This window comes from Oncorhynchus masou, chromosome 10 (genome assembly GCF_036934945.1).
Source record: "Oncorhynchus masou masou isolate Uvic2021 chromosome 10, UVic_Omas_1.1, whole genome shotgun sequence".
Classification (NCBI taxonomy): Eukaryota; Metazoa; Chordata; class Actinopteri; order Salmoniformes; family Salmonidae; genus Oncorhynchus; species Oncorhynchus masou.
Window position 1 is genome coordinate 11231699 of NC_088221.1, and position 144179 is coordinate 11375877.

Consider the following 144179-nt stretch of genomic DNA (forward strand, 5'->3'; position numbering starts at 1 on the left):
CCACATATCACACTTTCACAAAATGCTTGAAGACATGGCTAAAGGTCAATCAGATTTGTGAACATGGTCCCTAGCTGTGTGTTGCCGCTTTCCATGTTGTCTGTTGTCTGTAGATTGTGAGGTGTGGAAACACTTTGTTGCTTTTATGAATTTTGTCTTGCTGCTTTTTGCTCTATGTTGCTCTGTCTGTATGCTACGTCTTGCTTGTCCTATGTTGCTATGTCTTGCTTGTTCTATGTTGCTATTGTCTATATTGTAATTGTTTTTAATAACCTGCCCAGGGACTGCGGTTGAAAATTAGCCGGCTGGCTAAAACCGGCACTTTTACTGAAACGTTGATTAATGTGCACTGTCCCTGTAAAAATAAAAATAAACTCAAACTCAGAACAACCTGGGCGGCCTGCTGTAGTGTAGGCATCCAAGCCAGTTGATGGCGCCACGCTGCTTTTGTATCCTCTCTAATAGACTGCTGTTTCTTTAGTGGGATAAACACTTTTTGGAGTGACCTTTGTCGACTTTGTATGATGACTTTATTTCTGAACTGTGTGTTTGATTAAATGTGTTTTACATTTTTTATACTCCTTTGTTTTACTGTAAGTGTTTTGCTTTACCTTTTGTTGTGCGCTTTGGTGACGGTGTTGCTTATTTTTGCTGTATCTTTCCTCTTTCGTCCTCTAACCTTTCCCTCACCGTGTGTGTGTGTGTGTGTGTGTGTGGGGAGAGTGAGTCCCATATCGAAGTGCAGAATCTGATTGAATCTTTGTGACATTGGTGTGCAATATAAAGTGATATTATTATACATATGCTGCTACATGTAAATTGTATATTTATGTACTGCATAAAATAAATATATGTCATGATATCAAGTACTAATACAATTTAATAGTTTAGCAGTTTGGTATTTTTCCTGGAGGGCCACAATGTGTAGTAATCTTTGGCCAAACCAGGCACAGGCAAACCAAACCAGGCAAACCAGGCACACTAGAGTCTATGGTGAATCGGAAATTCAGCTTATGTTGGCACTAATATCACTCCATAACATTCTAGCTATACTTCTTGGTTAATGCCTGGTTGGAAAAAATGAAAAAGACTGTAGCTCCTAAAGACATGATGGGCCACCACTTGGGTAGAATCACTATATGGTCCTGTAGCCTACTTTGTCAAATGTAAACAAGTTTAGGATGTCAAATGTTACCAAACATTCTACTCTTCCATGAGTCCCAGACAAACTTATCTTGACCTTTATCAACCCTATTGCATATGCCCTTGAGCTTTCATTTCAATTCAATTCAATTTCATTTTATTGTACTTTGTTTGGGACGGCACAAGACACTTAAAAAAAAAGTGTGTATATTTTTGGTCTAGTGTTCTTTTTTTTGTATTATGATTTTCTCATAACAATGGAATTTTACTTCTCTATTGCTCAATACTGTATGCTATGCGAACACAGTTGTCTGTTGTCGATCTGGAACCACTGACAGAATAGGGGAGTGTCTGTGGCAACATGATAAAACACTAGTCTGGCATCAGTAGTCTGAAAATAGGAGGAAACATGTACATAAACACATGACAGTTGACATTAATATTGTCAAAAACTCATCCTAGATGTCTCACACTTTTTGAATGAACTTGTGCCTTTGGCCAGGATCCAATTTTCCTACGGAGCTGGTGTGTAAAGGACCAATACTGATCAAATTAGAAGCAGTGTTAGGTTTTATGAGGTAAATATGAAATCAAATAAAATTTTATTGGTCACATACACATGGTTAGCAGATGTTAACCTTTCTAGCGCCGGGAACACGCTAGCGGAACCCCTCGACAACACTCTGCTGAAAAGGCAGCGTGCAAAATTCAAAAATATTTTCATTTACAACAGTGTCTCACAAATGAATGCGAGCGTAGCGATATGCTTGTGCTTCTAGTTCTGACCATGCAGGGTAGCCTAGTGGTTAGAGCAGTAACCGGAAGGTTACAAGTTCAAACCCCCGAGCTGACAAGGTAAAAATCTGTCGTTCTGCCCCTGAACAGGCAGTTAACCCACTGTTCCTAGGCCGTCATTGAAAATAAGAATTTGTTCTTAACTGACTTGCCAGGTTAAATAAAGGTAAAAATAAATAAAAAAATATCTAAAAAGTAATCTAACAATTTCACAACTACCTTAAACACACAAGTGTAAAGGAATGAATAAGAATATGTACATATAAATATATGGATGAGTGATGGCCAAACGACATAGGCAAGATGCAGTAGATGATACAGAGTATGAGATGAGTAATGTAGGGTATACATTATATAAAGTGGAATGGTTTAAAGTGACTAGTGATACATTTATTACATCCAATTTTGAATTATTAAAGTGGCTAAAGATTGAGTCAGTATGTTGTCAGCAGCCACTCAATGTTAGTGATGGCTGTTTAACAGGCCTTGAGATAGAAGCTGTTTTTCAGTCTCTCGGTCCCAGCTTTGATGCACCTGTACTTGACCTCGCCTTCTGGATGATAGCAGGGTGAATAGGCAGTGGCTCGGGTGGTTGTTGTCCTTGATGATCTTTTTTGCCTTCCCGTGACATCGGGTGGTGTAAGTGTCCTGGAGGGCAGGTAGTTTTCCCCCGGTGTGCAGTTGCTGTACCAGGCGGTGATACAGCCTGACAGTATGCTCTCGATTGTGCATCTGTAAAAGTTTGTGAATGTTTTTGGTGACAAGCCAAATTTCTTCAGCCTCCTGAGGTTGAAGAGGTGCTGTTGCGCCTTCTTCACCACACGGTCTGTGTGGGTGGACCATTTCAGTTTGTCCATGATGTGTACGCCGAGGAACTTAAAACTTTCCACTTCTCCACTACTGTCCCGTCGATGTGGATAGGGGGGTGCTCCCTCTGCTTTTTCTGGAAGTCTACGATCATCTCTTTGTTTTGTTGACGTTGAGTGTGAGGTTATTTTCCTGACACCACACTCCGAGGGTGTAGCATGAGAACAGCTTCATTGGCACAATGGACAATAACATTGCACAATGTTCAAATCTAGCATTCTAATCTATGTCTGGAGAACGCTGCAATCTCTACCATTACTTTTTCATTTGTGTAATGCAACTGTTACCGTTTTGCAGCAAAACTGAAATGGTGACATTGTGTATAGATATAGAACATGTTAAAATGATATCCAAAGAATGAGAAAGATAATGGAACATGTTGCCACAGACATTTAACCTCGTTCACCACTCCTCTAAAAGTCAGGGAAACACCTGACTTGAACCCTCCAACCAATCACCACCCTAACACATAGATAGAGGAACAGGTCTCAAAATCTCACATTGGTTTTGTCCTTGTTATAACATGTCTGTTGTAGTGGAGGTGGTTCGAAGAAGGGTAACCTTGCCTGAGCCCTGATAACTTGTGTTAGCTGCCTAGGCTTTAGCTCAGAGGAGTTAGAATCCCTGGCAGATGGTTTAAGTCAGATGTCACCAGTAGTCGCAGACCAATCTGACATTACAAGTAAAGACAGTTCTGAGTGTATTGCTGTACAATACATGGATGTCCTTTTCTGTTATTTTAAGACATACATGATCAAGTTCATTTGTTAAGAGGTGTGCAAGAGTGTGATTGCTCCTTACAGTGGAATATGTACACATAAACATATTTGAATCAACAAGTTAAACAAAGCAAAGCTTTTCAGGCATGTGAGAGAGCTCTTATTTTTAATGAATTGAAACAATGAAGTCCAGGCAGTCGTGAGTACAGTTTAGAAGTACTTTCCATATAAGGGTCATTCCACAAATACTGTATAACTTGTTACAACCTGGCTCAAGATTGTAACAAACAATGGGAAACCACACACTGAGTAAAGGAATAACAAAATGAATTTATACCATAAATAAACACTCACAAAAATAATCAGATGAGACATGAAGGTCAGCAAATTAGGTGTCAACTGCCAAAGCCACAACACAACACAACACAACACAACACAACACAACACAACACAACACAACACAACACAACACAACACAACACAACACAACACAACACAACACAACACAAAAAGGTATGCACAGAGAGAGGAATCTCTTGCTGAATGGGGGGGAAACAGTGGCTTTATGCCACAGCTGAGCTTTCACAGGTGTGCCCCAATCAGCACTGATGACCCTCCCAGCTCCGCCCACCTCTCCTACTCCACCCACCAATCTCCTGCAGAAAGTAAGCACAGCAAAACCCATAAACCAGAGCAGGGAGGGGCCGTCACACTTGGTCACACTTGGTCAAACATTTCATATCACCAAATGTTCACATTCTGTCATAAAGAGCACATGTTCAACTTCATAAACATGTTTTCCCATCTCAAAACTATCAGTGCCAAATAAAGTATCAGGGTTGACCGTAACAGGGTTGATGATTTCTTAAATCAGCCATAAATCCCCTTGTGACAGGGGAACTGACAGCTTGTTGTGTGCTACAGGGAGTGGCAATTGCATGCAAGCTTCACCCCAAAAATGTAATTGTTAAAACACTTCTAGCCTATCTATGGCTAATAGGGTTGGCATGTTACGCTCGACCTTCACAGTTATCCACCACAAAACACCAGAAAATGTAAGAAAAAATAAGAAGAATAGATCCAGTGCTCCTGCGTTTACTCTGTGATTTGACTATTAAATGTTCAATGTTTCTTTTGAAAGCAATATTTCAAAAGGAATAGTTTCACCAAATTAAAACGAGAGCTCAGTTTACGTAACAGGGTTGACCTTAAAATGAGGGACTGATGCAAATGAATCACTACTCACATGAAATAAAAAATAATCTTCAGAAATGACTGTCAAAGCAACAAAATAACTAGGGTTTGGAGAAACTTGGAGAAATGTTGGGACGTGATGTCCTTGTCCCATCGCGCTCTAGCGACTACTGTGGCGGTCGCCAGTTGTGCAGTGTTTCCTTCGAGACATTGGTGCAGCTGGCTTCTGGGTTAATCGAGCAATGTGTCAAGAAGCAGGGTCATGTTTCGGCGGACGCATGGCTCTTGACCTTCGCCTCTCCCGAGTTCGAACAGGAGTTGCAGCGATGGGACAAGACTACCAATTGGACATCACTTAAATTGGGCAGAAAAATGAGTAAAAAGTACACAAAACAATATAGATATATTTGATGAATTTTGGCACTTTAGCAAGCCTTTATCCATATTAAACATCTGATTTATTGAAGTCTCCATGTGGTCTATATTAAAGGCCACTTCATTTAATATAACAGCCTTTTAAAATTCAATATTGGTGCAACATTTCTGACTAAAATATCAAAGGGCACTCATTTCGTGGAACGACCCAGAACATCTGAACCATTTTCCTTATTATAAGTTGCTACAAAATGGTATCTATTTACAAAGTGAAGAACAGCTTTCTGCATCCCTTTTTGTTGTTCACATTACATATGCATACACAAAATATTATACTGTCCCACAAGTAGCGTAGAATAACATTCCTTATTACAAACAGCTGGACTCAAAGCCACAAAACCTCATGCGTAGGACTAATATATATATATATATATATCAGTTTCAGTTGTGCTTTCAAATCTATTGCAAACGTCATCCTTTTTGTGTGGTGTCTTTGGTACTCGGCTCGGGAACTTACACACATTTTCCTGGGCACCACCTGAAGAGGGCAGATTAGTTTGGGAATGGAGTGCACATCTGAAGGGAGAGGGACAACATAGGATCAGTCACATAGTAAATAAAAAAACGCATGAATTATCCCGACCCTCGCATGAAAGATTTGGAAATGAATGCTTCAGTTATGACAGCGGTACAGCTGATTGGCCAGGACCATACATTCTAATTTTACCCCAGGGCTGTCTTGTCTTCTCAAATGTTCACATCTTTTCCACATTTTGTGTTTTATGATGATTAGATATGTGTTGTCTCATCTCTGTGTGCGGCTGGCGCTGTCTGTCTCTAACCTACCACACTGTGGGTTACGTTCCTCTGCCTAGGTGTTGCTGATGCATGCCAGATCTTACTATACCCGGATAATTATTTTATGTATCAGCTAACCACATATGTTATAGCAATCTGGTGCCGGGCGGCACAGTTGATGATGTTGCACGCAACCATTGGTTGATGCATGGAATGGCTGAGCAGGGGAACACGACCACTGTGTGTGGCTACTGCTGGCTGACTAACATACAACAGTGTCTCTACTCTGTGTGCGGCTGGTGCTGTCTGGCTGTAACCTACCACATTTTCAATCTCATCAGGGTTAATAATCCTGGTCAGCTCTCCATACACTTCGGGACTCATGGGCAGCATGGCGTCCTGTAGTCTGGAGGGGTGGCTGAGGAGAAACAGAAACCAACAAACAGTTACATAACCAGGAGAAAATAAATGTTTGCAGTATTTAATATGAGAGTGACAATCAATCAATGGGGGCCCCCCCGGTCAGTAATTCAACCATGTTTACTACCAGTGAAATATTTAGCTAGACTAATTTACCAAACATGTTAGCTGACATGGGTGAGTGACTGTCAGTGACTGACATAACAAGAGACGTACACTTTTCATTTGACCTTTTCTTGTACTTTGAGCTGTGTGTGTTGTCTGTTGTGTGTATCTTAAATCAATGAAAACGATATAAATACAGTAAAAGGTGTTTCATAACAAGAATCACACTTACACTTCAGACACAGAGATGAGCTCCGTCTTAATGTAGCCATCCTCAGAGGCACTCTCCAACTCCATTGGCTCAGCAGCTGAGAAGGTCAACGGTTATAGACGTCTAGAGGTTATCATTAGAACCAAACACAGGTGGCTGGTGGCCCCTAAATTGGGGAGGATGGATTCATAGTAATAGCTGGAATGGAGTAAATGGAATGGTATCAAACACATCACACACTCCATTCCAGACATTATTTTGAGCCTTCCTCTCCTCACCAACCTCCTGTAGCAAGGCATGACCAGTGGTCAATATTTCAATGGGGGAAAAGGGTGTGGCACAACAAAATATGAAAAGTATGCTATGCAGTGAATATTGTGTATAATAGCTTAGACTGGAATTGAAGTCTTCAACACCATTTGTACCATTTTCAACTACTCAATCTTTCCTCAACATACATACATTTCTAACAGCTTGTTAGTTACCTTCTGTGGGGCGGCTGTAGTAGCGTGTGAAGGCGCTCTTTTTGGGGATGTTGGGGTAGAGGTAGAGCAGAGGGTTCTCAGGGATGTTCTCGGCAGCCATCACCTTGTAGTTGCGGAGGATGTCAGGAAAAGAGACGGCGGCCAGCTCCTTCTTAGTGTAGGGCTCCACCGCGTGGAAATGGACATCTATACAGTGGGGCAAAAAAGTATTTAGTCAGCCACCAATTGTTGAAGTTCTCCCACTTAAAAAGATGAGAGGCCTGTCATTTTCATCACAGGTACACTTCTACTATGACAGACAAAATGAGGGGGAAAAAATCCAGAAAATCACATTGTAGGAATTTTTATGAATTTATCTGCAAATTATGGTGGAAAATTATGGTGGAAAAAACAGTCTAGGCCACTCCAGGACATTGAAATGCTTCTTACGAAGCAGGGGGACACGCTTCCCCTCTTAAGCAGGGGGACACGTCTGGCACTGCATGATTTGAGTCCCTGGCGGCGTAGTGTGTTACTGATGGTAGGCTTTGTTACTTTGGTCCCAGCTCTCTGCAGGTCATTCACTAGGTCCCCCCGTGTGGTTCTGGGATTTTTGCTCACCGTTCTTGTGATCATTTTGACCCCATGGGGTGAGATCTTGCGTGGAGCCCCAGATCGAGGGAGATTATCAGTGGTCTTGTATGTCTTCCATTTCCTAATAATTGCTCCCACAGTTGATTTCTTCAAACCAAGCTGCTTACCTATTGCAGATTCAGTCTTCCAAGCCTGGTGCAGGTCTACAATTTTGTTTCTGGTATCCTTTGACAGCGCTTTGGTCTTGGCCATAGTGGAGTTTGGAGTGTGACTGTTTGAGGTTGTGGACAGGTGTCTTTTATACTGATAACAAGTTCAAACAGGTGCCATTAATACAGGCAACGAGTGGAGGACAGAGGAGCCTCTTAAAGAAGAAGTTACAGGTCTGTGAGAGCCAGAAATCTTTCTTGTTTGTAGGTGACCAAATACTTATTTTCCACCATAATTTGCAAATAAATTCATTAAAAATCCTACAATGTGATTTTCTGGATTTTTTTTCTCATTTTGTCTGTCATAGTTGAAGTGTACCGATGATGAAAATTACAGGCCTCTCTCATCTTTTTAAGTAGGAGAACTTGCACAATTGGTGGCTGACTGAATATTTTTTGCCCCACTGTATGTTCATAGATATACAGTTGAAGTCGGAAGTTTACATACACCTGAGCCAAATATATTTAAACTCCAGTTTTTCAAAATTCCTGTCTTAGGTCAGTTAGGATCACCACTTTATTTTAAGAATGTGAAATGTCAGAACAATAGTAGAGAGAATGATTTATTTCAGCTTTTATTTTTTTCATCACATTCTCAGTGGGTCAGAAGTTTACATACACTCAATTAGTATTTGGTAGCATTGCCTTTAAATTGTTTAACTTAGGTCAAACGTTTCGGCTGGCCTTCCACAAGCTTCCCACAATAAGTTGGGTGAATTTTGGCCCTTTCCTCCTGACAGAGCTGGTGTAACTGAGTCTGGTTTGTAGGCCTCCTTGCTTGCACACGTTTTCAGTTCTGCCCACAAAATTTCTATAGGATTGAGGTGAGGGCTTTGTGACGGCCACTCCAATACCTTGACTTTGTTGTCCTTAAGCCAGTTTGCCACAACTTTGGAAGTATGCTTGGGGTTATTGTCCATTTGGAAGACCCATTTGCGACCAAGCTTTAACTTCCCGACTGATGTCTTGAGATGTTGGTTCAATATACCCACCAAATTGTCCTTCTCATGATGTCATCTATTTTGTGAAGTGCACCAGTCTCTCCTGCAGCAAAGCACACCCACAACATGATACTGCCACTCCCGTGCTTCACGGTTTGGATGGTGTTCTTCGCCTTGCAAGCCTCCCCCTTCTTCCTCCAAACATAATGATGGTCATTATGGCCAAACAGTTCTATTTTTGTTTTATCAGAACAGAGGAAGAAAAAAAAGTATGATCTTTGTCTCCATGTGCAGTTGCAAACCGTAGTCTGGCTTTTTTATGGAGGTTTTGGAGCAGTGGCTGCTTCTTCCTTGCTGAGCGGCCTTTCAGGTTATGTCGATATAGGACTCGTTTTTACTGTGGATATAGATACTTTTGTACCCGTTTCCTCCAGCATCTTCACAAGGCCCTTTGCTGTTGTTCTGGGATTGATTTGTACTTTTCGCACCAAAGTAGGTTCATATCTAGGAGACAGAACACGTCTCCTTCCTGAGCGGCATGATGGCTGCGTGGTCCCATGGTGTTTATACTTGCGTACTATTGTTTGCTCCCAAGGATGAACCAGACTTGTGGAGGTCCACCATTTTTTTGGCTGATTTCTTTAGATTTTCCCATGATGTCAAGCAAAGAGGCACTTGGTTTGAAGGTAGGCCTTGAAATAGATCCACAGGTACACCTCCAATTGACTCAAATGATGTCAATTAGCCTATCAGAAGCTTCTCAAGACATGACATTTTCTGGAATTTTCCAAGCTATTTAAAGGCACAGTCAATTTAGTGTATGTAAACTTCTGACCCACTGGAATTGTGATACAGTGAATTAAAAGTGAAATAATCTGTCTGTAAACAATTGTTGGAAAAATGACTTGTGTCATGCACAAAACTATAGTTTGTTAAAACAAGGAATTTGTGCAGTGGTTGAAAAACGAGTTTTAATGGCTCCAACCTAAGTGTATGTAAACTTCCGACTTCAACTGTACATAAATGCACACACACACAATGTGATATGAGAATGTGTTCTCAGTCAGCTTACCTGGTAGAATAATACAAACAGAAACACATACCTGAGACATATGTACAGACACATACTCATAATGTGTAAAAACAATTCAAATATATATATTTTTGTCTTTGCATAGGTATGTACACAGAGTAAATATACCACAATTTTAGGAATACCTTCCTAATATTGAATTGCACCCTCCCCCCACAGCCTCAATTCGTGGGGGCAGCACTCTACAAGGTGCTGAAAGTGTTCCACAAGGATGCTGGCCCATGTTGACTCCAATGCTTCCCACAGTTGTGTCAAGTTGGCTGGATATCCTTCGGGTGGTGGACCATTCTTAATAAACACGGGAAACTGTTGAGCATGAAAATCCCAGCAGTGTTGCAGTTCTTGACTCAAACCGATGCACCTGGCACCTACTACTATACCCCATTCAAAGGCACTTAAATCTTTTGTCTTGCCCATTCACCCTCTGAATGGCACACATACACAAATCCACGTCCCAATTGTCTCAAGGCTTAAAAATCCTTCTTTAACCCATCTCCTCCCCTTCATCTACAGCTACAAAGCTACAAAAACACATGCACACAAAAAGACACACACACCATTATTGGAGCCCTCCACCCAGGTGAAGGTAATGGCTCCCTCGCGGCTGCTCTCACTGAAGCGCAGCAGGAAAGTTCCAGGCTCCTTGTCCTTCAGCAGGGCCTTCTCTCTCTCCTTACTAACAAAGCCCATGATACACCTATAGACCATAGATATGTAGTTGATTATAGCACAATAAAGTAACTTTTCAAAAACGTAATGTAGACCTAGTCTTCAGAAAGGCATACGGAAGTAATGTGAGTTGGAGAGATGTTTTACCCATCATTCCACAGACACAGCAGGTGTCTCTTGATCAGGTCCAGTATTCCCTCGATCCACAGCCAGAAGGGAAAGCTCTTCTCATTCACATTCTGCTCAGGCAAAGACACGCTCAATACACAGCCCATAGTAAACACACAGGGTTTGGCTAAAACACTGAACTTCCAGTGAGATGCTCACCTTGCAGAACTTGGTCCAGGGGATGAGTCCATTAGGGTTTCCGGCTGCTTCTCCACCTGTCACGGGAGTTTGGTATTATTATTGGTTCACTTTAATGGAACGACCTTAGCTGACACCGTTATGAGCAACACATGACAGAGGTCATAAGCTTTTTATGCACCTTTTTATACGGTGAATAGATTTTAAGCAACATTTGCAACAAGTTCCGGGTTGGAGCGAGCGGTCGCATCTACACTTCGGTCCGCAGGTAGTATAACTTTTCATTACATTTCATTATAGTACAACGGTTTGATTTGTCTAATCTTAGCAATTTCTTCTTAGCTAGCTACATAGCCGTCTTTGTATCAAAGATAATTGCATAATTATCGTATTTCGTCGTCCTAACGTATCTGCCCAGCAGCTAGCTAAGCAGCTAGCTAACATCCACTGTCCACCAGCACTGTAGAAACTATTACACTCAACTGAACGACTCGATTAGCGTAGTGTCAGCTAGCTACATAGTTGTCTTCGCTGTCTTCGTATCCAAGATAATTGTGTAGTTTAGAGTGTGTAGACTGAGTGATTATCTTAATTTACCGAGGTTAGCTAGCCAGCTATTTGTCGTCCCTAACGTAGGAGTTGCTGCTAGCTAGCTAGCCAACAGCTAGCCAACCTCCACCGAATTGAACTTCAACTACCCGGTCAACATTCCGTGTCGCTCCACAGGTAGTATCATATTTTCATTTCACTTCATTACAGTACAACGGTTTGATTTGTTTGATCGTAGCTAGCCAGCTACATAGCCGTCTTTGTATCTAAGACAATTGTGTAGTCTAGAGCGATTTTCTAGGTTAGCTGGCCAGCTATTGTCGTTCTTTTAACGTAGCTAGCCAGCTAGCCCCCGAATAGCAGCACTGTAGAAACTATTACAGCACAACGGTTTGATTTGTTTGATCGTAGCTAGCTAGCTACATAGCCGTCTTTGTATCTAAGACAATTGTGTAGCCTAGAGCGATTTTCTAGGTTAGCTAGCCAGCTATTGTCGTTCTTTTAAGGTAACGTAACGCAATCAACCTGCTAGCTAGCCAGCTAGCCCCCGAATAGCAGCACTGTAGAAACTATTACACTCGACGGAACGACTTGATTAGTGTAGTGTCAACATCGCAGCCACTACCAGCTAGCCTACTCCAGCAGTACTGTATCATTTCAATCATTTTAGTCAATAAGATTCTTGCTACGTAAGCTTAACGTTCTGAACATTCGATAAGTGTAGTCCACTTGTCATTCCAATCTCCTTTGCATTAGCGTAGCCTCTTCTGTAGCCTGTCAACTATGTGTCTATCTATCCCTGTTCTCTCCTCTCTGCACAGACCATACAAACGCTCCACACCGCGTGGCCGCGGCCACCCTAATCTGGTGGTCCCAGCGCGCACGACCCACGTGGAGTTCCTGGTCTCCGGTAGCCTCTGGAACTGCCGATCTGCGGCCAACAAGGCAGAGTTCATCTCAGCCTATGCCTCCCTCCAGTCCCTCGACTTCCTGGCTCTGACGGAAACATGGATCACCACAGATAACACTGCTACTCCTACTGCTCTCTCTTCGTCCGCCCACGTGTTCTCGCACACCCCGAGAGCTTCTGGTCAGCGGGGTGGTGGCACCGGGATCCTCATCTCTCCCAAGTGGTCATTCTCTCTCTCTCCCCTTACCCATCTGTCTATCGCCTCCTTTGAATTCCATGCTGTCACAGTTACCAGCCCTTTCAAGCTTAACATCCTTATCATTTATCGCCCTCCAGGTTCCCTCGGAGAGTTCATCAATGAGCTTGATGCCTTGATAAGCTCCTTTCCTGAGGACGGCTCACCTCTCACAGTCCTGGGCGACTTTAACCTCCCCACGTCTACCTTTGACTCATTCCTCTCTGCCTCCTTCTTTCCACTCCTCTCCTCTTTTGACCTCACCCTCTCACCTTCCCCCCTTACTCACAAGGCAGGCAATACGCTCGACCTCATCTTTACTAGATGCTGTTCTTCCACTAACCTCATTGCAACTCCCCTCCAAGTCTCCGACCACTACCTTGTATCCTTTTCCCTCTCGCTCTCATCCAACACTTCCCACACTGCCCCTACTCGGATGGTATCGCACCGTCCCAACCTTCGCTCTCTCTCCCCCGCTACTCTCTCCTCTTCCATCCTATCATCTCTTCCCTCTGCTCATACCTTCTCCAACCTATCTCCTGATTCTGCCTCCTCAACCCTCCTCTCTTCCCTTTCTGCATCCTTTGACTCTCTATGTCCCCTATCCTCCAGGCCGGCTCGGTCCTCCCCTCCCGCTCCGTGGCTCGATGACTCATTGCGAGCTCACAGAACAGAGCTCCGGGCAGCCGAGCGGAAATGGAGGAAAACTCGCCTCCCTGCGGACCTGGCATCCTTTCACTCCCTCCTCTCTACATTTTCCTCCTCTGTCTCTGCTGCTAAAGCCACTTTCTACCACTCTAAATTCCAAGCATCTGCCTCTAACCCTAGGAAGCTCTTTGCCACCTTCTCCTCCCTCCTGAATCCTCCTCCCCCTCCCCCCCCTCCTCCCTCTCTGCAGATGACTTCGTCAACCATTTTGAAAAGAAGGTCGACGACATCCGATCCTCGTTTGCTAAGTCAAACGACACCGCTGGTTCTGCTCACACTGCCCTACCCTGTGCTCTGACCTCTTTCTCCCCTCTCTCTCCAGATGAAATCTCGCTTCTTGTGACGGCCGGCCGCCCAACAACCTGCCCGCTTGACCCTATCCCCTCCTCTCTTCTCCAGACCATTTCCGGAGACCTTCTCCCTTACCTCACCTCGCTCATCAACTCATCCCTGACCGCTGGCTACGTCCCTTCCGTCTTCAAGAGAGCGAGAGTTGCACCCCTTCTGAAAAAACCTACACTCGATCCCTCCGATGTCAACAACTACAGACCAGTATCCCTTCTTTCTTTCCTCTCCAAAACTCTTGAACGTGCTGTCCTTGGCCAGCTCTCCCGCTATCTCTCTCAGAATGACCTTCTTGATCCAAATCAGTCAGGTTTCAAGACTAGTCATTCAACTGAGACTGCTCTTCTCTGTATCACGGAGGCGCTCCGCACTGCTAAAGCTAACTCTCTCTCCTCTGCTCTCATCCTTCTAGACCTATCGGCTGCCTTCGATACTGTGAACCATCAGATCCTCCTCTCCACCCTCTCCGAGTTGGGCATCTCCGGCGCGGCCCACGCTTGGATTGCGTCCTACCTGACAGGTCGCTCCTACCAGGTGGCGTGGCGAGAATCTGTCTCCTCGCCACGCGCTCTCACCACTGGTGTCCCCCAGGGCTCTGTTCTAGGCCCTCTCCTATTCTCGCTATACACCAAGTCACTTGGCTCTGTCATAACCTCACATAGTCTCTCCTATCATTGCTATGCAGACGACACACAATTAATCTTCTCCTTTCCCCCTTCTGATGACCAGGTGGCGAATCGCATCTCTGCATGTCTGGCATGTCAAGCTGAACCTCGGCAAGACGGAGCTGCTCTACCTCCCGGGTAAGGACTGCCCGTTCCATGATCTCGCCATCACGGTTGACAACTCCATTGTGTCCTCCTCCCAGAGCTCTAAGAACCTTGGCGTGATCCTGGACAACACCCTGTCGTTCTCAACCAACATCATGGCGGTGGCCCGTTCCTGTAGGTTCATGCTCTACAACATCCGCAGAGTACGACCCTGCCTCACACAGGAAGCGGCGCAGGTCCTAATCCAGGCACTTGTCATCTCCCGTCTGGATTACTGCAACTCGCTGTTGGCTGGGCTCCCTGCCTGTGCCATTAAACCCCTACAACTCATCCAGAACGCCGCAGCCCGTCTGGTGTTCAACCTTCCCAAGTTCTCTCACATCACCCCGCTCCTCCGCTCTCTCCACTGGCTTCCAGTTGAAGCTCGCATCCGCTACAAGACCATGGTGCTTGCCTACGGAGCTGTGAGGGGAACGGCACCGCAGTACCTCCAGGCTCTGATCAGGCCCTACACCCAAGCAAGGGCACTGCGTTCATCCACCTCTGGCCTGCTCGCCTCCCTACCATTGAGGAAGTACAGTTCCCGCTCAGCCCAGTCAAAACTGTTCGCTGCTCTGGCCCCCCAATGGTGGAACAAACTCCCTCACGACGCCAGGACAGCGGAGTCAATCACCACCTTCCGGAGACACCTGAAACCCCACCTCTTCAAGGAATACCTAGGATAGGATAAGTAATCCTTCTCACCCCCCCTTAATGATTTAGATGCACTATTGTAAAGTGGCTGTTCCACTGGATGTCAGAAGGTGAATTCACCAATCTGTAAGTCGCTCTGGATAAGAGCGTCTGCTAAATGACTTAAATGTAAATGTAATTTGCATTGTTAGCCTTTATCTGGGATTAGATGGCCAAATTAGTTGGTCACCTTGACTCTCTTGCCAGATATCTGTGTCGAGAAAAACTAATAGCCACCTCACACTGTAACGGGTTTCTTCTAACTCCTCCTCTGACGAAGAGGTGGAACAAGGATCGGACCAAAATGCAGCGTGGTTAGTTAGATACATCTTTAATGAAGATGAAACACGAACAATACAAAACAACAAACGTGGAAAACCGAGACAGCCCTATCTGGTGCAACAAACACAGAGACAGGAACAATCACCCACGAAAACACTCAAAGAATATGGCTACCTAAATATGGTTCCCAATCAGAGACAACGATAATCACCTGACTCTGATTTGAGAACCGCCTCAGGCAGCCATAGACTAATCTATACACCCCACACAACCCCAAGACGAACACACCACAAATAAACCCATGTCACACCCTGGCCTGACCCAATAAATGAAAATGAACATAATAAATAAAGACCAGGGCGTGACACACACACTGGCTGTATGGCCACCTTTTATAACCAACTAGCGCACCTTAATATCACAGATGCGTTTGCTGTGGCTGTGTCGTTTCACAAAACCACGCCAAGTCACAATAAGACTCACCCAAGAGCTTGTCTCTCAGCATGCTCAGCTGCTCGTCGTTGAGGCCTCGCTTGGTTATGGAGGAGAACTGCCAGCTCAGCACGTTTGACAACTGGCTCCAGGTGGCCTGAGGAGGGCTCAGGAAGAACGACAGATTCTGAGGAGGAGAGAGGGATGGAGATGATAAGCTGATAGTTTGGAAGAGGAGTGTTAGTGCTGGAGTGGAACAAAAGCCTGCACACCACCTGGCTCTTCAGGACCAGGAGTTCGACCCCCTAGATTAAACCTGTCCAGTCTGGATCACATGACATAAGTAAGGAGGCAGTTAAGAGAACAAAAGTTACTGTAGTTCTCAGAGGGTAAAATCTCAGTAAGTAAATAGATAGATACTGTAGCTATGAGGATTTAGTCTTGAATGAGAAGGGTAGGTGAGAGGGGTTGTACCTTGGACTCACAGGTCAGCATGTTGTACCACAAGACAGAGGCCCAGGCACTGGGCAGCTGGCTAATGTTGGAGATGACCACAATGGGCAGGGACATTGTCTGGACACACACACACACACACACACACACACGAGAAGTCAGATAGGAACATCAGTACAGACAGTCAGGCTCCTTGGTGTATATTACTAACACATATTTCTGCCATGACAATAGTGTATACCATGTCTTTTTAAAAGCTCTAGATTGGTTACTGTTGTTCTGACCTCTAGTTCGACCTGGAGTCCTGGCTGACAGAGTTGAGTCTCAAAGCTAATAGAGTGGAGCTCCTCCGTCACTATGAGAGGACCCTGAGTTTACACACAGACGTACATCATTTAAAAAATATATATGTATAACTATGACATTGCATAGTAATAGTTTTATACATCACAATCACCCACACACTTGAGGTGCTTTGTTTACCTCATTTGATCTGTTGCCTGTAACTTTCTGTTCCTTTAGTTGCTGGGGAAGAAAATAGTTGTAAATCATTTGAAGTAACCAAAAGAAGAAGAACAATATCAACAAAACACAAAAACATGGATCTGAACAGCACACATGATATACTGTTACAGCAATCGGCAGGAAACTTGAACCCTGGTCGCCTGACCTAAGGCAAGAATGCTAACATCAAACCTCTTTCGTAATGCTCATATGAAGGCTAGGGTCATTACTAGGGTTACAAAGGGACAATATATTACAGAAAACCATGGGTTGGAACCTAAATTATTTTCCAATGGCCATTTAGAAGCAGAATCCATATTTATTTTTGTTCTGATCCTGTTAGAACCAAAAAAAAGTAAAGGTTCATATAGTTCCTTTTCATTCCTTTATTCTTCCTGTGAAGTCAACATTGTTTTTACATTTAGTTCATTAATTTAATTATCGCCAATAGAGCAGCTTGTTGTGGAATGGGTCAAATATTTGTCTACATGTTTAATTGGTCAGATAAATGCAGGTATGAGATACGACTGATATTTCATGGGTGGGTCGAGAGCAAGTGAGGGGTGGACATGGAGGGAGCTTGGCTTGAAGCGCTGAACATCATGATATGATGTGAATTGGAATGTGTTTATAGGCTATTACTAGCATTATAACTTAACTGAGTTACAGAACTATACAGTATAATAGACATTAGGAATATTTTTCTAACTTAAAAAGAACATTTTTAAACGATTCTCAAGACTTGAAAATAACGATTCTGTTCCGGAAAACTAGAGATCACTTTCGTTCCAGGTTCTTTTTCCGTTCCTCAGAAAATTCTGAACTTATTCGGTTTACGGGTTTTGTACCCTGAACCGGTTTCAACCCCAGCTGGAAACTTTTGAAGTTTACCAGTAAATTACCAGAATTTTGGTAACTTTCAAGGTTTTATTTTCTAAGATGACATTTATTTGTCACGTTTAAAAAATATATAAGATTATTTTGTCGGGTGGTTCTCTGGAATAGTTTTAGCCATTTAGCAATTTTAGGAAGCTGGCTTTCGCTAGCCCAGATAGGTTCCCAATCCACAAACCTCATTGCTAGCTACCAAGAAGCCATTTCAGGCAATCAATCAAATTCGAGTAACTAGCTTGTCTAACTATCTTAGCTGGCATGCCTGCTGGCAAGGTTGGTCGAATTTAGAAAAGCAAGCCATCACTAGATGAATAGAAGCATATTGTTTATTTTAAAAAATAACCATCAGTCAGGAGGATACAGACAGCTCAAGAGTTATGCTTAGATATGCAGATTTGTTTTTACATAGAATTAAGCATAATGATTATGACTCAGGAAAAAGCTGTTTAAGGTGTTTGAAAAATTATCTAACTTACAGACAGGGGGCATAATTTGTGGTGCATGATGCCCATGTAAGTCAATATGTCATTGTTGTAAATGTTTTGGCACCAAACTGGTGGCAGTTGTGAAAAAAGTAAATAACTGAGAAAGTTGCAGAGTTAATTGAAAATAATTTAAAATATGGGGGTCGCCTATTGGGGAACCCTGATGTACAGTACAGTATATCATATGTACAATATACAGTATATCATATGTACAATATACAGTATATGTCACGCCCTGGTCTAAGTATTTTGTGTTTTCTTTATTATTTTTGGTCAGGCCAGGGTGTGACATGGGTTTATTATGTGGTGTGTTTTGTCTTGGGGTTTTAGTAGGTATTGGGATTGTGGCTTAGTAGGATTATCTAGAAAAGTCTATGGTTGCCTGAAGTGGCAGGTGATTATCGTTGTCTCTGATTGGGAACCATATTTAGGCAGCCATATTCTTTGAGTGTCGTGGGTGATTGTTCTGGTTCCTGTCTCTGTGTTTGCACCAGATAGGGCTGTTTCACGTTTCTGTTAGTCTGTTCATGTATAGTTTTCTTCATTAAAGAACCATGAATAGAAACCACGCTGCGTTTTGGTCCGCCTCTCCTTCACCGCAAGAAAACCGTTACAGTATAACATCTGAATGTGCCAGTTCATACCAGGTGTCTGAATTCTGCTGCCAAGCTTCCATTGGACTCCTCCATGTTCATAACCTTAGTGTTGGTTCCCAAGATGTTGAATTTCCGGACCCTGGAAATGACGTAAAATCAGAGGAAATGTAATGACTACTAAGTAGGCTTCTTCAGGTTTAAGTAGGATAACAGAGACCAAAACATTTCCTACCCTCTCACTGTGCTCTTCTCAGTGACGTTCCTAAAGAAATACAATACATCAGTGACTGAAGCTTTGACTCTTGCCATTGATAAAATATAACAATGTAATAAATACAATTGATTAAATATAACATCAAGCAGTTCCCAAAGACATATGTGTACACATGTGTGTATGTATATGGCTATGGTACATACTTCTCATTCACTTACTTGTCAAACACAGCTTTGACTTTGAGCTGGTAGTTGAACTCCTGGAGCTTCACCAGGAGTCTGGGGATATTATCGGGTGCAAGAGCATTATGATACCAATTAAGTAAATCACAATGCAAGCCAAATGACAACCAGGAACTAAAGTGGATGGAAGAGTGTAGTGTTAAGGTGTGGGTCTTAATTGAGGAGTTACAGCATGGATGGCTAACCAACCCTCCTCTGGGTTTGCAGGCTTCTTCTAGCTACTAGTCAACAGAGTATTGCACATTGCGTTTGGAGTGTGTAGCACTGGCGTAATCACCTGATTTTGACAGTGAACTGCACCCCAGTCTTCAGCACCATGGGTCTTTGAGGGTGAGTGGGCATACAGGGCTGTCTCTCCACCACGATAGAACTAAAAGACAGACGCCACAAAAACATCAAACATCTGGTAATGACACTCCTATGGCACTCCACTAAAGCCTAGAGCAGTGATCATCAACTTCAGCTAAAAGATTTCTTGAGTGGACAGTCGGGGGGGGGGGGGCCGTAACATAATTACAAATAATTTGTACACTGCTAATTGACAGCAAGAAGCCCAAAGTGATATAATATTTGACCAAAAGTATAATGTGGAAGGACCACCAGAGGGCAGGCTGCTCCCACGGACAGTAGCCCAGCCCGGCATGTGAGTCAAGGTGGTCAGAGGCAATTAAGCACAGCTGATGGTACTAATGAGCTATTCTCTTTCCCCTACAATAGAGAGGAGGGAACCGGCAGAGAGGGGAGAAAGAAAAGAGTGTTTGCTTCTACAGAGGAGAGGACGTACCTTTTGAAAAGGTGAAGAAGGGGACACTCCACCTCTTGGGAATGGTCACCACCTGAAGGGAGCTTTCCACGGAAGGATCGAGAAGGCTGTGACACACCCGTGATTTATGTTAGAATTTAAAGATACTCACCTTGTGTTTTTTATTCTTGTGAAGAAGAAGATGTGTGTTTCCTTGGGATATCATCATTGATTGTGTTGGAGTGTTTGAGAAAGAAAAATTACCTCAATAGAGAACTTTGTACAATTAATAAAACCTGCTCCTGACTCGTTTATTCCACTTCGTTTATTCCGCTTTACAGCAACCTCCAAGTACTTGGTCCGCTCATTGGTGGAGAATGCGGGCACTAGGAGGACGAGTGACACAAGGATAAGTGAGGAAAACTAAAATCTACCTGTAGACACAGGGGAACCATTCAAGAAGGATGGATAACACTCTACTACAACAGTTGATCACAGCCCAGCAGGCAACCATAGAACTCATACAACAACAGCTGAGCCGGCGAGAAGAACCGAGAGTAAAGCCGAGAGCGGCAGCTCACGCCATCTTACCTTGCCTCTCAAAGGAGGACGATATTGAGGCTTTCATCATGACGTTCGTAGGATGGCCACCTTGGAAGAGTGCCCCCCCCCCCCCCACAGAATGAGTAAGTGCGTTAACTCCCCTTTTGACTGGGAAGTCTACTGTGACCTGGACCCCCATGAAGCTGCTGACTATGGGCGACTAAAAAATTAGATTCTGTCCCGGTACCAGCTGACCGCCCGAGATAGCGCCGTAAAGTTCCATCAATGGGCCGATATGGCCGTCCAGCGAATCAGTGGCTGGAGCCCGGGAAGGGGGTGGGACATGTCGTAGAGACGCTCATAGTGGACAAGATTTTGAGGGAATTACCCAGGGTCGTGGGGCAAGCAAACCCATCGTCAGCCGATGACATAGCCCAGGCTGTGGAAATGTACCGATCTACATGGGAGTTGTTAAAAGGGGAAAAGGAGGACTGAAAGGACACTGCCAAGCCTGTTCCCCAACTAACCCCGGCTCGTCCGCCACCGAAACAACCAAACCCACTCTGGACGTGGGAGAAGTCCTCACCCACACAATAGAGTCGGTGCTATAAATGCAAGTCTCCGGACCATTACACCCCACAATGTCCCAGAAAGGACGAATCCATTTCCACCGAGTCATTGCTGCCCGTCCCCACGCATCTCGGTCCGAGAGGGCAGGATCACCTCTGTTGGTTAGCAGAAATGGCCCCAGACATTCCGGTTCGAATAGAAGGACGAGACGTGGTAGCCATTCTCGACTCAGGAAGTATGGTTACGTTAGTGGAGGAGCAGATGGTGACCACAGCAACACTGCTACCAGACAAAGTAGCCGTGTCCTGTGTCCATGGAGACACCCACTATTACCCCACTGTGAGTCTGTCCATTCTCAACCCGAAAGGAAGGTGTACAGTCAGGGCGGGGAAAGTACCCCAGCTGAAGGTGCCATTATTGATCGGGAGAGACTGTCCCCTATATAAGGAGCTTCGGCAGATGACGTTACGCACTGGACAAAGGGGATCAGGTCTCTCTATCACAGGCCAAGAGCCGGGCCACCGTAGGGGGGCTGGAAAGCAGAGGGAAAAAAAGACCAAGTCCGAGCCCGAGGTAGTAGCCCTACAAGGAAACAAAGCCTCAGCCTCTGGAGCAACCTCCATTGAAGACACCTGCGAAGGGATATACATGACGGAGGAAGGAAGGAGCCACCAGAGGCGAAAGGGCTATATTTGAAGCCCCATCAGAGGAGGGAACATGGAAAGGATTCTCCTCGGGCACCCCAGACGGGGATGGCGAACTACCTCCACACCCCTCTATCGAGGTCGACCTGCCCCAAGAATTAAAGGGACAGTTCGGTACCTCTCAGCATAGAGCCCCAGACCTACGGGATGCCATGTGGAAGGTGAATGACGGGAGGAATGTCGACGGTTCAGGTGAGCCCTCTCTTCCCTACTATGCAATCAGGGGGGGGGGGCCTCTTGTATTGGGTTGTGCAACGAAGGGGTGAAAAACAGGAATTACTAATGGTGCCTAGACCATACAGGGATACTGTCCTACAACTAGCCCATTCTCACGTCCTAGGAGGACACCTGGCACGGGACAAAACGATCAACAGAATCATGCAGAGGTTCCATTGGACCCGTGTCACCCGAGATGTAGCCAGGTATTGTAGGACGTGTGATCAATGTCAGCGTATGGCCCCACAACCACACCTTCCTCTCCCCATTATAGAGACTCCCTTCGAACGCATAGCTATGGACCTCGTGGGACCTTCTTCTCTAGGATAGGGGGCAGCATTCGGAATTTTGGATGAAAAGCGTGCCCAAATTAAACTGCCAGCTACTCATGCCCAGAAGCTAAGCTATGCATATTATTAGTAGATTTGGATAGAAAACACTCTGATGTTTCTAAAATGTTTTGAATCATGTCTGTGACTATAACAGAACTTATTTGGCAGGCGAAACCCAGAGGACAAACATTCAGATTTTTTTTGGAGGTCACTCTCTTTTCAATGGGTTTTAATTGGGAATCCAGATTTCTAAGGGACCTTCTTGCAGTTCCTATCGCTTCCACTGGATGTCAACAATCTTTAGAAGTTGGTTGAGGTTTTTCCTTTGAGAAATGAAGAAGTAGCCATGTTCAGAATGAGGCTCGAGGGAAGTGTACTCTTTGTTAGAGGTGCATGATCTGAAAGCATGCTACACATTGTTTTCCTCCTGTATTGAACGCTGATCATGCCGTCTTCAATTTTATCGATTTTTTACATTAAAAAATACCTAAAGTTGTATTACAAAAGTAGTTTGAAATGTTTGGACAAAGCTTACAGGTAACTTTTGTAGTCATTTTGTTTTTCTGGACAAACGTGCCAAATAAATGGACATTTTGGATATATATCGACGGAATTAATCTAACAAAAGGACCATTTGTGATGTTTATGGGACATATATGGGAGTTCCAACAGAAGAAGCTCGTCAAAGGTAAGACATGAATTATATCTTTATTTCTGCATTTTGTGTCGCGCCTGGAGGTTTGAAATATGATGGTCTGTGTTTGTTTGCTTGGGTGCCATCCTCAGATAATAGTATTGTTTGCTTTCGCCATAAAGCATTTTTTAAATCTGACATGTTGGCTGGATTCACAACAAGTGTAGCTTTAATTTGGTATATTGAATGTGTGACTTCATGAAAGTTGATAAAGTAATTTATTTGAATTTGGCGCTCTGCATTTTCACTGAATGTTGGCCAGTTGGAACGCTAGCGTCCCACATATCCCAGAGAGGTTAAAAGCATGTTGAGAAGAGTGGTGTCCGGAGATGGGAAAAACTGGGACATGTTTCTGCCCCACTTAATGTTTGTCCTGTGAGAAGTACCCCAGGCGTCCACTGGGTTCTCCCCATTGGAATTGCTCTACGGCAGGTATGTTGAGGGATCCTTGACTTAGCCATGTTATCCTGATGAGGGACCGCCTGTCCACAGTCTGGCCCTACGAGGAAATGGAAAGGGTCTCACCAGTCAATTACCTCATCAAGCAACCACACAGGAAGAAGGTCCAACTCTATCATATCAACCTGCTGAAGAAGTAACATGGAAGAGAGGAGGGTGTGGCTTAGATGGCCGTGGAGGAAAAGGAAAAAGAGGAGGCCCTGCTACAGGTGCGCAGTGGTTGAACTCTCCTGCCGGAGCAGTCGAGACAACTAGACAAGGTGATTATGCAATTCGGCAGGGTATTCTCGCTCTTCCCAGGACAGATAGATGTCCTGTTTCATCATATCCACACTCAACCCGGCAAGAAGGTGCATACCCGTCCTTACAGGATTCCTGAGGCCTGCCAAGTCATCGCAAAGAACGAGTTAAGGGAGATGCTGAGGATGAAGGTGAACGAGCCATCTACGAGTGAGTGGTCCATAGTCCTGGTCCACAAACGTGACGGTAGTATGAGACTCTGCAAGAACTTTAGGGATGAAAACGTCATCTCTACATTCGATGCGTATCCCATGCCCCACGTGGATGAACTCCTGGAGCACTTAGGAAAGGCCAAGTTCATCACCACCCTGGATTTGAGGGGATATTGGCAAGTGCCGGTGGCTCTGGAGGACCGTCCAAAGACTGCCTTCGTCACACCGGAAGGGCTTTTTCAGTATGTGAGGATGCCCTTTGGACTGCATGGGGCTTTGGAAACTTTCCAACGCCTCATGAATGCCATTCTACGCCCCCATCAAGAGTACGTAGCGGCGTACATAGACGATGTGGCTATCCACAGCGAGGACTGGGATAGCCACCTCTTCCGACTATGGCCGGTGCTCGTGAGCCTGGAGGCTACAGGGCTGACGACCAATCCAAAAAATGCTGCCTGGATCTCTCTAATGCGGAATACCTGGGATACACCATTGGGAACGGAAAAATACGTCAACAGGCAGAAAAGACCAGGACTATTCAGGACTGGCCCCGGCCCCAGTCAAAGCGGGACGTCTGAGCCTTCTTGGGGACAACGGGATATTATCATTGTTTCATCCCTGGGTATGCAACCATTGCCAACTCCCTCACAAACCTCATTAAAAAAAAACCTGCCAAACCGTGTAGCGTGGAAGGACTACACCGAAGACGCCTCCCAGTTGCTAAAAGAGCCTGTGCTCTGATCCCGTCCTGCAGGCTCCTGACTTCTCCCAAGACCTCATTGTGCAGGTAGACGCCTCAAATACGGGGCTCGGAGACGTCCTAGCTCAGGGTGAAGGCGAAGCAGAGAGGCTTATTCTCTTTATAAGTAGGAAGCTCAGTGATCGGGAACAGAGATATGCTACCACAGAGAAAGAGGCCTTAGCCATTAAGTGGGTCCTCGATTATCTCCGGTACTACCTACCGGACATAGGTAGTACCGGTACTACCTCGTTACTGACCATGCTCCCCACATGTGGATGGCCGGTAAGAGAAACAATAACAACAGAATAGCTAAATAGTTTCTTGCTTTACAACCATTCTCGTTCCATGTCATCTACAGAGCTGGATTGAGGAACAGGAATGTGGATGCGTTGTCCCGATGTGACCAAGACGGCACGTCTGGCGCCCGGCTCTCCGGTCCGGTCCTAAGGGGGAGGTATGTGGAAGGACCACCAGGGGGCAGGCTGCTCCCACGGTCAGTAGACCAGCCCGGTATGTGAGTCGAGATGGTCAGAGGCAATTAAGCACAGCCGACGGTATTAATGAGCTATTCTCTTTCCCCTACAAGAGAGAGGAGGGAACCGGAAAAGAGGGGAGAAAGAAGAGTGTTTGCTTCTACAGAGGAGAGGACATACCTTTCGGAAGGGAGAAGAAGGGGACACTCCACCTCTTGGGAATGGGCACCACGGATCCAGACAACCGCCTGAAAGGAGCTCTCCACGGGAGGATCATGAAGGCGGTGACATACCCGTGATTTATGTTATAGTTTAAAGATACTCACCTTGTGTTCCTTGTTCTTGTGAAGATGAAGATTCAATTAAGAAAACCTGCTCCTGACTCATTTGTTCCACGTTGACTTTATAAAGCAACCTCTAAGTACTTGGTCCACTCACAATAATCATTTCAAACCCTGCTTACATTTGTATATGATCACGTGTCTCTCTATTATGTGTGGGCATACTTGGGAACAGATGAACAAAATAAAATCAGTTGGAGCTGATTTCATGGTGTTTTCAACAATGACAATTTTGTATTTTTTTTTAAACCAAATAATAATACTTTTTTTTGCTTAGAAAACTTGCAGGAGCAAAAAAACACCTGCGGGCTGCCAGTTGGGCAACAGAGGCTAGAGTCGAGACATTAACACTGGGAGCTGACTCAAGTCTTCAGGTCTCAGGCAAAGTTACCTACCATTCAGTGAGTGAATACATGTTTAGCATGTGTATGTGATCCCTACAGGAAACATAGACACATAGTAGGTGTCATAGAGCGGGTCTCACTTGACAATGAGGTACTTGAACAGGGCGAGAGCGCGTTCCTCCAGAGCGCTTTTCCCCTGAGTGACGGGGTCATTCTCGTACGTGTACTTCTGTTCTAGCTCCTGGAGCATCTTCAGCTGCTGACGCACCTGCTGTAAGCCCTCTGCCACAGCAGTGAACCTGCATACAGACAAACACACACACACACACAGTGAATGCGGGTTGAAAATATTGCTTCTGAAGGTATTTGAACAAGGTTTAATATACGGATTAGGATATGAACTGGGCCTAGGGGCTAAAGCTAACATAGACTAGAGGCAGGGCTGACCAGATTTGTAGCTGGTCCAAACAGGCGTTAGGCGGACCACCGATGCAAGCTATCTGCTGTCTGTGCTTCCACTCAGGTACCTCCACTGTCACCAGGTTGAACTGGATCTGCTCGGCCAAGCACAAGATGTCAGAAATCTGATTCACCACCACCTATAGGTTGGGAGAAACAAACATCAGTCTAACCATACAGCGTACACACTCATGCAAGAACGCACGCACACACACACACACACACATTCCTACCTCTCTGGTTATGTTGAGTTTGATGAACATCTTTTTGATTACAATCTCCTCTTCGCGGATCTCTTTCCATACCGCCTGTGACTGTGCCATCCCAATCACCTCTTGTTCCACTGACAATGACAGGATCAACATTTACATAGCGGTAAGCATTCACAATACGATAGTAGAAGAAACACCTGGAATTTCACAGCACAGTTGCTTCAGCCTGGAAATTAGTTTTAGTACAGTAGGAGTGAGATATGTTTTACAGTGCCTTCACATTGGCTAAAGCATATACAGATATTTACATTTACATGATATGGCACCAATCTAGTCTTGTGTCCCAGACCCAGGCTATTGAAAGAGACTAGGACCAGGCTAACTCCTACAGTACCTCGGCTCTGCAGTGTCTTCTTCTTGAAGTCGTGTTCATCCTGTAGGTCCTCCAGTGACTTAATCTCATGCTCTGAAACCTGAAGAGGGCAGAAGTCACACATTTTAATGGTCATGACTCATGATGGTGTTTGTGAAAACATTTTCTACCCCTTTTTGTTGGCTGTTCAACTGGTTATTGTTCATGTAGAATGACAAGACAATGGGCAGTGTTGTGGTAGGGTGCATGATAATATATCCACATAACCAATGACACATGGTATTGTCCAAATGACCGCACCTGAACTCGGTTCCTCAGGACTTTAACGTTGTTGTCCAGCTCCTTCTGTTTCTCCAACACCATGTTGTTTGGTGTGGACCCCACATTATCCTGACAAAACAATTCACAAACATTTGGTCTGGTTTCACACTCAGGTCACACTGAAATGCTCCTTCTGTTGCAGCAATAATTTCACTTCTTGGTAACAGGGGGCAGTATTTTCACGTCCGGATGAAATGCATGCCCAAATTCAACTGCCTGCTACTCATCCCCAGAAGATAAGATATGCACATTATGCACATTATTATAATAGGAAACACTCTGACGTTTCTAAAACTCTTTGAATCATGTCTGTGAGTATAACAGAACTTATTTAGCAGGCAAAACCCCGAGGACAAACCATTCAGATTTTTTTTTTGAGGTCACTCTTTTTTTCAATGTGTTTTCATTGGGAATCCAGATTTCTAAGGGACCTCATTGCAGTTCCTACCACTTCCACTGCATGTCACCAGTCTTTAGAAATTGGTTGAAGTTTTCTCTTTGTGTAATGAAGAAGAAGCCCTGTTCAGAACGAGAGTCACTTGTAGTATACTGTTAGATAGAGGCGCGTGACCAGAAAGCTAGCTACAGTTTGTTTTCCTCCTGTATTGATCATCCCGTCTTCAATTTTATAGATTATTTATGTTACAAATACCTAAATATGTATTACAAAAGTAGTTTGAAATGTTTTGTCAAAGTCTACAGGTAACTTTTGAGATATTTTGTAGTCACGTTGCGCAAGTTGGAACCGGTGTTTTTCTGGATCAAACGGCGTCAAATAAATGGACATTTTGGATATATGTCGTCGGAATTAATCGAACAAAAGGACCATTTGTGATGTTTATGGGACATATTGGAGTGCCAACAAAAGAAGCTCGTCAAAGGTAAGGCATGAATTATATTTTTATTTCTCCGTTTTGAGTCACGCCTGCAGGGTTGAAATATGCTTTTCTCTCTTTGTTTACAGAGGTGCTATCCTCAGATAATAGCATCGTTTGCTTTCGCGAAAAGCTTTTTTGAAATCTGACATGTTGGCTGGATTCACAACAAGTGTAGCTTTAATTTGCTATCTTGCATGTGTGATTTAATGAAAGTTGGATTTTATAGTCATTTATTTGAACTTGGCGCTCTGCATTTTCCCTGGCTTTTGGCCAGGTGGGATTCTAGCATCACATATATCCCAGAGAGGTTAACATACAAATACAATATCAAAGGCAGTTTAACCCATTTTTCATATCTATGTTGCTAAGAAATGTGCTGAAATATTAATTCTCCAGGCAATAGCAACTTTTCTAAGAAAATGCATCATAATCACAATTCAGAACATGCACACACACACTACAACAGAACTACTCACAGAGTTCCATTAAGCAGTATGCAAAAGACAAGATCGGTGTCTCACCTCTTTTTTGATGATGGAGGCCAGTATCTTCTTCTCCTCTTTCAGACAATTACAGATTATCATGGCCATCTGCAAAGGGTCTTCCTGGAAGTGGTCCTGGGAAGAGTTTCTCAACTTTACATTTTACAATTTAAAGTAGACTTTTTGGTGTACCTCAAGGATGCATTCCAGGACCACTGTTCTTTCCTGCTCATAAACTCAAACAATTAAATGGTTACAAGATTGTCTAACCTTATTCTGATTAGGACGGCTGACTCGTTACATTAGTTTGAAACATTGTTGAAGCCCTTAGTCCTTATTGGCCCTGATCTGACATTAAAACAAATATTCAGAGTACCATTCTTTCTTATAAGAATCAAAACACCAGTCTATAGAACAATACTCAATACTCAGAGCGCCTGAGTGTTTCCCTTATAAGTTTATGTCAGTCCTTACAAATTAATTCAGACCCTGGCCTTACCTGTAGGTTGCGTTTAATCTTGCGTATATTGTGTTGCAACAGGAAGTTGTTCTCCAGGGTGAAGCGGCTGTACTGAACATCCAACTGGGCCAGGAGGTCATGGAAACGGACCGCTGCAAGAGAATCGCTGGTGGCCACCATGTCCCTGAAAGGGGTCAACCAAAAATACTTTAAAATTATTGTCATCCTTTGAAATGAAAACAACCAGCTCACGGAACACAGTAATTGCAAAAATGACTAGCTGAGCAGTTGGCTTCTGAGCCCTCACCCACTAGTGACTGAATGCTGATATACTTGGTTCTGACTCGCTACAGGCTGTCTGGCAAGAATGGTACGGATGCATCTCAGTCGAGGAATTGTATTAATCTTTATCCACCACACATAGTAATCACACACACAATCTTCTTTTACACTAGGAATTAACTTGCGGTTATTGCGGATGCACTGCCAAACACTTCTAGTAAAACACACTGGTAACTTGGTCGGCAGCCAAATTTGCTATAACCACTCTGAGCCAGAGTCCAAATGCGGGCACTTTGATTGGCTCAAAGGAATTACTTCTTCTTGCAGTATTTTGTGAGGTGAAAAAGGTCAACAACCTTACACCAACGACAACAAACATTTCAAGTAGTCCACAACCTTTACAAGCATGTTACTTTTACTTTCTGTTTTCTTATTACAGTAGTTGGCGCAGGCATTCTAATATCGAGATTAACAAGGCCAAACAAAGCACAATACATCATGAGAGCAGTTACACCACAGCCTTCAAATGCATCCACACATTCTGACTGTGTAAACTATTCACCCCTTGGCAGTCTGTTGCTTACTGCAGCTCACTCACCAGTCATGGCTCTCTATCCAGGCACTGAGGTACTGGCGGATCTCCATAGGGAAAGTATCATCATACAGCTGGTCCACCTGCTCCAGGTACTTGGAGTCTAGCTGCTGCAGCTGGAACCACTGGGCCATCTAGAAACCAGGGACAGGGAATGGCAATCAGTGTTTTCCTGTATCATTCCATAGGCACCTCAGTATGGAGGTCAGAGGATAACCAGTATAGTGGGAAACAGTACAATACGTAGCCTACTAACTGTTGTATGCCATATTTAGCGCCAACTACAAGCTGCATTGTAATCCTTTGCACAGGTCAAACTGTGCTTACTTTCGGATGCTGTGATCAAATTGTTACCACGTCCACGTATGACTACAGCCATGTACACCAGGGTTGGGCGCAGTTCAGTTTTCATCTCTGAAAATTCAGGAAGCGAATTGAAATATCATCACAGAAAACAGTGGATAATTTTTAATTAACTAATTGAATTTCAATTTACTTCCTGAATTGAAAACCGAATTGAGAACTCTGTCTAAGCTTCTTTAGTCTTTGGAGGGTTGAGGAAGAGAGGCAGCTACTCTATAGTAGGCTACTGCTGGGTAAGACCAAAGTTACTTAATAGGATCCTGCCCAAATAGGTTTTATGTGACATTCTCTTTGTATTCCATTCTGTGTAACTCAGTGAATGGGTATAGTTTAATTAAACTAGGGTATGTAGGCTGAAATCAAATTGAAGTGCATTTCACTTTTCCTGAAATATCACATATTGATTTGTACAGCAGCCTGTCCCGTGTAGACTGATGGTGTAGGAATGTGATCTAAAAAGCAGCATGGCAGTGTGCCTTATGATGGTGAACCAGGCTGAGAAATGAATTAGTGGGGCTGTTGCAATCTTGGGGATTTCATACAGAGGTAAAATAGGTTTTATATCAGACATTCAACAAACATTCACCATTTGCCTATTTAAACATTGACAACAATATCCATTCTTCTCAGACTACTACAATGAATAAAAATATAAAAGCAACATGTAAATTGTTGATCCCATGTTTCATGAGCTGAAATAAAAGATCCCAAAAATGTTCCATATGCACAAAAAGCTTATTTCTCTCAAATGCTATGCACAAATTTGTTTATTTCGCTGTTAGTAAACATTTCTCCTTTGCCAAGATAATCCTTCCACCTGACAATTGTGGCATATTAGGAAGCTGATTAAACAGCATGATCACTATCACAATGCACTAACAATACCAGGGACAATAAAAGGCCCCTCTAAAATGTACAGTTTTGTCACACAACACAATGCCACAGATGTCTCAAGTTGAGGGAGCATGGTGACTGCAGGAATGCTGACTGCAGGAATGTCCACCAGAGCTGTTGCCAAAGAATTTTATGTTAATTTCTCTACCATGAGCTGTCTCCAACGTCCTGTCCTGAAGCTCAGATCAGATCAGAAGAATGACTGCATCTTTGACAAAGCATGATTATTAACTTGATCATGCTTAAAGACACAGTATATTCAATGTCTGATTTCTTATTGTTACCCATCTACCAATCACTGCCCTTCTTTATGAGGCTTTCAATAAGCTCCCTGGTCTTTCTTTATACTTGAATCTGTGCTTGAAATTCAAGCCTTGACTGAGGGACCCTACATATGGTGTTTGTATGAAGGACAAAAGAAGTCAATCATTCAAAAATGATGTCAACCCCTATTATTTCATACAGAGTGATTCCATATAATGTACTATTTGTAAGAATATTCTAAGACAAATATGCTTGTCTGTATTTTTTTCCATTTCAAAATATGTTAATTTCACATGTTAAAGATCTAGTACATGAATATTCAACTTTCAAATACACAATGCAGTGGACTAAAGGTCAAGAGGGCCAGAGAGCAATGGGACGAGTGTTTTTCAGTTCAACATCTGTTTCGGATCTGTGTAGGAATTACAGTCTGGGACTCATAGCTACATGTGGCAAATTCTCATTGGTCCAAATTGTCTATACATTGAGCCTGAAAACGGTATACTTGGTATTTGGCCAGTGGCCCAATTTTATTGCAATGAATTCTAATTAGTCAACCACAGGCTAGGCTTGGGCTAGGCTTTGTTCAGTGGAGAAGAAACTGAGGACAGGGAAAAATAAACATGTACCATCTACTTTCGAGCATAACAACTATGATTTGTTCTCTTTAAATACATATATTTTTCTCCCTCTGATTTGCTTTGAGGTCTGTGTTATTGAAAAAGTGTTACTGAAAAATAACATCAACTACTAACAGTTTCACAACAAAACTTGCTTCATTCTGTAGCTGGAGGATTCCTTATATCACCAGAAGTGAAAAGAATAACACATTTTTTGTCTTCATCTGTTGTGGTCTAGAGGACTCCTGTTATCTCTCGGAGTGATAAGTGTAACAGTTATTTTGTCTTCATCTGTTGTGGTCTAGAACTGTCTTTTTGCTAGCTAGGGCCATCTACTTTAAGTGCTGCCTGTTTTTCCAGTGACTTACTTGGTGTGTGAACTGCTGACTGCTCATAATTTGCAGATAGTTGTTGACACATCAACCAGGATCAAGGGGCAGGGCAATTTGTGACTTGTTTTGGTAATCAGTGTCTGCATTGGGGGGGGGGGGGGGGGGCTGCTGCGATGACCATATTAGCACCACACCAGCGGTCACAAGTCATGAAGGCAGTCAAATTCCACCTGACTGTTTAGTCATGGTAATTAGGCTTCTCCAAGCTCTGATACTGCTAATGGTTATTATCAGCCTACCAAACTTGTTAACTGCCTGGTACTCAGCACTCTATTGTCCCTCTATTCACTCGGACATCAATGCAAAAGTAATCGAAAATCAAATCAAACACTTCATGAGAGTCCATGAGCTCATGTTGCGCAACATTTCTATAGGCTATGAAATTTCGAGTGATGGCCTCTATTTAAAAGAAGAAGTCACATCAGCTTTCCTACTACATTTAAAAAAAACTTTACTAATATTATGCAAATATTAAGCTTATTGCTTATCGTTATAACAGGAGTATAGCCTACATGGCTGACATGAAAATGAACCACAGGAAAAGCGTCCGCCATTCACTATTTGAGTGCAGAGATTACATACTTTTTCCCCATGACCGTTTCGAGACAGGTGCATGATAATGGTCCATTCTAAATCAAAATTAATTTCACACAGACAGTGGGTTCCAAAATTACTGGCAATGCACTAACTATACTTAAAAAAATATTAACAATATAATTATAGAGAAACTCAAAATACCAACATGAGAGAAATACTGTACTTTATTAATGATTCAAATCATTTATTGATGTAATAAAAAAATCAATGTCCTCCAAATCAAGGTTTCACAATTAATGGCACCCTTAAAGATGATGATGATGATTGTAATTAAAAACACGCATGCAATATCCCATGAAGAAAACAAAAGAACTGGCAGTTCAAAAGAGACAGATGGTCGTAGACCTTCATAAATCTGGTCATGGTTACAAGATGATCCACAAACGATTGAATATACCACTGAGCACTGTCAGGGCAATTATTTATTTTTTTATAAAAAAATATAGAACAGTGGAAAAGTTCACGGGTAGAGGATGCAAATGCATTTTGCTCCCCAGGATAGGGAGGAGGATGGTGAGAGAAGCAACAAAATCCCCAAGAATCACTGTGAAAGAATTGCAGGCCTGGTGGCATCTTGGGGTCACCAGGTTTCAAAAAGCACCATCAGACACCACCTCCACAACGACAGGCTCTTTGGAAGGGTTGCCAGAAGAAAGCCCTTTCTGACCCCAAGACACAGATGCAAGCGCTTGGAGTTTGCAAAACGTCATTTAAAAGATGACTGGATGAAGGTGCTCTGGTCAGATAAGACCAAAATTGAACGTTTTGGTCAGATACAGCATCGGCATGTTTGGCGTAGAAACAGAGATGCATACAAGGAGAGGCACCTCATACCCACGGTGAAATATGGTGGTGAGTCAGTGATGTTTTGGGGCTGTTTTAATTCCAGAGGTCCAGGGGCACTGGTTAAGATTGACGGCATAATGAATTCTACCAAGTATCAGGCAATTTTGGCTGACAATCTGGTTGCCTCTGTCAGAAGACTGGGACTTGGCCGTAGGTGAACTTTCCAACAAGACAATGACCCAAAACATACCTCAAGATCCACACAGAAATGGTTCTGTGACAACAAAATCAATATTCTGCCATGGCCATCTCAGTCGTCGGACCTCAATCCAATCGAAAACCTGTGGCCTGAAGAGTGCAGTTGATAAGCACAAACCCAAGAATGTGAAGGATCTTGAAAGGATCTGCATAGAGGAATGGTCCAAAATCCCTCCAAATGTGTTCCTTAACCTTGTCAAACATTACAGGAAAAGACTCCATGCTGTTATCCTAGCCAGAGGTGGTTGCACTAAGTTCTAAATGAGGAATGCCAATAATTATGAAACTTTGATTTTGGTGAAATTTATTTTGTATAAAACAATTGTATGATTTTGGTTGGTTCCATTGAAACATTAAAAGTACAGTATTTCGAGTTTCTCTATAATTATATTGTTTATATTTTTAAACTATTGTTAGTGAATTGCCAGTCAGGGGTGCCAGTAATTTTGGAGCCCACTGTATATTATTTAGTATATGTAAAGACAAGATTAAATCAAGACTCGTCTGATGGGGGACAATATTAGTTTATCACTTGTGAATTAGATACTATCACTTGATGCCCAGCTTAAGGCAAGGAACAATGCCTTATTTAAAATAAAATAAAATAGAATCATAGTTGCACACCTCATGTAGCCTAGTTGCATCCCTGATGTGTATGTCTTCCCTTGTAGCCTGTGAGAAAGAGATCACGTGATGGAGAGCTGTGTGAGTGAGAAGTGCTTCGGAGCAAGCAGCACTCAGGGTGAAGTGCTGCAAAAGACATGGATTGTTTAGGGTGGCCACACAAAGGGGAGGACCCTGGGCAAAACCAGGGGAGTGTCGCCGTCCCAAGGTGCAGCAGGAGAAGCGGCAGCAGGAGCAGCGCGAGGAGGAATGGACATGGGAGGACGAATTGGACAGAAAGGGACCCTGGGCACAGCCAGGAGAATATCGGCGCCCCAAAGAAGAGCTGGAAGCGGCGAAGGCGGAGAGGCGCTGGTATGAGGAGGCAGCATGGTGGCGTGGATGGAAGCCTGAGAGTAAGCCCCAAAAATTTATTGGGGGGGGGAACGCAGGAAGTGTGGCGAAGCCAAGTAGGAGACCTGCGCCAACGTCCTGTGCTTACCGGGGGCGAGAGAGACCGGGCAGGCACCGTGTTATGAGGTGGAGCGCACGGTGTCCCCAGTGCGTGTGCATAGCCCGGTGCGGTACATACCAGCTCTGCGTATCGGCCGGGCTAGAGTGAGCATCGAGCCAAGTGCCATGAAGCCGGCTCTACGCATCTGGTCCCCAGTGCGTCTCTTTGGGCCGGCTTACATGGCACCAGCCTTGCGCACGGTGTCCCCGGTTCGCCTGCATAGCCCAGTGCGGGTTATTCCACCTCGCCACACTGGCAGGGCGACCAGGAGCATTCAACCGGGTAAGGTTGGGCAGGCTCGATGCTTAAGAGCTCCAGTGCGCCTGCACGGTCCGGTCTATCCGGTACCACCTCCACGCACCAGCCCTCCGGTGGCAGCCCCCCGCACCAGGCTGTCTCTCCGTCTCATCCCCACAGGTGCTCCCGCCTGCCCAGTGCTGCTGGAGCCTTCCTCCTCTCCAGCGCTGCCGGAGTCTCCCGCCTGTTCAGCGCTGCCGGAGCCTTCCTCCTCTCCAGCGCTGCCGGACTCTCCCGCCTCTCCGGCGCTGCTAGAGCCTTCCTCCTCTCCAGCACTGCCGGAGCCTCCCGCCTGTTCGGCACTGCCAGAGCTCCCGCCCCTCAGTCCAGAGGCGCTAGAGCCCCTCATTCCAGAAGTGCCATCTGAGCTACCCGTCTGCCCAGCGCCGCCTGAGCCACCCGTCTGCCCAGCGCCGCCTGAGCCACCCGTCTACCCAGCGCCGCCTGAGCCACCCGTCTGCCCAGTGCCGCCTGAGCCACCCGTCTGCCCAGCGCCGCCAGTCTGCCCAGCGCCGCCAGTGCCGCCTGTCTGCAAGGAGCCGCCAGTGCCGCCAGTCTGCAAGGAGCCGCCAGTGTCGTCAGTCTGCAAAGGGGCCGCCAGTGCCGCCAGTCAGCCCAGAGGCGCCAGAGCCCCTCAGCCCAGAGGCGCCAGAGCCCCTCAGCCCAGAGCCCCTGCCCTTCTGTACAGAGCCTCCGCCCCTCTGTCCCGAGCTGCCGCCCCTCTGTCCCGAGCTGCCGCCCCTCTGTCCCGAGCTGCCGCCCCTCTGTCCCGAGCTGCCCCTCAGTCCAGTGGGGTCATTTAGTAGGGTCACCGTGGTTAGGAGGCCACAGAAGCGGACAAGAAGGCAGACTAAGATGTTGGTGAAGTGGGGTCCGCGTCCTGCGCCAGAGCCACCACAGCCCTTGTTTCACCTCTCTTAGGCAATCAAATCAAATTGTATTTTTCATATGCGCCGAATAAGGGTGTAGACCTTACAGTGAAATGCTTACTTACAAGCCCTTAATATACATACTTTTTGTGATTATGTATTTGTGATTATTTATTTGAATTTTGTGATTGTTTATTTGAATCCAGTTTCACGGGAAGTTGTCCCGCTAGCGGGACGCCTAGCCTTAAGAAATTAAGCCTTAAGCATTTCGATGGCTCACCACTCTTCGTACTTGGCGCCTTCAACCTCCTGACATCTGCCTTTGATTCACTTCTTCCAACTCTCTCTTTCCCCTCCTCGCCTCTTTTGACCTCACCCTTTCCCAATACCTTCCAACTCACAAGGCAGGCAATATGCTTGACCTCATCTTCACTAGAGGCTGCTCAGCTACTGATCTCACCGCAACCCCCCTCCAGGTCTCTGATCATTACTTTGTTTCATTTTCTGTCTCTCTTTCCTCCAACCCTAATCACTCAGCCCCTACTCAGAAGGTCATACGCCATCGCAATCTTCGCTCTCTCTCTCCCACTACTCTCCTCTTCTATCCTATCATCTCTTCCTTCTGCTAAATCCTTCTCCCTTCGGTCTCCAGATTCTGTCTCTTCAACCCTACTCTCCTCCCTTTTTGCTTCCTATGACTCGCACGGTCCCCTTTCCTCCTGGCAGGCTCAGCCCTCCCCTCCTGCTCTGTGGCTGAGTGACTCATTGTGAACTTACAAAACAGAGCTGCGACAGCTGAGCGAAAAGGGAGGAAAACGAAACTTCTGGAGGACCTTTTATCATTTCACTCCCTCCTCTATACCTTCTCTTTCTCTGTATCCTCTGCTTAAGCCACTTTCTTACCCTAGGAAACTATTTTACACCTTCCCCCCCTCCTTAATCCTCCATGTCCCTCTCTGCGGACAACTTTGTCAACCACTTTAAAAAAAATGTTAACAACATCCACTACTCATTCACTCAGCCTATTGAGTCCACTGGTCTCACTCATACAGAACTACCCTATGCCTCTCTCCTTTGTTCTCATCCTCTTTCCGCTGCCTTTGACACCGTGAACCATCAAATATTCCTCTCCACCTTCTCAAGGCTGGGCGTCTCAGGCTATGCACTATTGGATTGCATACCTGGCAGGCCGCTCCTACCAGGTGACGTGGAGAGGATCTGTGTCTGCCCCATGTACTCTTACTACTGGTGTCCCCCATGACTCGGTTCTAGGCCCTCTCCTCTTCTCTCTATACAACAAGTCACTCGGCTCCATCATATCCTCAAATGGTCTCTCTAATCATTGCTTTGTGGATGACATTCAACTACTCCCCCCCCCACCTTCTGACACCCAGGTGACGACATCTCTGTGTGCCTGGCAAATATCTAAACTTGGATGTCGGCCCACCACTTCAAGCTCAACCTAGACAAGACGGAATCTGCTCTCCCTCCCGGGGAAGGCCTGCCCGCTCAAAAACCTCTCCATCATGGTTGACAACTCCGCAGTGTCACCCTTCCAGAGTGCAAAGAACCTTAGTGTGACCCTGGATAACACCCTGTTGTTCTCTGCAAACATCAAAGCACTGACCCGCTCCTGCAGGTTCATGCTCTACAACATCCATAGAGTACGACCCTACCTCACACAGGAAGCAGTGCAGGTCCTAATCCAGGCACTTGTCCTCTCCCGTCTGGACTACTGCAACTCGCTGTTGGCTGGGCTTTCCCCTTGTGCAATCAAACCGCTGCAACATATCCAGTACGCAGCAGCCCTCCTGGTTCTCAAACTTCCCAAGTTCTCTCATGTCACCCCGCACCTCCGCACTCTCCACTGGCTTCCAGTTGAAGCTCACATTCAAGAGGGACTGCCCCTCCCGACCTTCAAGCTACACCCCACCCCGCTCAGACCAGGCCAAGCATTTCTCTGTCCTGGCACCCCAATATCGGAACCAGCTTACCCCTGAATCAAAGACAGCAGAGTCCCTGCCCATCTTCCGAAAACATCTGAAAGCCTACCTATTCAAACCAGTATCTTATATATATATATATATATAATATATAATATAATAATAATATTATATATATATATATAATATTATATATTATATTATATATTATATTATATTATATATTATATTATATTATATTATATATTATATTATATATATATATAAGATACTGGTTTGAATAGGTAAACTTCTTCACAACAGTATCTCGGACATGCCTGGTGTGTTCCTTGTTCTTCATGATGCTCTCTGCGCTTTTAACGGACCTCTGAGACTATGACAGTGCAGGTGCATTTATACGGAGACTTGATTACACACAGGTGGATTGTATTTATCATCATTAGTCATTTAGGTCAACATTGGATCATTCAGAGATCCTCACTGAACTTCTGGAGAGAGTTTGCTGCACTGAAAGTAAAGGGGCAGAATAATTTTGCACGCCCAATTTTTCAGTTTTTGATTTGTTAAAAAAGTTTGAAATATCCAATAAATGTCGTTCCACTTCATGATTGTGTCCCACTTGTTGTTGATTCTTCACAAAAAAATACAGTTTTATATCTTTATGTTTGAAGCCTGAAATGTGGCAAAAGGTCGCAAAGTTCAAGGGGGCCGAATACTTTCGCAAGGCACTGTACATGTCTTAACAAAAGACTCAAGACTGTTAGCCAGTATGCGAGTGACATTTTAATAGAATGTCACTGCAACAACTGTTAGCCAGTTAGCTTGGGTGCTTGACTGCTGTTGTTAGGACAGAACGCTCGGATCAACCCTTAAAGAGATTGGTGGAACTAAAGCTTAACCTTTCTAGCGCCACTGAAAAGACAGTGCGCGAAATTCAAAAATATTTTTTAGAAATATGTAACTTTCACACATTGACAAGTCCAATACAGCAAATAAAAGAAACATCTTGTTAATCTACCCATCGTGTCCAATTTCAAAAATGCTTTACAGCTAAAGCACAACATATGATTATGTTAGTTCAGAGCCAAGTCGAAAAAACACACAGCCATTTTTCCAGCCAAAGATAGGAGTCACAAAAAGCAGAAATATAGATACAATTAATCAGTAACCTGATCTTCATCAGATGACACTCATAGGACATCGTGTTACACAATACATGTATGTTTTTTTCGATAATGTGTATATTCATATCCAAAAATCTCAGTTTACATTGGCGCCTTACGTGCAGTAATGTTTTGATTCCAAAGCATCCAGATGCATTGCAGAAATACTCATAATAAACATTGATAAAAGATACTAGTCTGTGTTAGTCACAGAATTAAAGATACACTTCTCCTTAATGCAACCGCTGTGTCAGATTTCAAAAAAACTTTACGGAAAAAGCATAATCTGAGAACGGCGCTCAGAACCCAAAACAGCCAGAGGAATATCTGCCATTTTGGAATCAACAAAGTTAGAAACAACACCATAAATATTCCCTTACCTTTGATCTTCATCAGAAGGCACTCCCAGGAATCCCAGTTCGACAATAAATGACAACGTTCCATCATTTATGTCCAAATAGCCATTTTGTTGTTAGCGTGTTCAGCCCAGTAATCCATCTTGAGGTGAGGTGCAGGCACCTCATCCAGATAAAAACTCAATGTTCCGTTCCAGTCATTTAGAAACATGTCAAACGATGTATTGAATAAATCGTTAGGATGTTTTTAACATAAAACATCAATAATGTTCCAACCGGAGAATTAATTTGTCTTCAGAAAAGCACTGGTACGAGAGGTAACTCTGTCGGGAGCCCGCGTCATGAGACCAAGGCTCTCTGCCAGACCACTGACTCAAAGAGGTCTCATGAGCCCCTCCTTTATAGTAGAATCCTCAAACCAGTTTCTAAAGACGGTTGACATCTAGTGGAAGCCGTACGAAGTGCAACCTCATCCATATCTCAATGTGTATTTGGTAGGCCAAGCTTTGAAAAACTACAAACCTCAGATGTCCCACTTCCTGGTTGGATTTTTCTCAAGTTTTCGCCTGCCATATGAGTTCTGTTATACTTACAGACATCATTCAAACAGTTTTAGAAACTTCAGAGTGTTTTCTATCCAATATTACTACTAATATGCATATATTAGCATCTGGGACAGAGTAGGAGGCAGTTCACTCTGGGCTGCCTCTTATCCCAAAAAGGTTAAGAGTGTGTGAACAATGCTGAATGAGTGAAGACAAAGTGAAGATAAAGAAGAGCTCTCCAGCAGGTACTAAAATATTCAAAGGCCATTTTATCAAAAGTGAGGTTACAAGTTTATCAACTTTCAAAGCAGAATTACTTTCCCATTGTTCCTCAAATTCAGTGAATGCTATACCATTTTGTATCCAATGTAAAAAAAAAAAATCAAATTTTGATACATAAGACCGAATCAAGGCGGTCGGTCACATTTGTACACCCGAAACTTGTATGGCGGTGATGGCTTGCGTCAGTTCCATTGAGGGTTTGGTTTGAATAATTTGGATTTAGTTTTATGTTTCTATGACTATCCATGAAAACGTTATAGTGGACAAGAGATTTAAATGCAATTTTATATGATTTGATTATTTATACCAAAACAACACTTATTTTTATGCAAATCAAAGGTTGTAAAAGTAGGTCAGACTTTGACTAATTTCACATTTAATTTGAGGTTTCTGTAAGAATTATCAAAACAGTTTTTGCAGTTAAAAGGTAAACATTTTTTAACCCCATCACTTAGACACTCAAGGGCAGTTTCACCGCAGTCCCTAACTAAAACATTACCTCCTGAAAGATCCTTTGTAGTAATCAGAGAGGAATGGAAACTGATGTCAACGTTTAAATAGGCTAACCCACAAATGTCTTTTGAAAATCTGTTAATGTCTAAGATATTACAACCTACTGGTGAACTCCCTCCATGTCATGCTGCTGTAAATCACATGCACAGAACATTTCTATGCACTTCACTTGAATTCCAGTCTGCCAGAACAGACTGCCAGTCAATTATTTAGTCAAACTTTAGTCACGGACAGTGGAGCTGAATCAACAGGCTTAGTAAAAGTCAGCCAGTCATGGACAAACTCCTGTCAAAACAGAAACATGTCTTTACAAGAAAAACACAGAGGACATACTCCAGCGTTTCCTGCAATGACGACCAGGACTGTTTTTATTAGTACATTAGATTACGCATTGAACCATTGAGTGTACTGTCTCCTATTAAGAGAAAATCTATTAGAGTTACCTGTTCCAAATCAAGGATTTGCAATCATTATCACATACTGACTGATTGGACTACTGCAACTCACTGTTGGCTGGGCTCCCTGCTTGTGCCATCAAACCCCTGCAATGTATCCAGAATGCTGCAGCTTTCAACCTTCCCAAATTCTCTCCTCCTCTGCACATTCCACTGGCTTCCCAGTCGAAGCCGCATCCACTACAAAACTATGGTACTTGCCTCCAGAGCAGCCTCAGAGCAACCTTCTGGGTCTGCTCAAAACCTACACGCCAATGCTAGGGCGGCAGGTAGCCTAGCGATTATAGCATTGGGCCACTAATCAAAAGGTTGCTCGTTTGAAAACCTGAGCCAACAATGTAAAAAATCTGGCGATGTGCTCTAATTTGCTCTAGGAGCACCATGCTACTATTGCTGACTCTGTAAAAACAACACGTTCCACTGCACCTATATAGTGTATGTGACCATAAAACCTGAGTATTCTGTTCTGGTCTCTTGGTTCTCCCACACCTACGCAGTCCAAGCTCGTATCTGGCCTGGCACCCCAATGGCAGAACCAGCTTCTCCCTGAAGCTAGGACTACTTTATTGAGGAATAATCAATCAGTGGTGAAAAAGTACCCAATTGTCATACTTGAGTAAAAGTATAGTTACCTTAATAGAAAGTTACTCAAGTAAAAGTGGAAGTCATCCAGTAAAATACTACCGGAGTAAAAGTCTAAAAGGATGTGGTTCTAAATATACTTAAGTATCAAAAATAAAAGTATAAATCATTTCAAATTCATTATATTAAGCAAAGCAGACGGCACCATTTTTTTCTCCTTTAATTTACGGATAGCAAGGGGCACACTCCAACACTCAGACATAATTTATTTTAAAAAATGCATTTGCGTTTAGTAAGTCCGCCAGATCAGAGGCAGTAGGGATGATCAGGAATGGTCTACTGACGTGTGTGTGAATTGGACCATTTTCCTGTCCTGTTAAGCATTCAAAATGTAACTTCTGTGTGTCATCAAAAATGTAGGGAGTAAAAATTACATTATTTTCTTTAGGAATGTAGTGAAGTAAAAGTTGCCAAAAATATACAGTACCGATACTCCAAAAAACGACTTTAAAATATTTTTACTTTAGCACTTTACACCACTGGAAATAATGTACTTACTATGACTGTGATAGTGCATTCATCTTAAGACAGCAAAGCGGGACTAACTGGATAAGAGTGTCTGCTAAATGACTAAAATGTAAATATATTCAGTCAACAGCTATGATTACAATTGTGGTGGTGTGTAAAGCCTTCAGCTTAGCATAAACTTTTTCTAAACCTTGGAAGCATTGCAAGATCAACTTTAAACAGCTGAAGTGTCTTCTTTATACAATTATGCTGAGGGTTCAACCAAATGCATTCTGAAAACAGCATTTTCAAACTAAAACAAAGATAATACAAATGTAATTAAGATAATAAAAAGATGGTAATCTACCACACTTGCAGTTATTACACATGCATTTACTGAGTATTTAAAAATTAGATAGCCTAAACACTTTTGACAAATTATATAAAATATTTTTATAGAACGTTAGCCAGTAGCCAGTAGAACGTTGGGCCAGTAACCGAAAGGTTGCTAGATCGAATCCCCAAGCTGACAATGTAAAAATCTGTTGTTCTGCCCCTGAACAAGGCAGTTAACCCACTATTCCTAAGCCGTCATTGTAAATAAGAATTTGTTCTTAACTGACTTGCCTAGTTAAATAAAGGTTTAAAAAAATAATAAAAAATAAAGCCCAATACAATTTACAAAGAAAATACATTAAAAAAGCATAATAACAAATCCAAGCAATTTGCAACTTCAATTGCAGAAATTGAAGTTGCAAATTATTGTCTCTTTTGTGACAAATTAATTGAAAAAAGGTACACTTTAAAAATCACCATATCAATAATATAAGAAAATGTAAGTGTAATTATTAGCAAGTATACTTTCAGTTTCACTCTTTCCTTGATTTGGTTTCCTTTGACACTCTGTTTTGGTCAAAATTCTCTGCATGCGCAATACTTTTTTTTTGGTGGGGGGGGGGTGTTTTACCTAGGTAATGATTGCTGTAAGAACCAGGTCAATTCAGTAACCTGCACCTACCTTGAATAACGTTGAAAACGGTCCGAAACGGTGAAGTCAAGATAAATGGGAAAGGTCCCTCCACTTCACCAGCCTGGTGGCTCAGACAAAATATGATATTAACATTTGTATTGTCAATAAAATAATTCTGAAAATACCAAATTTATATGATCAGCTGTTCAATGGCACAGCCCATATGCGATTAAAGCCTGTCATAGCTAAGCTTTTGCAAAGGTTGACGCCCATAGTAGTAGAGGACCAATCAAAGTACATATGCGTTTTAGCACTGTTCTTTCTATTTGGCAACCTCCCTCGTCAGACTGAAATCAGAAACTTCAAATTAAAAACGCAACTTATTCAGAGCGTAAATAGAAACCTAACATATTATTGAACACATAAGCTTTGGAAGTAATTCCACAGCTATTTGCTGGGTAGTTCATCCTGTACTCCAATGGCATGTTAAAAATTAACCATAGTCCATTTATTACAATTGCTCGGAAACGTTCAAGAGACGGTATAGTCACAAATAAGCTTTGCAAACGCTCTGCAGTTTCTGTCGGAGGGAGTAGCCGAAGATTATGGAATGGCTGTGTACAAACCACGTGGTTTCCAAGAAGGCGAAAGTAGAAGGAGCCACTGATAGGAAACATATTATAAAAAGTCAATGACTAGATGGGATACAGCTGCTGTCATATATGACGTAAATTATTTAATTGTTTCATTATTATTTTTCGCAATCCCTAACTCTTTATCTAACCTTAACCTAATTATACTTGCCTGCTACGTTAATAACCTAACCTGCTGTGTACCTTCTCCTAAACCTCCTACGAAAATGTGTGTCCCTTCTTGACAAAAGCCTATAGAACGAAATGTACTCAAATTCTGTTTTTTTTCTCCAGCTTCCACAGTACAGTAATAATGCCTAGAAACAACAAAAAATATAATACACACATAATCCAAAAAGTAAAAAGAAAGAAATTAAGAAATATCAATAACGGAGAACCAGCAATAACAGAGACCGGAATAGAACCAGCAATAACAGAGACCGGAATATAGACACTGAGTGTCCACATCATTATGAACACCTGCTCTTTCAATGACATAGACTGACAAGGTCAAAGCTATTATCCCTTATTGCCACTTGTTAAATATTGTCACTTGTTAAATCTACTTCAATCAGTGTAGATGGAGGGATGAGACAGGTTAAGGAAAGATTTTTAATCCTTGAGAAAATTGAGACATGGATTGTGTATGTGTGCCACAGAGGGTGAATGGGCCAGACAAAATATTTAAGTGCCGTTGAACAGTGTATGGTAGTAGGTGCCAGGCACACCAGTTTGTGTCAAGTACTGCAACGCTACTGGATTTTTCACGCTCAACAGTTTCCCGTGTGTATCGAACATCTAATTCCAAAATCATGGGCATTAATATGGAGTTGGTCCCCCCTTTGCTGTTATAACAGCCTCCAATCTTCTGGGAAAGCTTTCCACTCGATGTTCTAACATTACTGCGGGGACTTGCTTCCATTAGGCCTGGCTTGGAGGTTGGTGTTACAATTCATCCCAAAGGTGTTTGATGGAGTTGAGGTCAGGGCTCTGTGGAAGCCAATCAAGTTCTTCCACACAGATCTCGCCAAACAATTACTGTATGGACCTCGCTTTGTGCACGGGGCATTGTCATAATGAAACAAGAGGCCTTCCCCAAACGGTTGCCACTAAATTGAAAGCACAGAATCGTCTAGAATGTCATTGTATGATGTAGCATTAAGATTTCCCTTCACTGGAACTAAGGGGCCTAGCCCAAACCATGAAAAACAGACCCAGACCATTATTCCTTCTCCACCAAACTTTTCAGTTGGCACTATGCATTCGGTCAGGTAGCGTTCTCCTGGCATCCGCCAAACCCAGATTCGCCCGCCGGACTGCCAGATGATGAAGCGTGATTTATCACTTCAGAGTGATGGCATTGCGCATGGTGATCTTAGGCTTGTGTGTGGCTGCTCGGCCATGGAGTCCCATTTCATGAAGATCCCGATCAACAGTTCTTGTGCTGACAGTTTGGAATTTGGTAGTGTGTGTGGCAGAAATTTTACGAACTGATTTGTTGGAAAGGTGGCATCGTATGACGGTGAACTCGGGATCTGCCCCTCCGGGTAGAGTCCTATAAACGTTCCCCTTGATTTTATTAGCCCTTTCCCCATTTCCAAGATCCTTAGCCCCACTGCTGTTCATCTTCTGTTGCCCCGCACCCTCCGTATATATCCCACATTTCATGTATCAAGATTAAATCTCTGTCTCACTGCCCTCTGTCTCCTCCTTTTACCCGTACTCCTGTTTTTCTCTCTAGTCCCTGTTTTCTAGTTTTAATGGTTTTGACCATTATGCCTTCCCTGAGCCTGCATGCCGTTCTCTACCTTTCGGTGGCTGCTCTGGATTACTGACCTCTGCCTGCCCTCTGTTTTTGTAATACACTTTTGTTACTTCGAACTGTCTGCATCTGGGTCTTATCCTGAGCTCTGATATTTCTCCCATTCTTCTTTGCAAATCCTCTCAAGCTCTATCAGGCTGGATGGGGAGCGTCACTGCACAGCGATTTTAAGGTCTCTCCAGAAATGTTAGATCGGCTTCAAGTCCGGGCTCTGGCTGGGCCACTCAAGGACATTCAGAGACTTGTCCCGAAACCAGTCCTGCCCTGTCTTGGCTGTGTGCTAAGGGTCATTGTCCTGTTGGAAGGTGAACCTTTGCCCCAGTCTGAGGTCCTGAGCGCTCTGGAGCAGGTTTTCATCAATGATCTCTGTACTTTTCTCCGTTAATCTTTCCCTTGATCCTGACTAGTCTCCCAGTCCCTGCCGCTGAAAAACATCCCCACAGCATGCTGCCACCACCATGCTTCACTTTAGGGAAGACGTGACGATTGGCATTCAGGCCAAAGAGTTCAATCTTTGTTTTATCAGACCAGAGAATTTTGTTTCTCATAGTCTGAGAGTCCTTTATGTGCCTTTTGGCAAACTCCAAGTGGGCTGTCTTGTGCCTTTTAATGAGGAGTGGCTTCTGTCTGTTCACTCTACCATAAAGGCCTGATTGGTGGAGTGCTGCAGAGATTGTTGTCCTTCTGTAAGGTTCTCCCATCTCCACAGAGGAACTCTGGAGCTCATTGTGACCATATAGTTGCTCAGTTTGGCCAGGTGTCCAGCTCTAGAAAGAGTCTTGGTGGTTCCAAACTTCCTCCTTTTAAGAATGATAGAGGCCACTGTTCATGGGAACTTCAATGCTGCGGAAATGTTTGGATACCCTTCCCCAGAGCTGTGTCTCAACACAATCCTGTCTCGGAGCTCTCAGGACAATTCCTTCGACCTCATGGTTTGGTTTTTGCTCTGTCAAGTAGACCATAATCTATGGATTTCCAATAACTGGGAATACAGATATGCATCTGTTGGTTACAGATATTGTACCTTAAAAAAAAGTAGGGGCATGGATCAGAAAACTAGTCAGTATATGGTGTGACCACCATTTTCCTCCTGCAGCGTGACCCATCTCCTTCGCATAGAGTTGATCAGGCTGTTGATTGTGGTCTGTGGAATGTTGTCCCACTCCTATTTATTGGCTCGGAAAGGTTGCTGTATATTTTTGTGAACGAGCATACACTGTCGTACACATAGAAACTGCTTTGCCCTATGTATCAAAGGTGCTGGGTAGAGTGCCGGGTGGTAGCCATCTAGTAACAGTGACTAAGGTTCAAGGAAGAGTACTGGGCGGAGGCCGGCTAGTGATGACTGTTTAAAAACGTATTCAGGATTGGAGGGTCCCCCACGGGATGGTTGAGCTAACGTAGGAAAATGCGATCAGCATGAGGTTGTATGTAACAAGAACATTTCCCAGGACATAGATATATCTGATATTGGCAGAAAGCTTAAATTATTGTAAATTAACTACACTTTGTAGATTGTAGAGGAATGGAAATACCTGGGTGTCTTGGACAATAAGCTTCAGTGGAATAAATGTAGAGACCTGATCGACAAAAAGAGCCAACAGAGACTGTACTTTCTCAAAAAGCTGGGATCTTTTAATGTAGACTGTACTATACTGATTCTGCAAATCTTTCAATGAGAATATTTAAACTTTTTGTATTGTTTGTTTTTTTTGGTCAATGCCACTGTCAGCTAAAGAAATATGATTGGAAGGATTATCACCACAGCAAGCAAGGTACTTGGTGTCAAACAGGCAGGCCTGGATGAGATCTTTAAGGTCAGGGCCCTCCGCAAGGCTCACAAATTATTTTAGACCCAAGCCACCCCCTGTACCTGGACTTTGAACTACTTCCCTCTGGGTGCAGGTATAGGGCACCCATCAGCAGGAAAAACAGAACTAGACAATAATTTGTGCCAGGTGTGACATCCCTCCTAAATAGCTCGGGCTAATGTTCCTATTGACTCCATAAGGCCAGCAGGCTAGTCTTTTTAAAATGTTTTATAGGCATGTAACTGTTATGAAAGTTGTATTGTCAATTTTGTTTTGCATTTAAACGCCACTTTAAACGTGTGCATGATACTGCAACAAAATTTCCCCATGGGGACAATAAAGTCAGTGAGTAAGTACACTGTCCAAGTTACAGTAGCTATTACAGTGAAAAAAATACCATGCTATTGTTTGAGGAGAGTGCACAGTTATGAACTTGAAAGTTATTAATAAACCAATTTGGCACATTTGGAACGTCTTGATACAACATTTGGATCAGAAGTGCAATGGTTCGTTGGATCAGTCTAAAACTTTGCACACACACTGCTGCCATCTAGTAGCCAAGAACTAAATTGCGTCTGGGCTGGAATAATACATTTTGGCCTTTCTCTTGCATTTCAAAGATGATGGTACAAAAAAATACACTAACTTTTTTTTTCTTTGCATCTTCTTTTACCAGATCAAATGTGTAATATTGTCCTACATTCATTTCATATTTCCACAAACTTCAAAGTGTTTCCTTTCAAATGGTATTAGGAATATGCATATCCTTGCTTCAATGCCTGAGCTACAGGCAGTTAGATTTCACTGGAGAGCCATACAGTTGCGGATGGTGAAATTGGCGTACCAAGCTGTGATACAGCCCGACAGGATGTTCTCAATGGTGCATCTGTAGCAGTTCATCAGGGTCTTCTGCGGTTGAAGACCACATTGCCTGTGTGAAGGGACCATTTCAGGTCGTCAGTGATGTGCATTTTTTAGGAACTTCAAGCTTTTGACCCTTTCCACTGATGCCTCGTTGATGTGCATGGGGGCATGCTCTCTCTGCTGTCTCCTGTAGTCCATAATCAGCTCCTTCCTTTTGTTGAAGTTGAGGGAGAGATTGTTTTCCTGGCTCTCACTTTCTTCCTGTAGGCTGTCTCGTCATTGTTGGTAATCAGGCCTACCACTGTGTCGTCAGCAAACTTGATGATTGAGTTGGAGACCTGCATTGCCACACAGTCATGGGTGAACAGCGAGTACAGGAGGGGCTGAGCTGTAATCGATGAACAGCATTTTTTCATAGGTGTTTATTTTGTCCATGTGGGATAGGGCAGTGTACAGTGCAATGGCGATTGCATCATCCGTGGATCTGTTGGGGCGGTATGCTAATTGTAGTGGGTCTAGGTTGTCGAGTAAGGTGGAGGTGTTGTGGTCTTTAAATAGTCTCTCAAAGCACTTCATGATGACAGAAGGGGCGATATAGTCATTTAGTTCAGTTACCTTTTTTGGGGTGTAGAGGAACAATGGTGGACATTTTGAAACAAGTGGGGACAACAGACTGGAATATGGAGAAATTGAATATGCCCGTAAACACACCAGCCAGCTGGTCTGCACATTCTCTGAGGATGTGACTTGGGATGTCATCTGGGCCAGCAGCCTTGCCAGGGTTAACACGCTTAAATGACTTACTCAGGTAGACGATGACCGAATACAATTATCTTGGGAGGTAATGTGGTCGGCATTTGATGGTGTGGTATTCCATATCAGGAGAAGAAAAGGACTTGAGTTCCTGTACGTTACCACAATCACACGATTAGTTGTTAATCATTAAACAACCCCCTCTGCCTTTCTTTTTTCAAGAGTTCTTTCTTCCTGTCAGCACGATGGATGGCGAACCCTGATGGGTGAATGGACAGGGTAATATATCCGGAGAGAAAAAGGATTCTGTAAAACAGAGTATGTTACAGTCCCTGATATCTCTCTGGAAGGAGATCCTTGCCCTGAGCTCGTCTACTTTATTGTCCAGGGATTGAATATTAACGAGTATACAAGTACAATCAGAAGCGGTGGATGGTATGCATGCCGCCTGATTCTGACTAGGGCCCCACTTCTTCCTCTTTGCCGGCGCCTGCATTTTGGTGCAGTCCCCGGGATTAATAGACCTCCCTTAGGATGTTCAAACAAAGGTTCCAGGTCAGGGAATTTCTGCTCAAATTTCTAGTGCGTGACCGGCAAACTAATGTCCAAAAATGATTTTAGGTTGTAGTTAATAATAAAAGAAACATTCTGACAAATAAAACACAAAAAATAAATAATACTCCGTGACATAATAACTGTGTGACATAATCAGCCATGTCAAATGTGACATAACCCATTATGTCGCTTATGATATAAGAATGTGCTTTATAAACGACCCCCACTCATCACTGTAAAACGCTCCCTGAAACACTTCAGCGAGCAGGCCTTTCTAATCGACCTGGCCGGGGTATCCTGGAAGGATATTGATCTCATCCCGTCAGTAGAGGATGCCTGGATATTTTTTTTAAATGCCTTCCTAACCATCTTAAATAAACATGCCCCATTCAAGAAATGTAGAACCAGGAACAGATATAGCCCTTGGTCCTCCCCAGACCTGACTGCCCTTAACCAACACAAACACATCCTATGGCGTTCTCCATTAGCATCGAACAGCCCCCATGATATGCAGCTGTTCAGGGAAGCTAGAAACCATTATACACAGGCAGTTAGAAAAGCCAAGGCTAGCTTTTTCAAGCAGAAATTTGCTTCCTGCAACATGAACTCAAAAAGTTCTGGGACACTGTAAAGCCCATGGAGAATAAGAACACCTCCTCCCAGCTGCCCACTGCACTGAAGATAGGAAACACTGTCACCACTGATAAATCCAACATAATTGAGAATTTCAATAAGCATTTTTCTACGGCTGGCCATGCTTTCCACTTGGCTACTCCTACCCTGGTCAACAGCACTGCACCCCCCCACAGCAACTCGCCCAAGCCTTCCCTATTTCTCCTTCTCCCAAATCCGTTCAGCTGATGTTCTGAAAGAGCTGCAAAATCTGGACCCCTACAAATCAGCCGGGCTAGACAATCTGGACCCTTTCTTTCTAAAATTATCTGCCGAAATTGTTGCCACCCCTATTACTAGCCTGTTCAACCTCTCTTTCGTGTCGTCTGAGATCCCCAAAGATTGGAAAGCAGCTGCGGTCATCCCCCTCTTCAAAGGGGGGGGACACTCTTGACCCAAACTGCTACAGACCTATATCTATCCTACCATGCCTTTCTAAGGTCTTCGAAAGCCAAGTCAACAAACAGATTACCGACCATTTCAAATCTCACCATACCTTCTCTGCTATGCAATCTGGTTTCAGAGCTGGTCATGGGTGCACCTCAGCCACACTCAAGGTCCTAAACGATATCTTAACCGCCATCGATAAGAAACATTACTGTGCAGCCGTGTTCATTGATCTGGCCAAGGCTTTCGACTCTGTCAATCACCACATCCTCATCGGCAGACTCGACAGCCTTGGTTTCTCAAATGATTGCCTCGCCTGGTTCACCAACTACTTCTCTGATAGAGTTCAGTGTGTCAAATCGGAGGGTCTGCTGTCCGGACCTCTGGCAGTCTCTATGGGGGTGCCACAGGGTTCAATTCTTGGACCGACTCTCTTCTCTGTATACATCAATGAGGTCGCTCTTGCTGCTGGTGGGTCTCTGATCCACCTCTACGCAGACGACACCATTCTGTATACTTCTGGCCCTTCTTTGGACACTGTGTTAACAACCCTCCAGGCAAGCTTCAATGCCATACAACTCTCCTTCCGTGGCCTTAAATTGCTCTTAAATACAAGTAAAACTAAATGCATGCTCTTCAACCGATCGCTACCCGCTCCTACCCGCCTGTCCAACATCACTACTCTGGACGGCTCTGATTTAGAATACGTGGACAACTACAAATACTTAGGTGTCTGGTTAGACTGTAAACTCTCCTTCCAGACCCATATCAAATATTGTCACGCCCTGCTCTATATTTATTATCTTCATTTGTTGGGTCGGGCCAGGGTGTGACATGGGTTTATTTGTGGTGTGTTTCGTCTTGGGGTTGTGTGGGGTGTACAATTTGGTCTATGGCTGCCTGAGGCGGTTCTCAATCAGAGTCAGGTGATTATTGTTGTCTCTGATTGGGAACCATATTTAGGTAGCCTGGGTTTCACTGTGTGTTTGTGGGTGATTGTTCCTGTCTCTGTGTTTGTTGCACCAGTCAGGGCTGTTTCGGTTTTCGACGTTTGTTGTTTTGTATTGTTAGTGTTTTCTTCATCATTAAAGATGTATCGAACGAACCACGCTGCATTTTGGTCCGATCCTTGTTCCACCTCTTCGTCAGAGAAGGAGGTAGAAGAAACCCGTTACAAATATCTCCAATCCAAAGTTAAATCTAGAATTGGCTTCCTATTTTGCAACAAAGCATCCTTCACTCATGCTGCCAAACATACCCTTGTAAAACTGACCATCCTACCAATCCTCGACTTTGGCGATGTAATTTACAAAATAGCCTCCAATACCCTACTCAACAAATTGGATGCAGTCTATCACAGTGCAATCCGTTTTGTCACCAAAGCCCCATATACTACCCACCATTACGACCTGTACGCCCTCGCTTCATACTCGTCGCCAAACCCACTGGCTCCATGTCATCTACAAGACCCTGCTAGGTAAAGTCCCCCCTTATCTCAGCTCGCTGGTCACCATAGCATCTCCCACCTGTAGCACAAGCTCCAGCAGGTATATCTCTCTAGTCACCCCCAAAACCAATTCTTTCTTTGGCCGCCTCTCCTTCCAGTTCTCTGCTGCCAATGACTGGAACGATCTACAAAAAGCACTGAAACTGGAAACACTTATCTCCCTCACTAGCTTTAAGCACCAACTGTCAGAGCAGCTCACAGATTACTGCACCTGTACATAGCCCACCTATATTTTAGCCCAAACAACTACCTCTTTCCCTACTGTATTTAATTATTTTTTTTTGCTCCTTTGTACCCCATTATTTTTATTTCTACTTTGCACATTCTTCCATTGCAAATCTACCATTCCAGTGTTTTACTTGCTATATTGTATTTACTTTGCCACCATGGCTTTTTTTGCCTTTACCTCCCTTATCTCACCTCATTTGCTCACATCGTATATAGACTTGTTTATACTGTATTATTGACTGTATGTTTGTTTTGCTCCATGTGTAACTCTGTGTCGTTGTATGTGTCGAACTGCTTTGCTTTATCTTGGCCAGGTCGCAATTGTAAATGAGAACTTGTTCTCAACTTGCCTACCTGGTTAAATAAAGGTGAAATAAATAAATAAATAAAGGGTCAAATGTTGGGCTGAAGGATGGCATACGCTCTAAAGTGATATCATGTTAGTTACACTACACCTAGTCTCTTTCCCAGACACTTCTGCCAAATGCGTGAAAGGTTTGGTGAACCAACACATCAAACTTGGCCTTCATTAGTTTAGGTTTAAAATCACATTTAAAAAAATAAATTGTGGAAATGGGTAGGGTTTAGCAATAATGATGACTTTTTGACTGTGTTAAGTAGTGACGATGACAAATACTTTACTCAGTAAGGTTACTCCCATAGAATTCTATGGTCAATCCCATTAAAGCCAACTTTGAATGGTTGATATCCCAGGCTTATATGTGTTGTGTGTGCAATAGCCTGGGGACAACATTACACCAAGAAACACTTACATTGATGAAAGCCCCCAACCTACATAAATTGAAAGTGTCTTTCTTCTGGAACCAAGTGACATGTTCCTCAATACACAAACAAGCACACAACAAAAACGAGCCATAACGCATGGTACTGAGCCCAGTCAAGCAAGTTTTTGACACATTCACCCACCCGATGAAAGATAAGCCACAAAATGTTGGCATCATTGTGACAGGTTGTAACCAAGCCCTGGTCTCCAGCATAGGAACAGAAGAGGAATACCTGGTGCAGTAGTCTCCGGTTGGACAACTCCAAATCCTCTTGGTTATGACACACACACACACACACTCAAGCTTTGTAAGTCCATCAACCCACGTAAATACCTCTCACACCCTGTGCTGTAATACTTAGTTTGAAGTGAGACATCTTCTGTCATTCATAACACACCTATTTAGGCTCTACATCACATTGCGATGAATGCTCACTGAATTAAAGGGCAACTACACTCAAAAATCCAAGTTTCTTAGATTTTTCACAGAACTCAAAAGTAATTCCCTGATGTAGTTTAAGCCATCCATTTATTTTTCTTCTATTAAACAATTGTGAAAACACTGGGGTGAACCAGAAACAAATGGGGGGACATACGACACCTGGAAAAAAAAAACAAGGAAACGTAATTTAGAGAAAAAAATGATAATTTAAAAGCCCTACCAAGGTTTTTAGCTGTGCATGACTGCACTTTAGAGTGTGTCATCTTTCAGCACAGCATTTTGGGGGAAGTTCATATCAAATCCAATATTAACTATGCTCCCGAGAGGGAAAGAGGTTGGGCCATCCTACAAATGTTTTAGTGAAATATAATATATAACATTTAGCAGACACTTTTATCCAAAGCGACTTAGTCACGCGTGAATATATTTTTTACATATGGGTGGTCGAAGCCAATTTCCTGGCATTGCAATGCTCTACCAAGATGCAGGACAGGGTTATGATTTATAAGGCCTTTATTAAGAGGTGCTTATTTGAAGGAGAGGCGGACCAAAATGCAGTGTGGTTACTTGTATACATCTTTAATAAAGATGAAAACACAAACAGTATACAAAAAAACCCCAATAAACGTGAAAAACCTAAACAGCCTATTTTTTTAATTTTTTTTTATAAAAAATAATTTATTATCTTTAATACCATTCATTCTTTACAACTCATAATTTTCATACATACTCAAAAGATGGTATTTTAATTAAACTAATTTAACTAAACATAAACCCCAAACAAAACCTCAGGGGAGCATCTTCCCTCCCAGTCACCCTACCAAATACCTTTCCCTATCTCCCCGTCCCTAATCTATCCCCTTACAAATCTAAATGACACCCAGCCCTAAACCCCCCTTCCACCTCTCCCGAGCAGCATGCTGCCCCCACTTCCTCTCCTCCCTCTTCATCCTCCCCCTCAAATCTCCTTCCACCCTCCTCACTATCCCTTCCACCCCCCAATCTCTCCCTGTCTTCACCATGTTCTGCCTGGCTTCCCACAGCCCCCGTTTAAAGAGACTCATGAGAAGCCAGAGCAGAAACCTGTCCCTATCCGTCCCTCTCGCTCTCCCTACACCTCTCTCTAACCTGGCCCACGTCAATACAAAATCCCCTCTTACCAAACCTAACAACACCCGTGCCCTAGCCCATACTACTCCGGCAAAGGCACAGTCGCAAAAGACATGGCGCACAGTCTCCTCCCTGCCACAAGAGGATCTTGGACAGGTGGGGGATTGTACCAAACTATACCGGTACAAGATGGAACGTACCGGAAAGCACTTATGGAGGCTCAACCAATTCAGGTCCTTGAGCCTGTTGTCCAGACCCCGCGCCTGCACTCCCTCCCAGACCACTTCCGAGATGCCCACTACAGGCGCCGGACTCCCTGCCTTTCTGACCTCCTCGTACAGGTGCCTGTGATCTAAACCTACTCGGGCAACTTCAACCTCAGGGTGCGCACGCAGCCACTTGGCCGCATGACCAAAGTGCCACGGCAGCTGTTCCGCCCGAGGACCCGTGTTAGACCACACCATTACGCTTCTCGCCTGTTACGAGAAAAACAGGAGGTAACAGGAGGTAACCGGACGGGTGTATCACTGGATGAGCAAGCTCCGTTAACCTGTTGATGCTCTGGGGGCGCTATTTCATTTTTGGATGAAAAACGTTCCCGTTTTAAACAAGATATTTTGTCACAAAAAGATGCTCGACTATGCATATAATTGATAGCTTTCGAAAGAAAACACTCTGACGTGTCCAGAACTACCAAGATATTTTCTGTGCGTGCCCTAGAACGTGAGCTTCAGGCAAAACCAAGATGAGACGGCATCCAGGAAATGAGCAGGATTTTTGAGGCTCTGTTTTCCATTGTCTTGTGAATGCGAGAGGAATGAGCCTGCCCTTTCTGTCGTTTCCCCAAGGTGTCTGCAGCATTGTGACGTATTTGTAGGCAGATCATTGGAAGATTGACCATAAGAGACCACATTTACCAGGTGTCCGCCCGGTGTCCTGCGCCGAAATTGGTGCGCAAAAGACAGCTGCCAGTATTTTTCCATGGGATACAGAGAGGAAAGCAAGCTTCCACGAACTGCATATCAATGAAGAGATATGTGAAAAAACACCTTGAGGATTGATTCCAAACAACGTTTGCCATGTTTCGGTCGATATTATGTAGTTAATCCGGAAAAAGTTTTACGTTGTAGGTGACTGAATTTTCGGTTCGTTTCGGTAGCCAGACGCAATGTAGAAAACGGAACGATTTCTCCTACACACAGACGCTTTCAGGAAAAACTGCGCATTTGGTATGTAACTGAGAGTCTCCTCATTGAAAACATCAGAAGCTCTTCAAAGGTAAATGATTTTATTTATTTGGTTATCTGGTTTTTGTGAAAATGTTGCGTGCTAAATGCTACTCAAAATGCTATGCTAGCTTTGCATACTCTTACACAAATTAGTCAATTTCTATGGTTCAAAAGCATATTTTGAAAATCTGAGATGACAGTGTTGTTAAGAAAAGGCTAAGCTTGAGAGCAGACGCATTATTTTCATTTTATTTGCGATTTTCAGAAATCGTTAACGTTGCGTTATGCTAATGAGCCTGAGGCTTTAGTCACGATCCCGGATCCGGGATGGGGAGTTCCAAGAGGTTTTAACAAGAAAGAAAGAAACATTGTGTCCAGCTTGAGGGGGAAATGTGGTACCCCTCTACCTCCCTCCCCGATGGGACAGATCATGCGTGCCCTGGCGACCCACTCGCACCTGCCACTCCACATAAACTGAAACACAAGCCTCACTAGAGGCCTCCTCAGACAGGAGGTCTCAAAATGGACCCCGAGAATCCTCAGGGCCCCCTCACAGAGAGATAACCCCCCAGGCACATCCGTTCTACCGCGCCATCTTCCAAAAAACTTGACGGAAGACTTTGCATGGTTCAGAACTGCTCCCGACGCTCGGGTGAAATCCCCAAAGATGGCAAGGGACCTTGTCAGGCACGAGTCCTTGCACAGCAGCAAGGAAGTGTCGTCGGCGTACTGCGTCATCTTAACACGCAGCCCACCACTTCCAGGGATCAACAAGCCTTCCACCCCTGTGTCTGCCCTAATGGCAGCCCCCAGAGGCTCCATGTACAGAACGAAGAGGAGAGCCGAGAGTGGGCACCCCTGCCTGACCCCAGACGAGAGGTCAAAAACTATTTACACTAACTCGGCACCCCACTCCGACATATAATGTACGAATCCATCCTATGAACTTCTCCCCAAATCCTAATCGACCTAACACTCTGAATAAAAAGGATCTATTCACGCGACCAAAGGCTTTCGCCTGATCTAGCGCTGCTACCATTAAAGGCAGTCCTCTATCTTCAACCCAAGCGATGGAGTCCCTGATTAACTGTAGGTTCCATCTAATAGAGCGGCCCTCTACCCCGCACGTCTGATCCTCATGGACGACGTAGGGAAGGGCTGTGCGCAACCGGTCTGCTAAAACCTTTGCAAGTAGCTTGTAATCTACACACAGCATGGTCAACGGCCGCCAGTTGCCAAGGTCTGTTACTTCCCCCTTCTTATATAAAAGTGACAGCACACCAACAGCCATTGATCCCCCCGGGACCCCCGTCTCAAGGATGGCCTTCAAGACTTCGAGGACCACTGGTCCAAGTATACCCCAAAACTTGAGATAAAACTCAGCCGGCAGCCCATCCATCCCAGGCACCTTCCCTTTGCCTATCCTCCTAAGAGCTCTCTCAACCTCTTCTAGTGAAATCTGGGCCTCCATCACTTCTCTAATGTCCTCCGGCAACCGCCTGGACAAGTGTTCTAAAAACACATTTCCCTGCTCTACATCTATTTCCCTTTCCTTAAATAAACCTTGGAAATGATCAGTTGTCACCCTGACCATATCCTCTGGTTCTCTAACTATACTACCATTTTCTTCCCTAACGCCATGCATTACCTTCCTACTCTGTCTGGCCCTAACCAACTTAAAGAACATAGCAGAACAAGTCTCATTATGTTCTAGAAAGCCACTATGCGCACGCTCCAGGAAAGCTTGAGCCTTCCGCTCCTGCAACTCCCTGAGCTGCGCCTTTAGGGTTGCGGATCTCTCCCAGTCAAACGACCCGCTGAGGTTGCCAGCCTCGTATTCGAGTTCAATTAACCTATGGATACGATCCACCTCCCTCCTCTCCTCCCTTTTTTTCCTCTTGCAATACCCTATTATAAAAGCCCTAATCCTCACCTTAACTAATTCCCACCACTCTAACACCCCCTCGCACATGGACCGGAGGCCTTCAAGCCTCCAAAAGAAACCATAAAACCCATCAACAAAAGCCTGCTCCTCCAGCACATCCCGATCTAACTTCCAGTACACCCTACCAAAGAGGCATACTGGCGACCCCACCTGCAGGAGCACCCCGTCGTGATCCGAAAAGAAAACAGGCAACAGCCGCCCAGACAACTTACCCAAAGACCTGGGTACAAAAATATAGTCAAGCCTCCGCTCAACCCCCCTGGAGTTGCGCCATATAGGACCGGCCATTTTCGGAGTAGTGTGCAGACCACCATCTACCAGACCATGGCAAGCCATTAGCCCGGCAATGGCGCCTGCACTGCTATCCCCCCTATTCCTAAATCTGTATTAAAATCCCCCCCTATCACTAATTTCCTATTTGTGACACACAGGGGCGTCAGACAGTCCACCATCTCCCTCCTGTCTGCCACCACCTGTGGCCCATACACCACCACTAATCTAAATTTACAATCCCTTATCGTGACATCCACCCCTATAACCCTCCCCTGCATTACCACAAAAGAATCCTCCACTTTTACCTCCCTGTGCCCACACAAAATCCCTACCCCTGATTAGTGCACCCCCCCAATACCCCAAACCGACTCCCCCTTGTCCCAACTCCCTCTTAAACCTACTAACATCCCCTCCATCCCTCAGGTGAACCTCCTGTAAAAAACAAAAATCAAACCCCACATCCTCCAAATACCTAAAAACTGCCCTCCTCTTAACAAAATCCCTTAAACTGCAACGCTCTTATATCATGCTACAGTGTCTCATTGCAAAGTAAACCCAGTAAGTCAGCGTTCATACTTTAAAGTCAAACATAAACCACAGTAGGAAAAAAGCTCTTGGCACCTTCTAGGCAAAACATTAGAAAAACATTAATGTTTCCCCCCGTGCAGTAACTTAATAAGGGACAGCCCAGGGTACTTTCCGACTTCACTACAATACAGTACAATACAGTACAGTAGCCACTTCTTGATGCAAACAACTGTAGCAGGTCAAATGCCAAGTCGAAAATGAAAATCATGCATTAATTAATGTCTACATTTGTGCATTCTATTGCAGACACCTTAATGCATACTTTGAAATGATATTATATCAACTGAATTAAAAAAAATTGTATATATATATATATATATATTCACAACATTCACAGACATTATGTAATGTTCCCAGTATAATGTTATTATAAAGTATTGTGATGTCCACTAGAGAACATTACAAATAGGTTCCTACTTCGCTCTGATAGGACATTATCCTTGGGACATCCAAGGACCACAAGAGGGCGTTTCCGACAGATCCTGGATTGTTACAGACAGACTATTACAATAAGATCTTAGAATGACCATTAGGGAACGTTGCAAAAAGGTCCGTGGGTTGTTCCAATGGGACGTTATATTCAGCAAACAAAAGGGGACGTCCAGTACAGGACATTAATTTATTTATCATTAGGACATTGCATAATGGTCACAAGGGAATGTTTTCTGGAGGACCTAGGTCGAGTTCGCTGTGAGTTACCAGGATGACACTGAAGACCAGGTCGGGACTTTTTTAGGAAGTTCCCAGGAATTTCATTTTTCTAGTCATTAGGACATTTAGTGATGGTCCCAAGGGAACGTTCTCTGGGGGATCTTTGTATAGTTCGCTGTAAGTTCCCAGGATGTCGTTGAGGGCCATGTGAGGATATCTTCAAGACTTTCTCAGGAGATTTGTTCTCTGGGGGACCTTTAGCCCTGTTTATACCTGGTGCTAACATGCGTCCTGTGCCTTGATCATGTTTCTGATTGTGCCAACATTTTCAGACAGGTGTAGACAATTAAAAGACGCATTGTGAACTGATTTTGATCAGATCTTATAAGTGTAAATCGACAAGATCAGGACGAAGGGACTTTGTCTAGTTCCCTGTAAGTTTCCAGGGCATTGTTGAAGACCATGTCAGGACATTTTCAAGATGTTCTTAGGAAATTTGTTTTTTCCAGTCGCCATGACATCGTGTGATGCTCCCAGGTGTCCCAAACAAAAACAAAAATCAAACCCCACATCCTCCAAATACCTAAAAACTGCCATCCTCTTAACAAAATCCCTTAAACTGCAACGCTCTTATATCATGCTACAGTGTCTCATTGCAAAGTAAACCCAGTAAGTCAGCGTTCATACTTTAAAGTCAAACATAAACCACAGTAGGAAAAAAGCTCTTGGCACCTTCTAGGCAAAACATTAGAAAAACATTAATGTTTCCCCCCGTGCAGTAACTTAATAAGGGACAGCCCAGGGTACTTTCCGACTTCACTACAATACAGTACAATACAGTACAGTAGCCACTTCTTGATGCAAACAACTGTAGCAGGTCAAATGCCAAGTCGAAAATGAAAATCACTTCTGCATTTGGGATTGAACCATTCAGGAAAATATTTCATCATAAAAAGAGGAAATGTTGCAGTTCTGAAGAACCTGCAAGGGGCAAAAGAAAACTGAAGACAAAAACCTAACATTTGGTTCACATTTGAATGCAGGAAAGCTACTCAAGGAGAGAAAGTCTGATTAAAAATATTGCTTTGTCCAGTATAATATTTTATCCATCCAGTGTGATTGTTGACTATGGACCATTACTATTATGACTATCTACAGGTATACTATTACTCAGTAGTAAAGAACATGGAGGAAATCATATTTTGTTAAGCCCTTTTACTATTGGAGAGACCTTTGACGCATAGTCCAAAAAATATCAAATTGGTAAACTGAATGAAGACATCAGTGCTGTAATAAACATTTACTCTTTGTACAAAACTTGGTTCTTCATAGAGTAGCAATTTTCCAACAATAACCGACTAACATTATTTATGCACAGAGACAAACAGAAATCAACAGTGTGCTAGCACACGGAGTAATAAAGATGTCCATTTATGAGAAGTGATATAACACGCTGCATGTAATATCTACTTTACGCTCGTAACATCATATGTATTCATGACAAAGGGCTTAAAGACAATACTAACAGTTGGGTAGAAGAGCAATGTATTGTTTAGTTTAGTTTATTAATTCGACCATTTTAAAAAACAAGCACACATAAAACTTGAAAAAGCCATACATGCACATGAATAAAATCATTGAGGATAACAAACAATAAAGTCTGGTCCTCTTGAGACAAGATTGCTAGCAAGATAGAACAGAGTATGGCAGTGAAACAATAAAACAAAAACAGAGAAGAAGAACATCTATCTCCTCATTCCAGTTACATCATAGGGGTTATTCATATGGGGACAGAAGACATCAAACATATTTATACTTTATTTTTTAAAGCTGCCCAGAGAGGACGTTGTTTTTATGGGCAGAGGCAACTCATTCCATTCTGAGGATCCAGTATACAAGAAAGTACCTTACCCAGCATTACTCCTCAACCTGTATAAGCACACATCAGCAACACCTGATCTGGTGCTGTGGTTGTGTGCATCCCTAACACAAGGAAAGTAATCACTTAGATATCTGGGCGCAGAACCATGAATACTCCTGTAAACCAAACCCAGTCTAATCTGGGACACCCTAGCTTCAACAGGCAGCCAGTTTAGTTCCTGAAAGCAGCTCCTGCCTATGTGAGTAAGTGGACTCACCTTCAATACTACAGCTTATTCTGCACTATCTGGAGCTTCCCCTTCATAAATTTAGATAAGCCACCAAACCAGGAGGTACTAGCATAGTCAAAATGGCATTGAATGAGGGCAGTAGCTAGCACTTTCATGGACTAACTCCACTCTGATTTCAGACAATCTACACAATGAAGTCAGTCAAGTAAAGTAGACATGAATCAGTGGAGTATGTTTTTCTAAAACCCGACTGAAAATCATACATTAGACCCTGTTTGTTAACATATTCATACATTTTCTCATGTACAACTCTCTCCAGGATCTTTGATGTTACACAGATGATAGATACAGGCCTATAATTCCCAGGGTCAGACTATCCCTTTCTTATACAGAGGTATAACTTTAGCTTGTTTCATGTCCATGGGAAAGACAGAGATTAACGATATGCGTAATACAAGTGCCAATCTGCTCAGCAGAATCTATAAGACACCTTGCAGGAATATTATCCAGGCCTGTGGCTCTGGAGCATTTAAGCTCTGCCAGCATACTGATTATTTTGGCTGTTGCTACCTTTGCAAAAATAAGAGTTTGGCTGAACCCCTAACTCTACATAATACTTGACTTGGTTGCTTCCATACAATTCAGAACTGCTGGGCAGCTTACTAACCAGCTTGCTGGCAACAGAAGTAAAAAAAAAAGTTGCATTTATTGGCAACCTTTCCATCTCCTCCTTGATGTTCAGTCCAATACTGTTTAGTTTGTTTTTGGTTGTACTACTACAGCCAAGTTCCTTAAATGATTTCCAAAACTTTTTAAGGTAATTTTTGTTCTCAATTATTTCCTCAGCAAAGTAACCCCTCTTAGCTTCATCCATCCTGCTCTGTGATCAGATGTAAGAGAAAATTACACTTGTCTAGGGCTTCAGTAGAGATTGTAGGCAACAATGACAACTGGGGAAGAAACCAAAGGGAGTGACATATAAAGGGCAAGTAATCAAGGAGGTGATGGAGTCCAGGTGAGTGTCATTATGCGCGTAACGCTGGTGACAGGTGTGCGCCCTAACGAGCAGCCTGGTGACCTAAAGGCCGGAGAGGGAGCACTCCTGACATTGGTGTTACATTGTTTACGGAAAACTCATCTGTTTCAAAAGCAAAGTATAAGTCAGACAAATGCATAACTGATGACAATGCAACTAGAAGATAAAGATTGTTTTGTGTGTTTGCAGGTTCAGTCCAATCACCACAAAGAATTACAAGAAGTCTTCATGGCAACCAATTTGTAAAAAAAAAAAGATGTACCTAAGTACCAAGTTATAATTGTTAATAGCATTATTTAAGGCTAAGGCCAAAGCCTTTTGCATAAAAGCCTTCCGGTGTCCTTCAAGGGATCGCCTTACTATGTGCTGGTTAACGTGCCTTGGGAGAATGGGACCGGCGACGGTATTTCTTGTAACAAAGTAAGTATGAGGAATAGGAATTATTGTAAATGTATTGTTTTTAGGCATTGGCGCCCATATTCCACCTAGACCTACTCTCCTTCTTCCTGGGCACGCTCTCTTTGAGTGTTGCAACACATTATCGTCAGTTTGAGTATATGAATTAAACATATAAACCTAGTGATACTTGTTTGAGAAATCTGATATTGCTAACCGTTCAAGTCGATCTTGTAGGACAGTTGTACGAAGCTCCCGGAGTCCGAAGATGATGTAGGCCTATGGATGTTGTGTCTTACTTGTGACACTGAAAATTAAATCAATTGTTGTTGCATAATGTTGTCTGATTCCCATGCTCCACTCCTTGATTGAAAGAACCTGTGTTATGTTTATCTTAGTACCTCGCCTCGCTACTTAAAAAGGTGGTGCGGCTGTGTCTACAGGAATATTATGTTCATTTCCCTGACGTCACATCCGCATTGCATACTTACTCCCATTCACAGAGAAACTATAAGGAGGGGAAGGAGGATATTTGTTAGTAGGACATGACATGATCCAGCTTGTGTGTGTATATAACTGCTTGACCTACCGTGCAGAACATGGACCAGGACACCTGCCATTCATTGTGGTAGGCTTGCTTGGGTCATAGACTGATTAACATTATTAACTAACTATTACACATTCAATCACTTTGAAAACAAGAATGCTGAGTCTATATCAAGCACTGTCTAATAAGATACTTTGTGCAATTTTTGTACTACTCCACTATTGTAAAAAAGGTTTTGGAAATGCATTAATTAATGTCTACATTTGTGCATTCTATTGCAGACACCTTAATGCATACTTTGAAATGATATTATATCAACTGAATTAAAAAAAATGTATATATATATATATATTCACAACATTCACAGACATTATGTAATGTTCCCAGTATAATGTTATTATAAAGTATTGTGATGTCCACTAGAGAACATTACAAATAGGTTCCTACTTCGCTCTGATAGGACATTATCCTTGGGACATCCAAGGACCACAAGAGGGCGTTTCCGACAGGTCCTGGATTGTTACAGACAGACTATTACAATAAGATCTTAGAATGACCATTAGGGAACGTTGCAAAAAGGTCCGTGGGTTGTTCCAATGGGACGTTATATTCAGCAAACAAAAGGGGATGTCCAGTACAGGACATTCATTTATTTATCATTAGGACATTGCATAATGGTCACAAGGGAATGTTTTCTGGAGGACCTAGGTCGAGTTCGCTGTGAGTTACCAGGATGACACTGAAGACCAGGTCGGGACTTTTTTAGGAAGTTCCCAGGAATTTCATTTTTCTAGTCATTAGGACATTTAGTGATGGTCCCAAGGGAACGTTCTCTGGGGGATCTTTGTATAGTTCGCTGTAAGTTCCCAGGATGTCGTTGAGGGCCATGTGAGGATATCTTCAAGACTTTCTCAGGAGATTTGTTCTCTGGGGGACCTTTAGCCCTGTTTATACCTGGTGCTAACATGCGTCCTGTGCCTTGATCATGTTTCTGATTGTGCCAACATTTTCAGACAGGTGTAGACAATTAAAAGACGCATTGTGAACTGATTTTGATCAGATCTTATAAGTGTAAATCGACAAGATCAGGACGAAGGGACTTTGTCTAGTTCCCTGTAAGTTTCCAGGGCATTGTTGAAGACCATGTCAGGACATTTTCAAGATGTTCTTAGGAAATTTGTTTTTTCCAGTCGCCAGGACATCGTGTGATGCTCCCAGGTGTCCCAAACCTTTATAAGTAAGTAAAGTAATGAAATGGGGTTTTTAGGGTAAGTGGGACACTGTTCAGTTAAAATAGTGTACAAACCTTTAATCAATGAAAATATGATTACATTTGACATGATCAATTTATAATACTGACTTTTGAATATGGCCACACCTGGGATTTTGACTCACAACCTCTGGATTTGGAATATGCTGAGTACGTAGCATTCAGAGGTCCCCTACATATTTATTACCTATAAAACGTCTCTGCACCGAGCGAAAGAGTGCCATCGCCACTGCTATTTCAGTTAATCTGGCTACTCTCTCATCATGGATTTTATTTACTTATTTCAACAATTTCAGGGTTTTCTGTATGTAGTACATGACCCTGGGGAGTCGGTCGTTCTCATCTGAGGCGACGATGTCTCATTATTGAGATTTCTTTGAAAGCCTAGACTACCGGTCAAACGTTTTAGAACACCTACTCATTCAAGGGTTTGTCATTATTTGTACTATTTTCTGCATTGTAGAAGAATAGAAGACATCAAAACTCTCATATGTATACACTGTACTCGATACCATCTACTGTATCTTGCCTATGCTGCTCTGCACCATCACTCATTCATATCTTTATGTACATATTCTTTATCCCCTTACACTGTGTATAAGAAATTAGTTTTGGAATTGTTAGTTAGATTACTTGTTGGTTATTACTGCATTGTCGGAACTGGAAGCACAAGCATTTCGCTACACTCGCATTAACATCTGCTAACCATGTGTATGTGACAAATAAAATTTGATTTGAAAACTATGAAATAACACATATGGAATCATGTAGGTATCAAAAAAGTGTTAAACAAATCAAAATCTATTTTATATTTGAGATTGTTCAAATAGCCACCCTTTGCCTTGATGACAGCTTTGCTGTACTCATACTTCAAGTTATCCGTCTGAAACTTTATGTCACGCCCTGGCCATAGAGGCTTTTATTCTCCATTTTGGTTAGGACAGGGTGTGACTAGGGTGGGCATTCTAGTTTCTTTATTTCTATGTTTTCTGTTTCTATGTTTTGGCCAGGTATGGTTCTCAATGAGAGACAGCTGTCTATCGTTGTCTTTGATTGGGAATCATACTTAGGCAGCCTGTTTTTCCACCTTAGTGGTGGGTAGTTGACTTTGTTAGTGGCCTGTATAGCCCTAGTAAACTTCACGTTCGTTTTGTTGTTTCTTGTTTTTGTTGGCGACATTCAAAATAAAAAATAAATGTACGCTCACCACGCTGCACCTTGGTCCGGTCATTTCCCTGACGACGTTCGTGACACTTTGTGCATACACTGCTGCCACGGTCGGAATTACAACCAGAGTGATGGCTAGAACTGGGACTTTTCTCTTGCATTTCAAAGATGGTGGTAGAAAAAAAAACGGTTGATTTTTTTCTTTGTATTTTCTTCATCCACTTCAATCAGTGTGTATATATAGATATATATATATATATATCATTTTGCTTGAAGTAGAATTTGTAGAGAATACTAAGGTTACTGTCCCCATTAAAACAAATACATACTAATTTTGTCTTTGAAACAATTTATTGAAATACTGTAGAATTCCATGAATTCCTATAGAGGACTGCTCCTTCCGAGTAGTACCAATATGGCCTTAAAGCCTCTCATTGGCCAATACATAGCATCCGTAATCCAGAGTGTATGCATCATCGTATAGGAAACAGCATAAACCAAAATATGCACAAATCCCAAGTATTTCTTCTTCTTCCAGGAACATCTAATAGGCCAACCACATAAATCACAATTATTGAGTAGTTTTGTTTTTTACATTGATCACTTTCTGAAATGTATATACAGTACCACTTTATTAAGGCCCGAGCTGTGAAATACACTTGGCCTATTGCTGGCTCCTACACATACAAAGAAGCTCAAAGGCAAAATAATCGATCAAGTAAGAGATCATGATAAGAAAAGTTATATGGCAAAGTTATGGTACAAAACAGACAGTCAAACAAGTACAACGTGCTGGAATGTCCCAATTTGGAGGACTTTTATTTTATTTTTACGGTGCATAGGTACGTGCATAACCACCTGTGCCACAAATTATGTGGGTAGAGGCAGTATAACATTCACAGTCCATTATTACTGCATGGGGGGGGGGGGGGAATCCCAAATGCATTTCTAGTGTTTAGTCAGTAATACTGTACCTTTGCACCAGAAAAAGATGAAGCCCTTCAAATTGGGCATTCCAGCACTTTATACTTGATTGTCTGTCTGTATTGTACTATAGGTTATGACCTGAAGAGCAGTCATTACTAGTCGTCAATTAATAAAAACAAAGGAAATTAATATTCCAAGGAGATGACCTTTATTCAAGGAGAGAAAATCTGATAACTTTTATTGCTTTGTCCAGTGCAGTATTTTAAACATCCACTGTGAGTGTTGACCATGGACGTGAATGACATTTAATGAGCCCAAGCCCAAAAAATATCAAATTATTGTGCCGTTATCCAATACATATATGATATAGGCTACAGCACATTACGCACAACAGAAAAAAGCCCATAGATGTAGCTAGCTATATGCTCACTTGGGTAAATAAATTAAACTAGCTCCTGTAGGTAAAATCTTTGAGTGTGAACTGTATTACTGTACTGTATTGTATTATACTGTATTATATGGACTGGAATTACGCACATCATTCAAGCCATGATAAAGCAGAAGAGAACATGCAATTCTGATGAACCACATGCGGGCTAAAGTTACAAGTATAGGCTAGTGAATTTGATTTTAATTTTGAAATATGATAGGGCCTATTTGTATAATTAGTAGGCTGATGCATATACAGTATATACCTTTGATAATATTTTCCCTAATGCTATTAGCCTACCTCCTCTTCCTCTCTCTAATGTTGCTTCATTCCTTCCTCGCTTTCAACAGTTAAATGAAATACGTTTAGTTGTCCTTATCTTGTCATTCTAATGTCATCCTTGAATAATACAGGACTAGAATTAGATACAGAAGGCCTTCACTTGTCTTCAAAGATTGAATGGTTATGGGTCTGAATAAATAACTCCTATATCCTACTGCCATTGTGTGTTCACTCTTCTTTAAAACTACCCGTGAGTTTTATTGGCTGCTGTATTTAACATTCAGCAAAAAAAGCTTGCTAGCCTTTTAGAATAGTCTATTTGTATAAGAAATGCTAAAAATAAAATATGGTCCAGCAAGCTATTCTAGCTTTCCTGCATGGGACTCCAAGAGCTAAGGAGAGTTTTTTTTAAGGAGAGGCCAGCTGAGCACAGGTACACGCGTATTGCGCAAGAGACAGAGGCCATAAGTTAGAATCTTATTATGCATAACCATCATTAATTTGCTAAATATAAGGCTAATACTGCATTGAATTCTTTACCTAAAAGAGGTAGGCTAGATGTACATCTATATATAGGGCTATATATCAATATTGAACAGGATTGTCTGTTTTGGATGCAATTTGAATGGAGTTGATGGAGAGAAAGTAAGAGAGAGCGCTGGGGCATGCACTGATTTAAAGCAAGATATTTGAGTGACAGGCTGCTTTAAAACTCTGCAGCTGCAATTAAACACATTATAATCTTTACAATTAAAAAACAAGGTGACCCCTGAAAGCCAGATGGAGATGGGTAAATTTCAGGCAAATTCGGCCTTTATATTACTGTGTCATAGACTACGCTGCGGCAAATGTAGGCATACCTTTGACAAGAAAAAAAGTGATTGTGATGAGATGATAGGTCTACATGCATTGTGAACTGTGCTCCATACTGAGATGTACTGTCTGTCATCACATATCATTTAACAGCTCCATTTCACACCATGCTGTTCATATAAAACTGTATAAAAATGTACAGGTTTCTTGCAGTTATTTATCCCGGGAAAGGGAGTGGATTTGGGAGATAAATCTCGGTAACCAGGTTCCCACTATTCAACCCTACTATCATGTAATGAATAGCACTTTAAAAGTTTCATGAATTATTATTTATTATTATTACCTACAGGTATACTATTACTCAGTAGTAAAGACAATTGAAAAGGGGAAATCATATTTTGTTTAACCCTTTTGCTGTTGGAAAGGCGTGTCAATGAAAATGGGACCATTACACCTTGGGCTCTAAGTGCAAAAATATCAAATTGGTAAACTAATGAAAACACAAAAAGTGAAAGCGATAATAAACATGTATTATTTGTACAAAACTTGGTTCTTGATAGCGGGGCATAAGACACTATATATATATATATATAATAACATACTAACATTACTTGTGCACACAGACACAAACAGAAAGCAATAGTGTGCTTGCACAGAAGTAATAAAGATGTCAATTTATGAGAAGGGACATAAGCTGGATGTATTCTGGACACATTCAATACCGCCTTGCATGTAATATCTGCTTTATGCTCAAAACATAATATTATATCTTTGTATTCATGACAAAGGGCTCAAAGACAATACTAACAGTTGGGTAGAAGAGCAATGTATTGTGATCAGATGTAAGAGAAAATTACACTTGTGCAGGGATTCAGTAGAGACTGTGTTACTTGGCGTACTCTGCAGGTCATCTTGTGGTTACTCGGAGTACGGAGAACTCATCTGTAAAAGTCAAACAATGCCCATAATAGCAGACGCCAATGCAACTAGAATATAAAGATTGTTTCTGCAGGTTCAGTCCAACCACCACAGAGGATTACAAGGAGTCTTCATGATGACTTGTTTATTTTACAAAGGAACATCATCTTAAAAGTCGTATCTAACGTCAAAGCCAGAGCAGAGATAAAGTCAACCGAGGCTTCTGAACCTAGTTAATCTCCAGAGTGTTTTAATACCTTGCTGCGGTGTAGCCTAGTCCCAACCTTCTACATGATGTGTTCTATAGCCAACTCTTCTATCATTACTATACACCAAGTCAGTTGTGGTCAGTGCTGTTTAAGTTTTCTTATGCGCATGGCCTTATTTCTATTACAGCATATCGGATGACTGTCATTCATATTCCATTCACCCAGCTCAATGTAACATCAATAGGCTTAGGCTACTACATGATGCTCAAATTTCCCTATACCCATCATGAGGTTGCTGAAACCTAGCCTATGAATTAAAGTTTAAAACGTTGGTGCACAGGTCGAAAGACAAAATTGGAGCATTCAAGGTGGCAGACAGTGACACAATCGATACCGCCTTGCACACTCTAGCTGATCTAGGGTGTAAACACTAGTCCAAAACAGTTGCAGACAAGAGTTTGTATTGGACACTCTCAGGTAGGTTTAGCCCCGTTTTGTTCGGCCTTCCTCCTCTGAGGAGCCTCCACTCATACAAGTGTAACAGAGTTGAAAATTCATTTCTTGTATTATCACCAAAATTGAGACGAAGGTTATTGTATACCAGCACCAACTGGCTTAGAGAGGCAACTGTGTATCTGCAATGATGGAAGAGTTGGCTACATTAGATGGGCCTAGAGTTTGGGACTAGGCTAGCTGTGTCTGTTTAAGATAGGGTGGTTACTGTACTCACGGCAGTCTCAATCTCCAAGGGGCTGAGGTGCTGGGTGAGCATGTCAAACATCCCAGGGGACATGGGGGGTTCTGGGGAGGAGCAGGGGGGAGGTGTGGTTCTAAGGGCGGGGGCGGGAGCAGTGGAGAGAAAGAGACAGAGATATAAGTCAAGGGAATGGTTTAGACTATAGAAACAAAGGATATCTAACATAGCCTAATATTTCGGATACACATCTTTGGCGCAGGTCTGCATTCAACTCCTGGCATGCACAGATTATAAGATCTTAACAAACTTAAACTTAAGTACTCACTGCAAAGTTGAGATGGGGATCAGCATAGATGGTATGTATGGAAAGACTGCAAGAAGATATTTTTTTTAAATAGGAGATTATGGGCATGTTAGTAAACAACCATTCAAATTGTTGGCAATATCAATCCTGCTTCCCAGTTCCAGAACATTTGATTGTCCAGTTGTGCTGATGATTATACAATGTTTGTATAAAACATTCAACTGGCGTTGGAAGAACATTCCCAGAACACATTTAGTATTTTCTTTAAAAGGTTCCCAGAATGCTTCATTAGGTTGTGGGAACAGTCTGGTGGGAACATTGTGGGGACATCACAAAATATATATTCCCAAATCACAAAAGCTTTCCAGTTGTGCGGATGATTATACAATGTTTCTTTTAGGGTGCAAAAAATATTCACTTGATGTTACAAGAACCACATTTTTTACATTCTTTCAAAGTTCCCAACAAATGTCTTTAGGTTGTGGGAACAATGTGGGGATATGACAAGAGATAGGTGTCACGTCTACTCCCGCTCCTGCCCTCCAGCGTTCGACGTCGCTGGTATAATAACCACCAGTCCTAGGATCCATCATTACGCACACCTGCACGTCATCATTAGGCACACCTGGACTCCATTACCTCACTTATTACCTCCCCTATATCTGGCACTCCCTTAGATTCTTTCACCAGTCAGTATTGTTTATGTGTTTCATGTCTATACATTACTCGTAATTGTTATATTGTTCCGATTATTATTAAAAACTCACCACCTGCACTTGCTTTCTGACTCCCGACATATACGTTACACCATGGAGGTTTCTTTCATGTGTTCGTGTTATCTTAGTGTTGAGGAAATTAGTGGTACAACTCATGTGGAAACACATATGGAAATGATTCGGAATCACATGACAATCCATCAACATTAACTGAATATTCCAGGAATGTTTCTTTGAACAACTTCTATTGCGCCAACATTTTATTTGCCGAAGTATGTTCAGGGAAAGTTAGTAGAACCAACATGTCATGTCACACTATAACTTTATCAGCCTAATGAGAATCTTAGGGGAATGTTCTGTGGTAGTTTCTACAGATACTGTAGAACATTTTAGAGAATGTTAGGAGAACATTTCAAGGATAATTAATTTCAAAACGTTTTTAGAAAAAAAATATTTGGTGATCAAAAACATTCTTTCAATGTTTGTGGGACATTATCATCCTAATGTTAGCTCAAACTCTAACTATAATTTAATGGGCATGTTAGTGTCACGCCCTGGTCTATATTTATTATGTTTATCTTCATTTATTGGGTCAGGCCAGGGTGTGACATGGGTTTATTTGTGGTGTGTTTCGTCTTGGGGTTGTGTGGGGTGTATAGCATAGTCATTGGCTGCCTGAGGCGGTTCTCAATCAGAGTCAGGTGATTAACGTTGTCTCTGATTGGGAACCATATTTAGGTAGCCATATTCTTTGTGTGTTTTGTGGGTGATTGTCCTTAGTGTCCTTGTTCCTGTCTCTGTGTTAGTTTACACAAGTATAGGCTGTTTCGGTTTTCGTTACGTTCTTGTAGTATTTGTATTTAGATTCGTGTTACGTTTTTTGATTAAACATGAACCGCAATCTACACGCTGCATTTTGGTCCAACTCTCCTTTGCCTACAGAAAACCGTTACAGAATCACCCACCGCAAACGGACCAAGCAACGTGTCAACAGGCAGGTGCAGCAAAGAGAGGAATGGACATGGGAGGACGAATTGTTCGGAGAAGGACCCTGGGATCAGCCTGGAGAATATCGCCGCCCCAAAGAAGAACTGGAGGCGGCGAGAGCTGAGAGACGCTGGTATGAGGAGGCAGCACGGCGACGCGGATGGAAGCCCGAGAGTCAGCCCAGGCTCAGGGAGAGTGTGGCAGAGTCAGGAGTCAGACCTGAGCCCACTCTCCCTGTTTATCGTGAGGAGCCAAGGAGGAGACCAGAACCGGTGTTGGAGGTGAGTGAAGCAGAGACTGTGAAGGAGTTAATGGGGAAATTGGAGGAGAGAGTAATGAGGGAGTTGCTGTGTTGGTGCTTTTTGCATGGAATTCGCCCGACGGAACGTGTCAGGGATTTGATGGCACCTGGGTCAGCGCTCCATACTCGTCCTGAGGTGCGTGTTAGTCGGCTGGTGAAGTTGGTGCCAGCCTCACGCACCAGGCCTCCTGTGCACATCCCTAGCCTTGCACGTCCTGTGACAACACTGCTCTCAAGATCTCCAGTACGCCTTCACGGTCTAGCCCATCCTGTGCCACCTCCACACACCAGCCCTCCGGTGGCAGCTCCGCGCACCAGGCTTCCTGTGCGTGTCCTCGGCCCAGTACCACCAGTGCCAGCACTACGCGTCAGGCCTACAGTGCGCCTCGCCTCTCCTGCGCTGCCGGAGTCTCCCGCCTGTTTAGCGCAGCCGGAGCCTTCCTCCTCTACAGCGCTGCCGGAGTCTCCCGCCTGTTTAGCGCAGCCGGAGGCTTCCTCCTCTACAGCGCTGCTGGAGTCTCCCGCCTGTTTAGCGCTGTCGGAGCCTTCCTCCTCTACAGCGCTGCTGGAGTCTACCACCTGTTTAGCGCAGCCGGAGCCTTCCTCCTCTACAGCGCTGCTGGAGTCTCCCGCCTGTTTAGCGCAGTCGGAGCCTTCCTCTACAGCGCTGCTGGAGTCTCCCGCCTGTTTAGCGCTGTCGGAGCCTTCCTCCTCTACAGCGCTGCTGGAGTCTACCACCTGTTTAGCGCAGCCGGAGCCTTCCTCCTCTACAGCGCTGCTGGAGTCTCCCGCCTGTTTAGCGCAGTCGGAGCCTTCCTCTACAGCGCTGCTGGAGTCTCCCGCCTGTTTAGCGCAGCCGGAGCCTTCCTCCTCTACAGCGCTGCTGGAGTCTCCCGCCTGTTTAGCGCAGCCAGAGCTGTCAGTCTGCATGGAGCAGCCGGAGCTGTCAGTCTGCATGGAGCAGCCGGAGATGTCAGTCTGCATGGAGCAGCCGGAGATGTCAGTCTGCATGGAGCAGCCGGAGATGTCAGTCTGCATGGAGCAGCCGGAGCTGTCAGTCTGCATGGAGCAGCCGGAGATGTCAGTCTGCATGGAGCAGCCGGAGCTGTCAGTCTGCATGGAGCAGCCGGAGCTGTCAGTCTGCATGGAGCTGCCATTCAGCCAGACTCTTCCAGGTCCGCCAGTCAGCCAGACTCTTCCAGGTCCGCCAGTCAGCCAGACTCTTCCAGGTCCGCCAGTCAGCCAGACTCTTCCAGGTCCGCCAGTCAGCCAGACTCTTCCAGGTCCGCCAGTCAGCCAGACTCTTCCAGGTCCGCCAGTCAGCCAGACTCTTCCAGGTCCGCCAGTCAGCCAGACTCTTCCAGGTCCGCCAGTCAGCCAGACTCTTCCAGGTCCGCCAGTCAGCCAGACTCTTCCAGGTCCGCCAGTCAGCCAGACTCTTCCAGGTCCGCCAGTCAGCCAGACTCTTCCAGGTCCGCCAGTCAGCCAGACTCTTCCAGGTCCGCCAGCCAGGATCTGCCGGATCCAAATGCCGGGCTTCCTCTGTGCCAAGCTGCCCCTCTGTCCCGAGCTGCCCAGTGGGATTCTGGATGAGGACTACTAGGCCATGGTCGGCGGTGAAGGTGGACTATCCTAGGACGCGAGGAGGGGGGACAAAGACATTTTATAGAGTGGGTTCCACGTCCCGCGCCGGAGCCGCCACCATGGACAGACGCCCACCCGGATCCTCCCTATTGTTTTGATGTGCGTCTGGGAGTCCGCACCTTAGAGGGGGGGGGGGGGGGTTCTGTCACGCCCTGGTCTATATTTATTTTGTTTATCTTCATTTATTGGGTCAGGCCAGGGTGTGACATGGGTTTATTTGTGGTGTGTTTCGTCTTGGGGTTGTGTGGGGTGTATAGCATAGTCATTGGCTGCCTGAGGCGGTTCTCAATCAGAGTCAGGTGATTATCGTTGTCTCTGATTGGGAACCATATTTAGGTAGCCATATTCTTTGTGTGTTTCGTGGGTGATTGTCCTTAGTGTCCTTGTTCCTGTCTCTGTGTTTACACAAGTATAGGCTGTTTCGGTTTTCGTTACGTTCATTACGTTCTTGTTTTTGTAGTATTTGTATTTAGAGTCGTTACGTTTTTTGATTAAACATGGATCGCAATCTACACGCTGCATTTTGGTCCGACTCTCCTTCGCCTACAGAAAATCGTTACAGTTAGCTGATGTTGTGGGAAGGTTCGCAGTTTGCTGGGCTTCTGGTTATTATCAATACACATAATTGGTTAGGCCTATACAGAATCTTAATTTGACCACCCGGTTGCTGGATAAAAGTCACTGTGCCACAGGAAATGAAAACTTGAAATGTATTTGAGGTTTAAAAATGCTTCCAAAGTTTGTAATTTCAACATTAAAATGTCAGACTTGATTTGCCAAAACAAATTTATCAATCCATACTAAAATGTATTAATTATAATCCACAAAGTAATTCACATTATTTTTTTTTGCTGCAGGATTATTTTCCTGCTGTGAGAAACTGGTCAATTTAAGATCCTATACCTGGGAAGGTGTCTCGGATGACATCTCCATTAATGTTAGCGAAACATTCCAGTAATGTTTTCTCAGAAGCAATTTAATTGAATCCAGACACGATTGCAGAAGAACGTTTAGGGAACGTTATTGGAACAATCATGCCATAACGTGAAACTATAACTTTATGAGAGCATTGTGGGAATATTCCCTGCTTGTTGTTATGGGTGTTCTTAATAACATCGCCAACATTAGCAGAACGTTTCCATAATGTTTTCTCAGAACCAATTCTATTGTTCTCACATTTTGCTGCGACAGTATGTTCTAAAAACATTACTGGTACATTGTGTTATTACATTACCTGGAAACCTAATGATGACATTTGGGGAATGTTCTGATGTGGTTGTTAAAGATGTTGTGCGCAACATTTTATTGAACGTTAGGACAACATTCCAAGAATAGTTCAATTAAAAAATAAGATTTTTTTTTATCTTAGAATACTTTTGGGTTGTTATTATCCTAATGTTAGATAACACCTGAATTAGATGTGAATCTTAGCTAATGTTCTGGGAATGTTGCTGGGTTGATTATGAGTGATAATTGCATGTTGCGGACCAACTCCCAGTAACACACAGGTAAAAACACATCACCAACAAACAATGAGTAAACTATGCAATCCCATAACATACTTACTCTCACTCACAGAAGTTGCTGGAACCTAGGTGGTCAGAATTATTTTATATACAGTACAAACCAAAACCCTCTCCATCATAAACATGTCTTGGCAGACATCTTGCCTTTGCTCTGCTGGCTGTTGTAAAGTCGTCCGAAGGCCTCGTCTTTGGGGATGTCTGGGTAGAGGAACTTTAGTGGGTTCTCAGGGACCTCTCCGTCTGTGATGACCTTGTAGTCCCGGATAATGTCGGCAAATGGGAGAGCGCTGAGGCGTGATTTGGTGTACGGCTCCACCGAGATGAACTTGGCCTCTCCTGTTGACACAGACACAACCAAAGCGCCAATCAGAGTTAAATGTTTACAGAATCAATGTTAAAGACACTGTGGAAGTTTAGATGCTAATTGTTTTGTGGATTTCAATGTTGACCTCATGGTTTAGATAAAATATGAATCAATTTATTATCTTATGAAACCAAACAAAATCACTAGTTTTGGGCAAACAATATGATTTTACTAATGGGTGTGGGGAGGTGTGACCCTTTATGTCTAATCAGGTAATTTCTGGATAATTTCTCTCTCCATGTAGGGGTCCCCCTTTGGCTCAAGAGCAGATGCAAAAATTCCAAATAGTGAAGATAATTATTTCACGGCACCACAGTAATCGACAGCCGAGCAGGTCTCACCACTATCGGACTGCTCCACCCAGGTGAAGGTGATCCCGCCCAGGTGGCTCTCGCTGAAGCGCAGCAGGAAAGTCCCAGGCTCCTTGTCCTTCAGACGGGCCCTCTCAGTCTCCTTACTGACAAAACCCATGATGCAGCTGAAGGAAGCACACCCAAAACACACCATCAGTTACAGCACCGTTACATTACTTATTTTACACCCCACTGATTTAACAGTACACTGTGGTCTAAAGCCCTGAGCAGTGAATAGATCAATCCAGTCCATTAAATCCATTCAAAATGGAACTGAACCTAATGATTCACAAATGACATTAAATTGTACTCAACCCAACACTGTAGTTTAGCAAAAGGTAGCTTAGGGATCAGCAGTGGGGTACACAAAGCAGAGGAGTGGCCACAAACAACTTGTAGCCCCTAGCATCTATCGCCTAAGCATTTATGTAGATCTGAGAATATTGTAGAAGCAACATGGCAATAATTCCATCTGTCCCCCTAATAATTGTCCACACATGGCATAGTGCCTAGGGGAAAGGGGATAGGGGGTGTTTCTGACCGGCCCTAAATCTCACTTGTCGTTCCAGATGGGAAGTAGATGCTTCTTGATGAGCTCCAGGATGGAATCCAGCCACATCCAGAAACTGAAATTCTTCCCATGAATATTCTCCTGGAAAAAGCAGACATAATGGGAAAGAGATGAGAATTACCCTTAAGTTTTTATGGCATCTTTCAATAAAGAGACAGCCTCAAGTTATTAACTTAATATGACCACTGGAAAAATTCCTCGGGGGAACTGGTGCAATTATGAATTGTTGATGGAGAATGACTCCACTAGGAGCTGAAGAGAATAAGTCAAGTCAAGATGGAGAATGACAGTACAGTATGTCTGTGAAAGATTCTACATGAAGTGGGAAGGGAGAGTATTTGTTACTAAGATAGGACCTCCTTAATTGTGTGTTTAAGACTTGTAGTCGTAGGACTATAAAGAAGCAATAGAACCGACCTTGCAGAATTTGGACCAGGATACCTGACATTCGTTTTGGGAGGCTTGCTGACCTACATTGAAGATGATTCATAGATTTACAATTATCAACAACAAAAAAACATTACAATTTCATACACTAAGAATGAATATTCAAGTATTCTTGAACAGAAATAACACCACCTTTGTAAGTCGCTCTGGATAAGAGCGTCTGCTAAATGACTTAAATGTAATGTAAATGTAATATAGGGGGAGTCCATGCTATTGTAGTGGTTGGAAGCCAAAGACTGATGTTGAACAATCTCATGACAATTCACATTCCTGTTCTATTATAATTGAAAATACTTCTAAAGGGACGGGAGTGCTTTTCCTCATGACCTTTGCAAATAAATGGTGTATGTATGCTGTTCCAACACTGGTATGCCTTCATGAAAAGTGTTCCACTAGGCCACCGTACCCAAGAGTTTCTCTCCTAGCATGCACAGCTGTTCCCTGTTAAGGCCCCGCCCAGCGAAGGTGGAGAACTGCCAACTCAGTACCTCAGAGAGCTGGCCCCAACTGGCCCGCTGAGGACTGGCAAAGAAGCCCAGGTTCTAAAAAAGGGAACGGCACAGAAGAAAGAGAGTGAGAAAATATAAAACACCTAAAAGAATGGTAGAGTATGTGTGTGTTCAGCTCACCCTGGGTTCGTCAGTCAGCAGGTTGTACCACATGACAGATGCCCAACCTCCAGGCAGTTGGCTAACATTGGAGATGACCACCAGAGGAAAGGAGCAGGTCTGCAGAGAGAGAGGCATATATGCACGCACATACATACATACATACAGTATTTGCTCACACAATGACTGCAGTGGCTTGCGAAAGTATTCAACCCCCTTGGCATTTTTCCTATTTTTGTTGCCTTACAACCTGGAATTAAAATTGATTTACAAGTTGTAATGCAACAAAATAGGAAAAACACCAAGGGGGATGAATACTTCTACAAGGCACTGTAATAATGACTGACAATGTATGCTAGGAAGACTGTGTGGGGATCATTTGAGGTGTGGGATGATGTAGAGTATTGTCAGAGAGTGTGTGTCTTATATAGGAGATATGAAGGAGTGTGTAGAAATTGACTGACCTCCAGGTCGATGTTAATGCCCTGTATGTTGAACTGGGCCTCAAAGCTGAGAGAGTGGAGCTCCTCCGTCACAGAGACAGGACCCTGGAACCAGCAGAATGCAAATACACTGTTACGGATACAGGTATCCTGTGTTTGCTCTCCTTCTCCCCTCACAGGTGAAAATCATCACTCCCCAATCAGTCAATCATCAATCAGAAGACACACCTCCTCCTGTTTCCTACCCAATCACAGTTCCTTTCCCTTGGTTTAAAAACCTTGTCAGTAGTTTGCTCTAGAGCTCAATCTCTCTGTAAATGTCATGTCTGTAGGTCTCTGTGTGTCACTCTCTTGTTGTGTATTAACCTCTCTGTTGTTTGAGCACCTCCATAGCACTTTGTCATCACCTGTGAGTATTGTTTTGGTTATGGTGTTTGTGTTTGATTGCTGGTGGGAAAAGGGGAAACCAAGACAAGTCGCCCATGGGCATACACTACCCGTAGGTAAACTTTGTTAAATACACTAGTTGGAACTGGGCGGACCACCCACTGTATTTTTGGTTGGTTAGTTAGCTGTTGTTAAAGTAGGCTAGTCTAGCTTAGGTTTTTTTTGAATACTTATTGTTTCTTTCCTTGGGTCCAGCTCAACCCCTTTTCCTGCTCCCCCCCCCATTACCGTGTGTTTTCAAATAAACCTTGAGTTTGACGGTATATTTCAGTTGTCCTGGTTATTTCGTTCTCACTTTTACTTTGTCACAATTATAATTTGCATGAGTTATGTTCCGGGTCTCATTACCATCCCCCCTAGACTGTCGGGCCGAAAAGGGATCCGTAACACACACACACACTTTAACAAACGCCTTCCTCTTACAAACACTCTACTACACAACATTTCACTAAACCTTTTTCTCAGAACACATTAAATACAGTAGCAGAGGAAAATAAACTTTTTTGTGCAGTGAGGGACACATCAAAAAGTTGAACACATCTCAATGAAAAACACGGCAGGCTCTATCAACGTGATAAGGAATTTGCCCTATTTACTAAAGAACAGCATTCCATAACAAGGCCGTTGAAAAACTCAAGGAAATGATCTTTGAGGACGATTATATTCCCTCTACAGTATATGAGCATTAGGGGGAAGTTTGATAGCAGTATTCATCAGTAATTTTCTGTAATAAAATCCTGTATCCTAGTGTTTAAATTATGTGAATGAAGCTTTGTCTTGACTTTTGTTGAGCCACATGAATAAAAAGGCTAAATAAAATTCAAAAGTCAATCTATGATAAAACTTTATCAGAAAGAGCACATGGTTTTTCAATTAAGAGTTTACTAGGGAGTTAACAAGGTTTTCCATCTGTGATAAGTTATGGAGCCATCTGAAAACGTATGCAAGCAAAAGCACCATTGTCCTGAAAAGGAGTTAAAACTTCAAATTAAGGGGAATATTTTGCAAATCCTTGGCAATGTTGCCTTCTACTGTTTTAAGAAAGCAACTACCTCTTTCTTAACGGAACTAGGCAAGTCAGTTAAGAACAAATTCTTATTTGCAATGACGGCCTACAGGGGAACAGTGAGTTGTTCAGGGGCAGAACGACAGATTTTTACCTTGTCAGCCTAGGGATTTGAGCCAGCAACCGTTCAGTTACTGACCCACCACTCTAACCACTAGGCTACCTGCCACCCCAACCTCAGGCAAAGTAAAACAAAAGATTTACCTCTAAATAAATCATAAGTTTTAAACTCTTAATTCACTTCTGTGTCCAATATCTCTTGAAGTTGTTACAAAGATACAGAAGAAGAAGTGAGACATCCTACTCCCTAATCTTTTCTGGTTACATTAGTCAATAAACTAAGCAGATCAGACCCAGCTACTAAAGCATTGGTGCCTATGGGAGAGCCACCCCGTTAAGCAGTCCGGAACTGACCATTTTTTTCAATGGTAAACGGCCTGAGTAGGACATCTTCATTTATCTACCATCTTTGGCTCGACAAAGCAGTTCTACCATAGCAAACAAATCTGAAGGCCATGTTCCAAAGGTCAAGCTTTTCTAAAGGTCACTTTACTAGAGTGTAATCTTAGATAGGCCTGCGTCACTGACCCTTAACCATCATTCATGGAAAAACTAAAAGTCTTGTTCAACTTTCATATCACTCCTCTCACCTCGTTCACCTTGGTTCCATTAACGTATTTCTTCTCTTTCAGCTGCTGAAAAAGATACAAATATGATATCAATGCATGATAAATATACTTACATTAATATCAAATGAACTGTTCACACAATGTCATGTACAGCTAGAACAGGGCGATCTTAATAAAAAATGTTTACTATATAATAGGGTCTTTGCAAACAGTGTGGATGAACAGATTGAGGTTGAATTATTATTAAAATGTTAGTGTGTTAGTGGGGACAGTGAAAGTCAGAGGTTACCAAGTGTCGAAACTCTACAGACAGGCAGCCATTGGATGATTCCTCCACGTCCATTACTTTGGTGGTGGTAGTCAGGATGAAGAACTGACGATTTCTGAATGGAGAGGGACGGGGCAAAGCCGTAGTTAGTAGTCTGAACTAAGCATACACACGAGCAAACACATACATACACAGAACAGCAACAACAACCAAATGAGCTAAGATACTGTACAAGGTAAACACATGCGGCGGTAGAAACAACTCAAATTCAAGTTGGATTTCAGGTGGCTAGAAAGGGGATTATTCTGCTTACTTAAACTGTGTCAACTGATAAGCAATCAAACACATCTCATATTTCTCTCTTTGTCACTGTTCTCACTACGCACTAAAAACAAATAGTTCTATATAGCGCCAAATAAAGGTTATTTGGCTTGTAAGCATAGAGGAACCCTTTTTGGTGCTATATGGAACCTTTTTTTGAAGGTTCTATGAAAATAACCATACTCATAAGGTTCTAAATGGAACATGTAAACATGCTATGAAGAACAAGTTCCTAAGATTCTATAAAGAATCATTAATAAAGATTAGATATAGCACCAAAAAAAGGGTTCCGCTATGGTTACAACCCTTTTTGGGGCTATATAGAACCCTTTTTTAGGGTTCTTTATAGAACCTTTATGGAGAATGGTTCTATAAAAAACCTTTCTCAATCTCAAAGATTCTTTGTAGAACCATACAGTTTTTTAATTCTGGTTTAATTAGCCACATTATATTGTTAAAATTCCATAGTTTTATTATTGTGTTTATTAGCAAGTTTAATCAGGTGTGCTAGCTCTGGAACAGCTGGGGGTCCCTGAGAAGAGAATTGAGAACTACTGTCTTAGTCGACAGTTCTCAATTGACGCACGGCCATATGTGAGTCTTTCACAAGACACCGTCACTGGCCATAGTCATATACAGTGCTGTGAAAAAGTAATTGCCCCCTTACACTCAATAACTGGTTGTCCCACCTTTAGCTACAATGACTACAACCAAACGCTTCCTGTAGTTTTTTATCAGTCTCTCACGGCACCGTGGAGGAATCTTGGCCCACTCTTCTATGCAGAATTGCTTTAAACTCACTATTCCAAAAAGTTATACATTCTTCCAAAATCCTTGATGATCATCCAGGTGCTTCCAGTTGCTTTTTGGCAAACTTGAGTAAACGTTTTTGGATGAGATGGTGAAAACCAAACACTGCATTCCACAGTAGGAACCTTATGCCAACAGTCAAGCGTGTCGCTGATAATAAGATTGCTTCGGGATGCTTTGCTGCCTCAGGACCTGGATGACTTGCTTTAATAGAAGGAACCATGAATTCTGCTCTGTATCAGATAATTTTACTGGAGAATGTCAGGCCATCCGTCTGTGGGCTGAAGCTGAAGCACAGCTGGGTTATGCAGCAATAAAATGATCCAAAACACACAAATAAGTACACTTAAAGTCGGAAGTTTACATACACCTTAGCCAAATACATCTTAGCCAAATTCCCTGTCTTAGGTCAGTTAGGATCACCACTTTATTTTAAGAATGTGAAATGTCAGAATAACAGTAGAGAGAATGACTTATTTCAGCTTTTATTTCTTGCATCACATTCCCAGTGGGTCAGAAGTTGGTTGCATTGCCTTTAAATTGTTTAACTTGAGTCAAACGTTTCAGGTAGCCTTCCACAAGCTTCCCACAAAAAGTTGGTTGAATTTTGGCCCATTCCTCTTGACAGAGCTGGTGTAACTGAGTCAGATTTGTAGGCCTCCTTGCTCACACATGCTGTTTCATTTCTGCCCACAACTTTTCTATGGGATGAGGTCAGGGCTGTGATGGCCACTCCAATACCTTGTCTTTGCTGTCCTTAATCCATTTTGCCACAACTTTGGGAGTATGATTGGGGTCATTGTCCATTTGGAAGACCCATTTGTGACCAAGCTTTAAATTCCTGACTGATGTCTTGAGATGTTGCTTCAATATATCCACAACATTTTCTTTCCTCATGATGCCATCTAGTTTGTGAAGTACACCAGCCCCTCCTACAGCAAAGCACCCCCACAACATGATGCTGCCACCCCCATGCTTCACGGTTGGGATGGTGTTCTTCGGCTTGCAAGCCACCCCCTTTTTCCTCCAAACATAACGATGGTCATTACGGCCAAACAGCTCTATTTTTGTTTCATCAGACCATAGGACATTTCTCCAAAAAGTACGATCTTTGTCCCCATGTGCAGTTGCAAACCGTAGTCTGTCTTTTTTATGGCAGTTTTGGAGCAGTGGCTTCTTCTTTGCTGAGTGGCCTTTCAGGTTATGTCGGTATAGGACTTGTTTAACTGTGGATATACTTTTGTACCTGTTTCCTCCAGCATCTTGACAAGGTCCTTTGCTGTTGTTCTGGGATTGATTAGCACTTTTCGCACAAAAGTACATTCATCTCTAGGAGACAGAACGCATCTCCTTCCTGAGCGGTATGACGGCTGCGTGGTCACATGGTGTTTATACTTGCGTACTATTGTTTGTACAGATCAACGTGGTACCTTCAGGCATTTGGAAATTGCTCCCAAGGATGAACCAGACTTGTGGAGGTCTACAATTTGTTTTCTGAGGTATTGGCTGATTTATTTAGATTTTCCCATGATGTCAAGCAAAGAGGCACTGAGTTTGAAGGTAGGCCTTGAAATACATCCACAGGTACACCTCCAATTGACTCAAATGATGTCAAGTAGCCTATCAGAAGCTTCTAAAGCCATGACATCATTTTCTGGAATTTTCCAAGCTGTTTAAAGGCACAGTCAACTTAAACAGCCAATACCTCAGAAAACAAATTGTAGACCTCCACAAGTCTGGTTCCTCCTTGGGACTTAAACTTCTAACCCACTGGAATTGTGATACAGTGAAATATTGTGATAAGTGAAATAATCTGTCTGTAAACAATTGTTGGAAAAATTACTTGTCATTTACAATATAGATGTCCTAACCGACTTGCCAAAACTAAAGTTTGTTAACAAGAAATTTGTGGAGTGGTGGAAAAACGAGTTATAATGACTCCAACAAGTGTATGTAAACTTCCGACTTCAACTGTATACATCAAAATTGTTAAAAAGCAACAAATTTGACGTTTTGAAATGACCTACTTCAAGTCCAGACCTAATCCCAATTGAGATGTTGTGTCAGGACTTGAAACGACCAGTTCATGTTTGAAAACCCACAAAAAATTACAGGAAGCATTTGGTTGCAATCATTGCAGCGAAAGGTGGCACAATCAGTTATTGAGTGTAATTGTTAATTAAATAAATAAAATAAGCATGCATTGTTTTTGTTATTTGTAACCTCAGATTCCCTTTATCTAATATTAGGTTTTGGTTGAAGATATCAGAAAAATATCAGAAATACTTTTTTACACCACTGTATAACATGTAACAGCATAACATAACATATTAGATAAACTAGAATGACACTCTCACTCATTGTTGCACAAAAAAGCTGTGCAAAAACCACGCCCCAAAATATTATATTGAGTCACGACCCTACATTTTAATTATCACTAAAAGAGGAAAGAAACCTTATTTGAACTACAAAGAACTACTGAAGGGCTCAAAAGGTTCTTGGGGTCAGTATGATTCCACATAGAACAATCACCCTTCCAAAAGAACAATGTTCACACATGCCACATGAGAAGGTTCAATATTTGCCTAAAAAACAAGAACAGGAAATCCCACAGAACATCCCACATGGAGGTTGCATGGATATACTCACACTCTGCCAGGGGGGAGGTCCCTACACACAGGGAAGATAATACAGTACATAAATTACTCAGTAATGTAGTGCTAGCTTGCTTATAAACGTCAATGAAGAATATCTTGATGTCTATGAAACATTACGTTTCTGAAATATGTTCATGTTCACACAGTGTTGTCAGTTTGTTTAACAGAGCTTGCAAAGGGTGATCACTTTGAAGCAAATGTGCGACATATTGCTGTATTACATTACACTAATACTCACTTGTCAAATATTGTCTTCACTTTTAGTTGGTAATCCACCTCTGGAAGTTTGACCAGCAATCTAGACAGAAAAGTGACAAAACATAAATATTTAGCAAAAACATACACTCACCTGACAGTTTATAAGGTACAGACAGTGAGTTACTTGGCCGTGGCTTGCTATATAAAGCTGGCAGACAGGCATTGAGGCATTCAGTTACTGTTCCATTTAACGTTAGAATGGGGAAATCGAGTGACCTAAGGGACCTCGAGCGTGATATGATCATCGGTGCCAGAAACCAACAAATTGTTGGATTACCAACAAATAGAAGATGGCGCCGACGGAGATGGCAGCATCGCCACTAGCTCTTAGAAAATTTGGAATTTTTTGTTTTATTATGTATTCTTTTTTAAATTATTAGCTCAGGAAATGTTTTGTGTCATTACATACAGCCGGAAGAACTATTGGATATTAGAGCAGTGGTAACTCCCCAGAACTACCAGCATTACAACCAGGAACATAACTTCCCTGGAGCAGATCCTTTGTTCACTCTCCCCAGAGCAATTGAACTTATTCCAGAGGCCGACCCAAAACATCACCGGTGGAGGAGAGGCACAGGGGCCTGATGATTCGACTTAGGAGGCACACACCACCCACCGCTTCTGAGTATATTACTCGCTAATGTTGTGTCTATGGATAACAAAGCTGATGAGCTTAGAGCAAGGATTTCTTTCCAGAGAGACATCGGGCCTGTAACATACTTTGTTTCACAGAAACATGGCTCTCGGGATACTCTGTCGGAGTCGGTAAAGCCAGCAGGATTTTCAGTACATCGCACAGACAAGAATAAATATCTCTCTGGGAAACAGAAGGGTGGAGGGGTGTGTTTCATGATTAACGACCCAAGGTGTAATTCTAGGAGCATACAAGAACTCAAGTAATTTTGTTCACCTGACCTAGAATACCTCATAATTAAATGCCAACCATATTATCTACCAAGAGAATCCTCCTCCGTCATCACCACGACCGTTTTAATCTCACCTCAATCCGAAACCTCGATGGCCCGCAAAGAACTTTACTGGACTATATGCAAACTGGAAACCACATATCCTGAGGCTGCATTTATTTTATCTGGAGATTTTAACAAAGAAAATCTGAGGACTAGGCTACAGAAGTTCTATCAAAATATTGACTGTCCTACTCGCGCTACTAAGACTCTCGACCATAGCTATTCAAACTTCCGGAATGCTTACAAGGCCCTTCCCCGCCCTCCTTTCGGCAAATCTGACCACGACTCCAACTTGCTCCTCCCGTTATAGGCCGAAACTCAAACAGGAAGTGCCCGTGCTTCATACTATTCAACACTGGTCTGACCAATCAAAATCCACACTTCAGGCCTCCCGGGCGGCGCAGTGGTTAAGGGCGCTGTACTTGGTCAGCTGTGCCATCAGAGAGAGTCTTCGCGCCCAGGCTCTGTCGTAACCGGCCGCGACGGGGAGGTCCATGGGCGACGCACAATTGGCCTAGCGTCGTCCGGGTTAGGGAGGGCTTGGTCGGTAGGGATGTCCTTGTCTCATCGCGCACACTAGTGACTCTTGTGGCGGGCTGGGCGCAGTAGGCGCTAACCAAGGTTGCCAGGTGCATGGTGTTTCCTCCGACACATTGGTGCGGCTGGCTTCCAGGTTGGATGCGCGCTGTGTTAACCTCTTGAAACTCTAGGGGCGCAATTTCATTTTCAGATGAAAAACGTTCCCATTTTAAACAAGATATTTTGTCACAAAAAGATGCTCGACTATGCATATAATTGATAGCTTTGGAAAGAAAACACTCTGAATTTTCCAGAACTGCAAAGATATTCTCTGTGGGTGCCCTAGAACGGGAGCTACAGGCAAAACCAAGATGAAATGGCAGCCAGGAAACCAGCAGGATTTTTGAGGCTCCGTTTTCCATTTTCTCCTTATATGGCTGTGAATGCGAGAGGAATGAGCCTGCCCTTTCTGTCGTTTCCCCAAGGTGTCTGCAGCATTGTGACGTATTTGTAGGCATATCATTGGAAGATTGACCATAAGAGACTACACTTTCCAGGTGTCCGCCCGGTGTCCTCCGTCGAAATTGGTGCGTCTTTTTCAGCTGCTGGTATTTTTCCATGCGATTCTGAGGGGAAAGCAGGCTTCCACGAACTGCATATCAATGAAGAGATATGTGAAAAAACACCTTGAGGATTGATTCTAAACAACGTTTGCCATGTTTCGGTCGATATTATGGAGTTAATTCGGAAAAAGTTTGACGTTTTGGTGACTGAATATTCGGTTCGTTTCGGTAGCCAAATGTGATGTACAAAACGGAGCGATTTCTCCTACACAAAGATTCTTTCAGGAAAAACTGAACATTTGCTATGTAACTGAGAGTCTCCTCATTGAAAACATCCGAAGCTCTTCAAAGGTAAATGATTTTATTTATTTGGTTATCTGGTTTTTGTGAAAATGTTGCGTGCTAAATGCTACTCAAAATGCTAAGCTAGCTTAGCATACTCTTACACAAATTAGTGATTTGCTATGGTTCAAAAGCATATTTTGAAAATCTGAGACGACAGTGTTGTTAAGAAAAGGCTAAGCTTGAGAGCAGGCGCATTATTTTCATTTTATTTGCGATTTTCAGAAATTGTTAACGTTGCGTTATGCTAATGAGCCTGAGGCTTTATTCACGATCCCGGATCCGGGATGGGGAGAATCAAGAGGTTTAAGAAGCAGTGCGGCGAGGTTGGGTTGTGTATCGGAGGACACATGACTTTCAACCTTCGTCTCCCGAGCCCGTAAGGGAGTTGTAGCGATGAGACAAGATAGTAGCTACTACAACAATTGGACACCACGAAATTGGGGAGAAAAAGGGGTAAAAAAATTAAAAAATTAAAAAATCCACGCTTCAGGATTGTTTTGATCATGAGGACTGGGATATGTTCCGGGTAGCTTGCGAAAATTATCTAGACGCATACACAGATATGGTGACTGAGTTCATAAGGAAGTGTATAGGAGATGTAGTACGCACTGTGACTATTAAAACCTACTCTAACCAGAAACCGTGGATAGATGGAAGCATTCGCGCAAAACTGAAAGCGTGCATCACTGCATTTAACTATTTACCAGCCACGTCACTGAGACCGACATCTTGCTTCGGACAGGCTAAACACATTCGTTGCACGCATTGAGGATAATACAGTGCCACCGACGAGGCCTGCTACCAAGGACTTTGGGCTCTCCTTCTCCGTGACCGACGTGAGTAAAACATTTAAACGTGTTAACCCTCACAAGGCTGCCGGCCCAGACGGCATCCCCAGCCGCGCCCTCAGAGCATGCGCAGACCAGCTGGCTGGTGGGCATATTCAATCTCTCCCTATCCCAGTGCACTGTCTCCACATGCTTCAAGATGGTCACCATTGTTTCTGTACCCAAGAAGGCAAAGGTAACTGAACTTAATGACTATCGCCCTGTAGCGCTCACCTCTTTCATCATGAAGTGCTTTGAGATCGTATCACCTCTACCTTACCTGCCACCCTACTCACTTCAATTGCTTACCGCCCCAATAGATCCACAGACGATGCAATCACCATCACTCTGCACACTGCACTATCCCATCTCGACAAGAGGAATACCTGTAACGTCTGCTTCCAACTCACACTCTCAAACACGTAGATCCCCTGAACGCAGCTCACTTTCCAGCTTACACTCTCAAACACATAGATCCCCTGAACACAGCTCGCTCTCCAGATCCCAATCACTTGAATTCTGATCACACACCTGTATGTCACTATAACACACTATTTAGTTCAGTTATTTGCACCCCATCATTGTGAGGTATTGTTTGTTTTGTGACACACTTCTATTCGGAGCTCTGGTTTTCCGTAATTTACTCCTCCCGTGTATGATAGTTTTTGACTGCCTCACTAACGACGCCTTTTGCCTATTCCCTTTCAGATTTCCTGTTACCTATCTATTGCCTGATCTCCTGGACGACATTACCTTTTCCCTGCCTGTACTGTTGCCTTTTTGGACCCCCTGTGCATGACCTTCTGCCTGCCTCTGAAACCCAGCAACCTGCCTCCTCCTGTGGTCCTTTACAATAAACACCTGCTGCGCCCTGCGCTTGAAACCAGCTCTCTGTCTCCCATTGTGTTCTTTACAATACCTATGTTAGAATGCCGTTTATGGACTATTACTCAGCATTCAACACCATAGTACCCTCCAAGATTATCATTAAGCTCGAGGCTCTGGGTCTGAACCCCGCCCTGTGCAACTGGGTCCTGGACTTCATAACGGGCCGCTCCCAGGTGGTGAAGGTAGGAAACATCACCTCCACTCTGCTGATCCTCAACACTGGGGCCCCACAAGGGTTAGTGCACAGCCCCCTCCTGTACTCTCTGTTCACCCATGACTGCGTGGTCAAGCACGCCTCAAACTCAATCATCAAGTTTGCAGACGACACAACAGTAGTAGGCTTGATTACTAACGACGACAAGACAGCCTACAGGGAGGAAGTGAGGGCTTTGGGAGTGTGGTGCCTGGGAAACAAACTCTCACACAACGTAAACAAAACAAAGGAGATGTTCGTAGACTTCAGGAAACAGCATATGGTGCACCCCCCTATCAACATCGACGGGACATCAGTGGAGAAGGTGGAAAGCTTCAAGTTCCTCGGCGTACACATCACTGACAAACTGAAATGGACCACCCACACAGACAGTGAGGTGAAGAAGGCGCAACAGAGTCTCTTCAACCTCAGGAGGCTAAAGAAATTTGGCTTGTCACCTAAAACCCTCACACATTGTTACAGATGCACAATTGAAAACATCCTGTCAGGCAGTATCACCGCCTAGTACGGCAACTGCGCCACCCACAACCGCAAGGCTCTCCAGAGGGTGGTGTGGTCTGCTCAACGCATTACCGGTGGCAAACTACCTACCCTCCAGGAAACCTATAGCACCCAATGTCACAGGACGTCCAAAAAGATCATCAAGGACATCAACCACCCAAGCCACTGCCTGTTCACCCCACTATCATCCTGAAGGCGAGGTCAGTACAGATGCATCAAAGCTGGGACCGAGAGACTGAAAAAGAGTTTCTATCTCAAGGCCATCAGACTGTGAAACATGCATCACTAGCACATTAGAGGCTGCTGGCTATAGGCATAGACTAGGAATCACTGGCCACTTTAAGGAATGGAACACTAGTCACTTTAATAATGTTTACAAATCTGGCATTACTCATCTCATATGTATATACTGTATTCTATACTATTCTACAGTATCTGAGTCACTTAATAATGTTTACATATCTTGCATTACTCATCTCATATGTATATACTGTTTTCTATACTATTCTACGGTATCTCATTCACTTAATAATGTTTACATATCTTGCATTACTCATTTCATATGTATATACTGTGTTCTATACTATTCTATTGTATCTTAGCCCGTTCCGCTCTGACATCGCTCGTCCATATGTATATAGTCTTAAGTATTTCCATACCCAACTATAACATTTTCCGTCAAGACAGAACTGCCAAAGGGGGAGGAGTTGCAGTCTACTGCAGAGATAGCCTGCAAAGTAATGTCATACTTTCCAGGTCCATACCCAAACAGTTCGAACTACTAATCTTAAAAATTACTCTCTCCAGAAATAAGTCTCTCACTGTTGCCGCCTGCTACCGACCCCCCTCAGCTCCCAGCTGTGCCCTGGACACCATTTGTGAATTGATCACCCCCCATCTAGCTTCAGAGTTTGTTCTGTTAGGTGACCTAAACTGGGATATGCTTAACACCCCGGCAGTCCTACAATCTAAGCTAGATGCCCTCAATCTCACACAAATCATCAAGGACCCCACCAGATACAACCCTAAATCTGTAAACAATGGCACCCTCATAGACGTCATCCTGACCAACTGGCCCTCCAAATACACCTCCGCCGTCTTCAACCAGGATCTCAGCGATCACTGCCTCATTGCCTGTATCCGCTACGGAGCCACAGTCAACCGACCACCCCTCATCACTGTCAAACGCTCCCTAAAACACTTCTGTGAGCAGGCCTTTCTAATCGACCTGGCCCGGGTATCCTGGAAGGACATTGACCTCATCCCGTCAGTTGAGGATGCCTGGTCATTCTTTAAAAGTAACTTCCTCAACATTTTAGATAAGCATGCTCCATTCAAAAAATGCAGAACTAAGAACAGATATAGCCCTTGGTTCACTCCAGACCTGACTGCCCTCGACCAGCACAAAAACATCCTGTGGCGGACTGCAATAGCATCGAATAGTCCCCGCGATATGCAACTGTTCAGGGAAGTCAGGAACCAATACACGCTGTCAGTCAGGAAAGCTAAGGCCAGCTTCTTCAGGCAGAAATTTGCATCCTGTAGCTCCAACTCCCAAAAAGTTCTGGGACACTGTGAAGTCCATGGAGAACAAGAACACCTCCTCCCAGCTGCCCACTGCACTGAGGCTAGGTAACACGGTCACCACCGATAAATCCATGATTATCGAAAACTTCAACAAGCATTTCTCAACGGCTGATCATGCCTTCCGCCTGGCTACTCCAACCTCGGCCAACAGCTCCCCCCCCGCAGCTACTCGCCCAAGCCTCTCCACCTTTACCCAAATCCAGATAGCTGATGTTCTGAAAGAGCTGCAAAACCTGGACCCGTACAAATCAGCTGGGCTTGACAATCTGGACCCTCTATTTCTGAAACTATCCGCCACCATTGTCGCAACCCCTATTACCAACCTGTTCAACGTCTCTTTCATATCGTCTGAGATCCCCAAGGATTGGAAAGCTGCCGCAGTCATCCCCCTCTTCAAAGGGGGAGACACCCTGGACCCAAACTGTTACAGACCTATATCCATCCTGCCCTGCCTATCTAAGGTCTTCGAAAGCCAAGTCAACAAACAGGTCACTGACCATCTCGAATCACACCGTACCTTCTCCGCTGTGCAATCTGGTTTCCGAGCCGGTCACGGGTGCACCTCAGCCACGCTCAAGGTACTAAACGATATCATAACGGCCATCGATAAAAGACAGTACTGTGCAGCCGTCTTCATCGACCTTGCCTAGGCTTTCGACTCTGTCAATCACCATATTCTTATCGGCAGACTCAGTAGCCTTGGTTTTTCTGATGACTGCCTTGCCTGGTTCACCAACTACTTTGCAGACAGAATGCAGTGTGTCAAATCGGAAGACATGCTGTCCGGTCCTCTGGCAGTCTCTATGGGGGTGCTACAGGGTTCAATTCTCGGGCCGACTCTTTTCTCTGTATATATCAATGATGTTGCTCTTGCTGCAGGCGATTCCCTGATCCACCTCTACGCAGACGACACCATTCTATATACTTCCGGCCCGTCCTTGGACACTGTGCTATCTCACCTCCAAACAAGCTTCAATGCCATACAACACTCCTTCCGTGGCCCCCAACTGCTCTTAAACGCTAGTAAAACCAAATGCATGCTTTTCAACCGTTCGCTGCCTGCACCCGCACGCCTGACTAGTATCACCACCCTGGATGGTTCCGACCTTGAATATGTGGACATCTATCAGTGCCTAGGTGTCTGGCTAGACTGTAAACTCTCCTTCCAGACTCAAATCAAACATCTCCAATCGAAAATCAAATCTAGAGGCGGCTTTCTATTCCGCAACAAAGCCTCCTTCACTCACGCCACCAAACTTACCCTAGTAAAACTGACTATCCTACCGATCCTCGACTTCGGCGACGTCATCTACAAAATAGCTTCCAACACTCTACTCAGCAAACTGGATGCAGTTTATCACAGTGCCATCCGTTTTGTCACTAAAGCACCTTATACCACCCACCACTGCGACTTGTATGCTCTTGTCGGCTGGCCCTCGCTACATATTCGTCGCCAGACCCACTGGTTCCAGGCCATCTACAAGTCCATGCTAGGTAAAGCTCCGCCTTATCTCAGTTCACTGGTCACGATGGCAACACCCACCCGTAGCACGCGCTCCAGCAGGTGTATCTCACTGATCATCCCTAAAGCCAACACTTCATTTGGCCGCATTTCGTTCCAGTTCTCTGCTGCGTGTGACTGGAACGAATTGCAAAAATCGCTGAAGTTGGAGACTTTTATCTCCCTCACCAACTTCAAACATCTGCTATCTGAGCAGCTAACCGATCGCTGCAGCTGTACATAGTCTTATCGGTAAATAGCCCACCCAATTTGACCTACCTCATCCCCATACTGTTTCTATTTATTTACTTTTCCGCTCTTTTGCACACCAATATCTCTACCTGTACCTGTACATGACCATCTGATCATTTATCACTCCAGTGTTAATCTGCAAAATTGTAATTATTTGCCTACCTCCTCATGCCTTTTGCACACAATGTATATAGACTCTTTTTTTTCTACTGTGTTATTGACTTGTTTATTGTTTACTCCATGTGTAACTCTGTGTTGTCTGTTCACACTGCTATGCTTTATCTTGGCTAAGTCGCAGTTGCAAATGAGAACTTGTTCTCAACTAGCCTACCTGGTTAAATAAAGGTGAAATAAAAAATCCCGGTTTCAACTGTACCGGTCAGATGGCAGACAGCATGTATGGTAATGTGTAAGGTGAAATAAAAAAATATGTTGTGTAATTTGTTAGATATTACTTGTTCGATATTAATGCACTGTTGGAGCTAGAAGCACAAGCAATAACATCTGCTAATCACGTGTATGTGACCAATAAAATTTGATTTGAAATGGCCGCCATCCTGGGCTTTTCACACACAACAGTGTCTAGGGTTTACGGATAATGTTCGTGCAAGCTAACAGACTGGCCACAAAGAGACAGATAACAGTGCAGTACAACAGTGGTGTGCAGAATGGCATCTTGGAAGGCACAACTTGTTGGTCCTTGTCACGGATAGGCTGTTGCAGCAGATGACCACACCAGGTTCACTCCTATAGGCTAAAAACAGAAAGAAGCGGCTCCAGTGGGCACGCGATCACCAACACTTGACAATTCAAAAAGTACGCGATCACCAACACTTGACAATTGAGTGGCTTGCACAGTCCCAGACTTCAACCCAATAGAACATATTTGGAATGAGTTGGAACCGGCTGTTCGCAACATGAATGTACGGCAATCCAATCTGCAGCAACTGCATGATGCCATCACATCAGCATGGACCAACATCCTTATGGAACGTTTCCGAACATTGTAAAATTCCCCGAAGAATGCAGGCTGTTCTGGAGGCAAAAGTACTTGACCCCGGTACTAGATGTGTGTACCTAATAGTACTTTATTTTTACCTTTATTTAACTAGGCAAGTCAGTTAAGAACAAATTCTTATTTTCAATGACAGCCTGGGAACAGTGGGTCAAATGCCTGTTCAGGGGCAGAACGACAGATTTATACCAATATCAGCTCTGGGGTTTGAACTTGCAACCTTCCGGTTACTAGTTCAACACTCTAACCACTAGGCTACCCTGCCACCCTCTGGTGAGTGTATATTTAAGATGTACACACACGATGGATTGATAAGCACCAAGTATTGAGTTGTGTTACATCTTAATACACATACAGTACCTGACTTTGGTGGTGAACTGCACCCCGGTCTTGATGATGAGAGGTTTCTGGGGGTGGGTTGGCATACATGGCTGCTTCTCCACTACAAAGGAGCTGTAGACATTGTACAAAGGATGACACAACGATGGCCTACAAGAGAACTACAATAGCATAATAGCAGTTGTGTATGCCACCTAGATTTGGATGGCAGCAACATAACAGCCACAAGTTCATTTCCCTGTTATCTAGACTTCCCATTACTTCCCACTCATGCTTCCCTATGCTTCCAGTTATTTAGAAAATCACTTTGTGATATGGATATTTCATGCACTTGGTTAGAGTAGGTGTTCGGCTTTGTTGAGGTCAGTACCTTTTGATGAGGTGGTAGATGAGGTATTTGACCTGCTCCTCCATCTGCGGTCTCTGCAGTGGGATGGGATCACTCTCATACGTCACCTTTAATATAAGCTCCCCCAGTTTGTCCAGCTGACGCTTCATCTGGAACAGACTTTGGGCTGTCAGAGTAAACCTAGGAGAGAGAGTGGGTGATGGGGATGTGTATGAATTGAGGTTGACCTAAAATTCCACGTTATTTTGGAATATAGTTATAAGATTGAGTAATGTGTGTGTGTGTGTGTGTGTATGTGTGTAAGCAAGCTTGGTTGCATTACCAGTTCTGGAGCTGGTCCAGTCCAGTGAGCAGTGGGCCACCTATACAGTTGATCTGCTGCCTGCGTTTCCACTCCATCAGCTCTGGGTTCAGCTGGGAGACTATCAGAGCATCAATCTCTTTTATCACATCACTCATCTTAGATAGGTTCTCCTATGGGGGAACAATAACAAAATCTCACTGCTGGTCCTGTGTTGCTCAGTTGGTAAGAGCATGATCCTAGCAACACCAAGGTTGTGGGTTCAATTCCCCCAATATGATTGACTTTGGAAAATGTTTTTTTTAAAGTTAATTTTATGCAATTATATGTGGTTTAACAAGACTCATGACATCTTTTAGGAAGGATATTTAATGATAATCCCATCAATAATGGATAGGGAAAATAGTCTAGACCCAATTTCTCCAAATGCTATTCCGCTACCAAATATGTTTTATTAGGATCATTTATATGAACCCTCAATGTAGTTATACTGTATATATTCTCTTTTACAGAAAGTGATTGGAGCAATTGATAGCGACAGAGTCACACATCATATGAGATTTCATTCCAAGCAAAGTCCAAAGTTATTTAAATTTCTTTGACTCCTCGACTTTAGGTCGTAGTTCATTTTCTGAATGTCACAGAGAAAAACCAAAGAAATTCCCCTTTGCATCAGAGTTGCATCTTCCTCTGGCATGTACTGCTTGTTTATAGCCTGAAGCTTCACATATGTATGCATCGTTTTTGATTGGTATAAACAATCACAAATTGTAAAAATTAAAATAAAACATTTTTATAGTTTTTTTTACCCCACAAATCAAGGAAGTTCCCACGCTTCCCCACAAAAGGTTGGCGCCTAGGTTGGGAACTCATGTACTATTTATGTAAGTTACATTGAATAAAAGTGTCTGTTAAATGCCATATATTATAATATTATACATAAACGTGTTTTGTTGAATAGTCCCCGAAGCGAATTCAATAAATATCCTCAAGATTTCAATATCTAAACTCACTCAGCTGTCTTGCAGTGCCAGACGAAAATCTAACTAGCAATATCGTGCTGGATGCAACAGTGCTCTCCACACTTTGCAGCACAACAAAATGTTTTCTATAGTAAATATGCATATAGAATTGTATAGACTAAAATTGTGTAAGACAGCAACTGCATGACAGAAACGGTGGTCCCAATTCAAATAAATGCATATTACTCAAAGATAAGGCATCGCTGATGTTCAACTGTTTACACGCTAAACACAAAGCTTAGGCCTATAGTAACAACCATAGCTGATTGCTGGTTTATCTAATCTATGTAGTGTTCCCACACCTTCCTCTTAAAGTCCAGGTTGTTGAGCATCTCCTGCAGTCGGGTCACTTCCTGTTTCATCACCGCTGTGTTCCTGTCCACTGGATCTAAGGGACAAAAATACATCCAGCATGACAGAGGATAATACATAGTGGGAACCCATGTACTATTGACGTAAGTTACATTGAATAAAAGTGTGGCACTTCTTTGCACCACTTTATTGGCGCAACCTGGGATTGGTACATGGGTCGTTCCACGAAATGAGTCCCTTTTGTATCACTTTGAAATTGTAAGTAGAAATTGTACACCCTTATTGGATTTTAAAAACATGTTATATTAATAGACCACATGGACAATTCAATAAATCAGTTTTTTTATTTGAATATAGACTTGCTAAATAAGTCCACTTTCTGTGACTTCTCAGAAGATTTTAACCCCTTTAATCTCCAAAATGTTCACCATTATTGTAAAGTCTTAGTTATTTTGTTGATTCGACAGTCATATCTGGCGATTTGTATTTATTTAATGTGATTAGTGATTCATTTAAAAACACACCTGTCCCTGATTTTAAGGTCAACCCTGTTTTGTGAAGTAAACTCTAGTTTTAATATGGTGAAACTATTCCTTGTAAAATGTTTTTCTCAAAAGAAAGACCGGATATCTGATATTCAAACCATAGCGTAAAAGCAGGTGAGCTGGTTCGGCTCTTTTTGGCCATTTTCTTGTGTTTTGTGGTGGACAACTGAGTGGGTCGAGCATAACACATCAACCCTCATAGATAGACAGGCTAGAAATATTTTAACAATAAAATCAATTATTGTGAAGTTTCTATCAACTGCCTCTCCCTGTGGCACACATCAAGGTTCCGTCCCCCTTATCACACTGGGCGACAGGGTAGCCTAGTGGTTAGAGCATTGGGCTAGTAACCGAAAGGTATAAATCTGTCGTTCTGCCCTGAACAAGGCAGTTAACCCACTGTTCCTTGGCCATCATTGAAAATAAGAATTTGTTCTTATTTGTTCAAACATGCTTATGACAAGTCTTACAAGTCTTACATTATTGTTAGGAATTTTATGAATAAATGACTAAACAATATCCCCATTTTAAATAGAACTGTAACTAAGTAAACTTATACTGTGTTTTATTATATCTGATTAACAATATGAGTTCATAAGTGAGGGATTGTGGAGCCTGAAACAGGGGGTAATTACATTTAAATAAATACCATTCCAGCCAGGTTGGAGGAGATTAGGAGTGTTTTTTTTAAGTAAGCAGAAAAGGTCTTTAACCTATGGTTGAACCGACGAAACCGAGCTCTGGGGTGTTTTAGATAAGGCAGTGAGTGCATTCCTAGGTTTTCTGTTAACTAGAACTGTCAGCTAAGTGTTGATCGATAATGGTGAGGGAACAAGAGTTAATTCAGTTATGTTGTGTGTCCTGTGTGTGTGCTAGTGTGTCGGAATGAACTTTTAAACTTGCTCTGTCTTGGTCATTCACCAATGACGTCATATTTTGTATATAAACTGTTGTTCGTGGTTAAATGACAGCGCGCTCCGAGAATAAATACTATTATCCATTATTGATAAGACCGGTCTCTGTCTATTTTATGCAAATAAGAATCTTACAAATTCTCATAAAATAGACTAAGTGAATTAAATTTATGAAAACATATTGGAACGAATGAAATTACAGTAACAATTACACCTGCAGGGTTTAAGCAAAGATACTAAAAACTAAGATATCCAGAAATTGCCTCTCCAATAAAATCCCTCGATCACGCTTGTAGTTGATGTCATGGCAATGTTGGCTAGCTCAGCTGATGCACAGAAACGTCATCGGGTCTAACGGTTGTCTCGAGCCGAACTGCGGATGTGCAGGCCGTCTAATCAAAGGCATTCCTTTGATATGAAGTTGTTTTTGATGAAAATGAAAACGTGTCAGTTTATCACTTTAACCAGGTTTCAGCTAATTAAGACATTGGCGCAAATCTAGGTTTTGCATTTATATTTTACACTTTTTTTCACTTCTATTGACTTGCTAAACCCCATACCCGATTGGGGCAGCGGTCTAAGGCACTGCATCTCAGTGCTTGAGGTGTCACTACAGACCCTGGTTCGATCCCGGGCTGTATCACAACTGGCTGTGATCGGGAGTCCCATAGGGCAGCGCACAATTGGGACAATTTTTTTTTTCAGATTAGGGGAGGGTTTGCCCGGAGTAGGCCGTCAATGTAAAATAAGAATTTGCTGTTAACTGTCTTGCCTAGTTAAATAAAGGTAAATAAATACCCCGGCCTAATCTGCTTCGCAAGCGTTCCTGGAAGTATTGCGATATTGGGCCTCTGGGTTTAAAAACTATGCGGTTTAAGTCAAGTGTTGCCCATAGTTAGTCAATAATTTCACCACATCAGGCCGTCAGAGGGCAAGGTGCAGATATTGCCATTTTACTTATAGCTATCCAATATTATGCGACAGTATGGCTGACCTCGAGACTGGAGAGTTTTATAGCGGAAGTCAAAGTCGTCTTGCATGTCTTCTAGGTATTTCACTGCCTGGTCCATCATCTGCACACTACTCCTGATCACAGCCACCCTGTTGTCCATGTTCTTCTGTCTCTCGAAGGCCACCGAATTCTGCATTGACTTCTCCAATGGGCCCTATCAAGATGATGATGAGGTGAAGTAAACCACACACACATATGCAGACACTCCCCCACACACACACAGATACCTTCCTATTGCAATTAGTCTTTACTCTTCCTGTTACTGCCTCTGTCTTTCCAGGTGTTTCGAGGAAGACGATATAAAAAGGATAAGTGGGAAACACAAGGGACTTTCCTTATGACGTCAAAGAGTCAAAGAGACTCACCTGTTCCTGAATGCTGGCTGTGGAGATGATACGACGCTCCTCTCTGAGGCAAGTGGAAATGACCCCGGCCATCAGCAGAGGGTTGGCTTTGCATTTAGTCTGAAAAAGATCATGGACATATGAGTCCACAGACACATGTATACATGTACAGGAAGGCATGGAGATGTCAAACACCGAGAGACCTTGTCAAGCCATTCGAATCTCTCTGTGAAATTGTTCATGTATTAGGTTGACAGTTGCAGGATCTGAGTTCGAGTCCTCGTCCAGCCTACCACACCCCCCCGAAATCGCTGCAATATTATACTGCTGTCTACACCTTTTGACATTACGGAGTCTCCTTCCTGCATGGGATCGAATCCTGGCCCCAGTGCACTTCTTAACATTATGCCCACAATCTATCTCCCTCTTCATTTCATGGGTATCCCTATCAATTAAAGCAGAAAATACTTACAAAATATATTCAAAAGACAACAACATTTCAACTGACTTGTCTATATGAGTGTCTGTCTCCTGAATTGTGCGAATTGTGTGAGTTTTTAAGAGCTCTTTGAAAGCTTGCTCTCTCAACTGAGATTCTTCCTCGGAAATACAAAAGAGTGTGAGTAAAACAGGGAGGTTTAGGTTTGCTCTACTTTCTCCTTATAATGTATAGTGTAAATTGGCTAATAAGGAAGTATTGAAAGGTGTTTTTCAGACACGGTACCTTCTCTCCAACCTCTCCACCGACACACCACACATAAAGTATGCCATCATGTGTGTGAAGAAACAAGATAAATCATTCCATAGGAAAGAATGCAACTGAACCAGGTACAGACTCAGTATGAAAACAAAACCAAAAGTAATGTACTATAACAGTCTAAACAAGGGGACATTTAGTGTAAAAAGGCCTACGGCAAGTTTATTAGGCCAGAAAAATGAAGAAAACAGAATGAAACGGGGTGGTACTACCTGAACCCCAACAAGAAGTACTTGTTTGCTACGATGATCCCTAAAGGAATACAACCATGGATGGCCCATAATTTGTCCTTTTCGTTTGCGTTTTGTCTGTCTCTGGGAACTGAACCCACTTCTGTTCAAAACATGTCTCAAACACCATGTGCATCTTGACATCTTTGTCTGTTTTTGACAAAATTCCACAGATTCTGTCTAGGCCTCTGTGACACAAGGGAAAGTTCTGATGTGAACATGTGAAACCTGATTTGTCTTTCAGTCATTGTCTGTGACTACTGATTTGAGTGTGCAACGAAAGACAGAAGGGGGATTCAATCTTGAAGACCTACGCAATACCCTTTACCATCATCACAATGACGACGACATCACAAACAAACAGTGTCAGTTCAGCAGCCTTCAGCAGCGTCATTCGGCCCACTGTATTCAGATCCTCCCTCAGACTGAGAAATCCCCTTAGAGCCAACCACTCAGCCTTTCCTAGCTTTAGATGAGACATAAGAACTGCAATATTTATTTCCAGTACTAAAAGTCCTAATGTGTATGCATAGTGGGTTGACCGTTTTCTTCACTCAGTGACATATTTATTTTATACAAGGTTAGGGTCAGATCCCTCACAACAAAATGCAATTCAGGTATGAACCAGTGGAGGAGTGTTCATTCAATTCATGAAATGCATTTCCATTGAATTCCCTAAATTGACTGAGTTCAAAAGAATGGATCCTAAATAATGCTTGTGTACCTTCAAGGTAGACTATGCACAAAATATTGCATGGAACGAGACACTTTCCATCTGTCATCTGTGTGTTTTATTTATTTTTTTATTTCACCATTATTTAACCAGGTAGGCTAGTTGAGAACAAGTTCTCATTTACAACTGCGACCTGGCCAAGATAAAGCATAGCAGTGTGAACAGACAACACAGAGTTACACATGGAGTAAACAATTAACAAGTCAATAACACAGTAGAAAAAAAGGGGAGTCTATATACAATGTGTGCAAAAGTAGTGTAATAGACAGCACAGCTAAACAATAACAAAATGCACATCTCCAAGCGCGACACCAAACCTCTTGTGTCCTCTTGTGTTTGAGCTACTACTTCCTCTAAGAAACATCACACCATCTGTACACACAAACAAACAGTCAAATACACACACAGACAAAATGGAAGTTCTGGAAACCACAAGCTTCTGATGAGGTATGTGTCTTTCCTACATCAGTTGTGTTATACAGAAATATTGCCTCACCGGCCTCAGCCATCAGCCTCAAACAGCTATTTCCTGTTCCTGTTACAGTGTTTTAAGGTACAATTCTCAGAGATTCTAAGAAATATACTGCCAGTCAATGTCCTGAGACCTCAGAGAGCATAATAGAATTTGGATTCCCCTGAATAGGGTAAGAGGTGAAATTATCTGGAACAAAAATGACATACAACACACATTCAACATCACAAGTGAAAGGAAGCTCAGTTTGAGGAATGCCACTAAACCATAAGCCAATCCCTAAAGGTGACAAAACACACAAATGAACAGTTCTCGTCTTTCACTTCCTTTTCCACACTGAACACATACACACACACATACATACATACTGTCATAACATACTACACAGTGCAACTCCCTATTTACGGGAAGTTGTTGGTTGGTTGTACTAAATCCCCTCAATGCTTAAATGCATCAATGACAAGGAGAGACTGTTTAATGTTATCAATGTTGGATCTGCAGGGTATATGGTTGCCTGGCAAACGGATTTAGCGCAGAGTTCAGTCTGGTTGTAACCAGGTTAGGTGTATGATATTGTAAGGGAGTTTATTGTGGCACCTGTAACTGCTGGTAGATGAACTTCAAGTTGTGTCTTTGTAGGAAGTTCTGTTCCTGAGAACACTGCCTGTCCAGCTGAGACAGGAGATTGCTGAGGAGAACTGTCGCCATGGACTCATGGTTTGCGGCAGTGTCCCTGTGAAGAAAACACATACATGTTGTCTTAGCTTTGTATCTAATTTAACAGTTTTTCAGTGCTCAATAAAAAAAAGTTATTAATAAGAGCATGTAGAACATACTGTACACATCGTGTTTTAATCGACAAGGGAAAAGGGGGAAAATCACTCATTCTCCTTTTTCAGCATGTCATATCATCAAATGATTTCTTTTGCTGTTTTGTACAAGCACAATAGGGTGGTTCCATGAAATGAGTCCCGTTTGGGTAGTGTAACTTGGTGGGGGAAAAAATCATTTTATTTCACCTAATTTGTACATTCTGTAATAATGAGCACATCTACATGTTTTTTGTAATTTTATCCCATCAAAAAAAAAAAAAGAAGACTATACTAAGTGCCTGTAAGTGCCAAATAAAGTAATAGGGTTGACCGTAACAGGGTTGACCATAACAGGGTTGACCATAACAGGGTTGATGATTTCATCTTAAATCAACCATACGGGGTGGCAGAGTAGCCTAGTGGTTTGTGCGTTGGACTAGTAACCGAAAGGTTGCAAGATCAAATCCCTGAGCTGACAAGGTACAGATCTGTTGTTCTTCCCCTGAACAACACAGTTAACCCACTAGGCCATCATTGAAAATAAGAATTTGTTCTTAACTGACTTGCCTAGTTAAAATAAAAAAATACATCCCCTTGTGACAGAGGGAATGGAAGCTTGTTGTGTGTAACAGGGAAGGGAAATTAATTACTGCAGTAAATAGGGTCACACATACTGTTTCTTGGTAGTATTAGGCAAATCTACTTTGAAACAAAAGTATACACCTCACACACTTGGCAATTGGCTTTAAAAAAAGAAGACAACTATGTCATAGAGTTAAAACATTTATGAGTTTGCATCCCAATATTACACTTTTTCGGCACTAAAAATAATAAATGTTTATTAATTATGAAATTATGAAAAATATTGATAACATTCTACCCATGACGCCACTAGAGGATGCTTTGGTCATTTAACTGTAAGCTATCTTCTTCTTAAAGAAGAAGCTATCTACAGTATGTAGTGTTAAGCTCTACACACTCAGTTTTCCACAACAAAACACCAGCAAATGCCCAAAGAGAGTAGAACCAGCTCACCTCCCTTAACACTATGATTTGAAATTTGAAAAAAATATTTTAAAAGGAATAGTTTTACCATGTTAAAACTATTTTTTTTAACCTTCAAATTAATCCCAAATCACATGTAATAAATAATCATATTCCATCAAAGCAACAAAATAAATAGGACTTTACAATGATGGTGAAAACAGTTAGTGGTTAACTGGGATAAAATCTTCAGAGAAGTCACAGAGAGTACAGAGACGGACATATCAACATGCGTAATACTTTTTTTTATATTGAAAATCAGATTCATTGAATTGTCCATGTGGTCTATATTAAAGGGTACTTCATTTAATATAACATGCTTTTAAAATCCAATATTGATTCACAATTTCTTCTAAAAATATCAAAGTGACTCATTTCATGGAACGACCCAATACATGAAAAGGCTACATGTCAGTCACAGCTGGATTACCATGATGAGTTAATGCAGTAAAACACTTCAACGCTCATTAAGGTGTCATGGCTGGTCTCATAAAGGTGTTATGGATGCCTTATTGCCCCTTCAAGTAAAGTGTTACCAATTATGGTATCCACATGCTGTGTTTTAGTTCCTGAACATGCTCGCTGGAAACCCAAATTGATATCTATTATATATATTACTGTACAGTAACACAGGCACCAACACACATACAGACATACACACAGACCAAGACACACACACTCTCACACACACACGAACACACAAACAAATGCATGCACTCACGCTCACACATACACACACACTCACCAGTCCTGGCTCTCAATATAGTTGGAGAGCACCTGCCGTATGTCCATAGGGAAGTTGTCATCATAAAGGTAGCCCACCTGCTCCTGGTATTTGATCTGGAGCTGTTGAATTTGTTTCCATTGACTCATGCTGAGGAACAATTCCGACAGCCCAGAGCAAATTAAAACAGCCAAATCAATTACACTTCTGTGAAAATGATTGAAGGATCGGTGCTTGTAGAGTTTTTGTCCAGGTACAGTAACATAATAGTTTAGGATAAAGTAGACTATTCAAAAAGAGCATACTCTAGGGCCTAGGCCTACCTATTCTAAAAATGTGACGCATGTTGCGATTCAAATGCGTATCATACTGCATATACATATATATTATTATTTTGTATTATTAAACTGTTTACGTCTGTCGTTATCCAATAACACAATATATTCGGAGTAACGAATAATATAGATCGATCAATTACTGATGCTTGTCGACTGGTAACTGTCTGTCAAGTAAGCCTACCACATGAGATTTCTTGTAAATCCCATTTTACAGCAGCATAAACTTTGCGTACCTTAATTTCTGTAGCGGAGCTAGATCAAATCGTTCTGGTTAATGACTATCAAAAAGTTTATAAAACGTAATCCTTTGTGAAAGCCTACCTGTGTCTTTGGACTGGTGCGCTATCACAGAAATATCCACGTTCGGCGACACAAGTCATGTGAATGCTTGTCAATTGCTCCTCTCTCTCGTTTCCTCATTTAGCCTATTATATGTTTCAAACCTTATCGTTTTATGTTGTTCGTCATGTCATAGGGCTGTTCTGTAGGTTTTGTCACTTCCCTCCCTCGATACGCCCCCTGTGGCTCATTCATTAATGTACTATATAAATGTATCATTTGATGTTTAGAGTGAGGGACATCTAATTTCTCAACAACATTTGAACTGTACAAAATAAACAGACTGGTTAAACAAAATATAATTCATAACCAATAGTAGGCCTCCCTACTTACTATTTGCAAAGCATATATGTAATAGGAAATACAAATGGTATTTAATAAGCACATAATTTTGTTGAACTATGCAACACATGATTTGATGAATTCAGGTATTTCAGTTTGATTACATTTTTTTTAGCCTTGGTGCAATTTTCACAAGTATGTGCTACATTTTCACACAAAACAGATACTCAAAAAGGCAGTTGTTTCAAAACTCTAAGCACATTTTCAATTGACTAATACCACACACAAAATCACACTGTCACCTTTTCACCTAACTTAGTGTTTCATCTAGAAATACATGTATCACATTGCGATATATGTTCATATGAAGGAATTGCCTTTCACAACGCAATGCTCAAATTCCTTTTGATATGATTGTCTTCTCATTTACATTTACATTTAAGTCATTTAGCAGACGCTCTTATCCAGAGCGACTTACAAATTGGTGAATTCACCTTCTGACATCCAGTGGAACAGCCACTTGTTAAAATACATTTGACTATTACTTAACCCGACTGCTCTTAATTAATCACTTAACCGTTTGGTAAACCTATAGATTTTACATGTAAACTTTTGTCTACTGCAGATTTTGAGAACGACATAATGAAATGTATGTATGTGTCACGACTTCTGCCGTGGTCGGTCCCTCTCCTTGTACGGGCGGCGTTCGGCGGTCGACGTCACCGATCTTCCAGCCATCGCTGATCCATCTTTCATTCTCCATTGGTTTTGTCTTTATTTTCTACACACCTGGTTTTCATTATCCAATTATATGTTCATGTAATTGCTCCATTGCTCGTGTTTCTTGGCCCAATCAAAAAAGTCTCTTCTTATTGTTGTCCTTTAGTAGTGGTTTCTTTGCAGCAATTCACGCAGCCTCCTCTGAACAGTTGATGTTGAGATGTGTCTGTTACTTGAACTCTGTGAAGCATTTATTTGATCTGCATTTTCTGGGTCTGGTAACTCTAATGAACTTATCCTCTGCAGCAGAAGTAACTCTGGGTCTTCCTTGCCTATGGCAGTCCTCATGACAGCCAGTTTCATCATAGCGCTTGATGGTTTTTGCAACTGCACTTGAAGAAACTTTCAAAGTTCTTGAAATTGTCCATATTGACTGACCTTCATGTCTTAAAGTAATGATGGACTGTCATTTCTCTTTGCTTATTTGAGCTGTTCTTGCCACAATAGGGACTTGGTCTTTTACCAAATAGGGCTATCTTCTGTCAACCAACCCTACATTGTCACAACACAACTGATTGGTTCAAATGTATTAAGAAGGAAAGAAATTCCACAAATTAACTTTTGACAAGTGGAATGAAATGCATTCCAGGCGACTACCTACGAAACCCAAAGTGCAAAATAATAAAGTACTCAGGAAATAGTAGGTGAGATTCCTCTCAGGAAAACAGGCAGCATCTACAATGAAAGACAAATGACAGAGGGAATATATATACAGTGATAGAGTAGGGACTGGAACCAGGTGTGTGTAATGATGACCAGACAAGTCTGGGGTTGATGAGTGAAGGGCGTTTGCCGTCGACAGGTTCGGCAGCAGCTAGAAGGCAGGCGACGCTGAACGCCTGAGCTAGACAGGAGGGGGAGCCAAAGCGAAGGCTGATGTGACCGTGTGTCCAAACTGTTGACTGGTACTGTACATACCCGAATGTACAGCGATGATGATGACTATTATGATTCTAGTTCACAGTAAATAAACATTTATCTGATATTGACATGATCAGAGACGTACTGTATGTAACAAATCAAATCAGTTGTGTACACAGATTAGCAGATATTACAGCAGGTGCAGCAAAATGTTTCTGTTTCTAGCTCCTACAGTGCAGTAATACAATATCATACAATACCAATATGCAAATTATTCAGGAAGTCCAAAACAAGAAATAAATTAATCCCCAATACCCTTCAAACTCAACCACATCTTTTTTCCATTGTCCTCCTCTAATCAGGGACTGAGTTAGACCTGGGACACCAGGTATGTGCAATAAATTATCAGGTAGAATAGAAAACCAGCAGGCCCAATACCTCACAGTTGAATAAATACCCCTTCCCTATACAGTAAACATGTATGCAAAAAATAAAGTTGTTGGGGTCTCGTTGATGGGGGAGGGGGGGGGGTCTGCTTTACTAAAATTATATTGGTCAATACAGTACTGTAATACCGTAATATATTACATTTACATAGAAGACACTTTTTTTAAATCCAAAGTGACAGCAGCGAACACATTTTGGTACATGACCCCAGTGGGAGTCGAACCTACAACTCTGGCGTTGCTAGTGCCATGCTCTTATGATCTGAACCATGTACAGGACCACTACAATACATAAAGTGTATTACAATACTTTTAAATACAATAAACAATTACAATACAGTTGGGAGATGTAAAATTGCTATCCCCATGAGCGTACCACCCTGCTTCAGTCTATGGATGAGGCATGCACTGATTTCAATCCAGTCTTACTGTATGTCAGGCTTGGATTCGCCATGCCAAAAGGTTTTTCACCAGGTACATGAAAAATTGATATTTACTGCAATCTATGGCCAAATGCTCAAGACTTGCTTGATGCAAACTAGTGCCTGCTAAACATTGTCTCTTCAATTTCTTTTATTGACTACACTGTGAAAGATGTCTTCAATGATCACACCTTTGATCACACATGGGATTTTTAGAAGGTAGTGCAATTGTATTGCCTAATGTGAAAAGAATGTGATGTACTGTAATTTACAGAACTGTAGCAAACTACATTCAAAGGGCAAATTTCAAACATGTATCTTAAATGTTTTCCTATTGGATTAACTGGTTGTTAAAATAACTAAATTGAAAAGAATTAAATATGTTGTGTTTTGGTGATTAAACCAATGTATCATATTTCAGAGTAAACTTATATTTTGGATCAATGGTTGTGTGATGAAATATGTCTAAAAACAAAATAAATACACAATGAAAGGTTTTGAATACCAGTACCAGATCAATAAAATACACTTTAGTAAAGCAGTGTAAAACGTACTGTGAAGTCAAATCATAATAGTCATTATCATCATCTTAGTACATTTGAGTTTACAGTGCATTTGGAAAGCATTTAGACCCCTTCCCTTTTACACATTTTGTTACATTACAGCCTTATTCTAAAATTGATAAAATATTTTTGTTCCCCTCATCAGTCTACACACAATACCCCATAAGGACAACGTGAAAACAGGTTTTGAGAATTTTTTGCAAATCTATTAAAAATGTAAAACAGACCCTTTGCTGTAAGACTCGAAATTGAGCTCAGGTGTATTCTGTTTCCATGGATTATCCTTGAGATGTTCCTACAACTTGATTGGAGTCCACCTGTGGTAAATTCAATTGATTGGACATGATTTGGAAAGGCACACATCTGTCTATATAAATCAAATCAAAGTTTATTTGTCACGTGCGCCGAATACAGTGAAATGCTTACTTACAGGCTCTAACCAACAGTGCAAAAAAAGGTATTAGGTGAACAATGGGTAAGTAAAGAAATAAATACAACAGTAAAAAGACAGTGAAAAACAGTAGCGAGGCTATATACAGTAGCGAGGCTATATACAGTAGCGAGGCTACATAGAGACACCGGTGAGTCAGACTGATTGAGGTATTATGTACATGTAGATATGGTTAAAGTGACTCTGCCTATAAGATGAACAGAGAGTAGCAGTAGCGTAAAGAGGGGTTGGCGGGTGGTGGGTGGCGCGACACAATGCAAATAGCCCGGTTAGCCAATGTGTGGGAGCACTGGTTGGTGGGGCCAATTGAGGTAGAATGTACATGAATGTATAGTTAAAGTGACTGTGCATATATGATAAACAAAGAGTAGCAGAAGCGTAGAAGAGGGGAGGGGTTGGGGGGGGGGGGGGTTGATTACCTGTTCATGAGTCTTATGGCTTGGGGGTAAAAAACAGTTGAGAAGCCTTTTTGTCCTAGACTTGGCACTTCTATACCGCTTGCCATGCGATAGTAGAGAGAACAGTCTATGGCTGGGGTCTTTGACAATTTTTATGGCCTTCCTCTGACACCGCCTGGTGTAGAGGTCCTGGATGGCAGACAGCTTAGCCCCAGTGATGTACTGGGCCGTACGCACTACCCTCTGTAGTGCCTTGTTGTCGGAGGCCGAGCAATTGCCGTACCAGGCCGTGATGCAACCAGTCACAATGTTCTTGATGTTGCAGCTGTAGAACCTTTTGAGGATCTCAGGACCCATGCCAAATCTTTTTAGTCTCCTGAGGGGGAATAGGTTTGTTGTGCCATCTTCACAACTGTCTTGGTGTGTTTGGACCATTCTAGTTTGTTGGTGATGTGGACACCAAGGAACTTGAAGCTCTCAACCTGCTCCACTACAGCCCCGTCAATGAGAATGGGGGCGTACTCAGTCCTCCGTTTTCTGTAGTCCACAATCATCTCCTTAGTCTTGGTTACGTTGAGGGATCAGTTGTTATTCTGGCATCATCCGGCCAGGCCTCTGATATCCTCCCTATAGGCTGTCTCGTCGTTGTCGGTGATCAGGCCTACCACTGCAAACGTAATGATGGTGTTGGAGTCGTGCCTGGCCATGCAGTCGTGGGTGAACAGGGAGTACAGGAGGGGACTGAGCACGCACCCTGGGGGGCTCCAGTGTTGCGGATCAGCGTGGCAGATGTGTTGCTACCTACCCTCACCACCTGGGGGCGGCCCATCAGGAAGTACAGGATCCAGTTGCAGAGGGAGGTGTTTAGTCCCAGGATCCTTAGCTTAGTGATGAACTTTGAGGGTACAATGGTGTTGAACGCTGAGCTGTAGTCAATGAATAGCATTCTCACATAAGTGTTAATTTTGTCCATGTAGGAAAGGGCAGTGTGGAGTGCAATAGCGATTACATCATCTGTGGATCTGTTTGGGCGGTATGCAAATTGGAGTGGGTCTAGGGTTTCTGGGATAATGGTGTTGATGTGAGCATTTACCAGCCTTTCAAAGCACTTAATGGCTACAGACGTGAGGTCCCACAGTTGACAGTCGGATATAAGGTCCCACAGTTGACAGTGCATGTCAGAGCAAAAACTAAGCCATGATGTTGAAGGAATTGTCCGTAGAGGTGCCAAGACAGGATTGTGTTGAGGCACAGATCTGGGGAAGGGTACCAAAAAATGTCTGCAACATCTAAGGTCCCCAAGAACACAGTGACCTCCATCATTCTTCAATGGAAGAAGTTTAGACCCACTGAGCATCTTTCTAGAACTGGCCTCCTGGCCAAATTGAGCTAACTGGGGAGAAGGGCACTATTCAGGGAGGTGACCAAGAAATTAATAATCACTCTGACAGAGTTCCCGACTTTCTCTGTGGAGAATGGAGAACCTTCCAGAAGGCCAACCATCTCTGCAACACTCCACCAATCAGGCTTTTATGGTATAGTGACCAGACGGAATCCACTCCTCAGTTAAAGGAACATGACCACCCACTTGGCGTTTGACACAAGGCACCTAAAGGACTCTCAGACCTTGAGAAACAAGATTATCTGGTCTGATGAACCCAAGATTGAACTCTTTGGCCTGAATGCCAAGTGTCACGTCTGGAGGAAACCTGGCACCATCCCTACGGTGAAGCATGGTGGTGGCAGCAGCATGCTGTGGGGCTGTTTTTCAGAGGCAGGGACTGGGTGACTAGTCAGGATCGAGGGAAAGATGAACGGAGTACAGAGATCCTTGATGAAACCTTGCTCCAGAGTGCTAAGGACCTCCGACTGGGGTGAAGGTGGTTGGGAGGATCTGTAAAGAACAATGGGAGAATCTCACAAAATATAGGTGTGCCAAGCTTGTAGCATCATACTCAAGAAGACTCAAGGTTGTAATTGCTGCCAAAGGTGCTTCAACAAAGTACTGAGTAAAGGATCTGAATACTTATCTAAGTGTGATATTTAAGAATATTTTTATATGAATTAGCAAAAAACTGTTTTTGCTTTGTCATTATCGGGTATTGTGTGTAGATTGAGGAAAATTAGCAATTTTAATGTAACAAAATTTGGAAAAAGTCAATGGGTTTGAATACTTTTAAAACGCACTTAATATTATACTTTTTGTTTCTACTTTACAGACATACATTTTCATTATGTAGTTCTCAAAACTAGTAGACAAACCAGTTTACATGTAAAATCTATAGATTTACCAAACATTTAAGTGATTATCAATTAAGAGCAGTCAGATTAAGTAATAGTAAATTGTATTTTAACAAATGAGAAGAGAATCATATTAAAAGTATTGTGAGCATTGTATTGTGAAAGCAATTACTTGATATGAACATGTATTGCATGAGTATGTTGTACTTAGTCAATTTAAAATGTGCTTAGAGTTGAAACAACTGCCTTTTTAGTCTGTTTTGTACTGAGAGTTGTGAGAATGTACCACATAACTGTGAAAATTACACTAATGCGTTAAAACAACTGTAAAAGGTTTTGAATGTCTGTTCTACATTTTGTGTTAGACTGAATTTAAAATGGATTAAATTGAGATTTGTTGGTCACTGGTCACAATACCCCATAATGTCAAAGTGGAATCATTTTTGTAGAAATTCTTACAAATTAATTTTAAATAAAAAGCTGAAATGTCTTTTGACAAGTATTCAACCCCTTTCAACCCCTTTGTTATGGCAAGTCTAAAAATTTTCAGGAGTAAAAATGTGCTTAACAAGTCACAATTGTCATGTATACTCCTTCCCTGGCGCTCTAGGTCACCAGGCTGCTCATTAATACGCACACCTGTCACCATCGCCTCATCAGACTCACCTGGAGTTCATCACCTTCTTGATTACCTTCCCTATATCTGTCACTCTCTTTGGTTCCTTCCCCATGCGTTTCTGTTCCGTTGTTTCATGTCTGTACTTTGCTCGTGTTTCTTGACTCTTTGCAAACTGGAATCCATACATCCTGAGGCTGCATTCATTGTAGCTGGGGATTTTAACAAGGCTAATCTGAAAACAAGACTCCCTAAATTGTATCAGCATATCGATTGCGCAACCAGGGCTGGCAAAACCTTGGATCATTGCTATTCTAACTTCCGCGACGCAAATAAGGCCCTGCCCCGCCCTCCTTTCGGAAAAGCTGACCACGACTCCATTTTGTTGATCCCTGCCTACAGACAGAAACTAAAACAAGAAACTCCCACGCTGAGGTCTGTCCAACGCTGGTCCGACCAATCTGATTCCACACTCCAAGACTGCTTCCATCACATGGACTGGGATATGTTTCGTATTGCGTCAGACAACAACATTGACGAATACGCTGATTCGGTGTGCGAGTTCATTAGAATGTGCGTTGAAGATGTCGTTCCCATAGCAACGATTAAAACATTCCCAAACCAGAAACCGTGGATTGATGGCAGTATTCGTGTGAAACTGAAAGAGCGAACCACTGCTTTTAATCAGGGCAAGGTGACCGGAAACATGACCGAATACAAACAGTGTAGCTATTCCCTCCGCAAGGCAATCAAACAAGCTAAGCGTCAGTATAGAGACAAAGTAGAATCTCAATTCAACGGCTCAGACACAAGAGGTATGTGGCAGGGTCTACAGTCAATCACGGATTACAAAAAGAAAACCAGCACCCGTCACGGACCAGGATGTCTTACTCCCAGGCAGACTAAATAACTTTTTTGCCCGCTTTGAGGACAATACAGTGCCACTGACACGGCCTGCAACCAAAACATGCAGACTCTCCTTCACTGCAGCCAAGGTGAGTAAAACATTTAAACGTGTTAACCCTCGCAAGGCTGCAGGCCGAGACGGCATCCCCAGCCGCGCCCTCAGAGAATGCGCAGACCAGCTGGCTGGTGTGTTTACGGACATATTCAATCAATCCTTATCCCAGTCTGCTGTTTCCACATGCTTCAAGAGGGCCACCATTATTCCTGTTCCCAAGAAAGCTAAGGTAACTGAGCTGAACGACTACCGCCCCATAGCACTCACTTCCGTCATCATGAAGTGCTTTGAGAGACTAGTCAAGGACCATATCACCTCCATCCTACCTGACACCCTAGACCCACTCCAATTTGCTTACTGCCCAAATAGGTCCACAGACAATGCAATCTCAACCACACTACACACTGCCCTAACCCATCTGGACAAGAGGAATACCTATGTGAGAATGCTGTTCATAGATACAGCTCGGCATTTAACACCATAGTACCCTCCAAGCTTGTCATCAAGCTCGAGACCCTGGGTCTCGACCCCGCCCTGTGCAACTGGGTACTGGACTTCCTGACGGGCCGCCCCCCAGGTGGTGAGGGTAGGCAACAACATCTCCACCCCGCTGATCCTCAACACTGGGGCCCCACTAGCGTGCGTTCTGAGCCCTCTCCTGTACTCCCTGTTCACCCACGACTGTGGCCACGCATGCCTCCAACTCAATCATCAAGTTTACGGACGACATAACAGTGGTAGGGTTGATTACCAACAACGACGAGACGGCCTACAGGGAGGAGGTGAGGGCCCTCGGAGTGTGGTGTCAGGAAAATAACCTCACACTCAACATCAACAAAACTAAGGAGATGATTGTGGACTTCAGGAAACAGCAGATGGAACACCCCCCTATCTACATCGATGGAACAGTAGTGGAGAGGGTAGTAAGTTTTAAGCTCCTCGGCATACACATCACAGTCAAACTGAATTGGTCCACCCACACAGACAGAATCGTGAAGAAGGCGCAGCAGCGCCTCTTCAACCTCAGGAGGCTGAAGAAATTCGGCTTGTCACCAAAAGCACACACAAACTTCTACAGATGCACAATCGAGAGCATCCTGGCGGGCTGTATCACCGCCTGGTACGGCAACTGCTCTGCCCACAACCGTAAGGCTCTCCAGAGGGTAGTGAGGTCTGCACAACGCATCACCGGGGGCAAACTACCTGCCCTCCAGGACACCTACACCACCCGATGTTACAGGAAGGCCATAAAGATCATCAAGGACAACAACCACCCGAGCCACTGCCTGTTCACCCCGCTATCATCCAGAAGGCGATGTTAGTACAGGTGCATCAAAGCTGGGACCGAGAGACTGAAAAACAGCTTCTATCTCAAGGCCATCAGACTGTTAAACAGCCACCACTAACATTGAGTGGCTGCTGCCAACACACTGACTCAACTCCAGCCACTTTAATAATGGGAATTGATGGGAAATGATGTAAAATATATCACTAGCCACTTTAAACAATGCTACCTAATATAATGTTTACATACCCTACATTATTAATCTCATATGTATATGTATATACTGTACTCTATATCATCTACTGCATCTTTATGTAATACATGTATCACTAGCCACTTTAACTATGCCACTTTGTTTACATACTCATCTCATATGTACAGTGCCTTGCGAAAGTATTCGGCCCCCTTGAACTTTGCGACCCCCTTGAACTTTGCGGCCCCCTTGAACTTTTGCAACATTTCAGGCTTCAAACATAAAGATATAAAACTGTATTTTTTGTGAAGAATCAACAACAAGTGGACACAATCATGAAGTGGAACGACATTTATTGGATATTTCAAACTTTTTTAACAAATCAAAAACTGAAAAATTGGGCGTGCAAAATTATTCAGCCCCTTTACTTTCAGTGCAGCAAACTCTCTCCAGAAGTTCAGTGAGGATCTCTGAATGATCCAATGTTGACCTAAATGACTAATCAACAGTCAACAGTCAACACAATAGAAAAGTATATGGCCAGTGTGTGCAAATGTAGAAGAATAGGGAGGCAAGGCAATAAATAAGCCATGGAGGCAAAATAATTACAATTTAGCATTAACACTGGAGTGATAGATGTGCATATGATGATGTGCAAGTAAAGATACTCGAGTGCAAAAGAGCAAGAAGAAAGAAAAACAACATGGGGATGAGGTAGTTTGGTGTGCTATTTACAGATTGGCTGTGTACAGGTACAGGGATCGGTAAGCTGCTCTGACAGCTGATGCTTAAAGTTAGAGAGGGAGATATAAGTCTCCAGCTTTTGTGATTTTTGCAATTCGTTCCAGTCATTGGCAGCAAAGAACTGGAATGAAAGGCGGTCAAAGGAAGTGTTGGCTTTGGGGATGACCAGTGAAATACACCTGCTGGAGCGTGTGCTATGGGTGGGTGCTGCTATGGTGACCAGTGAGCTGATATAAGGTGAGGTTTTACGTAGCAAAGACTTATAGAATGACCTGGAGCTAGTGGGTTTGGCGACGAATACGTAGCGAGGGCCAGCCAACGAGAGCATATAGGTTGCAGTGGTGGGTAGTATATGGGATTTTCGTGACAAAACGGATGGCACTGTAATAGACTACATCCAGTTTGTTGAGTAGAGTGTTGGATGTTATTTTATAAATGACATCGCCAAAGTCGAGGATCGGTAGGATAGTCAGTTTTACGAGGGTATGTTTGGCAGCATGAGTGAAGGAGGCTTTGCTATGAAATAGGAAGCTGATTCAAGATTTAATTTTGGATTGGAGATACTTAATTTGAGTCTGGAAAGAGAGTTTACAGTCTTGCCAGACACCTAGGTATTTGTAGTTGTCCACATATTCTAAGTCAGAACCGTCCAGAGTAGTGATGTTAATTAGTTTGACTAGATTTAAGAGCAGTTGGAGGCCACGGAAGGAGTGTTGTATGGCATTGAAGATGTATACAGAATGGTGTCGTATGCATAGAGGTGGATCAGAGAAACACCAGCAGCAAGAGTCATCATTGATATATACAGAGAAAAGAGTCAGCCCGAGAATTGAACCCAGTGGCACCCCATAGAGACTGCCAGAGATCCGGACAACAGGCCCTCTGATTTGTACCACTGAACTCTATTTGAGAAGTTGGTGAACCTGGCGAGGCAGTCATTTGAGAGACCAAGGCTATTGAGTCTGCCGATAAGAATGCGGTGATTGACAGAGTCGAAAGCCTTGGCCAGGTCGATGAAGATGGCTGCACAGTAGTGTCTTTTATCGATGGCAGTTATGATATCATTTAGGACCATGAGCGTGGCTGAGGTGCACCCGTGACCAGCTCGAAAACCAGATTGCATAGTGGAGAAGGTACAGTGGGATTCAAAATGGTCAGTGATCTGTTTGTTAACTTGGCTTTTGAAGATTTTAGAAAGGCAGGGCAGGATGGATTTAGGTCTATAACAGTTTGGGTCTAGAGTGTCACCCCCCTGAAGAGGAGGATGACCGCGGCAGCTTTCCAATCTTTGGGGATCTCAGACGATACGAAATAATCTATTATCGTGGATTTATCGGTGGTGACAGTGTTTCCTAGCCTCAGTGCAGTGGGCAGTTGGGAGGAGGAGCTCTTATTCTCCATTGACTTTACAGTGTCTCAAAACTTTTTGGAATTAGTGCTACAGGATGCAAATTTCTGTTTGAAAAAGCTAGCCTTAGCTTTCCTAACTGACTGTGTATATTGGCTCCTGACTTCCCTGAAAAGTTGCATATTGCAGGGGCTATTCGATGCTAATGCAGAACTCTACAGGCAGGATGTTTTTGTGCTGGTCAAGAGCAGTTAAGTCTGGAGTGAACCAAGGGCTATATCTGTTCTTAGTTCTACATTTTTTGAATGGGGCATGCTTATTTAAGATGGTGAGGAAATTACTTTTAAAGAGCAATCAGGCATCCTCTACCGACAGGATGAGGTCAATATCCTTCCAGGATACCCGGGCCAGGTTGATTAGAAAGGCCTGCTCACAGAAGTGTTTTAGGGAGGGTTTGACAGTGATGATGAGTGGTTGTTTGACCGCAGACCCATTACGGTCGCAGGCAATGAGGCAATGATTGCTGAGATCCTGGTTGAAGACAGCAGAGGTGTATTTAGAGGGAAGGTTGGTCAGGATGATATCTAAGAGGATGCCCATGGTTATGGATTTAGGGATTACCTGGTAGAAAATTTGTGTGAGAATGAGGGCACCTAGCTTAGATTGTAGGACAGCCGGGGTGTTAAGCATATCCCAGATGAGGTCACCTAACAGAACAAACTGTGAAGATAGACGGGGGGCAATCAATTCAGATATGGTGTCCAGTGCACAGCTGGGGGCTGAGGAGGGTTTATAACAAGTGGCAACGGTGAGAGACTTGAGGATCTGAGGTCCCATGCCAAATCCTGAGGGGGAATAGGCTTTGTCGTGCCCTCTTCATGACTGTCTTGGTGTGTTTGGACCATGATAGTTTGTTGGTGATGTGGACACCAAGGAGCTTGAAGCTCTCAACCTGCTCCACTACAGCCCCGTCGATGAGAATGGGGCGTGCTCAGTCCTCCTTTTCCTGTAGTCGACAATCACTTAGTTGGGCAGGATATCAAACCTGATAACATGGTTTTTAACCCATTAGATATTAATGAAGCAAATTATAAATATAATGATTGTGTTTGATCCAGATTCAAATTTCTTGACATTTACCATTAGTAAGTAATTTATTGTTAAGCAATTTATCAACCTGTATAGCAGTTTATCTAATTCCAAGACGAGCTCATTTTCTACCGTTCGTTTGAACGTTCAGTCTTCCTAAAAATCATGACCACCTTGTTCATTATCTGTCTTCTCTCAGTCATGAACTTTTCATTGTTGCCCTTCCAGAAACATGGTTGACAACCATGCTTTATGACATGTCTCCTTATAATGCTGTTCACCACTGTAGAACATCAAGAGTGAGAGGAGTGTCCATTTTTGTTCATCACCTGATTCTGACATTGGTAGTTTCATTGATATCCTTGCATCAACCTTGGATTTGATTAATAATGAAGATACAATTTGTTTTCTATTGGATGATTTCAACATACATTTATATAAAGTGAGAATCATATGCCACCTTTATTGATAATATTTTTTGAATAATGTGTCTAATACAGCTATACTTTATACTGACATTTCGGACCACTTTCCAACTTCTCTTTGGCAGCTGGAAATGAACAGATGGGAATGATTAATTGCACATGGAAAACAAACCAGGGTGGTCTATGCTGATAGGTGGGATGGGCTGAGAGTGGTTGAGGGGTGGGATTAAAGAGTTTATGTTTGGTAATGTATTATTGTTATGGGACTGATTTATATAAAAGTACTATGTATGTAGAATGTGTATGTAAAATGTATATATAAAGTGTATGTATATGAAGCAGAAAAGCTGTAAAAAAAAAATATATTTTTTTTTAAAGATGCTGATTTAACAGCATGATCAGTTTTGTCATACAACAAAATGCCACAGATGTTTCAAGTTTTGAGGGATTGTGCAATTGGCATGCTGACTGCAGGAATGTCCACCAGAGCTGTTGCCAGATAATTGAATGCTCATTTCTCTACCATAAGCCGCCTCCAACGTCATTTTAGAGAATTTGTCAGTACGTCCAACCGGCCTCACAACCGCAGACCACATGTAACCATGCCAGCCCCGGACATCCACATCCAGCTTCTTCACTTGCGGGATGGTCTGAGACCAACCACCCTGGTCAGCTGATGAAACTATGGGTTTGCACAACCGAAGAATTGCTGCACAAACTGTCAGAAACGGTTTCAAGGAAGCTCCTCTGCGTGCTCGTCATCCTCACCAGGGTCTTAACCTGACTGCAGTTCAGCTTTGTAACTGACTTCAGAAGGCAAATGCTCAACTTCGATGGCCATAGACACACTGGAGAAGTGTGCTCTTCACGGATTAATCCTGGTTTCAACTGTACTGGGCAGATGGCAGACAGCGTGTATGGCATCGTGTGGGCGAGCGGTTTTCTGATGTCAACATTGTGAACAGAGAGCCCCATGGTGCGGTGGGGTTATGGAATGGGCTACAGACAGCGAACACAATTGCATTTTATTGATGGCAATTTGAATGCACAGAGATACCACGATGAGATCCTGAGGCCCATTGTCGTGCCATTCATCGTGCCATTCGTGCCACCATGACGTCATGTTTCAGAATGATAATGGCCCCATGTTGCAAGGATCCGTACACAATTCCTGGAAGATGAAATGTCCCAGTTCTTTCATTGGCTGCATATTCACCAGACCTGTCACCCATTGAGCATGTTTGGGATGCTCTGGATCGACGTGTAGGACAGCATGTTCCAGTTCCCGCCAATATCCAGCAACTTCGCACAGCCATTGCAGAGGTGTGGGACAACATTCCACAGGGCACAATAAACACCCTGATCAACTCTATGCAAAGGAGATGTTGCACTGCATGAGGAAAATGGTGGTCACACAGATACTGACTGGTATTTGTGACAGGTATCTGTGACCAACAGATACATATCTGTATTGCCAGTCATGTGAAATCCATAGATTAGCCTAAAGAATTGATTTTAATTCACTGATTTCCTTATATGAACTGTAGCTCAGTAAAATCTTAAAAATTGTTGGATGTTGCGTTTGTATTTTTGTTCTGTGTATATTTATGTCTGTGTTAGCAAGCCATCTAGAGGCCTTGTTTCAAACTACAGGAAAAAGTGAGAATATAAATGGCATTTTCTTGGTTCCTCTCTTCGCTACCTTCTCAAAAGTTCAGAGGTTCCTCCCCTGTGACCTTCTAATCCAATTCTGCCCCCTGACCTTTTCATCCAGTGGGTTTTGAGTAGGCGACAAGGAGAGAATAATTGAGGAATCAAGGAAATGCAATTGAGATTCTCCCAAATACTACTAGATTGTACATTTCACCACATTTGCACACAACAAACAGTATTCAACAACATTGGGCCTACATTTAGCTTGATATTAATGATAACTACTTTAATTTTGGATCTGGTTACAGTTTGCACTCACATCACGTGATCACTTAAATACATCACTACACTTCACTTATATTATCATACGGGCATTTTCAGATAAAGTGCATAATTTACTCACAAATAGTAGTAAATCAATTACAATTTGATTTGTAATCTATCTACTGAGCTTCTGATCTGCTATTTAATCCAACCATGAGGGTCTAACTTTCTTCTCACAAACCTTTTCACTACTAGCCAATGTCTGTCGGTAACCGAATAGTATCACTTGATGACATCCTGTATTGAACTTAAGCTCTCTTATTCCTGAGAGGAGCTTACACATCATTAGGTGAGTCACAACAAGAGTCACAACAACGCTTTGTTTTGCCTGGGGATTTGATCTGGTTTGTTCTCAATTGTGCAAAGAAACATAAGACTGGACTAGACACATTTCAGACCATTCTGAGAAAATAAGTCAACCTTGTAGGGTGCACCCATTGTGTAATGACAGCAGTCTTTCCACTAGATGGCCCTTACACCAAGTAAAAACATTTATTGTTAATTGAACTCTGACACTTGATGCAATCCTCCCTATCCTCCCTAAAATACATTCATAAACATGTTCAACTTCATACTTAAATATTCAATTAAAAAGATTAAAGATTTGTTTTTGAATGTGTGCAGACTAGCTTATTCAGATTCTAACCTTGCTAGCATATTCCAACAGGAAATAGAAACAGATGCCAGTTGATACAGTATTAGCCTTTGTATTGTACATAGTTTATGAGAAAATAATCTAGAACTTTATAAATGAGCAGATCCACCTGTGTATTAATGTCAACTTCCTGAAGTAGAACGTTGTTGTTTACATTGCATAGATAAAGTATGACGTAAAGTGATACTAAAAATAGCTATCGTTTGGAAAATATATCACAACATGGCAAAGCACAATATGTTCCACCCAATTCAGGAAGTGGTTTGCTCAGCAGACTGTCACATGCTATCATCAGTGACGGTTTCATAGTGAAATCATTCCACAGCCTCTTCTCTAATATTCTCACTGTGGACTTCAGTGGAACTCTGCCCTCCCTTGCACAGTGGACCTCAATGAATGCTTGAATGTGATGTTCATTATTAAATACAATAAAATGTACAAAAAAAACAGTTTGTAAGAGAGAACATGTAATGTATTATTTAGTGTCAAGACATATTGCTCATCACTTTGATTGATTTGACTCCCAAGGCATCTTTGGATGAAAGTTTCTCTTTTTCCTTACAAATTAGCCTTTGGGGCCTTGGTCACAACAATACAAGCCATCTTTTGTTTATTTTGGCAGCACCAACCCTGGAATCCATACACAGATACACATGGTAATACTCTATGTCACTGGAGTGCAGAGCCCCTGTCATGGCTGCAGGGCAAAGTGGAGCTCTATGCTGGAGTTGGTACCATTCCTCTCTTGATTTATTGGGCAAAGAGGATGATAAACCAAGAGAGAGGTCAACTTATTAATCGCAAGGAAACAGGAGAAAACATGGTCAATGGCCAAACAGAGTGGCTGGAGGGGTGGGCGTGGGAGAGAGCATGCAGGTGCTGTGTGGTGTGGCAGCCATCATTCATCCCTGGGTCAGTTAACTCTTTATTGTAATGCTCATTTGAACATCTCCCCCCTATTTTCTCTTTCAAATCTTGAGCTCCTCTCATTGGCTTTTACCAAAAAGTATGCAAATCTCTGATATATCCTTTCAGTTCAAGACAAAGAAATGGAAAAATAAGTTTAAAACATTACAAAACCATAACCAGGCACTGCGTGTCCCCAGGCGTTCTCATTTGTTGACTTCTGTAACTGTAAAAGCCTTGGTTTCATGCATGTTAACATCAGAAGCCTCCTCCCTAAGTTTGTTTTACTCACTGCTTTAGAACACTCCGCCAACCCTGATGTCCTTGCCATGTCTGAATCCTGGCTTAGGAAGGCCACCAAAAATTTGGAGATTTCCATCCCCAACTACAACATTTTCCATCAAGATAGAACTGCCAAAGGGGGAGGAGTCGCAATCTACTGCCGAGATAGCCTGCAAAGTTCTGTCATACTTTCCAGGTCCATTTCCAAGCAGTTCGAGCTTCTAATTTTAAAAATGAATCTCTCCAGAAATAAGTCTCTCACTGTTGCCAGCTGTTACAGATCCCCCTCAGCTCCCACCTGTGCCCTGGACACCATATGTGAATTGATTGCCCCCCATCTACATTTACATTTATCTTCAGAGTTCATTCTGTTAGGTGACCTAAACTGGGATATGCTTAACACCCCAGGCAGTTCTACAATCTAAGATAGATGCCCTCAATCTCTCCCAAATTATCAAGGAACCCACCAGGTACAACTCTAAATCCGTAACCATGGGCATCCTCATAGATATTTTCCTGACCAACTTGCCCTCCAAATACACCTCTGCTGTTTTCAATCAGGATCTCAGCGATCACTGCCGCATTACCTGCATCCACTATGGGTCCGTGGTCAAACAACCACCCCTCATCACTGTCAAAGGCTCCCTAAAACACTTCTGCAAGCAGTCCTTTCTAATCGACCTGGCCTGGATATCCTGGATGCCTGGTCGTTCGTTAAAAGTAATTTCCTCACCATCTTAAATAAGCATGCCCCATTAAAAAAATGTAGAACTAAGAACAGATATAGCCCTTGGTTAACTCCAGACCTGACTGCCCTTGACCAGCACAAAAACATCCTGTGGCAGACTGCACTAGCATCGAATAGTCCCCGCGATATGCAACTTTTCAGGGAAGTCAGGAACCAATACACGCAGTCAGTTAGGAAAGCTAAGGCTCGCTTTTTCAAACAGAAATTTGCGTCTTGTAGCTCTAACTCCAAAAAGCTTTGGGACACTGCAAAGTCCATGGAGAATAAAAGCAAATCCTCCCAGCTGCCCACTGAACTGAGGCTAGGAAACACTGTCACCACCAATAAATCCACAATAATCGAAAATTTCAATAAGCATTTCTCTACGGCTGGACATGCTTTCCTCCTGGCTACCCCAACCCCGGCCAACAGCTCCACACCCCCCGCAGCGACTTGCCCAAGCCTCCCCAGCTTCTCCTTCCCCCAAATCCAGATAGCAGATGTTCTGAAAGAGCTGCAAAACCTGGACCTGTACAAATCAGCTTGGCTAGACAATCTGGACCCTTTCTTTCTAAAATTATCCGCCGCCATTGTTGCAACCCCTATTACCAGTCTGTTCAACCTCTCTTTCGTATTGTCCGAGATCCCTAAAGATTGGAAAGTTGCTGCGTTCATCCCCCGCTTCAAAGGGGGTGTCACTCTAGACCCAAACTTTTATAGACCTATATCCATCCTGCCCTGCCTTTCTACAGTCTTTGAAAGCCAAATTAACAAACAGACCACTGACCATTTTCCGAGCTGGTCACTGGTGTGCCATCGATAAAAGACAGTTCTGTGCAGCCATCTTCATCAACCTGGCCAAGGCTTTCGACTGTCAATCACAGTATTCTTATCGGCAGACTCAACAGCCTTGGTTTCTCAAATGACTGCCTCACCTGCTTCACTAACTACTTCTCAGATAGAGTTCAGTGTGTCAAATCGGAGGGCCTGTTGTCCGGACCTCTGGCAGTCTCTATGGGAATACCACAGGGTTCAATTCTCAGGCCAACTCTTTTCTCTGTATATATCAACGATTTCGCTCTTGCTGCGGGTGATTCCCTGATCCACCTCTATGCAGACGACACCATTTTGTATACATCTAGCCCTTCTTTGGACACTGTGTTAACAAACCTCCAAACGAGCATCAATGCCACACAACACTCCTTCCATGGCCTACAACTGCTCTTAAACGCTAGTAAAAATAAAGGGATGCTTTTCAACCGTTCGCTGCCTGCACCCACCCGCCCGGCTAGCATCACTACTCTGGACGGTTCCGATATGTGGACAACTACAAATACCTAGGTTTCTGGCTAGACTGTAAACTCTTCTTCCAGAATCATATGAAACATCTCCAATCCAAAATCAGCTTCCTATTTCGCAACAAAGCCTCTTTCACTCACGCTGTCAAACATACCCTTTGACTATCCTACCGATCCTCGACTTCGGCGATGTCATTTATAAAATAGCCTCCAACACTCTACTCAGTAAACTGGATGCAGTCTAACACAGTGCCATCCATTTTGTCACCAAAGCCCCATATACCACCCACCACTGCGACCTGTATGCTCTCGTCGGCTAGCCCTCGCTCCATACTCGTCGCCAGACGCACTGGCTCCAAGTCATCTATAAGTCTATGCTAGGTAAAGCTCCGCCTTATCTCAGCTCACTGGTCACCATAGCAACACCCTCCCGTAGCACGCACTCCAGCAGGTATATCACACTGGTCATCCCCAACGCCAACTCCTGCTTTGGCCGCCTTTCCTTCCAGTTCTCTGCTGCCCATGACTGGAACGAATTGCAAATATTGCCGAAGTTGGAGACTTATATGTCCCTCACTAACTTTACGCATCAGCTATCTGAGCAGCTTACCGATCGCTGCAGCCGTACACAGCCCATCTGTAAATAGCCCATCCAATCTACCTACCTTGTTTTTATTTACTTTTTTGCTCTTATGCACACCAGTATTTCTACTTACATATCATCATCTGCACATCTATCACTCCAGTGTTAATTTGCTAAATTGTAATTACTTCGTTACTATGGCCTATTTATTGCCTTACCTCCTCACGCCATTTGCACACACTGTATATATACATTTTCTATTGTGTTATTGACTGTACATTTGTTTATTCCATTTGTAACTCTGTGTTGTTGTTTGTGTCGCACTGCTTTGCTTTATCTTGGCTAGGTCGCAGTTGTAAATGAGAACTTGTTCTCAACTGGCCTACGTGGTTAAATAAAGGTGAAATCAATAAATAATATCCGATGTGAAACATTAAACTATGAGTGACTGAACTCTTGGTAGTGACCCAGCTAAAAAAATGTTTTCCCTTAAGAGTCGCATTAGGTAATTACTTAACATTTTCATAGGATTGTTCCAGTAATGTGCAAGGACTGTTTCCAAGAGACCATTCCCTTATTGTCAAACAGAACATACCCAGAACTTGGTAACCATGTGTCCAGTTTTCTGAGGGTTAGGAGAATATTCCATCAATATCACGTTTCAAACATACAACGAACATGGTTGTCATGATCTCAGAATATAAGATATTAATGTTCCAGACACGTTTCATGTGAAAGTTGCAAGAACAAACCCTGCAGGTTTTTGTCTAGTTCCCAGCTTGTTCTGGGACATCCCTAAAGATGTTTTTAGGACGTTGCTCGATGGTTCTCCAAAAAAAGAAAACGTTTCTTTACACACCACGTCTTGTTACTGTTGCTGAGCCCATTAAGGCCCTGATTGGTGAACCACTGATCCATTCATAGCTCTTTGTATGTTGGCAAGGTCAGGGACATCCACACAACCTTTTAACAAACTTTAAATCAGGGTCACACATAGGGTTTGTTGGTAGTCAAACAAATCTACTTTGAAACAAAAGTATGAAATAACACATATGGAATCATGTAGTAAAATGCTGATTTGTTTTCCTGAGAGGAAACTCTCCTACTATTTCCTGAGTACTTTATTATTTTGCAATTTGGATTTCGTCCCACTTTTATGTATTGTGCTTTAATAAATTCAGTAGTTATAAACATGAGACTGTCTCCTGCCTCAAGGGTTTTTCTTTTCTTTTTACTATTTTTACTATCTACATTGTAGAATAATAGTGAAGACATCAAAACGATGAAATAACACATATAGAATCATGTAATAAGTAAAACAAATGTTAAACAAATCAAAATGTATTTTACATTTGAGATTCTTCAAAATAGCCACCCTTTGCCTTGATGACAGCTTTGCACACGCTTAGCATTCTCTCAACCAGTTTTACCTGGAATGCTTTTACAACAGTCTTGAAGGAGTTCCCACATATGCTCAGCACTTGTTGGCTACTTTTCCTTCACTCTGCGGTCCTACTCATCCCAAACCATCTGAATTGGGTTGAGGTCAGGTGATTGTGGAGGGCAGGCCCTTTGATGCAGCACTCCATCACTCTCCTTCTTGGTCAAATAGCTCTTACGCAGCCTGGAGGTGTGTCTTGGGTCATTGTCCTGTTGAAAAACAAATGATAGTCCCACTAAGCGCAGGCCAGATAGTATGGCGTATCGCTGCAGAATTCTGTGTTAGCAATGCTGGTTAAGTGTGCCTTGAATTCTAAATACATCACTGACAGTGATACTCCATGCTTCACGGTGGGAACCACACATGTAAAGATCGGTCCTCTTGAGAGCCATTTTCATCAAAGCGCTAGTTTTTGCGACTGCACTTGAAGAAATTAAGAATTTCCAAACCCATCAAGGCCCTGATTGGTGAACCACTGATCCATTCACAGCTCTTTGTCTGTTGGCAAGGTTAGGGACACCCACACACATGAACAGTGCTTTCAACGTACATATTTGACAAACAGGATTACATTGATTATGTTCATTTGAATTCACAACATCTTGGTTCACGGCATTCCTACAATTTGCACTTCAAAGTAAATCTTAGCTCTGTTAAAGATACTGACACAGACATGGTGGCTTATACAGGTGAAATCAGTCATTCACACAGATATGGTGGTGTAGTAGGACGATCGGAATGCGTTGAACTAAGAGGTTGAAAGTTCAAATCCCAAGTGAGTACATGTTGAATAATAATTACTTTATAAATGAAAATGCCCAAGGTAATTGCGTGCTCTATGTTGAAAGCACTGTGTGGGTGTCCCTAACCTTGCCAACAGACAAAGAGCTTGGAATGAATCAGTGTTTCACCAATCAGAGACTTGAAGTTCTTGACAACAAAAACAAAACAAATTTCGGGGAACCATAAGGTGATGTCCTAAAAATGTATTTAGGGTATGTCCCCGGTGAAAACTCTGGACCACCTTTACTCCACACACACAGAGATGCATACAAAGCTCTCCCCGGTCCTCCATTTGTTAAAACTGACCATAATTATATCCTCCTGATTCCTGCTTACAAGCAAAAACTAAAGCAGGAAGTACCCGTGACTTGCTCAATACGGAAGTGGTCAGATGCACCCCCACGTGGATGCTACGCTACAGGACTGCTTTGCTAGCATAGACTGGAATGTGTTCTGGGATTCATCCAATGGCATTGAGGAGTAATACCACCTCAGTCATTGGCTTCATCAATAAGTGCATCAACGACGTCATCCCCACAGGATTACAGGCAACATCCGCATCGAGGTAAAGGCTAGAGCTGCCGCTTTCAAGGAGCGGGTCACTAATTCGGACACTTATAAGAAATCCCGCTATGCCCTCAGACGAACCATCAAACAAGCAAAGCGTCAATACAGGTTTAAGGTTGAATCCTACTACACTGTCTCAGACACTCGTCAGATGTGGCAGGGCTTGAAAACTATTATGGACTACAAAGGGAAACCCAGACGCAAGCTGCCCAGTTACACAAGCCTACCAGATGAGCTATATACCTTTTATGCTCGCCTCGAGGCAAGCAACACTGAAGCATGCACGAGAGCACCAGCTGTTCTGGATGACTATGTGATAACGATCTCGGTAGTGAGCAAGACTTTTAAACAGGTCAACATTCACAAAGTCGAGTGGCCAGATTGATTACCAGGACGTGTACTCAAAGCATGCGCGGACCAACTGGCATGTGTCTTCACTGACATTTTCAACCTCTCCCTGACTGAGTCTGTAATACCTACATGTTACAAGCAGACCACCATAGTCCCTGTGCCCAAGGAAGCGAAGGTAACCTGCCTAAATGATTACCGCCCCGTAGCACTCATGTCTGTAGCCACGAGTGCTTTGAAAGGTTGGTCATGGCTCACATCAACAGCATCCTCCCGGATACCCTAGACCCACTCCAATTTGTATACTGTCCCAACAGATCCACAGATGACGCAATCTCAATCACACTCCACACTGCCCTTCCCTACCTGGATAAAAGGAACACCTATGTGAGAATGCTGTTCATTGACTACAGCTCAGCGTTCAACACCATAATGCCCACGAAGCTCATCGCTAAGCTAAGGACCCTGGGACTAAACACCTCCCACTGCAACTGGATCCTGAACTTCCTGACAGGCCACCCCCAGGTGGTAATAGTAGGTAACAACACATCTGCATCACTGATCCTCAACACTGGGGCCACTCAGGGGTTTGTACTTAGTCACCTCCTGTACTCCCTGTTCAATAATGACTGCGTGGCCAAACGCGCCTCCAACACCATCATTAAGTTTGCTGATGACACAACAGTTGTAGGCCTGATCACCGACAACAATGAGACAGCCTATAGGGAGGAGGTCAGTGAACTGGCAGTGTGGTTCCAGGACAGCAACCTCTCCCTCTATGTGAGCAAGACAAAGGAGCTGATCGTGGACTACAGGAAAAGACAGGCCGAACAGGCCCCCATTAACATCAACGGGGCTGTATAGTGGAGCGGGTCGAGAGTTTCAAGTTCCTTGGTGTCCACATCCCCACCGAACTATCATGGTCCAAACACACACACAGTCGTGAAGAGAGCACGACAAAAACCTTTTCCCCCTCAGGAGACTGAAAATATTTGGCATGGGTCCCCAGATCCTCAAAGAGTTCTACAACTGCACCATCGAGAGCATCCTGGCCGGTTGCATCACCACCTGGTATGGCAACTGCTCGGCATCTTACCGTAAGGCGCTGCAGAGGGTAATGCGTATGGCCTAGTACATCACCGGGGCAAAGCTTCCTGCAATCCAGGCCCTATATTATAGGCGGTGTCAGAGGAAAGCCCATAAAATTGTCAGACTCCAGTCACCCAAGTCATAGACTGTTTTCTCTGCTACCGCATGGCAAGCGATACCAGAGCGCCAAGTCTAGGACCAAAAAAAGGCTCCAAAAGGCTCCTTCTACCTCCAAGCCATAAGACTGCTGGACAATTAATCCAATGGCCACCGGACTATTACATTGACCGCCCCCCATTTGTTTTGTACACTGCTGCTACCTCCTGTTTATAGCCTCGTTATTGTGTTACTTATTATAGTTTTTTACATTAGTTTATTTGGTAATATTTTATTAACTCTTCTTGAACTGCTCTTTTGGTTAAGGACTTGTAAGTAAGCATTTCACGGTAAAGTACTTGATATTTGCTGTATTCAGTGCATGTGACAAATAAAGTTTGATTTGATTTGAGCAAGCCAAACGCCTCCAGGGGACTATGGCAGAATGTCCTGTGTTTTAAAGTGGTTGGACAGAGGAATGTTAATGCAACATTCCTATGAAACATGTCTAGAACATAATTTTTATTTAATTTAACAAGAAATGTCAGTTCAAAACAAATTCTTATTTACCTTGGCTGCCTACACTGGACAAATGCTGGGCCAATTGTGTACTGCCCTGTGGGACTCCCACAGCCAGTTGTGATACAGCTTGGATTTGAACCAGGGTGTCTGTAGTGATGCCTCAGGCACTGAAATGCAGTGTCTTAGACTGCTGCGCCACTCGGGAGCAGCAGCTGTGATTGTGAGTTGGGAGTGGAACTCCAGTCTCATTTTCACCTTTTTTAACATTAGATTTACTTAACAAAAGGCAAATCTCAGTAGGTGGTCACGGTAAGTCATGGTGTAGCACAAGTGGGTGGTGGGCTTTTCCTCTTTTGTTCTCTATTGCTTCTCTATTGTTCCATAACCAAGGGGGGAGGCTTACCATCAGACCAACTCCTTGAATGCCCTACTCTTTGAAGTTTGCACTATTTTGCTCAAAACTATTTTTTGTTACCCTTTAGTGTGTACTTTACTTTTTATCCCTGGGATATCACTTTTCAACAGTAAAAGTAAAAAAATCGAATATTAGATATTCTGAGAACATGGCCACCACGTTCCGGGTAAGTTCTGTTTGACTTTAACCTTTTACTGCAGTGGGCTAAATCAGTGTCACACAGAGTCTTTCTTGGTAGTCTTAAACACATATACTTTGAAACAGAAGTATACACCTCACATACATAGTTATCGGCTTAAAAAAAAGAATACACCTGCACCATGTCAGATATAGTGTTGAAATGTATTCAATGTTGAGTTTGCATCCTAATACTACACTTTATACACACTTTATATTGTTTATATATGGAAGACTGAAATACTGTATAACAAAACCGTTGGACAAAGAAACACTGGATTTTTTCTTTTTTTTTAATAATGTTTTTGAATTATGAAATTATTAAAAATATTTATAATATTCCACCCATGAGGCCACTAGGCCATTTCACTGCAGGAAAGGGGAATGTTCTCCTAACACTTGTGGTCCCTGCTTTTTTGTGTACTATGTCATCAAATTGTGTACTTACATCATCAATTTCATATGATGTGTTATTTTCTGCCCTTTTTTTGGTTTTGCAATTCTTATGATATGTGTAACGAATCCAATTCAGTAGAAGTATGCATGAGTTATGTACATACTAAATGATTATATAAATTAATAAATAAAGGAAAAGATTAGCACCATCTATTGGCTTTTCTCTTCATGGGCTGAAACATAATTCATCAATCAGATACAATGGAGCATACAGGCAATTCCTCCAATGGCTTTCAGTCCTTCCACATAATATACAACAGACACATGTGAATAGAAGAGCACTCACTGCACAGACAGGATTCTCTTTTACAACAGAGGTCTAGGCATCATAAAATACCACCCAAGGGTGATTCTCTACATAGTTTTCCCTGCCAGGGCTTGAATTAGTTGTCTCTGTGTTTTTGGTGCTTCTCTTTAGAAAGTGAGAAGTATACACAAACAAAAACACAACAGTGCACACATAATTATGCAATAGACAGTTGTCTAACTGGTAATGCACATGCTACTTGTGTGTTTCTGTGACTTGGAGCAGGGGGTGGGGAACCTCTAACAGGCAGAGTAATTTTATTACTGAAGTCAAAACAACCAGGTCTGACCCTGATCTGTCTTTGTTAACCAATCACAGGCATTAGAGAGTGACAAGGGGTCGCTGGGGCAGAGATTTATGGTCACTGTGTCATATGTCCAACCCTAGATGACCCAAGAGGGACCTTAGAACCTCACTTACTGTGTTATAAATTCAACTTAATAAGAATCTATAGTGACAGCTTTAGCTGAAACCGGGGAGAACATGTTTGAAACCCAGCATGAGAATAGTTCTTAAAAAATAAAACTCAAAAACAACATCGAACCTCATGTGACACCTTGTTTCCAGTGTTTGTGTTTTGAGTTGTGCTCTCTTAGAACCACTTCTCACAACAATGTTAATAATTTTATTTGTATATATATATATATATATATATATATATATATATATATATATATATATATATACCCCTTTTAAAATATATATATATTTTTTTAAAGAGGTGGATCAGCTTAATATTGCGGAAAGAATATTGGTTCCATCAATGTAATTGTCTGCATCATTTCCAATCCCCCATATATATTTTGGTAAATACAGTGCCTTGCGAAAGTATTCGGCCCCCTTGAACTTTGAGACCTTTTGCCACATTTCAGGCTTCAAACATAAATATATAAAACAGTATTTTTTGTGAAGAATCAACAACAAGTGGGACACAATCATGAAGTGGAACGACATTTATTGGATATTTCAAACTTTTTTAACAAATCAAAACTGAAAAATTGGGCGTGCAAAATTATTCGGCCCCTTTACTTTCAGTGCAGCAAACTCTCTCCAGAGGTTCAGTGAGGATCTCTGAATGATCCAATGTTGACCTAAATGACTAATGATGATAAATACAATCCACCTGTGTGTAATCAAGTCTCCGTATAAATGCACTTGCACTGTCATAGTCTCAGAGGTCCGTTAAAAGCGCAGAGAGCATCATGAAGAACAAGGAACACACCAGGCAGGTCCGAGATACTGTTGTGAAGAAGTTTAAAGCCGGATTTGGATACAAAAAGATTTCCCAAGCTTTAAACATCCCAAGGAGCACTGTGCAAGCGATAATATTGAAATGGAAGGAGTATCAGACCACTGCAAATCTACCAAGACCTGGCCGTCCCTCTAAACTTTCAGCTCATACAAGGAGAAGACTGATCAGAGATGCAGCCAAGAGGCCCATGATCACTCTGGATGAACTGCAGAGATCTACAGCTGAGGTGGGAGACTCTGTCCATAGGACAACAATCAGTCGTATATTGCACAAATCTGGCCTTTATGGAAGAGTGGCAAGAAGAAAGCCATTTCTTAAAGATATCCATAAAAAGTGTCCTTTAAAGTTTGCCACAAGCCACCTGGGAGACACACCAAACGTGTGGAAGAAGGTGCTCTGGTCAGATGAAACCAAAATTGAACTTTTTGGCAACAATGCAAAACGTTATGTTTGGCGTAAAAGCAACACAGCTCATCACCCTGAACACACCATACCCACTGTCAAACATGGTGGTGGCAGCATCATGGTTTGGGCCTGCTTTTCTTCAGCAGGGACAGGGAAGATGGTTAAAATTGATGGGAAGATGGATGGAGCCAAATACAGGACCATTCTGGAAGAATGAGAATCACAAATGCTCTCCATCCAACCTCACTGAGCTCGAGCTGTTTTGCAAGGAGGAATGGGAAAAAATGTCAGTCTCTCGATGTGCAAAACTAATAGACATACCCCAAGCGACTTACAGTTGTAATCGCAGCAAAAGGTGGCGCTACAAAGTATTAACTTAAGGGGGCTGAATAATTTTGCACGCCCAATTTTTCAGTTTTTGATTTGTTAAAAAAGTTTGAAATATCCAATAAATGTTGTTCCACTTCATGATTGTGTCCCACTTGTTGTTGATTCTTCACAAAAAATACTGTTTTATATCTTTATGTTTGAAGCCTGAAATGTGGCAAAAGGTCGCAAAGTTCAAGGGGGCCGAATACTTTCGCAAGGCACTGTATAACATTCTAAAAGTTGCAAGAATTTTGTATAGTAATATTGGTGTCAACCACAGTGGGTCCTAATGTCAAGATATATCTCTTATAATTTAGCAGTGGTGTAAAGTACTTAAGTAAAAATACTTAAAAGTATTACTTAAGTAGTTTTTTTATGGTGTATGTACATTACTTTACTGTTTAAATTTTTGACAACTTTTACTTTAACTTTACTACATTCCTAAAGAAAATGTTGTGCTTTTTACTACATACATTTCCCCTGACAACCAAAAGTACTCGTTACATTTTGATTGCTTAGCAGGACAGGAAAATAGTCAAATTCACACACTTATCAAGAGAACACGTGGTCATCCCTACTGCCTCTGGCTTGGCGAACTCACTAAGCACAAATGCATCTTTTGTATATAACCTCTGAGTGTTGGAGTGTGCCCCTGGCTATCCATACATTTAAAAAAAGAAAACAAAATGGTGTAGTCTGCTTTGCTTAATATAAGGAATTTTAACTTATTTATACTTTTACTTTTATAATTAAGTATATTTTAGCAATTACATTTACTTTTGATACTTAAGTATATTTAAAACCAAATACTTTTAGAATTTTCCTCAAGTAGTATTTTACTTGCTGACTTTCACTTTGACTTGAGTAACTTTCTATTAAGGTATCTTTACTTTTACTCAAGTATGACAATTCGGTACTTTTTTCACCACTGTCATTTAGAACTAGTAGACCTACTACATTTCAATGTGATTGATGCTATTCCAACCACCTCTTTAATTATTATACACATTCCAGTGGTGTTATATATTACTTTAAAACCAAAACCCGAGGTCTAACATTGTGTCATCTTTACAAATTAGATGGTGATATAATCTGTAAACGACTGACGACCTTAAAATGTCTACTGTTTTAACTTGCCCAAGCTTTAAATCTTATCAGGGTTTGGATGGATGATCCACGGTTACAGTGTAAAAGAGCATCTACTCACATTTGCAACTCTTTTATGTACGTTATTTGCGGGTCACTTGAAGGGTTAAAGTTTAGACACCTGTGAGAGCTTAGGCACCTGTAAGAGCTTGTTAGTTACACTAATAACTTGACACACACTGAGTAAACACATAATCTCTGAAAGGGTCAGCCAGGGTAATCTTTCCCTTACCATCACAGAGACTGTTTTCAGTTGACCGGTCCAAAACAAATTATTGTACTGTGTATTTTCTGAATGTCTAATTTCTGTAGTCCCTCTAATGTGTGTCTAAACTGAGTATTCCTAATTTCAGTTGAACAAATATAAACACTGCACACCAATCATCTGGTAGTAACACAACCCATGGATATGTCCTTTTCTGCTCAATGAACAGCTGGTGTAAAGCCTCTCAGTAGGAGGGTTGCCACACTGAGCTGAGTATGGCCCTGCTCCATATATGCCGTCCTGCATTGTCCAGAGCCACAAAGCTCACTGACCGGGCTTCACTCGTAGGCTTTCACAGTGGCCTGGGGATGTCACCGCCTTAATGCCTTTGGCCTTTGTGTCTATGGCCTGTTGAGCTAAGCACTGGCCATTGACTACAGACCAGGCACACTTCACCCCCCCTCCTCCCCCATCCTCAACTGAGAGAACAGGCCATCTGCCTCATAGAGGGTACTATACAAGCACAATGACCAAATCAGAGGAACGCACTAATGAGGAAGACTTCAGAGCCATTAAATATTTATCCAGTGTCTCTTTCTATAAGGGTTAATGCCGTCGGTACAGAGATCGTTTGGTTTAGTTAATTCGTGGGAGGTGAAACTCGCCACTTGTTTCCACAGGATTAGTTCCACAGTATTGTAAGGAGACTTTCACTTGGTAAACTATTACCTTTTTACAGACTACTGATTTTAGCCTGATAAGACAGATCCTTCATTTCCTAACGGTCTCTAACAATTAATGATGGTGTAAACAGGAAGAGTATTTTGACACAATCTGTCATCAGTTCGACAGTGTGCATGCAGCAGACACGAAAACAAGTACACTCACTTCCCAACTAACAATTATAGGGAGAGAGAGAACGTTTTTGTAATGTTACCTGTAATGTTCCCCTGGTGTTTGAGTGTCCCGTTTTCCTTAGTTACTATGTTCCCTAGTTACGGGAACATTCTATGTATGTTAGCTAAAAACCGCCTGAGAATCTATTTAGCATGTTTTGCATTTTGAGTTAGGAGAATTTTCACTTAAAAGGTACAGCCACTCAAAAACTATATAATAATGATGTGGCAAGTGACAGATATTATCTTGAAAACATGACTGCTGACATGCCAAACCTTTTGGCACTGTATAAACAGTGGATTAATGAAGAAAATACCAAAACATAGTTGGACACAGGAATGTTTTTGCAACATTCCCATGAAACCTTTCTAGAACATGAATATCTTATATTCTGAAAACATGGAAACCATGTTCTGTGTATGTTAGGTGTGACGTTGATGGATTCTCCTAACCCTCAGAAAACACGTTAATATTAACATTAATATGGAATATTCTGAGAACACGGTAACCACGTTCTGGGTAAGTTCTGTTTGATTGGTCTCTTGGAAACATCACTGGAACATTCCTATGAAAATGTAAGGTAATGAACTAATGAGACTCTTAAGGGAACATTCTCTCTTGTTGTGGGAACGTTTGTTGTTAGCTGGGTTCGTCTTTCTTGTTCTTCTAGCTCTCACACAAACCAAGATCAGGGAAGTGCAAAGGGGTGGGGTAGATGAGTCTGTGTGATAGTGACTCATCAATCTGTGAGGCCTATTGATTTCACAGCAGCCCCTTCGGCTCTCAGCATCTGGCTCATCTATCAGAGGACACACAACATTCAGCAGACAGACAGAAGTAAAGGCAAAGTTGTGGTGTGATCAATAATGAGTAAGCAGACAGAGAACAACAACAAGCCGTGGGACACCACTGTCGTTCAAGGTAACAGCTGCTGACTGTTTAGTAGGAGTTTTGTCAGGAGAGACAGTAAAAAATAGAACAGAGAACAATTTGTGCAAACTGGCTGCTTTTCCATCAGTCCCAAACAAACTAAAGGTGTAATCGTAATGATACATAAGAAACTCAAAATTAGCATCTTGGGTAAAGGCGAAGAACAAGAAGGCAGAATCACTTTCCTTACATGTATCCATAATGGAAAGAAAATGTATGTATATGTTCCAAATTCATATGAATTCCATCAGGTTATTGGGACAGGCATACATAAAAATAAATAAAAATTACACGCTGGACAAATGTAATAAGATCAACTACAATCCACATGCAACCAAGGCTTTCCAGCATATACTCTGATTACAACCTTATTGATGCTTCGCGAGCACATAATCCTAAAGCAAGAGTACACTTTCTACTAAAACAGGCATAAATCGTTTTCACGAATTGATATCATACTATTGTCTACACGTCTATTTTCTTTGATCCAAAAAATTGAAATCCCACATATAAGCTTTGTCTGACCGACCACCACGCTTACTACTGCCAACTTCAAAATTCAGAATCCCACCTAAAAGAGCCCCAACAGGGAATTTCAGCATTTCATTATCACAAAATATCATTACTGCAAAATTCTACATTCTGTCATTCAGTCGATGACCCCCCCGGATTCTATGGGATGCCACCAAAGGTTTTATACAAAATAATGCCACTGCATTTGGATATGGGTTGAATAAATCAAAATTAAAGAAAATATCAGAATTGGAAATATTGTTAGCTGTGTTAGAGCAAACACTCTTTTTAGACAAGGTAGCTATTACTCTTACCAAAGTCAAGACATAGATTAATTTATTGATAAGACAGAGAGCAGAATTTGCCATCCATCGAGTAAGACTCCACCATTACTTCCATGGTAATCTGAACAGAGGAAGCCACCTCTCTGGGAACCCAAATCTCTCTCAATTAACTCAAAAAGGCATTGGATAGTATAAATAACGGCAAATCACCTGGATGGGACAGTATTTCTCCTGAGGTCTATTTAAAATGTTGGACTCAATTAGGTCCACTATTGATTGATATTATTAATAGAGCCATTCACAAATATTAATTTGAGAGAGATGTGAATACAGCACTAATTTCACTTTTATAAAAAAAAGGTAAGGATGCCACCCAGTGTTGCCACTATTGCACACTATCGTTGATAAACACAGATTTTCCAAAATGTTGTCGTCCCGTCTCGAGACTTACTTACCCAAATTGATACACAAAGTGCATTTGTTAAAATGCGTTTATCCTCGGATAACCTCCGTCAACTATTACATATCTTAGATGCTTTATCAGAAACAACAGCTCCTTGGCTGTATTATCTCTCGATGCAGAAAACGCTGTTGATAGGCTTGAATGGTCAAATCTCTGGTCTGTCTTGGAACATGTGGGACTTGGCTCCAATTTGATTTATTTACTTATATGAAGTACTTTATGCCAATCCCTCAGACATAGTTATAACAGGCAATAAATGCTATGCTCCGTTCAGAATCACTAGGAGCAGCAGACAAGGTGATCCAATTTCACCTCTACTATTCTTGTTATGCGTGGAACTCCTGGCCCAGGCAATTTGTTAATTGAAGGAAATAACACAAATTTCTCTCAAATCTACTGATCACTTCATGTCATTATACGCAGACAATATTTTGCTATATCTAGACAATGTATCTCAATTGCTCCCAAGCTCACTGAAGATCATAGATAAATTCAGCTTCCTCTCAAGTTATAAAATGTATCTAGCCAAATCAGCCCTACTTCCTCTCAAGACCCCAATGGTGGACTCGATCTCTACTTGGAGAATCCCACTTGTTTCCCATTTTAAAGATTTGAGAGTAGATATTTTCTTCTTTAGATAAAACCATTGCCAGAAACTTTAACAGAATGCTTAAATCAATTAAACCCGACCTCAGTAGCTGGAATAAAATCCCAGTTGCTTTACCCGGCATAATATCGATTGTCAACAAAGATATATTGCTATGGCTGAATTTCTGTCGTTTAATGCTTCCCATGGCTCCTCCTCCTTCTGGCTATTGGGGACAAATGGTGAGATTAAGTTGAAGGGAAACCGGTATTCTTTGCTTTTCTGAAACATGGCTCTTGGACAGATACTATCCAACTTGATGGATTCTCCATTCACCAGGCGGACAGGAAAGTGATGTCGGGGAAATCAAGGGGGGGTCCTCTACATCAACACCAGCTAGTGTGCTAACTCCAGCGAGGTGGAAGGTATAAACTATGAGCTATATACAAAGAAGAAAACCTATATCCAGAGGCTGCTTTTCTGGTTTCCGGTTATTTTAATTCCGTGTCACGAAGAGACTTGATGCCCAACTTCCATCAACACGTCTTCAATGCCACTAGGGGCAATAAAGTCCTAGAACACTGCTTTTCTACCCACAAGCAAGCATACAAGGCCTTACCTCGTCCGCCTTCTGGCAAATTAAATCATAATTATGTACTCCTGCTTCCTGTTTACAAGCAGAAACTCAAACAGGAAGTACCTGTGACTCGCTTTGTTGAGAAATGGTCACCAGAATCAGAGATTATGCTACAGGACTGCTTTGCTAGCTCTGATTGGAATATGTTCCGAGACTCCGCTGATAACATTGAGCTAAGCATCTCCGTCACTGGCTTCATTAGGAAATTCATTGGTGACGTTGCCCCACGGTGAGGGTTCGCTTCCCTGATCAAAGGCCCTGGATTAATACATTGCTACAGGGACTTGCTTCCATTCAGCCACAAGAGCATTAGTGAGGTCGGGAACTGATGTTGGGTGATTATGTCTGGATCGCATTCGGCGTCCCAATTCAACCCAAAGGTATTCGATGGGGTTGAGGTCAGGGCTTTGTGCAGGCCAGTCAATTTCTTCCACACCAATCTCTACAAACCATTTCTGTATGGACCTTGCTTTGTGCACGGGAGCATTGTCTTGCTGAAACAGGAAAGGGCCTTCCCCAAACTTTTGCCACAAAGTTGGAAGCACAGAATGGTCTAGAATGTCATTGTATGCGGTAGCGTTAAGATTTCCCTTCACTGGAACTAAGGGGCCTAGCCCAAAGCATGAAAAACAGCCCCAGACCGTTACTCCTCCTCCGCCAACCTTTACAGTTGGCACTATTCATTGGTGCATCCGCCAAACCCATATTTGTCCATTGGACTGCCAGATGGGGAAGTGTGATTCATCACTCCGGAGAACATGTTTCCACTGCTCCAGAGTCAAAATGGCGATATTATACCTGTGTGCGGCTGCTCGGCCATGGTAACCCATTTCATGAAGCTCCCGACTTATAATGATTGTGCTGACGTTGCTTTCAGAGGCAGTGTTATTTTATTTAACCCTTATTTTACCAGGTAAGTAGACTGAGAACACATTCTCATTACAGCACCCACCTGGGGAATAGTTACAGGGGAGAGGAAGGGGAATAAACGAGCCAATTGTAAGCTGGGGATGATTAGGTGGCAATGATGGTATGATGGCCAGATTGGGAATTTAGCCAGGACAGCAGGGTTAACACCACTACTCTTACAATAAGTGCCATGGGATCTTTAGTGACTACAGAGAGTCAAGACACCCATTTAACATCCCATCTGAAAGACGGCACCCTACAAAGGGAAATGCCCACAATCACTGCCCTGGGGAATTGGGATATTTTTTTAGACCAGAGGAAAGAGTGCCTCTTACTGGCCCTCCAACACCACCTCCAGCAACATCTGGTTTCCCATCCAGGGACTGACCAGGACCAACCCTGCTAAGTTTCAGAAGCAAGCCAGCAGTGGGATGCAGGGTGGTATGCTGCTGACGATGTTGCAAACTAGGACAGACAATTATTACACGCTACGTGCTTCAGCACCCGCCGGTCCCGTTCTGTGAGCTTGTGTGAGTTACCACTTCACGGCTGAGCCGTTGTTGCTCCTGGACGTTTCCACTTCACAATAACAGCACTTACAGTTGACCGGGGAAGCTCTCTCAGGGCAGAAATGTAACAACCTGACTTGTTGGAAAGGTGGCATCCTAACAATGACACAACTGAATAAAAAGTTGGTCACAAAAAAAGAGACTAAACGAAAAGCTGCATGTCTGCACCCATCTTGAGGCATATCTCACTGTGTGTTTATGTGCTTGTTTGGGCCAAGATTAACTGGTGATGCCAACAACATAAACGGGTAGTGATTTGTATATTCTCCCACACAACCATATGTTGAACAGAACGTCTGTTTTTTGGGATTATCTCCCTCTGAAATAAAGATGGACCTTGTGTTTGGATGGAATGAGATATTGCGACACTGATCCTACATTAAACAACTAGAAGAACATTTTTGCAGCAGTAGAACAAAGGAAATAGTTGTCTGAGACCCAACATTACAGTATATAACTGATTGCAAGTGTATTCATTTTATGATGTGATTTATTGTATTCATTTTACTCTCAGTTACAAAGGGAATATGCCATCACAATCCCTTTGGAGAGAATGCCCTGAAGTGGCCTGAGATAAATTATGATTTACTAAACAACTTTTCTTTTGCCTATTATGAAAACCTGCCCGTGGGCACGAAAAGTACTTCATTCAATGAATCATGACTAAGAGAATAGCTTGGAAATGGGAGACTGTTGTCATGAGGGAGAGGCACAGGTGGTGAGTCTGTGGTTGAGTAACTCTTTTTGGACATTGTTAGGCGAGTAAGACTGATGTACTGACTGACACACTGGGGTGTAGGAGGTCACAGGAGAGGACAAAAGCAAGTTATTTGAAATACATAAAATATCTCCTTTGGATCATAATCACAATAATTGAATAACGTCTAAGGACTACCTGATATGCACTGAGAATCTCCACTAAGACACAGAAGACAGTTCTGGTATATACAATTAAATAACACAAAAATATAATTTCTCCTTTAATTAAATAGGCAAGTCAGTTAAGAACCTTAAGAACCCATTCTTATTTATGATGACAGCCTAGTGGGGAACAGTGGGTTAACTGCCTTGTTCAGGGGTAGACGGACAGAGTTTTACCATGTCAGCTCAGGGAGACAATCCAGCAACCTTTCGATTACTGGCCCAATGCTCTAACCACTAGGGTACCTGTCACCCCATATATCTTCAAGTCACCTAATATTGTCAGATACATATGAAACCATATGGAAATATCCCAAGGGAGCGTACTACCCCTGATAATTCAATTAGTCTATAGACACACGTGCCTCAGTACCAGATATAAGCAGCTAGCTAGTGAACAGACATCATCCTGCAAGACAATACCCTGCAGATTGATCCTAACTAGCCCCTGAAGCAATGGGGCTCCATGATGGAACAGACATTGATTTGATTTGAAGGAAGAATGAAAGCCGACGTCTGTGCCCTCTGTTGGAGAGGTGAACGATGATTGAATGATGAGTGTCCAGAGGTTTCACTGCAGTACTGTAAGTTGGCAGGCAGCCTGTTCTGAACAATCACCTTTGCCACAAATAAGTGTGAAATATAAAGGAATCTCTGCTTCATGAACATGGCTATAACTACATATGTACAATTTCTCTGCGATCACTGTCCAAACAGGACCCATTTGGATCATTGTGCTTAAAACAGGCACACAGATGTTTTGACATTATGTTATGATACAAGATATTTCCACTATGGGAATGACACAGCAATATAGCGTATGTGGTAGCTGCAGTATATTAATGTATTATAAAACAACCAAATATACAAGGCTTATCTTGATACAGGACCGGAGTAAACACATGACCACTGTAGACAAAAACAACTGAAGGACCCAACTCTTACAGCAATGTAGATGTAGCTGATAACCCAGAGTGTCTGCTACTGACACTTGATAAGCCTGTAGTCTGCCTTAGATGCCAATAGCCCAAAACAAATATCAAAGTGTCCGGGTCCTTGGCAGATGACAATCAGTCAATACAGTATCAGTTTATACGTGGCTGCTAACAAGCTCTGTAAAATCCTTGATTATCTCAAGGTTGGAAGATAGATAAAAGATCGTTTAATTCTTGCCGTAAGCTCTGGAGTCTTATGAGAGACTTCAACCAACATCTCTACAGAGACATATGGGACATTTCCAGACAGTCCTATTTTCATTCTCAAAATACCTGCGCGTCTCATCTAATTAGTAAAAACAGATTTACTTCAGAAATACATTTCACACCGATATTGCCAATATAACTGAGCTGAGTTTTCCACAAATTGCACCTCATGAAACAATTAACCAACCAAAGAAGATGCTCTGACACATTGAAGGGCTATGTTTGTGTTCCATAAAAAGACATGTTGATGTTCAATGAGCAGTAAACCATCATTTACCTCCTGTTTTAAATGGCCTAACTAACCCCTATTAAATCATCAACAAGGTAGACAGGACACTGGTCAATGAGCAGTGAACCCAAATGTATTATTTACACCAGATCTATATTTAGTCAAAAACAATCCTTGAAGGATTCAGGGGAGCAAGCAAGGAAAATAAACCCTCCATATCAGCAAAGGGATCTTAAGTATTTAGCAAGAAAATATTTCTATTGTGCCTCAAACTCTGGGAAAATAAACCAAAAGCCAGCAGATTACAAAGCCCTCGGGCCCAGAGTGAGATCCTTTAGGATCTGTCCACAGAGACTACAGAAAGAGGAAACTATACCACTGGGGGAGGGAGGGTTGTTTACTTTGCTTAAAAACCCACCAATTGTATTATTCCCATGGGAAACTACCTTAATCTTCAAAAAAAGTCATCCCACTGTGCATTTCTGCTAGTTTGAGATCTAAAGAGGACGCCTAAAATCAACTGTCGCATTCACATCAAAAATGTTTTTGTGAAATTATGAACATCACCAATAATCAGTCTGAGGAACTGCTTTTGTTCCTACTCAAACACAAACCCCAGCTGGCAACCGATTCCTACTGGCTCCTTGGGAGCACCAGACGACTGAACGCACTATAATTAGGAGTACAGTTTCACTTGGGGGCTCATAATTATTGTTCACTTCCTGTGAAAGAGAGCAGAAACAAATCAGGTGCCTGTTTTACTTTCCATTACCCTTTCCTAGAGACAACAGGAAAATAAAAATAAAACAACTATTTGTTTTGTTCTCGCTTCAGGCACAAAGGACCCTCTGTGTCGTCTTTCAGACTTTCAAGGCACCAAAGCAGAAGTAAAAAGTGTCTCTCTCGCTGGGCTGATATCCATCCTTTGGTTCTTTGTTTTCTAGTATTTGGGACAGATCCATGCCATAACATAGTATATTCCAACTATCTACTCATTGAAAGGGTCATGCCTTGACAGGAATTATCATACTGTATATGTTGCATTTCCATCAGAGTTAAATAGTTAATGGGCTCAGTCCGACCGTGATGAGTGGAGCTATAAATCAGGCCTAAAAGCAAATGCCAGAGGTGACAGATCTGATGTAACGTTGTGTCTTTGCAGAGAGGAGGGTTAAAAATGCTCCATCTTTGTAACATTTATAAAGCTAATGAAGATCTCATCTTCATGTGAAACAATTTGCTAATAGTCAGATGTATCCATGCTCACCACATGATTCCCATGTTTTAAAGCTATTTTTGTTCTCATCCGAGAGAAAGGAAAGTGACAAGCAATCTTAAATCAAAACGCTTTTTGTTTTAATTAAAAATGTTCACTCTGCTATACTGAAATACATCTATTCCCTTTTCAATGAATAAAACATAATTTGATGTATTGTGTAACAATACACCAATTAATAATGAAGATATGAATGTGCTCAATAGTGAGCCTTATCCGCATGTTGATGTCTCACTGAGTGCTAATGCAGGGGATTTGAATTAAGTCTGGATTAACAGCAGGTTTATGACTTGATCTCCTCAGACGGTCTATAAACCTTATCTAATGTCATCTGGACTATTGTTCCTCTTATCTAAGTAGATCAGGGCAGTGCTGACCTGCCTAGACATTGGATGGGGCCTTCCCTCTCTT

The 144179-nt window shown here is 42.6% G+C and overlaps 2 protein-coding genes across 5 annotated transcripts; both read right to left on the bottom strand.

Annotated features, from left to right (window-relative positions):
• Window positions 1–3669: 3669 nt before the first annotated feature.
• On the bottom strand, window positions 3670–63884 carry stat1b (signal transducer and activator of transcription 1b). 3 transcript variants are annotated; one of them, XM_064975851.1, is made up of 25 exons: window positions 43747–44265; window positions 29932–30059; window positions 29091–29235; window positions 28631–28726; window positions 27211–27300; window positions 26932–27010; window positions 26559–26668; window positions 26314–26465; window positions 26007–26165; window positions 19532–19624; window positions 19231–19290; window positions 19031–19060; window positions 18847–18937; window positions 16803–16844; window positions 16604–16687; window positions 16341–16439; window positions 15918–16053; window positions 10925–10980; window positions 10745–10836; window positions 10486–10625; window positions 7113–7298; window positions 6649–6724; window positions 6213–6309; window positions 5611–5669; window positions 3670–5072 (listed from the first exon to the last, which is right to left on the bottom strand). In XM_064975851.1, the coding sequence occupies exons 2-24, from the start codon at window positions 30057–30059 to the stop codon at window positions 5646–5648; spliced, it is 2265 nt and encodes a 754-aa protein (XP_064831923.1). In that variant the 5' UTR covers window positions 43747–44265; the 3' UTR covers window positions 3670–5072; window positions 5611–5645. The 3 variants fall into 3 exon arrangements, with proteins under 3 accessions (XP_064831923.1, XP_064831922.1, XP_064831921.1); XM_064975850.1 differs by lacking the exon at window positions 43747–44265 and adding an exon at window positions 63712–63884 and having other exon boundaries at window positions 3670–5669; XM_064975849.1 differs by having other exon boundaries at window positions 3670–5669; window positions 43747–44264.
• Window positions 63885–67596: 3712 nt separating this feature from the next.
• stat4 (signal transducer and activator of transcription 4) lies at window positions 67597–105353 on the bottom strand. 2 transcript variants are annotated; one of them, XM_064975848.1, is made up of 23 exons: window positions 105224–105353; window positions 104586–104714; window positions 102582–102717; window positions 99814–99912; window positions 99431–99602; window positions 96968–97053; window positions 95665–95816; window positions 95364–95522; window positions 95015–95107; window positions 85455–85514; window positions 85209–85229; window positions 81450–81543; window positions 81182–81223; window positions 79040–79123; window positions 78597–78695; window positions 78374–78509; window positions 77938–77990; window positions 77507–77601; window positions 76938–77074; window positions 76377–76568; window positions 71080–71125; window positions 70788–70887; window positions 67597–69872 (listed from the first exon to the last, which is right to left on the bottom strand). In XM_064975848.1, exons 1-23 carry the CDS (start codon window positions 105280–105282, stop codon window positions 69849–69851), a joined length of 2268 nt encoding a protein of 755 aa, XP_064831920.1. In that variant the 5' UTR covers window positions 105283–105353; the 3' UTR covers window positions 67597–69848. The 2 variants fall into 2 exon arrangements, with proteins under 2 accessions (XP_064831920.1, XP_064831919.1); XM_064975847.1 differs by having other exon boundaries at window positions 81182–81226; window positions 105224–105352.
• Between the last annotated feature and the right edge of the window lie 38826 nt (window positions 105354–144179).

Bases quoted from the DNA above. Each gene is read 5' to 3' on its own strand.
- stat4 (XM_064975847.1), bottom strand. From the start codon at position 105,282: ATGACTTGTGTCGCCGAACGTGGATATTTCTGTGATAGCGCACCAGTC. The intron at 81,544-85,208 runs GTGAGTATATCC...CTCTCCATTCAG, and splicing joins GACCTCCCCCCTGGCAGAGT to AAATCGTCAGTTCTTCATCC. The intron at 76,569-76,937 runs GTGAGACCTGCT...CTGTGTCAACAG, and splicing joins GGTGGAGCAGTCCGATAGTG to GAGAGGCCAAGTTCATCTCG.
- stat1b (XM_064975850.1), bottom strand. From the start codon at position 30,059: ATGGCCCAGTGGTTCCAGCTGCAGCAGCTAGACTCCAAGTACCTGGAG. The intron at 16,688-16,802 runs GTAAACAAAGCA...GTGTAAACTCAG, and splicing joins CAGGCAACAGATCAAATGAG to GGTCCTCTCATAGTGACGGA. The intron at 5,670-6,212 runs GTAGGTTACAGC...CTCTCCCTTCAG, and splicing joins CTGATGAGATTGAAAATGTG to ATGTGCACTCCATTCCCAAA.